At 33.4% G+C, this 128,888-nt stretch overlaps 13 protein-coding genes, 2 long non-coding RNA genes and 1 other non-coding gene across 25 annotated transcripts; 10 read left to right on the forward strand and 6 right to left on the reverse strand.

The window, feature by feature from the left end:
- Window positions 1-5,208: 5,208 nt before the first annotated feature.
- Window positions 5,209-7,049, reverse strand: LOC116014508 (cyclin-D4-1-like). The gene is made up of 6 exons (XM_031254580.1): window positions 6,705-7,049; window positions 6,491-6,583; window positions 6,265-6,363; window positions 5,964-6,168; window positions 5,749-5,876; window positions 5,209-5,573 (listed from the first exon to the last, which is right to left on the reverse strand). The coding sequence occupies exons 1-6, from the start codon at window positions 7,008-7,010 to the stop codon at window positions 5,319-5,321; spliced, it is 1,086 nt and encodes a 361-aa protein (XP_031110440.1). The 5' UTR covers window positions 7,011-7,049; the 3' UTR covers window positions 5,209-5,318.
- Window positions 7,050-16,562: 9,513 nt separating this feature from the next.
- LOC116013584 (14-3-3 protein 1) lies at window positions 16,563-19,547 on the reverse strand. The gene is made up of 4 exons (XM_031253422.1): window positions 18,976-19,547; window positions 18,211-18,333; window positions 17,401-17,517; window positions 16,563-16,825 (listed from the first exon to the last, which is right to left on the reverse strand). The coding sequence occupies exons 1-4, from the start codon at window positions 19,468-19,470 to the stop codon at window positions 16,805-16,807; spliced, it is 756 nt and encodes a 251-aa protein (XP_031109282.1). The 5' UTR covers window positions 19,471-19,547; the 3' UTR covers window positions 16,563-16,804.
- A 4,663-nt stretch (window positions 19,548-24,210) lies between these two features.
- On the forward strand, window positions 24,211-27,700 carry LOC116011879 (protein CURVATURE THYLAKOID 1C, chloroplastic-like). 2 transcript variants are annotated; one of them, XM_031251302.1, is made up of 5 exons: window positions 24,211-24,415; window positions 24,862-25,079; window positions 27,085-27,189; window positions 27,283-27,354; window positions 27,442-27,700. In XM_031251302.1, exons 1-5 carry the CDS (start codon window positions 24,277-24,279, stop codon window positions 27,499-27,501), a joined length of 594 nt encoding a protein of 197 aa, XP_031107162.1. In that variant the 5' UTR covers window positions 24,211-24,276; the 3' UTR covers window positions 27,502-27,700. The 2 variants fall into 2 exon arrangements, with proteins under 2 accessions (XP_031107162.1, XP_031107161.1); XM_031251301.1 differs by having other exon boundaries at window positions 24,216-24,415; window positions 24,856-25,079.
- A 3,881-nt stretch (window positions 27,701-31,581) lies between these two features.
- On the reverse strand, window positions 31,582-33,006 carry LOC116013686 (mitochondrial uncoupling protein 5). The gene has a single exon (XM_031253573.1). It carries the CDS (start codon window positions 32,753-32,755, stop codon window positions 31,805-31,807), a length of 951 nt encoding a protein of 316 aa, XP_031109433.1. The 5' UTR covers window positions 32,756-33,006; the 3' UTR covers window positions 31,582-31,804.
- A 4,910-nt stretch (window positions 33,007-37,916) lies between these two features.
- Window positions 37,917-37,998, reverse strand: TRNAS-GCU. Its single transcript has one exon. It is a non-coding gene; the product is annotated as a tRNA-Ser (tRNA).
- Window positions 37,999-38,316: 318 nt separating this feature from the next.
- Window positions 38,317-41,391, forward strand: LOC116012138. The gene is made up of 4 exons (XM_031251613.1): window positions 38,317-38,746; window positions 39,028-39,105; window positions 41,032-41,180; window positions 41,287-41,391. The coding sequence occupies exons 1-4, from the start codon at window positions 38,653-38,655 to the stop codon at window positions 41,389-41,391; spliced, it is 426 nt and encodes a 141-aa protein (XP_031107473.1). The 5' UTR covers window positions 38,317-38,652.
- An 817-nt stretch (window positions 41,392-42,208) lies between these two features.
- LOC116013679 lies at window positions 42,209-42,565 on the forward strand. Its single transcript, XR_004097274.1, has 2 exons — window positions 42,209-42,427; window positions 42,534-42,565. It is a non-coding gene; the product is annotated as an uncharacterized LOC116013679 (long non-coding RNA).
- An 86-nt stretch (window positions 42,566-42,651) lies between these two features.
- LOC116013678 lies at window positions 42,652-44,378 on the forward strand. Of its 5 annotated transcripts, none has more exons than XR_004097271.1 (7): window positions 42,652-42,821; window positions 42,928-43,210; window positions 43,307-43,406; window positions 43,604-43,734; window positions 43,942-44,020; window positions 44,097-44,228; window positions 44,329-44,374. XR_004097271.1 is itself a non-coding variant. In XM_031253565.1 (6 exons), the coding sequence occupies exons 1-6, from the start codon at window positions 42,675-42,677 to the stop codon at window positions 44,366-44,368; spliced, it is 780 nt and encodes a 259-aa protein (XP_031109425.1). In that variant the 5' UTR covers window positions 42,652-42,674; the 3' UTR covers window positions 44,369-44,378. The 5 variants fall into 5 exon arrangements, 2 of the variants coding, with proteins under 2 accessions (XP_031109425.1, XP_031109426.1); XR_004097272.1 differs by having other exon boundaries at window positions 44,116-44,228; XR_004097273.1 differs by having other exon boundaries at window positions 44,126-44,228.
- An 8,358-nt stretch (window positions 44,379-52,736) lies between these two features.
- Window positions 52,737-53,886, forward strand: LOC116012561. Its single transcript, XR_004097153.1, has 2 exons — window positions 52,737-52,785; window positions 53,824-53,886. It is a non-coding gene; the product is annotated as an uncharacterized LOC116012561 (long non-coding RNA).
- Window positions 53,887-54,584: 698 nt separating this feature from the next.
- On the forward strand, window positions 54,585-58,488 carry LOC116012142. Its single transcript, XM_031251620.1, has 2 exons — window positions 54,585-55,035; window positions 55,361-58,488. Exons 1-2 carry the CDS (start codon window positions 54,585-54,587, stop codon window positions 58,486-58,488), a joined length of 3,579 nt encoding a protein of 1,192 aa, XP_031107480.1.
- Window positions 58,489-70,911: 12,423 nt separating this feature from the next.
- LOC116014218 (MADS-box protein JOINTLESS-like) lies at window positions 70,912-73,015 on the forward strand. Its single transcript, XM_031254227.1, has 8 exons — window positions 70,912-71,346; window positions 71,600-71,678; window positions 71,829-71,893; window positions 71,982-72,081; window positions 72,176-72,217; window positions 72,328-72,369; window positions 72,445-72,602; window positions 72,867-73,015. Exons 1-8 carry the CDS (start codon window positions 71,165-71,167, stop codon window positions 72,883-72,885), a joined length of 687 nt encoding a protein of 228 aa, XP_031110087.1. The 5' UTR covers window positions 70,912-71,164; the 3' UTR covers window positions 72,886-73,015.
- A 1,431-nt stretch (window positions 73,016-74,446) lies between these two features.
- Window positions 74,447-76,943, reverse strand: LOC116013695 (very-long-chain (3R)-3-hydroxyacyl-CoA dehydratase PASTICCINO 2). Its single transcript, XM_031253586.1, has 9 exons — window positions 76,746-76,943; window positions 76,551-76,662; window positions 76,337-76,355; window positions 76,133-76,221; window positions 75,987-76,040; window positions 75,338-75,408; window positions 75,164-75,245; window positions 74,896-74,992; window positions 74,447-74,771 (listed from the first exon to the last, which is right to left on the reverse strand). Exons 1-9 carry the CDS (start codon window positions 76,817-76,819, stop codon window positions 74,701-74,703), a joined length of 669 nt encoding a protein of 222 aa, XP_031109446.1. The 5' UTR covers window positions 76,820-76,943; the 3' UTR covers window positions 74,447-74,700.
- A 9,131-nt stretch (window positions 76,944-86,074) lies between these two features.
- On the forward strand, window positions 86,075-90,072 carry LOC116013424 (O-fucosyltransferase 39). 2 transcript variants are annotated; one of them, XM_031253168.1, is made up of 10 exons: window positions 86,075-86,408; window positions 87,299-87,361; window positions 87,448-87,529; window positions 87,620-87,693; window positions 87,803-87,891; window positions 88,001-88,204; window positions 88,342-88,594; window positions 88,676-88,903; window positions 88,980-89,177; window positions 89,587-90,072. In XM_031253168.1, the coding sequence occupies exons 1-10, from the start codon at window positions 86,283-86,285 to the stop codon at window positions 89,794-89,796; spliced, it is 1,527 nt and encodes a 508-aa protein (XP_031109028.1). In that variant the 5' UTR covers window positions 86,075-86,282; the 3' UTR covers window positions 89,797-90,072. The 2 variants fall into 2 exon arrangements, with proteins under 2 accessions (XP_031109028.1, XP_031109029.1); XM_031253169.1 differs by having other exon boundaries at window positions 86,076-86,408; window positions 87,623-87,693.
- A 931-nt stretch (window positions 90,073-91,003) lies between these two features.
- Window positions 91,004-97,375, reverse strand: LOC116013258 (mechanosensitive ion channel protein 2, chloroplastic). 4 transcript variants are annotated; one of them, XM_031252926.1, is made up of 14 exons: window positions 97,166-97,375; window positions 96,793-97,028; window positions 96,643-96,702; window positions 95,773-95,927; window positions 95,382-95,496; window positions 95,191-95,288; window positions 94,974-95,087; window positions 94,682-94,742; window positions 93,582-93,731; window positions 93,286-93,396; window positions 92,876-93,043; window positions 92,672-92,785; window positions 92,364-92,420; window positions 91,004-92,091 (listed from the first exon to the last, which is right to left on the reverse strand). In XM_031252926.1, exons 2-14 carry the CDS (start codon window positions 96,868-96,870, stop codon window positions 91,144-91,146), a joined length of 2,229 nt encoding a protein of 742 aa, XP_031108786.1. In that variant the 5' UTR covers window positions 96,871-97,028; window positions 97,166-97,375; the 3' UTR covers window positions 91,004-91,143. The 4 variants fall into 4 exon arrangements, with proteins under 4 accessions (XP_031108786.1, XP_031108785.1, XP_031108783.1 ...); XM_031252925.1 differs by having other exon boundaries at window positions 95,773-95,930; window positions 96,793-96,926; window positions 97,166-97,374; XM_031252923.1 differs by having other exon boundaries at window positions 95,773-95,930; window positions 97,166-97,374.
- A 7,544-nt stretch (window positions 97,376-104,919) lies between these two features.
- On the forward strand, window positions 104,920-112,950 carry LOC116012152 (WAT1-related protein At1g25270-like). The gene is made up of 7 exons (XM_031251629.1): window positions 104,920-105,149; window positions 105,422-105,484; window positions 105,570-105,686; window positions 111,266-111,524; window positions 111,625-111,783; window positions 112,027-112,178; window positions 112,689-112,950. Exons 1-7 carry the CDS (start codon window positions 104,920-104,922, stop codon window positions 112,948-112,950), a joined length of 1,242 nt encoding a protein of 413 aa, XP_031107489.1.
- A 4,192-nt stretch (window positions 112,951-117,142) lies between these two features.
- On the forward strand, window positions 117,143-119,364 carry LOC116012425 (magnesium-dependent phosphatase 1-like). Its single transcript, XM_031251957.1, has 4 exons — window positions 117,143-117,313; window positions 118,253-118,424; window positions 118,775-118,891; window positions 119,000-119,364. The coding sequence occupies exons 1-4, from the start codon at window positions 117,198-117,200 to the stop codon at window positions 119,099-119,101; spliced, it is 507 nt and encodes a 168-aa protein (XP_031107817.1). The 5' UTR covers window positions 117,143-117,197; the 3' UTR covers window positions 119,102-119,364.
- The last annotated feature ends 9,524 nt before the right edge of the window (window positions 119,365-128,888 follow it).

The following is a 128,888-nucleotide window of genomic DNA, read 5'->3' on the forward strand; positions in this document are numbered from 1 at the left end:
CGCCAAATGTTTGTTCAGGTAAATTGGGTTATGTGTACATTATTTGAGATAGGGAATTGGGAATTGATGAAATGGTGGTTTTAATTTTGGGAAGATCAGATCAGAATGGGCCGGGCATTCTAGCTCACTCTTGACATGTGCTTTACTTGCAAGGTATGCCAATCATTGGATTGCCTTAAAGCACAATCATGTTTCACAAAATCTTGCATTTTTATGTGAATATATATATGTTTTCCAATAAAAATTTAATTTATATACCATTTTTGGAGATTATTCATGCTTCAATTCTTTAGTTTCTTATACCTTTTTGATCTTTCAATTTTACTCCACCATATATGGTATGTTATATGGTTGTCCAAAGCTCAATTGTAAACTTGGGACGAGCCAATCAGATTTCGATATAGCAATTTGACTTAAATTAGAGATATCTTGATCACTTGCATTTTATCTTATCATGTGTATTTTTTTTAGTTGTCATTATCCTATTACACATTTTGCCTTGTCATCATCATTAACATGCCATACAATTCAATGTCATCACTTCAACCTTGATATATCTAGCTAGCTACTACATATGCTACGAGATTATTTAGAAAATTTAGTGATTAAAAATTTTGCTTTGGGAAGATTTCTATACTAGTAAAATAATTATAGAATTTAACAAATTGATATTTTAGTATTCTGGGTAAATTTATAAATTATTGTTTATGACCAAGTTTTTATTTTTGTTAATATATAACAATTTTTAATAATAATCATTTTATAAGGAATATGACATGTCAAACATGATGGGGCATGTGTAACAGTAGTAAGAACGTCTCCATCAGTACATTTTAGGAGATTATTTCTTACTTTTGGCATAAATAATGGAAGTGAAAGGAGATTAAATATTTCTGAATTTTTTTAGACAATCATGGTTGTCTAGGGATGGCCTTGGACAGCCATGGCTGTTTAGAACGAGGGTCCAGATCTGGACTTCATGTTTGAGGTCCAGATCCGGACCTCATGTTTGACAGTCGTGGATGTCCTCGTGCGGACAGCCGGTGGCTAATACGTTTTTTTTATAAAATAATTTAATAAATAAATTCTAAAAAAATAAAATAAAAATTTAAAGTGACACATGTCAAATTTTGAAAAACTTAACCTACTATACAAGTTGATTTGGACTCAATTGCACTATTTTACAGGTTTAGGAGATTTAAATAGAGCTTTTTTTTTTCTTTTTTTTTTTTTTACTTATGGAATCTAATTGCACTATCCGAATGACTTAGGGGGTCAATTTCACACTTTTCCCAAAAAGTTTTAAACTACTCTATTTTGATAAATAAAATTTTAAATTTCCATAATTTAAATAAATAAATAAATTTAAAAAAAAAAAAAAAAAACTCTTCATTTGCAAATTGCAATTGAAGCCTACTGGTAAAAATCTGGACTTTACTAGTAAGCAAGAACATAGGGTGCCTCTTTTTGTGGCAATCTTATGTACTTTCATTAATGAAGCTATAGTCTTGTTATGGTATGCCTAGTAAATACTAATAGCTCCCAACGGATGACATAAACGGTAACTAATGTGGGTCCAAATTAGAATCAAAATCAAATATTTACTGATGGAAATGAATTTTAATAATATTAACATGTTTATTTCGCAGTAAACAAGAATTATAATTATTACAAAAAATGTTGATAATAATCGAAAGATAATTAAACAAGGTGCGAACTATTCATAGCTGAAACTCTTTAAACGAGGATTTGATTTCAATGACTTAACGAATGTTGGGGAAAAGTATGTCATCATCCATCATGGTCTACTTGGTAGGGTGGACTAAGGTATTTAAAAATAATATTATAAGTAGAGTTTTTTTTTTTAACACAATATTATAACTTATAAGTAGATAAAAAATAATATTGTAGGTACATGAAAATGACACCAACAATAGTGAATTTATGTATTTAAAGTAGTAAATTAAAGTTATTTACTTATGGTAGTGAATTTATGTATATTTAGTAGTAAATTTATGTATTTACACTAATGATTTTGATGAATCAAATTTATGTATCTAAATTAATAATTTTATATTCCTATAGATTTGTTTTAATTTTTTTTTTTTTAAATAATATAAGGGTGTGTTTGGTTCGCACATGGAAATCAGAATTGGAATTGAAATCAAATACTTAATGGGTTTCGTGAAAGTATTTTGAATGTTTGGTAGTATGGTGAAATTGGAATGATTACCAATATTAATGTTTGGTTATTTATGACCCTATAATAGGAATAATGTTTAAAATATATATATATATATAATCCTAATCATATGAGAACTACTCTCAGATGAGAACTTGTAGACAAATCAAAGCCATTGATATGCATGATCTGATGGATATATGGGATCATGGGAAATCAAGTAACAAATTAGCGGTGCCATTTTTATAAATATTATAAATTTTTAAAATGAGTGAGTTATTTTCATAAATATTACAAAATTTTATTTATTTCAACTGTTAGATCTATTAGATCAATTGTTTGAATTTGTCCATAGGTTCTCATATGATTATATACACACACATTATAATAATTTTTTTTAATTCTTCAAGTTGGCCGTGAGCCCGCATGAGGCGAGTTAAGATTAAAGAATTTTAGTTCATGGACTTCGCGGGCCAACTCGCAAAGACTTGCAAAAGTTATAACTTAGTCCATCCCTAGTTGAAATTATACATGTTCTATCAAACACTTGCATAGAAGGGGGTGAAGTTTTGCGTGGGCTGGATGTCTATGCATAGGAGGCAAATGAGCATTGTTATGTAAAAATAAAAATAAATAAATAAAAATTTTAAAAGAAAGTTAAACAAAAGTTTTAATTACTTTGGACTTAGATTTATGTATAAAAAATGCGGCACCAAATTAAATTAAACGCCCATAGAAATTATTGATTAGATTCAGTATTGAATCCATACGTAGGAAAGAACAATTTTGTAAAAGTAGGTGCGTTTTGAGAATAAGTAGAAATCGGATTTTCTGATTATGAGCAGAGGGTCTTCGTCGTCACCTATATCTTCAGTCTTCACCATAACAGTGGCACCAAATCTTTTCGATATTCGATCTTAATTGGGTATTGTGTTTGAATCAATGTCGTCGTCATGTCGATCTCCAGTACGCCGGCCGGAGTAAAAATTTGCTGCTAATTATCCACCAAACTTACCCACAAGTTGCACGCAATCGAGGCCGGGATGAATAGAGAAACAAATATAATAAATCTACGTTTTAAATTACACTCAACTCGCCCAAATCACAGCACACTAATTTAACTCGATCTGATTCAATTTATTATTAAGGTCATCGTTCACATTCAATTGTAAAATATTCTTAACAAGATGTGTTTCTTAAAAACACATGTAATATCTCATATTTTTATAGTGTGTGATATTTGAAACACGTTGTATATATTATTTATACTTCCACTAAAAATCTAAAGTAAGGATAATAAAGGTCCTCAAATATAGGGTGCAAATACCTTTAAAAGCACCTCCGGTGGATGTTTTTAATGAGTTCTTTAGTTGTTAGGGAAGAAAACAAGTCAAATGACGGGTTGGAAATAATGTCGAAACTTTACACTAAAATCTCGATTTAAACAGAAAATACAGTGAACACATGCAATATGCCTAGTAAGCATGTGAACTCCACGCTTTCACTCGACACTGCAAAATACTTAGTTAGTAAACATGTGCACTTCGCGTTTTCACGGGACGATTGAAGTGAATACCAGCTAATTAACTACAATTATTATATTACTTTTTATTTAAAAATTTTTGTTATTGTTTTATTTAGCCTAAGAATTGAAAAAGATTAAATAAATACAAAAAATCAATCCATTAACAACACCAGGTGGGTATTGCCATCTTGCTAGTACTATTGCCACTGTCCTTTCATTCCCAAGGTTTCTTATGCCAGAGTTCCCTTGTTCCAAAAAAACAAAATGTCAGGGCAATGAGTAACCCTACTCTGTTGACCAAGTTGCACACATTTTTATTATTTTTCCAAAAACTAGAGAATTTAGGGAATTTATTATGGGATTAGAGAAGTTTAAGGAATCCAACAGAGATGTGCTCTTGAGAGTGTTTTTATTCTGATATAATCATTGAGATAATTGATTATATGTTTGAAAGGAAGTGTGGCGATCGATACTGGAGATTTCTCCTGGAATAGCAAGCACACACTCTTTTGCTTGGATGAGGATATTAGATTTTGGTCATTGAAAAGTTTCAAAACTGAGATCGAAAGGCTAAATTTAATGCATTAAATCCGATAAAAGAGTGTCAACATAATAAGAAGACGGAGTGCTCAATCACTCGCCGCAAACTGACACAAAAAATAACCTTCCGAGTCACATCATAAGCAACAAGATTCGCAGATCGTTTAGTAAAACTAAAACATACACTACTCGTTGAGGATGTGTTATGTTTTTTTTACAGTTTTTTAATATGTTTTTTACCCAGCATTATTTTACTGTGTCAATCATTACCAGCATTCCCATATCATATGTGCGATGACGTAGACTAAACATAAACAAAAAGTTCCATGTAGTTCAACCGCAAGGCATCTGCTTAAGTGGTGCAAAGGTGGAAAAAAACATAGGACAAATTACAAGATAGGACATGTTTGGTTATAACCTTAAAATTGTTAAGAATATTCCTAAACCCGGGCCTCGGGTCAAACAAGAAGTTGTAATCAGCCCTTGGACCACGGCGTGGCCTATTACGGCAATTGTTACGAAAACAAAAGTGCCACGACGTCGTACTTGGTTATTTCACACAACATGTCAAATTGTCAACATTACCCCCCATCCCCCACCCCCCCCCTTTTTCGCGCCATCTTGGAATTTGGTACCACAATTGCTTACATGTGTCCGGTTTGTACGTTATTAATTTGGAGACCAAAAAAAAAAAAACAAAAACAAAATTACCCATTGGCTGAAATTTAATTTTTATTTTTTTTCCATTTTCCATTTATTTTTATAACAATAGAATATGAAACTACAATTCTTCCAGAGAGATTTTGAAAAGTAAATGAAAATAAATGACTCTTTTTTTTTTGTACCATAAGAAATGGCCCTCCCAAATCCCAATTACCAAAATCCCCTTCCAATCCCACCTTCTTACCTATTTACTATAGTTGTTGACAACTAAGGATTTATTTACTAACAGCTGGTCACAATTCTTTTCATGCTAAAAGCATCTCCCCTCCCCCCTCCATCTTTTTGTCTTAAATAGATAACTTTTTTCAAAGCTCCCAACTTTATTTTTTTGGGTTTTTAGTTGCTCTTTTAATTTTGGTTGTTGTTGTTGTTGTCTGTAGTGTCTGGTGAGTCCAATCTCCTCCTTTTAGTGTCTGGGGTGGAATTTGGGCATGACCCAACAACCCCTCTGTCATCACTTTTGTAGCTCAAGCATGCAGCTTCTAGCACCCCATTTGGACTGGGGGGCACTCTTCTTGTTCTTCCCATTATTCCCACATTTGCTGCTATCCCACTCACAATCCTCAAATCTCTAATCAGCTCAACACACTTCATCACCCTCTCCTGCACCAAATTTTCACACCAAAGTTACAATCTTTGGGACATTCTTGCCTTAATTGCTGTTATTGTTGTTGTACTGTACTCCCAAGATGTTCAAGATTTGGTCCTGCCTTGCCTTGCCTATAGTGTGTGTTTGTGGGCACCACTTGTGTTAAATAATGTGTGTGTTTTTTTTTACCTTGTGTACTTGTGCGAAATAAGGTATTGCCTTAAATATGATTTCCCCGGCGGTTTTTGTGTCTCCAGAAACAGACATTGCCACGGCCGCCGCAACCTCAGATGGCCTGAATTCCAAGAAATCAATTCCTGCATTCATTGATGATTTAGAAATTGGAAATTGGAAATTGGAACACAGTACAATTAATATACACATATATGTATATAAGAAAGCACCTTTCATGGTGCCTAAAATGATCTGAATTGATTTAGAGATGAGGTCTGGTGGGGGGAGTTGATCACCACCATTGATCTTTCTCAGAAAATGGTCTAAGAAAGTGCATGGAGTGTATGGCTGCATTTTCCACCCCAAGTTGGTCAACAACAGAAGCTCCATTCTTTGTACTGTTTTGCCATCAAACATAAACCTGTAATCCCCCACCTGAAAACACACACATTAAAACAACACAATCAATCAATCAATCATTCGATCCAACACTGACAAGATTAAGAATGGAAATTGTGTGTGTTTTTTCACCTGAATGTCCGCCGCCAATGGCACATTGATCTCCTCCATTTTGGCAGCTAACGACAAACACGCCAAAGCCAACAACTGCACAGCCCAATTCCTGCTTTTCTATGAATCCCGAGACAACCAACACAAAAGATACAGACAAGTAAGGATTCAATGTCCAAACAAAAATCCACAACAAACTCTGAAAATAAAAAAAAAAAGTGGTCAAGAATTGCTGGTGAAAACTTACTGCCTCTGCTATTTCACACATGGAGAGAAACCGATCCAGGTAACTTATTGATAGGCAGAGAGTAGTGTCTCCAAACCCACAATGGGAATGAACCTGAATGCCAAAGAATGATTAGTTTATAGTTTATACAATCTGCAAATAACACACAGTGAAAGTGAAAGTGAAATTGAAGGAAAATTAATGCTGTTAATTTAATGAACTGAACTGAGATCACCTTCCAAATCCAGTCAATGGCCTCAGTTCTCAAACTCAACTCAAATTCCCCACCTCTCAATCTCGTCAGATACCCTTCTCTGGGCAAATGGTGGCTCTCCCTTTCCACCATGAAACTAAAGCTTTCCTCACTCAGACTGGGCACCTCCATCAATGGCTCTGATCTTTCACCCCCAAAGATCAAGCCTTTATCACCATTGGAGCCCTCATCCTTTGCCGGAGAATCAGAATCATTAACCCACGGGCTATTCGTCTCTGCACACAGTAGGCTTGAAGCCACAGGGTCATCATAGCTGTTGTCAGCCATTAAAGCCCAAAACACAAAAACACAAAAAAACACAAAAACAAAAACAAGAAAAACAGCACAAGAATGAAGAATCCCTGTCTCAATGTTCTCTACTCAAAACCCATAACAAAATCCAGTTTCATCTCTGAAGATTATTAGTGTTTGGAGAGAGAGATGGAGGTGGGTGTAGCTCAGAGAGAAAAGAAGAGAGAGTTGGGTGTGGTAAAACTGTTCCAAGAAGAGGAGCTTTATGTAGGAGTGTAACACCCAAAAAGGCTTTGGTGGGTGGGTGGGGGAGATCGAATTAGAGAGAAAATTTTTCTCCTGGATTGCTCATATTATTTATTACCAAAGAGACAAATGGAAGCAAAAGAGAATTTATTTTTTTTCCTCTTACTAAACACCTACCGATTACCATAAACCAGACAGTCAATTACAGCGTAATGCCTTAAAGCACAATACGCTAAAGTTCCTTTATTTTTGTTAGAAAATAAAAACAAAATTCTAAAAATTTCTTCACATTAATTCCATCCAGATTCAACTTCATATTTATTGACAACCGTTTCATTCCATTTTTAATATATATTCAAAAATTATTAAGTAAAAGCAAGAACAATCAAAGACAAAAACATCTGACACAAACAATAAACACGTCTTTTACATGAATACTCATATTTGTGCGAATATGGTTCCAGCTATTATATTCTTTAATATCACGAAATGTGACACCAGATAATATGATCAAATGAACTGTAAAATTATTTTCAAGAATTTCTTATTCTTGAAAACAAAAAGAATAGTATACCATATCCATTTAGAGATACCTTGAGATTTATATGAATATTGAATCAAAATAAGGTAAATGGCATCCATTTTATTTTATATGTGTACTTATAAAGCAATAATTGTTAATATAATTACAAAAATATTCATAATTTGAAGTATTGGGGCATTGTAAAATAAGGAAGACATATGATCATTGATGAGGCCACTCCAGAATATCTGTGCAGAGTTTGTTGTACAAATGTCAAAAGGGTTTGTGGGGTAGTCAGCAGTGAGTCAAAGGGTCAGCAGTGATGATATATTAATGATTCTCCAGTTATACCCAGATTTCATTTCTAATAATAAAATCTACAAATACAATATGCAATTATATAACTCATCAACATTATAAATATATAAAGTAATACATTCCTCCAATTTCACCTCATAATTTTCGCATCCTTATATGTAACAATATTTGACTGGTTTTTTTAATTACAATAATAAATTAATAAATATATGCTTTTTTAAGTAATGGTAGACAATCAATTCACTATTATCATTATTGAATAAACAATTATATTATCATGTTAAAGAGAAAATAGCATTATTAAAATATTTATATATATTTGACACTTTTATCTTTAGTAATTGATAGGCAACATAGTACTAGTCAAATAGTTTGAGACTCCCGGATTTGTGGTCAATATTCAATACTTCATTTAATCCAACTGGCATTTAAATTTTTTTAATGCATTAATATAACTATAGACATCATCTTTTAGATTTGATATATTGTATAAAAAAAATTTTTGAGTACTACTGACTATGTTACAATGTAATATATGTTCATAACTACTTTCTCAACCTACTGAAACATAAAAAAAAAAAATGGGAGAGTCACTCCGTGCCACTAATAAGTGAATTTATTGGAGATGGAAATAGTAAGTTTTCTATTAATTCACTCAATGTTTCATATGAAAAACTGATATGGAAATTTCTAATATGCGAATATGAAATTGGAAAATAATTTTAAAATACAAAATTCATTTTAGGTTTTTTTTTTTTCATTTCATTTCCTACTATGTCAATATGAAATTGGAAACTACTTTTTTCTATATATATAAAATCATTTGGATTTTTTTTTTTCATTTCATTTCCTAGTTTGTCAATATGAAATTGGAAAATAACTTTTAGTACAAAATTACTTTTATTGTCATAGCAAAGAGGGAAGAAAATTCATACTGGATATCATCTGTATCTTAATTAAGTATATATAATAAATTCTCACATTGATAAAACATGATCTTCAAATAATTATAAAATCTAAAATAACTATTGTCTTTAGGTTAAAAATTAAATGATTTTAATATGGTATCATCATAAATAATTGCATATGAATATCAAGATAATAAATATCATTCATAAGTTACCTTAAGATTATATATTTTACTATATAATCGGATATTATCTATGATTAGTAAATATTAAGAGAAAATATTTAATAATATTATTAATCTTCTAGAACTATAATTGTAAGGGTAAATTATTTAAGCATTTAGGTTTTAGATATTTTGCAATGTTTATATGGTGGACAAGGGAGGTGGACCCTGGTTCAGAATACTATTAACTCTAGCACTAGAGTCAAGTATTGACTCCCCTGAGGCTCGAACCCACCACCTCCCATATAAAGGGAAGGGTTTGATGCCACTGGACTACAAGGTCCTTGGCACCAGCTCATCACTCAATAATAGACGATAGCGCGATTTTCTTTCTTTTTTTTTTTTTTCTTTGTTAAAAATATAAAAGTTATTCTTGCATATGCATCCACACTATTCTTCTTCGTTTCGTGGTTAACAATATCATCTTTTGATAATTTTCCATAATTTCTATTTGTTTTTATACTGATTCTTGATTATACCATCATCTCCAATGTAATTTTCTTTGGCTTTTTGCTTCGTAGCCTTTTCCCCTTGGTCGAGGAAATACTTCTTCATTATCATCACAACTACCTTTTAAACTGGCAATTGATGTTTGTTCAATGGATCGGATTATTTACTTAAATGAGTGTTGATGGACTACGAAAGAAGGTGCCCAACTTAGAATGCCTTTAACAAATTTTCATATGTATTTGCAATCATAGATTCATAGGTCTTGTGGTTGAGCGGCATTGCACTGTGACTTTTCACCTGAGAGGTCCTTTAGTAGGTTTATCAATTATATATATCACTGTAATCTGCTCATCAAAGCACAATGCAATGCAAATGTGAGCACATAAATTAAAACCTAGATTGAAATAAGAAATTCATTTAATCAAAGTTAACATAAATACTAAACTAATGAAAAACAAATCAAAAAATCAAATACACATTAAAATAATAGAGTTGAGTACACGACATGAGTGGTTGGGATCATCGAGGTTAGTGTATAATTCTTTTTTAGATAATAGAGTTGCGCTAAGGGTGTGATGTAGGTTGGCACAGGATACATAAAAGACGGTGGAAAATGTACTAGTTTGCATGAGAATACTTTTATTGAATCCTTGATTGTAGATAGAGGTTGGGGTGGAAATATGCTAGATCGAGCCGAGCTTTAGAAATTTAGGCATGAGCCTGCTATGGAAATTTAAAGTTTGAGTTTGGTCCTGTATATATGCTTTTTTTAGGCTCAAGCCTGAGCCTACAGTTGGCCTAGCCTGGCCTGAAGCCTTTTTAAAAGCCTATTTAACACATAGGCTTTTAAAAAGGCTTCAAAATATATCATAAATAGGCTTTGAGCCAATTTAAGGGCTCCATTTTTAAGCCTTTTAAAGTATACCTGTAAAAAATTTACAATAAATACCTAAGTGCAATTGTATTATTATTTGTTATCCTATATAATATCATAAATAATAAACAATCAACTCACATAATTAAGTTGCGATATTTCATTAAATATTATGACAGTAAGAACAATTAATAAAAAAAATTAAACAATAAGAATACATACATCAGGATTAGCAACAATATATGTTTATAGTTGAATCATAATTTAGAATGAGATTTTGGAGGTGGAGGGTTAGAGTTTGATAATTATATATACTTGTGATTGTATTGTAAATATAAAAATATATATTAGGTATAAAATAATATATATATATATATATATATATATATATATATATATATATATATATATATATATATATAGGCCTGGCCTGTAGGCCGAGCCTGGTATATATAAGTCTGGCCTATTTAGTTTAATAGGCTTTTGAAATTGGCTCAAGTCTGGCCTTTCTGCTAAATGAGCTAGGCCTAACTAGGCTTTAATTAGGCCCGGGCATAGGCCCCTACAAGGGGTCTGGCCTATTCCCACCCCTAGGTAGAGATGTCAATGCAGGAGCCTTTCTGGGACGGTACACGAAACCCGCATGCTAAGATTATGCGACATTAATCCGCCTCATGAGGGCTCGTGGGTCTCGCGGGCCTAACTTCAAAAAATTTTAAATTATTATTGTTCTATATTCAAATAAGTTAACCTAAATAATATTAAAAAATTTCGTGTTAAAAAATTTAAATCTTTTAGTATTTTATATATATTCTTTTTTTTTTTTTTTTTTATGAAAAGCATGTGGGTCAATCCGTAACCCACACAGGCTAGCTCGCATAGCTTGTGATGGCTAAAAATTTCACCGCGAGGCAATTTAGGGCTAGTCGGGAGTCTTCGACCCACCATGACACCCCTAATTGTGGCCCTATTTGGAGTAAGCATTAGAGTAGTATACGGGATTAGGGGTCTTCTTCTAAGTCGGAAAATGTAGTTATATAAAAGGTGTTATTTAGTGGTAAATTATAATTTTTTAAATATTTTTTTTTCATAAATAATATTCAGGAAGATGGGAAGAGGAAGAATGAATATAGACAAAAATAAATAAATATAACGTTTGCTGAAAATAAGATACATGTATGGCTTACACTTTTGCTTTACATTAATTAAGTATTAAGGTTAGTTATTACATAATTAAGAGGACAACTTTAAATTAAAAAAAAATTGTTATTTAAATACTCAATGAGTAAAATTAAAATCTGTATCTAAAAATAAAAACCAATAAAATAACTAATTTGTGTAGAAGTATAAATTATTAGCTCAAATGTCTACAGAAGTATATATTGAATTGCTTTCAAATTATTATTGTTTCTTCCATTTGTATCGAAAAACTAAATTATTAATTAAAATGTTTACAGCCAAATTANGGCCTGGCCTGTAGGCCGAGCCTGGTATATATAAGTCTGGCCTATTTAGTTTAATAGGCTTTTGAAATTGGCTCAAGTCTGGCCTTTCTGCTAAATGAGCTAGGCCTAACTAGGCTTTAATTAGGCCCGGGCATAGGCCCCTACAAGGGGTCTGGCCTATTCCCACCCCTAGGTAGAGATGTCAATGCAGGAGCCTTTCTGGGACGGTACACGAAACCCGCATGCTAAGATTATGCGACATTAATCCGCCTCATGAGGGCTCGTGGGTCTCGCGGGCCTAACTTCAAAAAATTTTAAATTATTATTGTTCTATATTCAAATAAGTTAACCTAAATAATATTAAAAAATTTCGTGTTAAAAAATTTAAATCTTTTAGTATTTTATATATATTCTTTTTTTTTTTTTTTTTTATGAAAAGCATGTGGGTCAATCCGTAACCCACACAGGCTAGCTCGCATAGCTTGTGATGGCTAAAAATTTCACCGCGAGGCAATTTAGGGCTAGTCGGGAGTCTTCGACCCACCATGACACCCCTAATTGTGGCCCTATTTGGAGTAAGCATTAGAGTAGTATACGGGATTAGGGGTCTTCTTCTAAGTCGGAAAATGTAGTTATATAAAAGGTGTTATTTAGTGGTAAATTATAATTTTTTAAATATTTTTTTTTCATAAATAATATTCAGGAAGATGGGAAGAGGAAGAATGAATATAGACAAAAATAAATAAATATAACGTTTGCTGAAAATAAGATACATGTATGGCTTACACTTTTGCTTTACATTAATTAAGTATTAAGGTTAGTTATTACATAATTAAGAGGACAACTTTAAATTAAAAAAAAATTGTTATTTAAATACTCAATGAGTAAAATTAAAATCTGTATCTAAAAATAAAAACCAATAAAATAACTAATTTGTGTAGAAGTATAAATTATTAGCTCAAATGTCTACAGAAGTATATATTGAATTGCTTTCAAATTATTATTGTTTCTTCCATTTGTATCGAAAAACTAAATTATTAATTAAAATGTTTACAGCCAAATTAAAAATAATAACTTTTTAAGACCAAAATAAATACTATAATAAATAAATAACCACACAATTTACGATTTAATTAATATGCTAATATAGCTCTGGTCGACTTTGGTCTAACATAGAACTTAGGATACTTTCATCGATCATCTGAATCCAACCATTTTATGATAATAAAAGGTTGCATCTTAACTTAGATCTAAAGGATCATTTCAATGCCGCATGTTTATCCTTCTTTCTTAACCTTTGACACAACTCCCATGAATATTCTCCCCACCTCTCCCCCAACAAAATTTTGGAGATTTATCTATCCAAGATACAACATAATTGGTCAATAAACTCAAAATAAGGTTAATAGTCATCTATTTTGCTATCATTTACGATGTGCTGGTTTAAATACTGTCAAAAATTATTATAGTATGGCCTGTTCCGTATTAGACACTATCAAACAAATATTTTGAGAAATTTAAGACTACTGGTATGGACATGCCTCACAATTTCTCATCATTCACACGAGTCTCTGAAGTATAAGTAAAGACCCTCTAATATACTATGCAAACATCTCCACAAAAAATATCGGAGACTAGTGAACTAATATATCTAGCTAGAGTCAAACTATATACCCTTGTGTGTAGTATGTCATGGGGAAGTCATATCATCTTAACTTCCTGCAGCATAACTTATACATATGTACGTATAGGTACATGTACACATAATGACACAAACCTAGGCGGGTATGCCCCAAAAATTCTAGTTGGACCATATATATAGAAAATGATCACTTTTAATTTAACACAAGCATGGCTCATTCACGTGGCATATATGGAGATTATATATGTATTTCTATATAAGTTGAAGCATTGAATAGCAGCCTTCCAGTTCTGTCTCAGAATTGGTATTGTAAGAGGAAAAAATGTTGATTTGGAATTAATTGTAATAATGCACACAAAAACAAACAAGTTGTTGGACTTATGCATGAATGAGTATTCAAGCAGCGCAGCACATAGTGCTTGCAGTGGTCCAAACCCACCTTCTTATACTACTTGCTTTCTTCTCATCCCTGTTGGCATATGTCGACTCAATTAAGGAGCAAAATGTTGGTCGTAATGATTTTTTAAACTCTCGAGCTCTTTTAAAGACTGAGAGTGTACGATCGCTCACGCCAATCAAGTTGATTAGTTACTTTCTTTTTTTTTATACATTGATTTTATGAGATTGGAGATTTGATATCTCCATGAATGAGTATATATTTCACTTTTTAACCTCACTCTTGCCTTAAGATACTAAGAAAATGTGTATACGTGGATATATTCAATGAGTGGAATAAGTTTAAAGTCAGTTATCTTAGATTTCATCATTTAACTTTTTATATTTTTTTTTATATTTGTCATTTAATCGCCTTTCTATATGACCCTAGACCCAAATGATTGAGTTTGCATCTTTGATGAAGAGTTCGAGTCACGTATGACATACCCAAAAAGAGAAAGAAAAAAAAAAAAAAAACTTCTAATACTTAAGTGTTATCGCGCAAATTATTCTGTGAACTAGGATTTTGAATGTTCACAATTTACCTTTTAAAAATTTACAATTTATATACTACGAACACACATTTCCTTCTACAGTTGTTATGTGTTTTGATTTAGAAACACAGTACAATTTATCTTCTAGAAGTTCACAGTTCCAATATTAAAAATACACAGTCCATTGTATAACAACTCATGTTACCGCTGCTAGTATAATTAGTAGCGAAAATATAATTTTATTTCATTATACTTATATAATAATATCCTAACAACGTAACATTTCAATAGTAAGATGTTAGCTAGAATTGGTCATTTAGATCTTCATCAAATGTTTGCATGTAATATAGATTAGTAACTGTATAAAGTGTAAAATAATGGTAGTAATTAAGTCCAATCAGTAGAAACTTGTATTTCAAGCAAACCTTGGAATCCTATGAGCCTTTCCAAGTGTTAATTTAGTCTTAGGTTTCGCCGTTGTAATTAACTCAAAAAAAAAAAAAAAAACCGACGAACCATACATTTTCAGATCAGAAAACTTAAAACCAAAAAGGAAGATTTCAGATGAGATTTCATGGTCAAATTTCTTCTTTTGCTTTTGGTAAATGCCTTGTTGCCTGAGAAATAAAATATTGGAGCTGGACCACATACAATATCAATGCGTATTCTATTTTATCATGACCGGACCAAATATATATAATAAACGTCAGTCACATAATTTATACCATAAGCTCCGCTTTAGTCTAGAAAGTTAATAAGTCTGTTATAAGTTCGACCATGATATTAGTTTAGATTATAGCCTGATATGATTAGTTAATTTTGTGATCATTGCATTGTGTTACAAAATTTTTAAAAATATATGAAAATCATATATACTAAGTGCAACATTTTATGACTATTAGAAGATGAAATAATTTTAATCTTTTTATGATAAGAAAGGTTATTATATCTCAAATATCTCATAAATTTTAAAAAACTACATTGAGTTTAGTGTGTGTGTGTGTGTATGTATTGTGCTTAATTTCAAAATGGTCATACTTTTTGCAAGTGAACATGATTTTTTTTCCTCATAATTTTTGTTTTTGTTCTAATTAGAGTTTTAACATTGATTCAATAATAAATAAAATAAGAATGTTTTGTTGACAAAAAGACAATAATGCATATATTCTACATCAAGTAATTATAATTTAATAAGAATGGAAAGGCAAACTCTTTCTAAAGTGAGTTTTTAATTTTTAAAAAAGTTACTATGTAGTGTGATAGCACCCTGTTGTTATTCTAAATGGGTGGTCCGAATTAGTAAAAATGTATAAATGTACATTACAAAAAACACTTAATCATTAAGAAAATTTTTATTCGAGTTAAGGACTAATGTTAAAGGAAATGTCAAATGGAAAAATGTGAAGGGTAAAACTGCTGAGAAAATGTAAAGGTCTAACACAAACATAGAAAACAAACAATTAATATATCTTATACTACCAACACAATTTCTATTCCAATAAAATATAAGATGTGCAAGCCTTCTTTTATTAAAGGTACATTATTTGGTATACTATCAAATAATATATTTTCAAACAATAAACATTTAGTGCGTTAAAAATGTACCTTATATTAGTAATCCACCTTACAATGCGGATCATAGTCTATTGTATATTGTATAATGACTGTTAGACTATGGCTTGGGCCGCTCCATGACTTGCATATTTAGCTATTATGCTAGGCTTATTGAGCTAGCTTGGTATTCAATATTTTATGAGCCAAATACATTATAATATGATAGCATTATTATTATCATTTCAAATATTATAATAGCATTATTATTATCATTTCAAACAGAAAGTCACAGTTCCAAGTCTTATTCAAGGGTTAACATATTATATGGAATAGTTACTATAGAGTCAAAGTGTAGTCATAAAAAATATATTTCATGGGTTTGCAAAAGATAAAACTTTTTTATTGGACTGGTTAATTGAAATAGCACCATTTTAGCAAACCAATACGAGATAACCCCATTTTTGTGGACAGTATATGATACAGAAATAGATTCAGATTCAGATTCAGATTCAGATTCACATTCATAAAGATCCTAATGGCTGACTAAAACAGAGTCCAATGCTCACACCACAAATGAACAGTCATTACAGGTTTCAAACCAATGTTTGAAATGACACAAGTGATCATAGTAAGCAACATGATATATAATACAAGAGCCATAATCATGAGTCATAATACTTGCAGATTAAAGATGGTGAGGAGAGGGGAAGTTTCAACTCAAGCTTCATCCATCTGATCCTGCATCAATCACAACACATGTACAGATTGTTAATTTCATCTAGAAAGTTCCAATCAATTATGCATATCAACAGCAAACAAACAAAATGTTGGCAACACCATGCTGCAATCCAGGCTATCATAGAGTCATGTTTTTGGCATGTTCAGCCATGTGCATCATGGTTGTATGTAACCATCACAAACTCAAATTCGGGGGACAAATATCGAGTATCTGATTTCTCTTCCATATTTTATGTCTTTGGACAGCAGGGAGGGGGTGGGGAATAACTTTTTTTTTTTTTTTTTTTGTTTTAAAAAGATGAACTAAACAAGAGTTGCATGCTATGTTTTGGTGATATACATAAAAATATTGTGATATCTGATATGATAGTATTTGATATCATAAAATAATATTATGTCATATCAGGTAATACAACGTCATAAATCGGTTGCATTTTACTCGTGTGTTCTAAGACAACTTAGAACAGGTAAACAGGGATCAAGAAAATGCATGAGGAGAAAAGTAATACAATCTCAAATATCATAGTAAAAAAACCTATTGAGAATTGCGGGCTACTAGATATTTAGTGATTTACCTGCATATCCGAAGTCCAAAGAGTGAGATTATCCCTCAACAGTTGCATGATCAGAGTGCTGTCCTTGTAGGACTCCTCGCCCAATGTGTCCAGCTCAGCAATAGCTTCCTCGAATGCCTATATAGAAGTAAGATGTATGATCTGTTAAAACATATCAAACCAAGTCCTAGCGTTTCAACATTTTCAAACAAAGGGCTATATTAAATACATAAGAGCACAAAATTGAGCGAGATAGTGATCCTACAGGAAGCAAGTTTCCAACAGTGCACATTTGGAAACTAAAAAGATTCCTAATAGTTCATGGACGAAAGCAAGGGATGAAGATGCAGATGCAGCATGTAAATTGATTACTACCTTCAGTGTTTAGTACATAGATTATTAGCTTTTCAATGAACTCATCCTTGCTGTAAATGTCCTTTAGCTTTCTTTAATGAGATTTTATTTCAAAGCATCCCTTATTTAATTATGCTGAATTTCCATAACAGATGATAAATGCTGTGAAGTTAAAGCTTAAACTCTAGGATTTTTTTTTTTTTAAAAGAGAAGGTTTTCAATGAGATGAGCATAATTCAACAAATCAACAGGGTTGATACATGTATAACCAAACTTTTGTTCTAAAGCTTCTAGCTGAAAAATTCTCTATTGACAAAGTCACAAGTTTAACCCTTTGACTCCAATACCATAACTTTTTTCTATCTCATTTTACGGGGCATTAATATTCCCTAGAGATAGATGGATCCAAGATTCAAATATCACATATTGATGTCAACTTAGCATTCAAAACTCTAAAAGCAATAGATGTGAACTAACCTGTTTAGCCATACCACATGCTTTTTCTGATGCATTCAAAATCTCATAGTAGAATACTGAGAAGTTGAGTGCCAAGCCCAATCGTATAGGATGTGTAGGGGCAAGATCTGCAGCCGCAATGTCCTGCAGAGCATCAACATGAAACCTCAATTGTCAGAAAAGATGAGGGGATGCAAAAGGATTGTGCCTAATGCAATATCAACACAACATGTTGTAAGTAGGACTGTTTGCACCAATGTATTCTAAAAAAGAAAATAAAAAAATAAAAAAATCCAAGCAAACAAAGAAGTTCTTGTGTGTTATGTGCATGTGTACATCAATGCTTGCACTCCTTGGCCCTTGCAGCCTCCACCCTTAAAGAGCACTCCTTGAATGGGTTTAGATCCTTAATTGAAAGCATGAAACATTTATGACAAGCAACTTTTTTTTTTTTTTTTGACAAGCAACTTAAATATGGAAATTGTGTTTTTGCTAGAGGGGAAAGAACTTGGTTTTCTTTGTCATGGTAAGATTTCTGTTTCCATTTCAAATAGGTTTCTTTCCTGGATTTGAAAAATGGATGAAACTTAAAGTAAACTGAGCTTTTGTTTGGTAAAATCAAAATCATACAATTGAGTTGGATCAGTCAGTCAACCAGATGCAAAACAAATTGTTGAGTACAGAATCATGCAATTGCAAGGGCAAAAAGCTTAGGAATTCATTAATAGATCTAAGACTTTGCCCAAATATGGTCATTAGAAACATAAATAGGGTTTTTATTTTTACCTGAGCAGCTTTATAGGCTAGCATAGTGTCCTCAGCAGCCTCTTTGCGCTCATTCCCAATCTTAAACTCAGCCAAATAGCGATAGTAATCGCCCTTCATCTTCAAGTAGAAGACTTTGGACTCGGAAGTTGAGGCGGAGGGAATCAAATACTGGTCGAGGAGCTTGAGAATTCCGGCGCAGACGGCGGAGAGCTCGGACTCAACCTTGGATCTGTAGTCCTTAACGAGGACGACATGGTCGTCGTTCTTGCGGCCCTCCTCTTTCTGCTCAATCGACGAAACTATCCGCCAAGCCGCGCGCAGAGAGCCGATAACGTTCTTGTAGGCAACCGAGAGAAGGTTGCGCTCCTCCACGGAGAGCTCGAAGGCGGAGGTAGCGGAGCTGATCACCAGGCTGTCCATGAACTTCACCATCTCCTCGTACCGCTCCGCTTGCTCTGCTAGCTTAGCCATGTACACGCTCTGCTCCCGGCTTAGATTTCCCGGTATCGCCATGGCCGCCGTCTCCGTCGCCGTCTTTTTACTCTTTAAAATTAAATTGGGAATTTTGAAGTTATCAAGAGGCCTTCAGAATTTCAGGCGCTAAATATATATAAACAAATGCAAGTGAGTATTATGTCACATTTTGTATGTGTTCGATTAAAATTTAACTATAATTATTTTTAATTTAATTTTTTATAATATTAAGTTCATAATTAATATACAAAATTTATATATTTAAAAATTACACTAAAAATATTATTAAATACCAAAAAAAAATTTAAAAGTAAGTAAAAAATAAACAAAGCAGAAATAATTAACTTGACCAATGAAAAGTATGTAGGACTCTTATAAAAAAGGACAAATAAAATAAGACAGAGAGAGTATTATATTTTGCTCTTAAAAGGGAGTAGGTGAAACTCAACTCTTGATTTTTACTTGCAAATTTTAAATTGTGATCAGTTAAACTGTTCATAACGATTATTATTATTATTATTATTATATTGGATTGTCGGATGGTGGATAGTGGATATGAGTGGCCATCTGTGGCGTTTAAGGAGAGAAAGCCCCACTCGCGAGAGTATGTTTAATTTTATTGTTTTTAGGAATTTTCATATTTATGAGGTTTGCATATTTTGATGGAAGGGTGAAAGCCTCATTTTTGTCCAATCATTATTATATGACCATGGTTCACGAAATTGTTTAGAACATTAATAAAAAAATATATTTTAATATATTAAAAATATGTTATCTGTGTACGTAGCATACATTATTCTAAGTATATTATTTAAGTATAGAAATTATATTATTTTATACACTATCAAATAATATACATTCAGTACACAAATAATATATATTTAGTATATTTTTATATTTATGAATACACAATTATGTGGACCATGATTCACACAATAATTTTTCATTTTTGTCCGTCACATACTTTTAGTAATTGATTTATGTAAAATAATAATAATTCATTTTTGACACTTTAACGTAAATTCACATGTTAGTAATTAAAAATTTAAAATAATAAAAAAAATTGATGCTTTAACGTAAATTAATTAAAATTTTAAAATAATAATAGTAAATTTTTGAAACTTTAACGTAAATTCACGTGTTAGTAATTAAAAAAATAAAATAAAAATAATTAAATTTTGACACTTTAACGTAAATTGGAGTGTTTTTGTGTCTGGAAAAAAAAACACGTCAATTTACGTTAAAGTGTCAATTAAAAATTTACGTAAATTTACGGTGTTAGTAATTAAAAATTTATCCAATGCACATCGTTTCAAATTTGTAATTAATTTTTAATTCCAAGTTTACTCAATTGTTTTTTCTTTTCATATTTATTAAGTATATAATTTTTTTTATTGAATTGTTTGGTAACTTAAAATAAAGCAAATTATAGCATACACTAGTATTCACCATGCATATTGTGGATCTGATCTAAATGATGTACATGTTGTTAACATATTATATTTTCAATTAACAAATTATGTACATATTCTGATCTTGTTCTGAATTCATAATGTGTGAGCGGTAGATAAATAAATTGAAAATACGTAATATGTTAATTGTATAATGCATAATATGGGTCAGGGTTCACATTGTATATGCTAGACCATGATCCATGATATAGCAATTTTGTTAGAAGAGAAGATTTAAAATGATCAATTTATGCATTTATTAGATGTGATTTGTTTGTTAGTTTAAAAAAGAAAAGAAAAAATTGTCAAATAGACTCATTAACTTTATACAAAAAGTCAATTAGTCTTATGAATTTTTAAAAATTGTAATTAAAAATATTGACATATCATTTTTACACTATTCATCTGTAATAGCCCGTTATTAGAGTTGTGCCAAGTAAAATTGACAAATAATGCATTTGCCTTCTTCAATTCTTCAAAGGAGTCAATTGGTGGTCACCTTCTTTTGAGAACAGAAAGATATATTAATTCAAATCCAAAATAAGAGCATTACAAATGGTAGAAGGAGGGGTTGAGAACCACTTCATACGATAGACATAGAAATAGACTGTTTAGCTAACAAATGATGAGCTGCTTGATTCGCAGATTGGTGGTTACCTTCTTAGTGTAAGAAGCGTGTTTACTGTTTAGAGATTCAAAAATAGTTTAAAATTTAATTTAGGGTAAAAAAATCACAAAACCTAAAAACAATTAAAAGAGATTTCCTTTATTTTCTTTTTTTATTTCATCCCTTATTTAACAAGGAAATTATATTTTTCATTCACCGGTTATAGTAAAATAGTAGATGCTGTCCTAGCTTGCTAAATGCTAATGATTGGGAATTTCGTCCCTCTAGTCCTCTACTAATAATAAACATTAATGACATTAAAAAAATATATTTTTAGAAAACAATGCACTATTATTGAAGTATTAAAAATATAATAATAATCATAATAAAAAGTTAAAAACTCAATAACGTAACATAAATTTTTTTAAAAACCTTTTTAATTTTTTACATTTGATAAAATCATTTAATTTTGGTAATATATTTGATGGATTTAATTAATTCGGGTGGTCCAAATTAACAAACCCCGATAATAGTATGAATAAATAAATGGATAAGTGACTAGAACAAGGAAGGTAATGACAAAATTAGTAATGGTGAGTCACAGAGATAAATTGTTTTGATATGTTGCGTAAATGCTATTACAATAATAACTTGTATTTTGATAGAGTTTAAGATGTCCTAACAAGACAATGAGATTGTCTTTTATACTTAAAAGGCCCTAACCGCTCACCTAAAAATAAGGGATTGGTTATAACTACTTTGACTGCGTCCGGTGTCCCAATCGGGCCTACGAGTAAGTCGGTTGAGGCCCCTAGGAGGCCCCTAGCCGAGGCTGCCCCCGAGTCGGGTTTGGTCGCAACTGTTTAGACCGCGCCCGATCTCGTGGCCGGCCCTCGACTGGGGCCTAGGCCGAAGAGGGGCTCAATCGAGGCACATGCCAAGGAGGAGCTTGATTGAGGCCAAGGCTAGAGCCTAGGTCGAGGATGAGCTTGGCTTAGGCGGCCTGGGGTTCAGCATGGGGCTCTACCCTGAGGGCCGGGGTCCATCTTGCTCCACTTTATCGGGTTGGTTTGTTCCGGGTCCATTTTCAATATTTATATCAATATTATTAACCAATAATGTAATATTATAAACTTTCCTAAATATTCAAACTAATAATTCCTTGAATCAACTTGGTTAGCGTGAATGGTTGTGCACTTTCGTCCCTTAAGATAGGTTGAAAGTTCGAACCTCCTCTCGTATGGAAAAACCAATCTGACCAACACTCTGTTTCTTTGGGTTGGCCCGGTGCGAACAAGAATTAGTCTAAGCCCTCTTATAATTAGGGTCTATTCAGGACATCCCGTGGTCCTCCTATAATTAGGGTCTATTCAGGACATCCCATGGTCTTGACAAAAAAAAATTCTTTGTAGGCAAAAATTTGTGTGAGACCGTCTCACGGATCGAATATTTGATTAACCGTGAGACGGTCACACACAAGTGTTACCCATCCTTGTAAGTTGTCCAAGACGGATACCATTTTTCATTCAAAAATACTTCATGTACTCCCAAAATTACTCCCAATTTTTACTCTCACTTATGTTCAAATTTGATTAGAGGAAGAAAAAAAGGAAGAGATAAACATCATGACTCCCTACTAAATTAAGCAATCAAGACATGTCATGTCATATCATAGAAAATAAAAAATGGGAGTAGAATTTGAGAGTTCACGTAGAATTACTCTTTTTCATTATCTAGAAAACATATACACTTGGTGGACGGACAGACCAGAGTGTGTAAATGTCACACACTCACACATGTAAGAGATAAAAATTTGTAGACTAACAAATTTTATTTGTTTTTTTTTTAAATAATACTCCGTAATTCAATTTGTAAACGTTATTCCAATCGTTATACCCTGCACCACGTACGTAAAACGACGTCGTTTCGATGTTAGTGGACGCAACGCGAATGACTCTAGGGAATTCATTATCTATAATACACATAATCATTATCTAGAATACACAGACCGTTTGCCTAGGATACACAGAATGTTTGCCCAGAATACACAGAATATTGACACAAAATACACAGATGTTAGTGGACGCGAAAGACTTCAGGGAATTCATCTATAATACACATAATCATTATATAGAATACACAGAACGTTTGCCTAGAATACAAAGAGTACACAGAATATTGACACAAAATACATAGAACTCATCCTCCTAACATTCGAATGCACAAACACATCACAACATGTGTTAATAACATGAATACACAGAATATTGACACAACATACATATAACTCATCCTCCTAAACATTCGAATGCACAAACACATCACAACATGTGTTACTAACATGAATACACATAACGGTTGCCTAGAATACACAGAACGGTTGCCTAGAATACACAGAATGATTGCCTGAAATACACAGAATATTTACATAAATACAGAGACAAGTCGAAACGGGAAACGTGATTTCCAAAAAAAACGGACGATTAGTTTATAATACTCAAAACGACGTCGTTTAGGTACGTAGTGCACATTGCTATGTGCACCATGGTGCACAGTATAATTTGCCAAGTTATTCTGTCCTGTGTGTCCAAGTATCTGGGGCAGCCCAACAAGGGCAGTCCGAAACCTCTTCGTTTTCTAGTCCATTCATTTTGATTTTTTATAAAGAGGGGAATAAAATTTAAATATAAAAACAAAAAACACAAAAAGTAGGAAAAGTTAAATGCAACAGATAACACAGTCGCACTGAATTCTGGAATTTGAGGACTGTATTGTAAGGTGGAGAAAATGGCATTGTGCAGAGGTATAGCCATGTCCAATCTTCCAAATCCGACGCCCTTCACCGCCGCTCCCAACCCCCACACTCGCCTTCCATGGAAGACTTCTCTTCCGCTCAAGAAGCCTTCAATTTCCGGCTTCATTCCGGGTATTCTTTCCGCCTGTTAACAAAATTCGGGTGGGGTATATTTGCTGATAGGTTTGCTGGAAATCTGTTCCTTTTCCTTTCCAAAAGAAATGACATATTGGAGTTGCATGACATGTTTGTCTTTTGTGCTTTTTATTATTCATTTTGGTCGGTTTTTCTTGTAATATGATGTTAATTAACGTCCAAACTTGTTCTCAATATGGCACTGTAACCATTATTGTAGTTTCTGCTACTTTACTAAAAACAAGTATAGTGAATATTGGTCTCTGACTCTCTGTTCAGCAATTGGCATTCATGGATTTTATAACCTGAGGCTGAAAATGAATGTGATTACATGAACATGAAAAAGTGAACTTTCTTGTGGAAATTGGATTAAGATAATGTCTTTTACACTCAAATGTAGCTATAGAGTTTTTTGACTGGGTTCCATTCTGTTTTAGTTACAGGAGTGCCATACTACTCCAATTTAACTATAAGATTTGCTAGCTCTGGGGAAACATCTAGTTTTACACAGAATAATCTGTATGAACCTGTGCAAACTGAGACACCTAAGCAAGAAGAAAAAAGTTATGATATAGCTTCATATAATGAGGCATCCAGTGATGACTCTTCTCTGGACATCCAAGCACAATTGTCAAAGATTTTTGCTCAAGTCGGTATAGAGGTTTGCTTCTTATCCTTTTTGCTTTCTCATTGCCCTACGAATTTTCTATAACATGTCTTTTACTTGTCAAAAAGCGTTTTTCCATCCGTTTACAGAATGGATTTTCTGTTATTCTTATATTCATGTTACGATTGTTGGGGCACCCGCATCCTTTTCTTGAATGAACCCGAATTATTCTCATGTACAGCTTCACTATTTGTTAATGTTTTGCATTCATTTGCAGTTAAGTTCTTGCTAGTTAGATGTTTTGCAGAATGTTTATGATTTCATTTTTTTCCTTTTTTGGTATCTTGGTGATACTTTTTGCACTAAATTTTGCTCACTAATTTCCTCACATTGATATGAAATTTCGAATGTAGTTCACCAGACATTTTGTAAAGTTTTGTTTTCATATGTTTTTCATCATCTTCTAATAGTACTACATTGTATTCTGTAAATAATGGTTTCAATTTCAAAGATAAAGAGGCTTTCCCATTGCATCATCAGGAATTCTCTTGATCTATTCATGTTTCTTGCTTAAGATGAAGGGAGACTGGAACAGAGGGAGCGGGTACTTTAATTTTCACATTCATGTTGTTGATATCATAAGGCCACTCATATAGAGTTATAGGTCCTTCATATACTTGTTTAAATATTTATATTTGTTCTTGATAAGACTCATTTACAGCGGGACTTTGAGGATGGATTTGATAATTAGAGCGTGGTGTTAAACCTTAGTGGTTAACTGTGTAGCCTCACATTGTCAATATTCCTGGTATTCTTCAAGTCTTGTGTTTCAAGTGCTCAGATGATACTTCACAGATCTCATACTAAAATTAAATCAATTCCACATATCCTCAAGAAACAAAAGTTTACATAGGTTTATTTATTTTCATAAATTCCACCATACCATTCATTTTTGTTAGCTTCAAAATGCTTATCCTTTTTTGTTTTGAGTGTTCATTTTCCACTTTGGATTTTGTACAAGGTTTTCAATGTGCTAGCGTGTCATGCACCAACTTTTCCTCCTTTATGCTTTTATTGTCTTGCTTATTTATTTTAACACTCCAAGGTTTCTTAGTACATTGGATACTCATGAGAGAAGGGAGATTGGTGATATAATTCAAGATAGGTTGCTATGATGAATTTCTTACTAAAGTTTATGAAGATTTGGTAATACATCAGGCAGTCTTTATTATGCCTGTAGTTTACCTGAGTGACCCTGACCCACTAGATGTTATTTCGGAGTGACGAGGGAAACCTGCAGCCACTACCCGAGGATGTGCACTGGGTAAACCCCGTCATCTGACCCTAGCCAGCAAAGGACCACAAGGAGGTAAACCAACCTAGATTGCCCATAGCTAACCGGTGCAAACCAATAAGGCTTGGATTCGAACTCATGACTTTGTGGTTACAAGTTTGTATCCTTAGCCAGCTTGGTTGGGGTTACAAGTGTGCACTGGGTAAACCCCGCCTTGTGACCCTAGCTAGCAAAGGACCACAAGAAGGTAAACCAACCTAGGTTGCTCATAGCTAACCGGTTCAAACCAAGAAGGCTGAGATTTGGACTCGTGACCTTGTGGTTACAAGTTCGTATCCTTAGCCAGCTTGGCTAGGGTTACCCCCTAGATGTCATTTCCCTTTCAAAAAAGAATGTGCTCTATTGTCCAACAAATTCGATCTAGCTTTTCCAATCTGCTGTTGACTCATCATCCATGTCAGTCTACCTTTTGTTGTTAATTTTGATTCTAGAAGTGGAGAGAAAATTGTGTTTGCGGCAGTAGTAGTTAATGTTGTTTGTTATCAATCTTCAGTAGAAGAAAAGTGGATTTATCCAATGCATAACTACATAACTATATGTATTTTGATTAACATAACCTTTACTTCTGAGAACAGTTGATTACCAAGGCAGGTTGATAGAATAAAAATTTCTACTTTTCTATATTTTCCTTGTCTACCACCCTGACAACCACTAAGTCATGGGAAATTTCATGGTGGTTAACAAATATCTGATTATGCATTGCAGATTGATCCTGAAAACTCATCCTCAATTTACCTTTATGGTGGTGGTGCTATTTTAGCTGTTTGGTTAACTTCGGCTCTTATTGGTGCTATTGATTCTATACCCCTGGTATGTAGATATGCGCCTGTTTTGTGCATCGATAATGACTTTGACCTATCACTGACAATAACATAACGTACTCTCCAATGTTACCGTTTTCAGTTACCCAAATTGATGGAACTCGTGGGTCTAGGTTATACCGTGTGGTTCACCATCCGGTATCTGCTATTCAAGGTAAAGTTCCAAAGAGCTAATCGATGTCCAATAGTTCCGGTTTGCCAATTGCCTAGTACTGATTTTATGTGGTGCTCAAATTTGCAGAAAACTAGAGAGGAGATAGCAGCAAAAATCAAAGATATTAAGCAGGATGTGCTGGGTTGAGAAGATGCTCAAAGAAGTTCTACTACAAGTATAGTAACTTTGAATGTATATTACTTCTCTACAAGCCCTTGATCTGATCCAATGCCTTTTTGGTCAAAACAAAATTTGAAAGAGAGCATCTTTGTGCATTACTCTTCCAAATGTTTGGTATATATGCTGTTATAAATACAGTCAATTTGAAGTTCCTTAATTTGCTTAATCTTGATTGCTTTTCTAATTCACCTTATATATTAGTGGTGAGGCCATCCCTTACCAAAGGTCAAAACTTTAAACTCCAGTCCAGCCAAGTTGATCAGATAGTTAGTTTGGTAGCCACAAGGTTTCAAATTTAACTCCCTATTAGAGCTTTTCATTGACATTTTTTGTTTAAGTCGATCAGTTATATGCAACCTAAGTTTATTTACCTTCTTGTTGGGTAATTTGCTGGGTAGGACCACAATGCGTGATTCATCTAAAACATACACGTTTATTAACCATTTTAAAATAAGGTCTAGTAATTTATGTTGGGAGTGGTGGATTAATTAACTTCAACACTTATTATTGAGGGGAGAATAAGAATAAAGTCCTTTTCCAACTCAAACCAGCATAGTTGCCCTATTCCTCAGCAAAAAAATTGGTACTAACGAAGAATCTGGTTTTAATAATGTTTCTAGTTGCTTAAATGCTCCGGGGCATTAATTCATATGCGGACCAAAATGGCGGGCAAGCTCATCTACCCATATTAAATGGAGTTTTCAGATGCTTTTAGAATCACAGAATATATATATATATATATATATATATATATATATATATATATATATATATACCTTCCCGTGCAAATTTGCAGTCATGCATCATCAGATATGTAAGAATGTACCACCATATGTTCAGATGTACTGGGATGTGGTGCATTTATGCATTTCACTTTGGTGTATTTATGCATACTTAATGGTGTCTGATTGTACGTACGCACGGGAAGACCTATCCTAATTTGATCTAGTATATATATATATATATATATATATATATATATATATATATATATATATATTGGTCCCTTTAATGTGATAGGTTTTAATCGTTTGACATTTGAAAAAAAAACATATTAAAACTTGACACATTTGACATTTTAAGAAATTTGTGAGAAGAAGTAAATTGCGAGATGTGTCTTAGTGATTTGCAGGGTTTGAATCCGAAAATTTGATCAAAATTATTAATGTGGTGTCCAAAGAAGATGACTAAGGTTGATGTGATTTTTTTGTCTAAAATATATTTGTATAAAAAATCAAAAAGTCTATTGAAGACGTGTCCAAATAAAAACACTTTCACTGCGTCTCCATATTGACGGAGATGCCTGGCCATTATATTGCATCTTTATCCTGACAAAGACGCCATGGCTTGGTGTCTTCGTCCTCACATATATGGCTACGGAGTCTTTGTTACAATGAATACACCTATGTTCAATGAAATATAATAAAATAAATTAAACTTTATTTTGAGTGGTCATCTTTGTCTAATGCTCGAAGGAGGAAGAAGGTGACAATCATGTTATCAAACTTGCAGCCTGCTTTTTTTTTTTCTTTCTTGTTTTTGTTTTTTTCAATGGACATGAAAAAAAATTGAAAAAGATTATTATTTAAAAAATAACAATATTAATAATTATAATGCTAAATACTTAAATATTAATATGAGGTGGCGGAATTGATTTTTTTTACTAGTTAAAAAGGTAAAAAGGAATTTTAGACAGTTTTAATGAGTTGGAATTTAAAAAGAAAAAATAAAAATTGGGTTACCAGGAAAACTCACGGGTGCCCACATTGCACATTTGTGACAAGCTTGACCAATAGTGTGTTGGTAAGAGTCTTGTAATCTTCTGATATAAGAATTGTGCTCTATTAACTCGATCATCTCTTTTTTAAGTTAAAATTATCTTAAAATAAAATTATAAATCCAATAGATCGATGTAGAGTTCTACTAATTTTAGAGCCTACAAAAATGATAATAGAGTAATCTACATAATAATATATAACAGTAGCGGTAAAAAGTAAGTTTCATTTGACCACATAAATTGATCCTCTTTTTTTTTTTTAGTAATACTGACTCTATTACAATGCAATTATGTAATGTTATGGTGATTTACAATTCTTATAGAGACATGATGTAGGGACCCTCAGAGTAGGGGTGGGCAAAACGGTTCGGGTTACCCGAACCGAACCGAACCGAACCGAAAAAACCGAAATATTTTATAATTAAATATAAATATATATTATATATAATTATAAATATATATATATATATATATATATATTAATTAATAAATATATTTATATATTATTTATAAATACGTAATATATATATTTCAAAACTAAGAATGAATTTGGAAATTCATTCCAGTTACTGGAATGACTGGAATGAATTTCCAAATTCATTTCAGTTTTGGAATTTAATTTCTAGTTTTATTTTTTTATTTTAATTTGTTTGAATTGTTAATTTGTTATGGTGGTATTTATTATTTAAATATTAAACTTTGGATTTGGGTTATGTGATGTTTCATGTATAGTAAATACGGTGCCCCGCTAACTCGCGGCACCTCCGATCGCCTTGTCTCCTAGGAAATGTTAAAATTCGGGAGCCGTAAACCGAACCGAACACCGAACCGAAGTAAATCCGAACCGAAACCGAACCATTTCAAACCGAACCGAAACCGAACCGAACTCTAATGTTAAACCGAATGGTTCAATTTTTTTTTAAAACCGAAAAACCGAAACCGAAACCGAAACCGAAAAAACCGAACCAAAGATCGAAATGCCCACCCCTACCTCAGAGAATATATATATATATAAATCCTTTCATCCCCAAGTGATGAAATGCAAGAACCAACTGAAGTTAAAAACCATGAATAAATGAATAATGCACCTTCCGGGATATGCCATCACACGTAGATCTCCAATATCACAACAATTAAACATATCCTAATTCTTGGAATTTTCCTCCACGTTTTGGGTCCCGCCTCGCCAAATTAATTAGGATCACTAATTTTTTTTAGATTAATTAATAGTGAGTGTTATTTTATTTGTTTGGTAATGCCTTTTTTGTGCATTGAGTTAGATGGTTGGCTCAATTCATATTCACTTCCGCTTTTATTAACATTCAGTGAACATAAGCAATTTAAATCATATAAAAATATCTTATCATTTGAATTTTCATTTCCAATTTAAAATAAGACAATAGTTTATAAGACCTAAACCCTCTCATTAAACGTTTATTTGAATACTTGATTAATAATAGACCTCCATTATTTAATATTATAGTGTCCCTTTGAACTAAAAAACCAGAAATAAATTGACTTTTTATCGTGTGAAATTTATCCACTTTTAGATAATGGGATTTACCTGTGGAGTCTAAGAGAGTTTATAACTTGGTAAGGAGAAGGGGCTTCGGAGGTTGGTTGTGGAGCTGAACTCGGAAGTGCTAAGGGAAGTTAGTGATTGCAAATATTTAGTCTCGGTGTTTTAAGAGGTGACATTCACTCATGTGTTTAGAGAAGGCAACAAAAATTTTGTTAACCTTAAAAATTGGGGTATCACGGTCTTAGAGGATCCACTAGAAATCATGTTGGGGCTCCTTTTTACAGATATCGTAGGGGATAGATTTAGAAGAATCACTTAATTGCCCACCTTAAGGGGGGCGATCTCACCCAAAAAAAAAAAAAAAAAAAAAAATCTTGAGGAAGGGCAGGGGAGAGGGGTAGGAGATGTTTTTTGGAGATTTCAGATTTTTACTTGTACGATTTCAAACAGGTCACATTTTAAACAAGATGCAAAAATTATTAAAGAAACTTGAAATTTTTAAAGTAATAACTCTTGGGACACGCAATATACGTACCAAACCCAACTGAAATTACGACAATGTCCATGTGACGACCACGCACCCTGTGACCTACCTTATTGGCGGCTTACCAAACAGCCCCCTATTTTTTTGCTACAACAGCTGTGCCCTGCTTCCTTCCGACACCAACTCTCAATTTCCAATTAATTAACATACAAAAAAAAAGAGTAAAAAATAAAAATAAATAAATCGTAAATGTAACAGCTGCTATGGTTTTGAGCATTATAATTTGATTAATATGTTTTCAAAAAAAAAAATTGATTAATATATAAAAATACTAACATTATAATAGGAATATATAATCCTGGATAAATCCACACGCCTTAAGAATAGAGAATACTAAAACCATAATTAATTCCAAAAAAAAAAAAAAAGTAACTTTATTCTTTGCTTTTTCTTCTCCAATTCTTCTTCGTCATCATCATCACTGGAATCAAAAGTCCTTGAGAAGTTTACGGACTTGTTCCAATGTCACAAACAGCACCACAGTGAAGGGTCCCTGCCGTGAAATGGTGGGGATGAACCCCTTGTAAAGGGCCATGGGGCCCTCTGCTTTGATCGTCTTCATGGCACAATCAAGCGCGCCGGCGTACGGCGGCGCCATTCCCGGCTCCACCTTCATATTCATCATCCTCGTCTTCAACACGTCCACCGGATTCGTTACCACCGCCGCCACGAACCCGGCGGCGAAACTCGCCGTCACGTGGGTCCCCAGCCCGTCCTTCATGATTCCCTTTTCGAGAATCGTTTCCTTAAACTGGTCGTAGGATGCCAGCTGGCTAGCCGTGACGAGCATGGCGCGGTTGACGGTTAGAGAGGAGCCGCGCCACAAGCTGGTGACGCCCTCGTTTTTGGTCATTTGGGTAATGGCGTCGACCACGCTTTTGTAGTTGCGCCGATGGGCGGCTGGGAGCCGCCCATCGGCTTGCATCCGTACCATCGCCACGTCAGCGGGGTTCCCCACGGCGGCTCCGATCCCGCCGGCTATGAGCCCGGCGCCGATCTTCGTAGCCAGCGGCATGTTATTCGTTTTCGGGTCGCTCCACTTCTGCTTCATCATGTCGTACAGCCCCATCCGGGTCGTCGAATACAGCGTCTGCCGGAGCACCGTCGCCGACACGCCGGAAAACAGGGCGGCCATCCCTTCCTGTTGCACGATCCTCACCCCCACCGCAATGGGCCCCACGCGCGGCGGCGGAGGAATATGAATATGACCCGGATGAGCAGCGGTGGTGTGAAAAGCAAGCGCCGGCCGGAGATTCTGAACCGCCGGCGCCGATTCTCCCTGAAGCTGCATTCTCACCTTGATAAGATCCAACGGGTGGGTAGAACACCCGGCAACAATGGAAGCAATCCCTCCCTCAACAAATCCCTTCAAACCCATATCGAAAAACCACAACAAGATTCAAGATCTGACCGAAAAATCAAATTTTTCGAAGAAATTCTCAAACCCCAGAAAATCAAGAAAACAAAAAAATCAAAACTTTGTTTCAAGAAGACCAATTGGAAGTAGAGTTCATCTCACTGGAAACCAGGAGATGAGAATGGAGGCCAAAGGCTATGGAAGAAAAGTGAGGAACGTTTGGTCTCTGAGACATATGCTGGGGAGACGAATTAGAGTTGAATGATGGGTTTGAGAAGAAATAGAAGAAAGGTATATATAGAGGGGGCGTGGAAAGTCAGAGTTGTTTATTTCTAGGGTTAATCACGCGGAGGAGACGAAAGAGAATAGGAAAATGGGGTTATAGGGAGGGAATGCGTTAAAACTTTGTTATGCTTTCCTATTCTCTCCAATTTTCACGCGGATGTAGGCCCTACCTTACAACTCACTGGTTATTGGTTAACTCGTCAATTATTAAAGGAACCGCTAATTAATGCTAAATTATTTGAATGGAAATTACATCAAGTGGCACTATGTATGCATGTATTTACTTTATTTAGGTTAATAGTGTTCTATGTTCGGTCCATCAAATTTTTATGTTCAAAGTGCATATGTTAGGAATTTTTTAAAAGAGATTGAGTATAGACTTATTCGATTTAAAAAAAATTATTACAAGTAATTTTGTGCATAAAATTCATATAAAAAATTATTAAATTTATAATTTTTTTAGCCAATAACCTTGTAGTCTAATGGCACCATACAACATTAAAGATATATGTTATTAATTTTGAAATGGGTAACTATGGCGGGTAGTAGATGTTTAAAATTCCCCCTTGGATTTATGTATCTCAATTTGAATTCATCAATTGCTACCGTCAAATTAACACAATAGTTAATTTCATAGATAATTCACTATTAATATTTACCAATTTTTATCATTGATTTTTAATTTGACCATAATTGGTCCATTTACTATTGATTTTGTTTCAATTTTAGTCTTTCAGTTAAATATCTAATTAGTCAACATTAAATTTAAGAATAATAATGTAAAAATTGATTTGTTGTTGAAATACAAAAATTGGGTTCATAAACATGATACATTAAGCTCATTATTAGTGAAAATACGAAGAATAATATTTTTACATTATTATTTTTAAATTTAATGTTTACTAAATGGATTAACTAGATGGCCAAATTTGGAACAAAATCAATAGTCAATAAACTATTTACAATCAAAATAAAAATCGATGATAAAAATTAATAAATATCAATATTTCATGAATTATTTATGGTCCAATTGAAGGTCGCGAATAAAAATAGTTGATACCATTTCTAGAATTGACTTTTAACATATTTCAAAATTGCTTAATGACATTTATAGTTAATTTAAGAATTATTTCCGCTTTAGTCATATGACTATTTGGATACTTCCTTATTTGATTATCATGTATTATTTTTTTACAAATTGGTGCATAACTTTTATATATATATATATATATTAAATGAAGGTACCTTCTTTAGTAATAATAGCGAGACAACTCCCCATGTTGTTAATTATTTTGAAGAATTTATTCTACGTCAAGAAAGAGAAACAAGCAAAGATAGAGTCAGCCATGGTGTCCCTTTACAAGATATCTTGTGGTGACATAATCATACAAATGAGAGGGTAACCTTTTAAAATTTTTTAAATCAAGGATAAGCATTGTATTATTCATTGTAATGACATATTGGTTTAAAAATAAAAATAAATAAATATAAAATATTAAGATCCGTATGAGTTTAGATATTTCTGAAGCATAGTCTCAAATTAATTAAAAGGTAAAAATATAGTTGTTGTATTTTGTTTTTCAAATTTGATGTACCAAAAGTTATTCAAATATTAGATATTATAATATATAACACGTTACAATATCCCAAACTTTCTAATCACATGTAAAGATTATAGGGTTGCCCATTAGTCCAAATTTGTTACATAATCTCTTATGGAAACAAAACATAGAAATTGGGAACAGCCACAAATGGCAGAAAATCTCCAAACACGACATACGAGATATCATGCGAAATTGCGAATATTAAAAATAGGATGTTCATTTGTTTGGACCCGGAACCTTGATCAATTGTCCATTCTAAATCTACTTTCAGTATGTTTTCACACCCTTGGCATATCCATATATGCATGTATCATTTATTATGTATATTCATGGATCGGAGTAAAACTTTTTATTTTATTTTATTTTATTCGAGTAATTAAAATTAACAAAGATTGATGTAATATAATATGATATACAAAATTTTGAACTTCCATTTTAGTAAAATTGAACAGAAATGGAATAATGTGCATTTCAGTTTGAAATAATAATATTTAAGGAAGTAATTGAAAACCACACATTTCTCATTGATGTATTGGATGCCATACTCTTCAATTCATCTACAACTATCCAAACCAGGGGCTGCCATTTTTGAGACTTTAGAATATTAGAATAGGTATATATTCTAGAACCCCATCAATTTTAAGTGTCGTCTTAGCTTCTTATCGTTCTCTCTAAATGATTTTATTCTAACAATATATAATAACAGAATATATACCTTATTATATGAGCAATTATTGTTGGGAAAAGTTTTACATTTAACAAATGAAATATGATAGAAATTTGATTTTAAATTTGGAGATGTGTTGGGTGCTGTACTTAGGGTTATCGCAATAACTAAAGATAAATATATTGTATTATAATAAATAGTAGACCTAAAAATTATATTGAATATTACAAATTAAAGACAGATTTCTAACTGTACTGCCATGAGAATAGTAAAATGGAGCCTATTTATATGGGTTGGCTTGTCTCAGGCTCAATGCACCTTCTGAATTTATGCCTCCTACTCTACCTGCACAAAACCATCCTTCAATTTATTATTATTATTATTATTATTATTATTATTATTATTATTATATTATTATTATTATTATAATTATTATTATTATATTATTATTATTATTATTATTATTATTATTATTATTATTATTTGTTGTTTCGGAAGGCTACGTTGTTGTGTTAGGCTCCATTCAAAAGAGTGGTGAGATTTGAGGGATTGAATCACTCTAATCATAGTACTCACATCAAGTCTTTATCATTCCAGTAGAATGTTTGTGATTAAAGTGGTAGGTAGCATGTTTGGTTCACACAATAAATTTTGGGGGATGAATAATAATGCTATTTCATAGGGAATAAAATATGTAATGAATATTATCAAAAAAAAAATATGTAATGATGAATAGAAAATGAATTGTACGTATTTTTTTTTGTTCGCTGAATGAATAGATTTTAGGAATTGTGTTCCATTGTTTAGTTGGTTAAAGGAATATAAATGCAATATGTTTTTAAAGACATAAATATCAATAATAATAATGATGATGATGATGATTATATTTATGATAATATAAAAGCATGTATGTAAATGGTATTTTTGGTATTGTAATACAAAAACTCATGTGAATAACAAGGTTCCCTAGAAATAGTTATTTCCCTACAAAGAGAACAGTTCATTTCCAAGAATGTTATTCTAAAAAAAATGGTTAAAACAAACAATGGAATAGATCTATTTCTAATAATGTTATTATATTTTTAACTTAATTATTCTATAAACCAAACATATTGTAAGTGTAATTCATCTAAAGAGATATTCAATTATCCATACAGTAATTGAAGTAATGAATCAGCTCAACCACTCATTCAAACACAACATTATTGGTTATCACCCTCAAGTTGTTTACAACTTGTTGTCATATTGACGATTAACCATCCAGATAGGTGGAGCAATTGGTGCAACTTGATTCAAGTTGAGTAATTACACGTACATGTAGCCAGTAAATTAAATGTCATGTTGACTAAAATGGGTTTACTTAGAAAGTTCCAATTGTCTTGTAAACCATTTTTTTTTTCAAAAAAACCCCTAAAATAAAAAATGTTGTGACTTTAAAATAAAAAAATCGTCAACATCGAATTGAATTATGAACAGACTTTTGTGGTTTAGCGGTCAAAAGTGTCCCTTGAAAATGGAATGTGGGCATTGGGCTAGTTCAAAGACCAACAAAGTGGGTGCAAATTATGTTATTATAATGTTCCTATTAAACAATAAATTTCAAATACAAAATTATCATTCGTAAAAAATATATATTACTTTTCTTACACATGTTATGTGATTTAAATATTTATCAGCACAAATGCACAATATAATATTAAATAAAATACTTATTATATTACTCCGTAAAACATAATATTTATAAATTGGATCAAGTTAAATGATCAAAAAATTTCACAAAAGCTCTTTGATATATGGAAAAATCTGCATCCGTTTTATGAATATATACTTTGGGTAAAGCATGCTTTGTGACTGTAACTAGCAAAGTATCACAAAGAAATAAGCTAATCTAGGTGGCATATAGATAATTTACTCAAGTCAATAAAATCAATTAATATCTCTCACGAAGAGTTACACTTAGAATATTGTGATTATCAAGCTAACTATTTGACCAATTTCATTAGGTCATGTTTGGCAACATAGTTAGCTTATTAGTCAAATTTAATTTGTTTGACTTAGTTAAACAGTCAATAGTATTTGGTTAACCAGCTTTTTGTAACAGCTTATTACTCAAAAGCGTTAAAATTCAAAAAAAATTGCTCAAGGTAGTTTTTCCAATCAACTTTTTGAGAAAATAAATGATACCCTTAAATGTAATTTTTTATGTAATCATCTATCAATTAGCAATTAATTTATCAAATATCTTTCTACCACTAGAACCCATTAACCCAATCCGCTAAATCTCGTAAATAATAAAGAATGTGTTTGTAAGACCGATCTTTGGTAGATGCTAAACGCCGTCCGTGTTGATATAAGTAGAATTGGAAGCCAGATTTAATTGCAAGAATTGACTTTTTTGATTATGTGACCGGAAATGGTATAAAATGAAGAGAGAAATGGCTGGAGAACACGTGTCGGAAGGCGTAGAAGCTGGAGAACAGGACCGAGTCACCGCGTGAAATCAAAGCCGGGGGAGGTGTATTAGAGGAGGGCGTTTACTTGATATTTTCAAGTTGGTCCAGAAGGGTGGGGCCCGCTACCCCCACTTCAAATGTGGCTGCCTAAAACAAATAAATAAAAATTCAAACGTCGCCTGAGAGATTCGAACTCTCGCGGGGAAACCCCATGTACTTAGCAGGCACACGCCTTAACCACTCGGCCAAAGCGACAGTTGACGCTAAACATTTTCGCTGAAAATATATACGTTTAAAACTTCACATCATTCTTTTGGCAACATCTAAAAACTTAATAAGTGTTAATGATGGTTATATCCCTGGTTTTTGTCCCTTTTTTAATTGCTTACCTTTTTGTACATTATATTCTTAATGTTGTACACTGCATTTTTATGGACTAAAATGCCCAGCATCCCAGCATATTCCGTTACCGTTAAAGTTGACTAAAGAACTGTTAAAGTATAAATTTATTTTCATCCACTCATTTTCCTCCATATTTCCCCTATTTCTTCGGCTTTTCCTTTCCTTAATTTTCCTTAATCTTCTGTTTTTTTTATTTACAAGAGAGAAGAGGTCAGATCCTTCTTCCCTATTTCCCCGACCTAATTCTTCGCTTTTCCTTCCCCACGATGTTATGAATCTTCCACCTATCTTCCTCCCCAGATTCTTCCCATCATTCATCCCCTAATCTTCCGTTTTTTTTTTTTATTTACACCAATACAAGAGAGAAGAAGTAAGATCCTTCACTTAAGGATCTGCAATTTCCCTATTTCCCCGACCTAATTCTTCGCTTTTCCTTCCCCACGATGTTACGAATCTTCCACCTATCTTCCTCCCCAGATTCCTCCCATCATTCATTTGCTCCTTCATATGAGGATTTACATGCTCAACAGCTGGAAGAAGAGTTGCAATCAACAGCATTCAATGAATATGAATATGACTTGCGCTCAATATTTAAGCCAAGGTAAATTCCTTAATATTTTTGTTAATTTTATATATTGAATCTCTTTAATTTTCCAATCGTTGTTACGGGAAGGAGGGTTTAACGCTAAAGCATTCGTTATTTCAGAGTTTACAGCCAGAAATTGGATTAATTTAGGATAAAACATATATGGATTAATTTAGGATTTTATTCAGTAGTGTATATACCAAATCCTATTAGTGGCCGGGAAATTATTCTGTGATCAGATTTTATTCAGTAGTGTTTAAGAGATATATCAATTATATTCTCTAAAAAAAAAANAGGGGTATTTTGCTATTTAAGCACTACCGTAGAGGCAGACACTCACCACAGAATAACTGTCTCTTCAAGTCCACCTACAGGTTCTTACTTCTTCTCTTTATTTCCGTTGTCAAAGAATAATTGCTTCATGTTCTGCTATTTGAGAATGTTTTTCTTTTAGTTTCCTCTCTAGCATACATATGAATCAACACATTGCTATACACCATTGATAGAAACAAACTATTCTCCATTTATATTTGTGTATATTTGTTTGGGATATATATGCTTTCTGTTATTGATTTTTGGTGAGTTGAGGTGATATCCACCTTCTGCAATGAACACACCTGCCCCCTCCAAAAAACCATGCAAAATGGGAATACTGATTGTTCTTATTTTCATGCCCGGCCTTTTTTTATCCACCAAAATTCTCAAGTAAATCTCCACTTCAATTCATAAATTTATTCTTATTTTCACATCTATAATTTATAGAATCCTGTACATAAGTATATTGTTTCAGTTTGGGTGGTTGGTGGTATTTGCTGTGAATTTGTGAAGGAAGAAGTGAGGGGCGCATTTTTTAGACTTGAAACTCAAAAGCAGTCAGTAGAGCGGTTTTGAGACGAACCAAATTCACTTCTTCCAGTAGTGCCAAGCTGTTATTAATAACCTCTAACCCATTTCTGCTTTGATTCATATGTGTATATGTTTACATTCAGAATATGATCTTCTAACCCATCTCACATTGGTGTATCTGGCTTTCATGATAATTTGGTTTGCAATTTTGAGTTTAATTTGCTTTTCTTTTAAATAAATAATAATCAGGAGAAGTGGAAAAGATCATTATTTTTGACACAACCTAACAAAGCTTTTGTTCTGCTTGAATGATATTGACTTCATTGTTGTATGATTTACCTACGTTATGCATTTATTTCTGTTTTCTATACCTTGCTTTTAAATGATCTTCATTGTCTTTGAACTTTTATCACAAAGCCGCAACCTGTGCAGAACACTGCCATAGTGATGATCTTTTGATATTCTTTTACTTTTGTTTTTTAAATGATCTTATTTTTTCCAGTAGTGTTAAGCTTCTTCCAGTTTAATAAAGTATTTGTTTGGGGTATATATGCTTTCTGTTATTGATTTTCGTTGAATTGAGGTGATATCCACCTTGTGCAATCAACACAGCTGCCTCCTCCAAACAACCATGCAAAATGGGAATACCGATTGTTCTTATTTTCATGGCCTGCCTTCTTTTATCCACAATAATTCTCAAGTTTTAAATCTCCACCTCAATTCATAAATTTATTCTTATTTTCACATCTATAATTTATAGAATCCTGTAAAGTATATTGTTTGAGTTTAGGTGGTTGTGTATGGCAAAATGGGAGAGTGGTTACAAATGGTCACCTTATCCACTTTCCATTCCCCCCCTAACTTTAAAAATTACTAAAAATAATAAAAACAAATAAAATGCTAAGCTTTCTACAGACCAGCCCTTTCCCATCACGGAAAATGGCTGAAGCTGTGATGAGCTTCACGATTATTTTCGACAAAAAAAAAAAAAGAAAAAAAAAAAGAAAAGCTTCACGATTATCAAACTAAGGATTCATAGCCCCTCTCTTCATTGTCCATCAAAACTTCCTAAACCAGTAAGTTTTCTGGTGATTTTCTATTATCCCTATTATTAGTTTTCCTTTATGATATTCCAGCTCGGGCAATGCTTAAATTCTGCTTTTAACCCTTGCAGTAGTTACCAATTCCATGGATCCAAGTTGCACCCATCTCAATTATTAGCCTATATTATTTGTACCAATTACTTGTAGCTTATAATAATAATAATAATAATAATAATAGTAATAATAATTATTATTATTAGTATAGTAATAGTGATGAAATATAATTTGGATAATATTTCTATTGCTATTGCTTCTTCTTTTTTTAACATTTTGAGATGGAAGCTCACTTTGCATATATATATATACTACATTGTCATAACATATATTTTTTTTTATTTAATATTTTTTCAGCAATGGAATCTCGCCTTTTAATCCCCCAAATCACAACTGAGAAAAAACAATGGAGTTGTAAAGTTTGTGTTATTGAAAAGTTGAATACAAGAAAGTCAAAGAGCAAACCTGGAACCTTGTACAAGCCTATAACATTACAAGATGAAGCGGTTACTCATTTTTATTATTTCTGAACTTCAAAATTAATTCTATGTTGTTAAAATGATTGATTATATTTTCAAATAGTTTTTGACATTTTCTTTAAAATAATTATAGGGCAACAAAGTTCAAGGAATGACTTATCAAAATGATATTGAACTACTTGATGAAAGGCTCNGATTGTTCTTATTTTCATGGCCTGCCTTCTTTTATCCACAATAATTCTCAAGTTTTAAATCTCCACCTCAATTCATAAATTTATTCTTATTTTCACATCTATAATTTATAGAATCCTGTAAAGTATATTGTTTGAGTTTAGGTGGTTGTGTATGGCAAAATGGGAGAGTGGTTACAAATGGTCACCTTATCCACTTTCCATTCCCCCCCTAACTTTAAAAATTACTAAAAATAATAAAAACAAATAAAATGCTAAGCTTTCTACAGACCAGCCCTTTCCCATCACGGAAAATGGCTGAAGCTGTGATGAGCTTCACGATTATTTTCGACAAAAAAAAAAAAAGAAAAAAAAAAAGAAAAGCTTCACGATTATCAAACTAAGGATTCATAGCCCCTCTCTTCATTGTCCATCAAAACTTCCTAAACCAGTAAGTTTTCTGGTGATTTTCTATTATCCCTATTATTAGTTTTCCTTTATGATATTCCAGCTCGGGCAATGCTTAAATTCTGCTTTTAACCCTTGCAGTAGTTACCAATTCCATGGATCCAAGTTGCACCCATCTCAATTATTAGCCTATATTATTTGTACCAATTACTTGTAGCTTATAATAATAATAATAATAATAATAATAGTAATAATAATTATTATTATTAGTATAGTAATAGTGATGAAATATAATTTGGATAATATTTCTATTGCTATTGCTTCTTCTTTTTTTAACATTTTGAGATGGAAGCTTGCTATTGCTTCTTCTTTTTTTAACATTTTGAGATGGAAGCTCACTTTGCATATATATATTTTTAACATTTTGAGATGGAAGCTCACTTTGCATATATATATATATAACATTTTGAGATGGAAGCTCACTTTGCATATATATATATACTACATTGTCATAACATATATTTTTTTTTATTTAATATTTTTTCAGCAATGGAATCTCGCCTTTTAATCCCCCAAATCACAACTGAGAAAAAACAATGGAGTTGTAAAGTTTGTGTTATTGAAAAGTTGAATACAAGAAAGTCAAAGAGCAAACCTGGAACCTTGTACAAGCCTATAACATTACAAGATGAAGCGGTTACTCATTTTTATTATTTCTGAACTTCAAAATTAATTCTATGTTGTTAAAATGATTGATTATATTTTCAAATAGTTTTTGACATTTTCTTTAAAATAATTATAGGGCAACAAAGTTCAAGGAATGACTTATCAAAATGATATTGAACTACTTGATGAAAGGCTCAAGTTATACTCCACATATATTGTCTCTAATGCATTAGTCTCTCNTAACATATATTTTTTTTTATTTAATATTTTTTCAGCAATGGAATCTCGCCTTTTAATCCCCCAAATCACAACTGAGAAAAAACAATGGAGTTGTAAAGTTTGTGTTATTGAAAAGTTGAATACAAGAAAGTCAAAGAGCAAACCTGGAACCTTGTACAAGCCTATAACATTACAAGATGAAGCGGTTACTCATTTTTATTATTTCTGAACTTCAAAATTAATTCTATGTTGTTAAAATGATTGATTATATTTTCAAATAGTTTTTGACATTTTCTTTAAAATAATTATAGGGCAACAAAGTTCAAGGAATGACTTATCAAAATGATATTGAACTACTTGATGAAAGGCTCAAGTTATACTCCACATATATTGTCTCTAATGCATTAGTCTCTCATGCTAATCAATTTTTCAATGTCCCAGATGAGAGGTATAGATTTGTTTGGTCAATTAATAGGAAAACTCTAATACAAGCAGTCGACAATGACGACCAATTGGATTTACAACCTTCTTCTGACATGGATACAAAACCCTTTGGACAATTATATGATTACAAATCTAAAAGACAAGCAATAAGTGAGTTTATATTCTTTTCATACATTTTTTAATTTCTTTATACATTTATTCAAATTTAGAAAATATTGTGACAAACTAATTGAACTATATTTATAGATATCATTGGAGTCATGATTTCTAAACTACCAAGAGAATTTATTGTGACCAACAGGACAGGACAACAAAAAGCCAACGACTTTGTGATCGTTGATGAAGAGTATGTTTTTCAATTTATTTAACTCCAAAGTTTTTAAATTGTCCATTAGAATTTCAAAGGAAACATGATTAATTTTAAAGTTTATTTTATTTATTATTTTTAAATTATTTTCTTGCATTGTGTATCAACTAATAATAAAATATTATTGTCAACTAATCTTGCCATGATCTATTTATAAATTTTTATTGATGTCCTAGGCTTAAACCTATCATTTTCACAATGTGGGGCAATTTTACGGTTTGCCAAGGAGTTGAAATTGACAAAGAGCTCCAATCAGGAGATTATCCCGTTGTTCTTGGAAGAAGGATTACTGTCACCCCATATCAAGGTATGTATGCAAATTTAATTAATATTCATTTCGATAAGTTAATTATAAAAGAATGAGTATCAATAACATGATCAAGTATTAAATGTACTTGTTAGAAAGCCTAATTTTATACACCATAAACATTTTCATTATCAATTAATTGTAATTGATATATTTTTGTACCATTAACATTTTCCTTATCAAGTATATGTTTAACATGTTAAATAGGAATTTCCTTATCTACAAGAACGGACTCTGGTGTAGAAGTGAATCCGTTTGGTAAACGTGCTGATGCTCTTAAAGAATGGTAATCTAAATTCATTCTTTATCATTTAAATGTTCTATTTGTTACACTTGATAAATGATTATATGTTGTTGACAAGGCGAAGACTAATTCTTTAGTTATTGAAAGATTGATTGTTGAAAAAGCACATAACAATGCTGTAAGTGAAATGGCAAGCCCTCTTGATCAACAAATATCACCAATTTCAGATTTAAAGAAGTCATTTGATAAGGTTTCACACTAATGTCACATCCTTTAATTGTTCATTTTCTTTATAACTTGTTTTACTCACTTTTATTTTGCTATTTTTCTGCATGTATTAAAAAATCAAGTCAAAAGGAGTCTGGGTTAAATCAAAGATCACACTCATAGATAACGNAAAAAAAAAAAAAAAAAAAGGCAGTGAAATGAGTATACCAATCAACACATTCTTAATGTAATTTTCTTAATATTTTCATATTATACACATCTACTTTATTCCTCACTTCATGGGTTTGGTTGCATTAATGTAAACCATCATCAACCACGTCTTGTTACTCTCAAGTACATAATCCAGTTTCTTGTACCCATGTATTTAGAATATTGTATAATTTACAATTATTTAGAATATATAAGTTTTATAATATATATATATATATACACAATATATTATATAGATCAATAATTAATGTTGAATCCCTGATATTTCAAATTTGAAATCCGTAGCTAATTACCCGTCACTAATTACCCAGCACTGCAATTACCTTCTATGATAATTTTAATATATTTGACAAGACCATAACCTTCGACGTCAACCTATAGATGCATAAAGAGATAGAAATCAAAACCAATAATAGAACACTGAATTTTGCAGATATTTATCCAAAATGCAGCACAATGATAGATAATATAAAGCCCCAATCCACGGATTTAGCAATACTAAGCCTATTTGTGATACGAGTATTCCATGATTTGAGGAAAAGAAAAAAGATTGGTGCTGCACAAGATAGGGGGAATCAAGGTACCTCTAAGAGCGAGATTGAAGATGAGAACAGAGCGCCAAACGAACTTAGAACGACGCATCTCGGTGTAAAAAGGAGGAGCCTCCATCTTCTGCGATTCTCCTGCCATGTTGGACTGAAACACAATCACAGCGAACTCTTTGCTTGGACAAACTTGCTAATTGTCAGGTAACAGCAATCGATGACCTTTCAGCCGGCACCATTGGTGTGTTTGGTTCAAAAATTAGAATAAGGTCATCTAAAATGACTCTTTCTTTTTATTTTTAAATCGCCGATCTAACTTTTTCACGCCACTTTATAATCTTTTCTCTTAGGGTGTGTTTGGATAGCAGGAAAATAACTTCTGGAAAATATTTTCTGAAAAATAAGTTATCTTTTAGAAAATGAGATCATTTTCGGTATTTGGATGTACTACGAAAAACTGTCTTTCAGTGTTTAATTCATTTTCCGGAAAATGAATGGAAAATAAGTAGAAATGTATAATTATATATTTTTATTATTTTATTTAAAATATAAAAATATATAAACTAATAATATTTATTATAAATAAATTAAAAACTAAAAAAAAAAAAGAGGAGCAAAACCGAATTGCAAATGAACCCACTCCAGTGACGGACTGACGGTTGCCGGTTGCTGCTCCTCGACCCTTGCCTCTAGCCACTACTGAGTACTGAACATTTAATTTTTTATTTTTTAGTAATTTATATTTTCGCGAAACTTTTATGTATTTACTTGTTTTAACCAGGTTGTTTTCATTGCCCTGTGACCCTAACCGGCAAAGGACCACAAGGAGGTAAACCAGCTTAGACCCTAGCTGACCGGCTTAAACCTAGGAGTTTGAGGTTCAAACCTATGACCTCTCGCCGGTAGGTGGATCACTCTTACCACCTTGGCTGGTTAATCATGAATCTTAAATAATTTATGTAAGAGAGAGTGAGGTCTTCAAACTGACAAAATGATCTTATACATTTGATTACTTACAGCACTGGAGAAGTCTTATATACAGACCAAAAAGGAAGCAGAGGAGGAGGGAAAGTAACAACATATCAGAAACTAACAGNAAAAAAAAAAAAAAAAAAAGGCAGTGAAATGAGTATACCAATCAACACATTCTTAATGTAATTTTCTTAATATTTTCATATTATACACATCTACTTTATTCCTCACTTCATGGGTTTGGTTGCATTAATGTAAACCATCATCAACCACGTCTTGTTACTCTCAAGTACATAATCCAGTTTCTTGTACCCATGTATTTAGAATATTGTATAATTTACAATTATTTAGAATATATAAGTTTTATAATATATATATATATATACACAATATATTATATAGATCAATAATTAATGTTGAATCCCTGATATTTCAAATTTGAAATCCGTAGCTAATTACCCGTCACTAATTACCCAGCACTGCAATTACCTTCTATGATAATTTTAATATATTTGACAAGACCATAACCTTCGACGTCAACCTATAGATGCATAAAGAGATAGAAATCAAAACCAATAATAGAACACTGAATTTTGCAGATATTTATCCAAAATGCAGCACAATGATAGATAATATAAAGCCCCAATCCACGGATTTAGCAATACTAAGCCTATTTGTGATACGAGTATTCCATGATTTGAGGAAAAGAAAAAAGATTGGTGCTGCACAAGATAGGGGGAATCAAGGTACCTCTAAGAGCGAGATTGAAGATGAGAACAGAGCGCCAAACGAACTTAGAACGACGCATCTCGGTGTAAAAAGGAGGAGCCTCCATCTTCTGCGATTCTCCTGCCATGTTGGACTGAAACACAATCACAGCGAACTCTTTGCTTGGACAAACTTGCTAATTGTCAGGTAACAGCAATCGATGACCTTTCAGCCGGCACCATTGGTGTGTTTGGTTCAAAAATTAGAATAAGGTCATCTAAAATGACTCTTTCTTTTTATTTTTAAATCGCCGATCTAACTTTTTCACGCCACTTTATAATCTTTTCTCTTAGGGTGTGTTTGGATAGCAGGAAAATAACTTCTGGAAAATATTTTCTGAAAAATAAGTTATCTTTTAGAAAATGAGATCATTTTCGGTATTTGGATGTACTACGAAAAACTGTCTTTCAGTGTTTAATTCATTTTCCGGAAAATGAATGGAAAATAAGTAGAAATGTATAATTATATATTTTTATTATTTTATTTAAAATATAAAAATATATAAACTAATAATATTTATTATAAATAAATTAAAAACTAAAAAAAAAAAAGAGGAGCAAAACCGAATTGCAAATGAACCCACTCCAGTGACGGACTGACGGTTGCCGGTTGCTGCTCCTCGACCCTTGCCTCTAGCCACTACTGAGTACTGAACATTTAATTTTTTATTTTTTAGTAATTTATATTTTCGCGAAACTTTTATGTATTTACTTGTTTTAACCAGGTTGTTTTCATTGCCCTGTGACCCTAACCGGCAAAGGACCACAAGGAGGTAAACCAGCTTAGACCCTAGCTGACCGGCTTAAACCTAGGAGTTTGAGGTTCAAACCTATGACCTCTCGCCGGTAGGTGGATCACTCTTACCACCTTGGCTGGTTAATCATGAATCTTAAATAATTTATGTAAGAGAGAGTGAGGTCTTCAAACTGACAAAATGATCTTATACATTTGATTACTTACAGCACTGGAGAAGTCTTATATACAGACCAAAAAGGAAGCAGAGGAGGAGGGAAAGTAACAACATATCAGAAACTAACAGAAGTGAATTGGGATGATGCTAGCTGTTATTGATCGGTATCTCCTGAAAAATCTTGTTAATTATTGTTATGAATATGATTTCATTGATTTGGCTGAAAGTTGTTATTCTTAAATCTTGCTGAAACTTGTAAATTCTTATTGGATGTTATTGTGTTAGACTGTGAGGCGGGTGTTTGTGTTAATACTGTGAAGTTATTGAATCTTGAAAATATTATTAATTATAAAAATTAAATACATCTTTTTAATTGTAAAAAAAATACATCTTTTTAAAAAATATTTAAAATATATATTTTTTTAAATTTAATACGGGTTGACGGTTTTGCCCGTTTAGCCTGTTAGCTCGTAAACCACGGGTTGGATTGAGATTTTCCCAACCCGTATGAAAAACGTATTGCCCTGTCCTAACACAATTTTTGCCAACCCGTGATGGAAAAACCCATATGGGTCGGCCTGGATCGTATTGATAATTCCATTATGATCAATTGATAATACACAAGGTGACCATTTAGAATCTTTAACATTGGTAAAAGAACATTTTACCGGAAAATATGCAATACTATCTATTGAATTTGCAATGGAATTGATAAGGCTTTCTTGCTTGATTTTATATTTTTTAAAATGAACTTCTTTACAAAACATTTTGCGAATTAATGTAATCAATTTTACTTATACAAAGTACATTTTGATTGATCAAAAATATAAAAAATAACGCACTTCAATATGCTTTGGTTGGAGCTAAATTACGCAATATAGCAAGTATGAAGGGCAATGTACACCATTTCCATCCACAATTGATTATTAAACTAAAATTTTATCAAGAATGTGCAAGTAATTAATTAGTTTATCTGAAATCAATTTACTAAATGAATTGCAAAATGAAAGATACACAGTTTCAAAATGATTTTTTTATTGGATTGAAATGAACTAAGCCATAAGTAATATTAAGGCTCANTATTTTTAAATCGCCGATCTAACTTTTTCACGCCACTTTATAATCTTTTCTCTTAGGGTGTGTTTGGATAGCAGGAAAATAACTTCTGGAAAATATTTTCTGAAAAATAAGTTATCTTTTAGAAAATGAGATCATTTTCGGTATTTGGATGTACTACGAAAAACTGTCTTTCAGTGTTTAATTCATTTTCCGGAAAATGAATGGAAAATAAGTAGAAATGTATAATTATATATTTTTATTATTTTATTTAAAATATAAAAATATATAAACTAATAATATTTATTATAAATAAATTAAAAACTAAAAAAAAAAAAGAGGAGCAAAACCGAATTGCAAATGAACCCACTCCAGTGACGGACTGACGGTTGCCGGTTGCTGCTCCTCGACCCTTGCCTCTAGCCACTACTGAGTACTGAACATTTAATTTTTTATTTTTTAGTAATTTATATTTTCGCGAAACTTTTATGTATTTACTTGTTTTAACCAGGTTGTTTTCATTGCCCTGTGACCCTAACCGGCAAAGGACCACAAGGAGGTAAACCAGCTTAGACCCTAGCTGACCGGCTTAAACCTAGGAGTTTGAGGTTCAAACCTATGACCTCTCGCCGGTAGGTGGATCACTCTTACCACCTTGGCTGGTTAATCATGAATCTTAAATAATTTATGTAAGAGAGAGTGAGGTCTTCAAACTGACAAAATGATCTTATACATTTGATTACTTACAGCACTGGAGAAGTCTTATATACAGACCAAAAAGGAAGCAGAGGAGGAGGGAAAGTAACAACATATCAGAAACTAACAGAAGTGAATTGGGATGATGCTAGCTGTTATTGATCGGTATCTCCTGAAAAATCTTGTTAATTATTGTTATGAATATGATTTCATTGATTTGGCTGAAAGTTGTTATTCTTAAATCTTGCTGAAACTTGTAAATTCTTATTGGATGTTATTGTGTTAGACTGTGAGGCGGGTGTTTGTGTTAATACTGTGAAGTTATTGAATCTTGAAAATATTATTAATTATAAAAATTAAATACATCTTTTTAATTGTAAAAAAAATACATCTTTTTAAAAAATATTTAAAATATATATTTTTTTAAATTTAATACGGGTTGACGGTTTTGCCCGTTTAGCCTGTTAGCTCGTAAACCACGGGTTGGATTGAGATTTTCCCAACCCGTATGAAAAACGTATTGCCCTGTCCTAACACAATTTTTGCCAACCCGTGATGGAAAAACCCATATGGGTCGGCCTGGATCGTATTGATAATTCCATTATGATCAATTGATAATACACAAGGTGACCATTTAGAATCTTTAACATTGGTAAAAGAACATTTTACCGGAAAATATGCAATACTATCTATTGAATTTGCAATGGAATTGATAAGGCTTTCTTGCTTGATTTTATATTTTTTAAAATGAACTTCTTTACAAAACATTTTGCGAATTAATGTAATCAATTTTACTTATACAAAGTACATTTTGATTGATCAAAAATATAAAAAATAACGCACTTCAATATGCTTTGGTTGGAGCTAAATTACGCAATATAGCAAGTATGAAGGGCAATGTACACCATTTCCATCCACAATTGATTATTAAACTAAAATTTTATCAAGAATGTGCAAGTAATTAATTAGTTTATCTGAAATCAATTTACTAAATGAATTGCAAAATGAAAGATACACAGTTTCAAAATGATTTTTTTATTGGATTGAAATGAACTAAGCCATAAGTAATATTAATTTTTATTGGATTGAAATGAACTAAGCCATAAGTAATATTAAGGCTCATTGACATTAGAAATATTGTAAATTACTATCACCTAAGGCTCATTGACATTAGAAATATTGTAAATTACTATCACCTATTGTCACTTAGCTTAAAATATTGTTGTTGTTGTTGTTGTTGTTTGTCACTTAGCTTAAAATATTGTTGTTGTTGTTGTTGTTGTTGTTGTTATTATTATAGACAACATTTATTTATAAAAATCTAGAGAAACGATTCTACTAGCTAATTTTTATATTTTTACACTTAAATTTAATTCATATTACATAAAAATTTAATTTGATGAACAAAACTAAAATAAAATCAATAATCAAACAACCAACTATGGTAAAATTGAAAGTTGAAGATAAAATTTAGTAAATGTTAATATTGAAGAGATCATTCTATATTAAATTTTTAGTGACAATTTATAATTATGAATTTTGATCTCATTCTACAAAATTTTAAAATGAATTAATTAAAGAGTTAATTTCATTATGTAAATTGATAAAAAAAAAATTATACCACATTTGTATGTTACTTTGTTTATAAATGTTACTTTAAGGATTTTTAAATTGCAGGGGCGAATTTTAAGGGCTATACATTGTTGATTGAAATCACATTCGTATAGATATGTACATGAGCGAATTGAAGACAAAGGATGATAACTCCACCGACTAGGACTCGAGTGGACTAAGATTATTTTATAAAGATGCTCATCATTGGCGACATCTGTTAGTTTCCTTCTTCCAATAAAGTTTTCACACATTTGTACTTTCATTATCCCTTTAGTTATTCAGAGAATGACTTGTTAATGTATGGCATATGTTTTGCCCACAATGGTTAATTCATCGGTTGGGATATAATGTCAATTCTCATGGGCAGGTTTGCTTTGCAACATGCTTTTATCCTAATAATATTCTTACTGAACTCCAAGCAAAAGAAGGATTTTGAGTCTAAAATCTACATCTGTTGATATATTTTATAGGTAAACTTACCTTTAAACTAAAATCGTTTTTGAAATGTTGTTTTAACATGCAAAATTGATTTTTTTTTGACTACTATTGAACATGCAAAATTGATTAATAACTTCTTTTGCTTTTCCTTATATTTAGTGAGGTGAAAGACGATAATCTCCCGAGATCAGTGACCATACATAATCTTTGACATTGGTGAAAAGTCAGACAAAATAAATCAGGTTCTATTTTATTTCAAAGTTGATTTAATTGATATTTTCTTGTAGCTACAGTTTCTATCCATTATTGTTTATTAAACTNCACTTAGCTTAAAATATTGTTGTTGTTGTTGTTGTTGTTGTTGTTATTATTATAGACAACATTTATTTATAAAAATCTAGAGAAACGATTCTACTAGCTAATTTTTATATTTTTACACTTAAATTTAATTCATATTACATAAAAATTTAATTTGATGAACAAAACTAAAATAAAATCAATAATCAAACAACCAACTATGGTAAAATTGAAAGTTGAAGATAAAATTTAGTAAATGTTAATATTGAAGAGATCATTCTATATTAAATTTTTAGTGACAATTTATAATTATGAATTTTGATCTCATTCTACAAAATTTTAAAATGAATTAATTAAAGAGTTAATTTCATTATGTAAATTGATAAAAAAAAAATTATACCACATTTGTATGTTACTTTGTTTATAAATGTTACTTTAAGGATTTTTAAATTGCAGGGGCGAATTTTAAGGGCTATACATTGTTGATTGAAATCACATTCGTATAGATATGTACATGAGCGAATTGAAGACAAAGGATGATAACTCCACCGACTAGGACTCGAGTGGACTAAGATTATTTTATAAAGATGCTCATCATTGGCGACATCTGTTAGTTTCCTTCTTCCAATAAAGTTTTCACACATTTGTACTTTCATTATCCCTTTAGTTATTCAGAGAATGACTTGTTAATGTATGGCATATGTTTTGCCCACAATGGTTAATTCATCGGTTGGGATATAATGTCAATTCTCATGGGCAGGTTTGCTTTGCAACATGCTTTTATCCTAATAATATTCTTACTGAACTCCAAGCAAAAGAAGGATTTTGAGTCTAAAATCTACATCTGTTGATATATTTTATAGGTAAACTTACCTTTAAACTAAAATCGTTTTTGAAATGTTGTTTTAACATGCAAAATTGATTTTTTTTTGACTACTATTGAACATGCAAAATTGATTAATAACTTCTTTTGCTTTTCCTTATATTTAGTGAGGTGAAAGACGATAATCTCCCGAGATCAGTGACCATACATAATCTTTGACATTGGTGAAAAGTCAGACAAAATAAATCAGGTTCTATTTTATTTCAAAGTTGATTTAATTGATATTTTCTTGTAGCTATTTTATTTCAAAGTTGATTTAATTGATATTTTCTTGTAGCTACATTATTTCAAAGTTGATTTAATTGATATTTTCTTGTAGCTACAGTTTCTATCCATTATTGTTTATTATATTTTCTTGTAGCTACAGTTTCTATCCATTATTGTTTATTAAACTAGAGTATAGCTACAGTTTCTATCCATTATTGTTTATTAAACTAGAGTAGACTAGAATCTACTCATGAGTGTACAAGTAATTGGTTAGTTTATCTTAAATCAATTTTTAATTGTAAAATGAAATAGACGCACAGTTTTAAATCAATTTTTAATTGTAAAATGAAATAGACGCACAGTTTCAAAATGAATTTTTCTTGGAATGAAACGAACTAAGCAATGAGTAATATTTATGCTCATCGACTTTACAAATATTGTAGAATTAGTATGAACTCTTGTACGTTAGTTTACAAATATTGTAGAATTAGTATGAACTCTTGTACGTTAGTTCTTCTATAACCAACATATATATGATAGTATGAACATCAGTTGCTGAACTGACGTATACATGATAGTATAGACATCAATTGCATATAAATTAGATTCTTACGAAAAAACTCGACATCATTTATTTATTTATTAGTTATTTTTAAATACAATATAGGTTGATTCTAAGGTAGAACTAACACCAATTTGTATTATTATTTTTTATTAGAGTAATCTTAATTATCATTTGTTTTATTTGTCATTAATTTGGAATGCTCTTATATGATTTTTTTTAATACAAAATACACTAATATAGCAATACTCGTAAACAATTAAATACTTTCAAAAATCAGACAGATGTAAGCATATATTATACCACATAATAGATTACATTAACTTACAAGTGTATCTTACAAAACATTTGCCTTCTTTGTTTATGGTAGTCTTAATGTAAATACCAATATTAACTGTCATACATAGATTAAAAATTATCGATAATTTCTAATTATGTAATTTATTTCATCTCCTTTAGTAATGAATAATTGTGGCCCTTCTCAACCTACTATTGATCGAGCTGAGCGAAATAGAAAAGACAGAGAAAAGTATGCTCGAAATGTTGCTCAACGTGAGAGTAGAAATCTCAGGCGTAGACTTGCACTTGATGCCTCTGCTAAAGAAAAAGAAAAAAGGTTGTCAGATGCTCGTGGAGCGAATCATAGCAATGCAATTCCAGATACTTACAATATACTAAACTTTCACACTTACATTACCCATATTTCTTTTATATATTTTATAATTTTCATCTTATAGTAAACTAATTACTTTACACTTACTTTGCCAAATTAATTCACATATTTTTACCAAAATATATTAAAACTAAATTTATGCTACTCTGTATACAAATACGTACATATGCCTCCATGTTAAAAATCAAAATAAAATAAAAAATTATTCCAATTTTTTACACACTTAGTGAGAAATTCAAATGCCTCCCAACATAATCCATTTACATTGACTCCAATGAATGATTGTACTTATTGTGGGGCAAAACGCTTTCAATACGAACCACCGGGCTTCTGTTGTTCGCGTGGCCAAATTACGCTCATCTCAAATGAAATGCCTACAATTTTAAGGAATTTATTTGTTGGTCAACATTCTGTTGCAAAGCATTTTCAAGCATATGTTAGAACCTATAACAATACATTTGCATTTACTTCTTTGTAAATACAAAACTATGATAAAGACCTATGCAGAAGAAATAAAGGAATCTACACATTTAAAGTTCAAGGTCAGATGTATCACTTTGTGAATGATTTGTTACCAAATGGTTGTCCTCCTCGCAATTTGCAACTCTATTTCTTTGACACTGAACATGAACTTGAGAACAGACTTCAAGGTGCTGATAGGATGGACAGAGATATTGTTAGTGCACTTATTCAACTTATGTCAGTAAATCCATACGGTCAATTTTTCAGAAGTCTTAAAGATATTGCTCAGACTGACGAGTTCAGCATAATATTGCGTTCAGATATTTCAATGGATCAAAGAACTTACAACATGCCATCTGCTTCTCAAGTAGCTGCAATATGGATTGAAGATAATGGAGATGGACTTGATGGAAATAAAAACATTAGGGTACATGCACATAGTGGTAGGTCACAATATATTCAATACTACTATGGTTGTTATAACCCATTGCAATATCCACTTCTATTTCCGCATGGTGATATTGGTTGGCATGAAGGTATTCAGAGGGTTTCGTCTCGGGAACATGTTGGTACTACAGGATCAAGACAATCAGCCAACATTAATCCAAATAATATTAATTCAATTGACGGGTTGATTCAAGCTGAAGAATGTGTGTTTACTGAAGGAAGAAAAAGGGCATCTGTATCATGTAGAGAATATTATGCATATAAATTTCAAGTTCGGTTGGGGGACAAATCAATGTTGTTACACACCGGGAGACTATTGCAACAATTTATTGTTGATACATATATCAAGATTGAAACTCAAAGACTTGATTACTTTAGAAAAAAAAGCAACAAAGCCGTTCTGAAACTTATCAGGACTTGTGGATAGCGTAGAAACAGGCGCCACTGTGGGTGCTGATGTCGGTCGCAGGGTAATTTTGCCTGATTCTTTTATAGGAGGATCACGTGATATGCGAAGAAGGTACATGGATGCCATGTCACTTGTGCAACGATTTGGCAAGCCTGATCTGTTTATAACAGTCACATGTAATCCTAATTGGCTTGAGATTAAAGAACTTCTCAAATATGTTGATGAACCACAAAATAGGCCAGACCTTCTAGCTCGTGTTTTCCATGCTAGACTTGAAGAGCTAAAAAATGACATATTTAAGAGACACATTTTTGGAGAAGTCGCAGCATATGCATATGTGATTGAGTTTCAAAAAAGGGGACTTCCACATGCTCACTTTCTAATCATTTTGAAGAGCAAATTCAAAATTACAACTCCTGCTCATTGTGACAGATTCATATCTGCTGAGATTCCTAATAAAGAAACTGAACCCCACTTATACAATCTGGTCAAAAAGCATATGATTCATGGTCCGTGTGGTTCTCTAAATAATAATTGTCCTTGTATGCTTCACCACCAACAACAAGTTGCTCCATCTTGCAAAAATAAGTATCCTCGATCCTTTAACGATGAGACTACATTTGACGAAAACTCCTACCCTATATATCGTAGGATGGACACTTCAGCATATGTTGTGGTCAGAGGTCATCAGCTTGATAATAGGTGGGTTGTCCCTTATAATCCATATTTGTTGGCGAAATTTGATTGTCATATAAATGTTGAAGTATGTGCTGGGATCAGATGTGTGAAGTATATATATAAATATATATACAAGGGACACGACAGAATCAGCCTAAGTTTATATGCTGGTGCTGATGTTCATGAGTTTGATGGGATTAAAGAATACCAAAGTGCAAGATGGGTTTCACCACCTGAAGCGGCTTGGAGAATATATGCCTTCCCAATTTCCGAAATAAAGCCTGCAGTTGTGCACTTACAAGTTCATCTACAAAACTATCAGTACATTAATTTTCACGGCAATGACAGGTTGGTTAATATAGTTGAAGATGACTTCGCTTCTTGCACAATGTTAACACAATTTTTCTACATGAATCGTGTAGATGAAGTTGCAAAAAAATTAAACTTGCTTTATATTCAATTTCCGGAATATTTTGTGTGGAACAATCAAAAAAAATTGTGGACACAGAGAAAGAAGAAAGAAGTCATAGGTAGACTTGTGACAGTCAATCCAACTGAAGGAGAGCGTTACTATTTACGCTTATTACTGATGAATGTTAGGACACCCAAATCGTTTGACAACATAAAAACTGTCAATGGCAATCAAGCAGTAACTTTTCGTGAGGCAGCTGAAAATTTGGGTCTCTTATCTGGCGATCATATTGTCGAGAAGTGTCTAGATGAAGCAGTATTATACCAGATGCCATCAAGTTTTAGGAGATTATTTGCAACTCTTCTAATTTTTTGTGATATCTCAAACCCTCGCAACTTGTGGAATAAATTTAAGTCATACATGTGTGAAGATCTACTCAGGACAAGACTACACACTGATGATGAAGTCCAACTAATGGTGCTTCAATTAATTGCAAATGCAGTGGAAAAAATGGGGAAGAAAATTGATGACTTTAACTTGGTTGATAACAGGTTATCTATGTCAACCCAAGAAAAGGAGGATAGAGAAATTGCAGCTGAGTATAACATACAAGTAAGTGAATATGACTTGCTTTGTGTGGAAAAATTAAATGTTGAGCAACGCAACGCATTTGATACAATTATGGCAAGTATCATTTCAAACTCGGGTGGAGTTTATTTCATAGATGGTCCAGGTGGTACTGGTAAGACATTCCTATATAAATGCTTATTAGCTACTGTCAGGTCTAGAAAATGGATAGCACTTGCAACTACAAGTTCAGGAATTGCAGCATCAATTCTACCCGGTGGTCGTACAGCTCATTCTACGTTCAAAATACCAATTGATGGAGATGATAAGTATGTATGCAATATTGGAAAACGAACCGCAGAAGCTACCTTATTAAAAAAATGTAGACTGATTCTTTGGGATGAAGCTTCTATGGCTAACCGTCGGGCTATTGAAAGCGTTGATACAACGCTTAGAGATATTATGGACACCAATCAAATTTTTGGAGGAAAAGTAGTTGTTTTTGGAGGTGATTTTCGACAAACATTGCCGGTAATTAGATATGGAAAGAAAGAAGATTTCATTGAAGCGAGTTTGGTTAAATCACCCTTAATTTGGCCAACTATCCGACGATTAAAATTGGTCCAAAATATTCGTGCAAACGAGGATCCGGCTTTTTGTGAGTACTTGATGAATATTGGCAATGGAACTGAACAATTAGTTGGTCGAGACAAGATTAAGATTCCATCTTCATTCATTATTCCATGTACGAATGAGGATACCTCTCTTGATGCTTTATTCCAATCCGTATATCCTGACTTAACGTGTTTCGAGACTGATCCTTATTCATTAATGAGCAAAGCCATCTTAACACCTAAAAATGAGATTGCGGATGAAATTAATTCTATCTTAATAGATAGATTCCCGGGAGAAAGTAAGTGCTATGTTAGTTTTGATGATCCACTTGATTCGAAGCAAATGCATTGTAAAGATTATTTACACACTTTATCCCCAGCTGGCCTGCCTCCTCACAAGTTAATTCTGAAGAAAAATTGCCCTATAATTTTATTGAGAAATCTGAACCCATCTGAAGGATTGTGTAACGGGACAAGATTGGTTTGTGATTCGTTTGAAGATCATCTCATAAGTTGTTTGATTGTAGTTGGTGAATACAAAGGAAAGCATGTGTTCATTCCAAGAATTCCTCTAGAGCCATCAAAGGATGAAAATTGTCCAATACCATTTAAGAGGACACAATTTCCTATTAAAATCTGTTATGCCATGACCATTAACAAAGCTCAAGGGCAAACACTAGATTTCGTTGGAATTTACTTGAAAAAGCCGGTTTTTAGTCATGGACAATTATACGTTGCTATGTCTCGAGCAAAAAAGGCTGAATCTGTCAAGATGATTATATTCAGCGATGACGGTCAAAACAAACTCACCAATATCACAGACAATATTGTTTATCAAGAAATCCTCGAGTACATTTCTTAGAGCACAGTTACACGAAACAAAAATTAGCACCATGTCTCACGTTTATTGATGTAAGTTTTGTTTACTCTCTTATTTCAAATTTAAATAAACATACTTCTTAAATACAAATTATTTTCAATTGACAACTATTTATCTCACATGTGACACAGGTTTCCTGTATAACAATCTGTGCAAGATGTTGAATTGAGACAGTTGAATTCAAGTGTTATGTATATCTATACATGACAAATCCTCTATGGTTCAATACATTACTGTGATATATCATTCAAAACGAGAGCATGTAATTTCTAAATTCAATTTACTCTTTTTTATTGTTCTTAAACTTGAATTTGTTACAGTGGAATAAATACATCACAATTAAATTGAATTTGTTGTGTTAATTTAAAATACATACACAACAAGTATTTGGCACGAATTGTAACCCCTCAGTTATTCCGGCCAAGTTAGGGTTCGAAAATTTTTTTTTAGGCTATGACATTTATGAGAAGATCTCTTGGTACTTCAAAAGAATTTTTTTTTTTAGAATAAGTTATTAATGAGCTGCGATTTACGTACCGGTCACGAACCGAAAATTTTTAAGGATTTATATACAGTTCGAATTTTCCTAGAAAATGGATTATTAAGTATGATACGCTTAAGCCTGAACTTTCTATGTAGTTCAAGAGAAATTTAAACGGACTGTAAGAGTGAAATTGTTACGGACCTTCGTACCTATATTTCGCGAGATACCGAAAAATTTCCGATTTTAGTGGTTAGTGACGAGATTATTTTTAGAATAATTTTGGTGTTAGAATTTTCCCGAATTAAGTTATAATCCTCCGCACCTTTATCTGATTTAATCCCAAACTGGCAAAATAAATTCTACTCTTCAAGATCTACCATGGGGAGTTGACAAGTGGCACCCTTATTACCACATGGTAATTAATTAATGGATTGTCATAAGAAGTATGGGATGATCATACTTGTTACCTTAAGCTTCAAGCTAACTTCCCATCACTCTCTCTCTCATCTCCCATTTTCGAAAATTAGAAGGGAAAAGAAGAGGAAGAAAATCTCATTCTTCTTCATTGTGATCCAAGAACTCCATAGCTTTTCTTCAACACAAGTGCTCCATAATAGGTGAGAACTTTGGTTTTGTTCGGTTAATATGACTAGAATCCTTTCTAGAACTTAAGTTTAAACTAAGGATTCATGAAAATGTTGTTATCATGGTGATTTTGTTTAGGATCTTTGGTGAAAAGTTTGGAGGAGAAGATCACCAACTTTCTACGGTTTTAAAATCTACTTGGGAGGTAAGGAATCCCTTAAGTTGGTTCAATCACTTGAAGGTGAACAAATGCTAGTAAATTATGTGACTAGGAATTTTTATGTGAAAAATGTGTGTTAAGTTATGGATCTACAAGTTGGCTCAAGAGGCTACCCTTTAAATTTTTGGTAATTTTTGTATGTATGTTCATGGCTAATTTATGCATGTATATGTTGTGTTTACGTTCATATAGGCTTATACTTGTGAAAATAGTGGAAAAACGGGGCGTTACAACCCAGTTTTTGCTGCCCGAAGTTGGCAGAATCGGATGGACGCAGCCTTGGACGCGCGTCCGCCGCGCATCCATCGGCGCCCAGAATTTCGGCGTCGCGGCCGAAAGGCCGGACGCAACCACGAACGCGCGTCCGCTGTGCGTCCGTGGGTGTCTGAAGCTACGGCGTCACGGCCGAAAGGCCAGACGCAACCACGGACGCGCGTCCGTGGCGCCCAGAATTTCGGCGCTAATGCCGAACGAGCGGACACGGCCACGACGTACGCGTCCGCCGTGCATTCGTCGCTGCGGGCAACCGCGAGCCCGCGCGACGCGGATCCGTTTTCGACCGAACTTTCCCCCGATGTTCTTGCTCCCGAATGTTATGATGTTTGGAAGGCCTACGGGCAACCGAGTCAATTTTTGAAAGCTCAAATATTATTTTGTAATTTATGTTCACTAATTCGGGGAAAATTTGTGTTTTAAGAAACAAGTGTGACCCTTGTCACTTGGAATTTCATGGTGAAAAGTCTTTGACAATATGTGTATTTTGGAAACATATTTGGATGGGAATAATTGTTTTGAGTCATCATGTGAAAAATACTAATTAAACTCAAGGAAAGAATGAATGTTTTGAAAACCTTAGTTTCTGGATAATGTTGTTGAGATGTTTAACTTTACGGGAGGCCTGGGGAGCCGTGGCCCGGAAGTTATTGAGATGTTTAACTTTGCGGGAGGCTTGTGAGCCGTGGCCCCAAAGTTATTGAGATGTTTGACTTTATGGGAGGCCTGCGAGAGCCGTGGCCCGGAAGTTATTGAGATGTTTGACTTTGCGGGAGGCTTGTGAGCCGTGGCCCCAAAGTTATTGAGATGTTTGACTTTACGGGAGGCCTGCGGGAGCCGTTTATTGAGATGTTTGACTTTACGGGAGGCCTGCGGGAGCCGTGGCCTGAGATGTTTGACTTTACGGGAGGCCTGCGGGAGCCGTGGCCGGGAAGTTATTGAGATGTTTGACTTTGCGGGAGGCTTGTGAGCCGTGGCCCCAAAGTTATTGAGATGTTTGACTTTACGGGAGGCCTGCGGGAGCCGTGGCCCGGAAGTTATTGAGATGTTTGACTTTGCGGGAGGCTTGTGAGCCGTGGCCCCAAAGTTATTGAGATGTTTGACTTTGCGGGAGGCTTGTGAGCCGGGGCCCCAAAGTTATTGAGATGTTTGACTTCGCGGGAGGCTTGTGAGCCGTAGCCCCGAAGTTATTGAGATGTTTAACCTGCGGGAGGCATGAGTGCCGCGGCCCGAGGTTCTTGAAAATATTCCAAGATTACCATACACTTATCCAGGGGGAAACTAAGTGAATTTTACTAACTATGAAAACATAGTTACTCCGTAACTATGTCGAAGAATAAAATGCTACGAGTCTTGGACAATAAAGTGTGTGTGTTGTGAACTCTCTATTTTCGGAACTAAATGATGGAATTCTTGGAAATGAAAGTATTATATGATGATGTCACTCATATACTATTCTATACTTTCTTTTGTTGATAACCTGTTTGCAGGTAGATTGCAACTTATGGGTAAAGCTTACAGTTTTTCTAAGTATTATGTTTCTTTTGAAACCTTTGTTTACTTTTGAGTGACAATGGATTTCCTTACTTAGCCGTCGTGCTAACTACACTTCATTGTGTCCTTTGTCAGATGGAATCTAGTGTGCGCTCATGCAGCCCCGCGGACTCCGATCCGTCGGAGTTTGAGTTCCCCGTCCTAGATTACGATGTTTACATGCAGTTTTTGTCTGATGATGACCCGTACGCCCCTGGCTACGCTCCAGATCCTCCAGTGCTGACTTGTACTCCCGACCCTGTGCCCACTTCTGTCTCACCAGCGGTACCGGTTTGGTCACCTGTCCCTGTTGAACCGTTGTGCCCTTTAGACGTCATCCAGGCTAGCTATGGGTTCTACCCCATAGAGGTTTTACCCGATAGTGATCCCCTCGAGTTTGTTGTTCGCTATCCTTACCCGTGGGACCCGAGTCCCCCGGAGTATCATGACGAGTGGATGATGTATATCAATACTTGCAACTTTCTGGACCACATCACCTGGTTCGAGGGTGAGTGGCACCTCGTTTGGGGCACCTACACTGGCCCGGTGTACCACTCGTTAGACTAGGTAGTGTCTAGGGTGGGAAGTCAAGTCTGACCTTTTGTGTACATATCTTTTGTAGCCATGCTTGTGCTAAGATGGCTAGTGGGGTCGGGTCTATCTCAAACTCCCTCGGTGGACTGTAACTAAACTTTGGTACTTGTTAGTAGCTAGCTTAGCTACTCTTTTGTTGATATTATGAAGCTATATATCAAGTTATGATGATCATGATGATATAATACAGTTCCTTATCTTTAGCCTGTGCATCTAGAATGAATCCTATCTGTATGTATGTGATTGGGTTTAGTCTAGGTGTGGCGGTAACTACTCCGGCTGTTCGGTACAGCCAAGTACGGGGTGTTACACGAATATCTATGAAACATTGACAACTAAAAATAAAATAAAAAGAAAACGCATTATATCTATTTCAAAATAATTTACTAAATAAGTTGAAAGATTGGGCACAAGTCTTTGCGCAAACTAGTATCACTGATATAGTGAAATGATATATCAAATTCCAGATATGGCAATCACGAAAAATTGAATATAAATATTGGTGGCAAAAAATTTCGACTAATAAAAAATCATAGACCAATAAGTGATGCATATGTTTCATAGATTTTTGTTACGGAATTGAAAGATGATAAATAAAATATTATTTTTGATAATTTATTACGCTTTTGAGTTTATCAAAAAGTTGATTTTTTTTTTATTTTAAAAGTAGGTTGTAATTATAGGTAGAAGTGTAGATAGGTAGACTTAGTTAACACAAAATTCACTTGCTTGGTTACATTTAATTCCATACATGTCTTCCTCTTACTAGCTAATTCACAATATGCAACTATGCAAGTTGATAATGTGTTAGGTTTATTGAATTGGGTATTATTTCTTTTAATTAACTGAAAAAAAATTAACATGAAAAATTAACATAAAAAGATTAACTGAAAAGTTAGAAAATTAAATGTGAAATTATGATTCGGGTTTTTTTTTTTAATAAATTTATTTTTTATTTACTTTAAAAAAAATAAGTGAGACATTTTTTTTTTTAAAATACAATCTTTTGTTTATGTCAGTGCCAACTAAGATTAGAACTCATATATTTAACTAGTATAACCAGTAGGTCGGGTTACTAGCTAATGGATCCAAATGCATCAAAATGACTAGTTAAGATGTTTTTTTTTTTTTTTTTTTTTTTAAATAGGGGTCTAATTGTTATGTTAATTAAAAGAAATAATAGCCAATCCAATAGACCTAACACATTATCAACTTGCATTGTTGCATTGTCAATTTGTGAATTGTGAGTTAGCTAGTAAGAGAAGGAAAATACCACTTCTACTTCCAAATTATACTTCTAACTTTTACTTCCTCTCACAAAATGTTACGTTGACATTTTCCTTGGACCCACATAATGAAAATAACTAATAATTCATTGTCACGTCAATGAATAAAAGTAAGGAGTAGAAATAGAGAGTACATGCAGTATAACTCTAAAAGACATGTATAGAATCAAATTTAACCAACACAAGTGAATTTTGTGTTAGCTATGTCTATTTATACTTCTACGTATAATTACAAACTAGTTGTTTTGAAAAATCAACTTTTTTAATAAACTCAAATGCGAAATAAATTATCAAAAATATTTTCTTTTATCATTATTTTTCTACTCCATAGCAAAAATTTATGAAACATGTGCATCACATAAATAAAATAAAAGTTAACAATAACTTTAAAACTTTTAACTGGTGCGATTATCATTTCTATATATAAAAATAAAAATTATTTTAGTCATTCATTTATATTTAGAGTTAAGCGGCATTTAATTTTGACCAATTTTCAATTAATGAAAGCAAATTTTCAAAACTTAAAATTGATTAATCGATAAGTCATAATCAACGCAGCAACCTCAACAGAGTGTTAAGGTAGAATACTATTTTTGAGTGATTAATGAACTATTTCAGTGCTATGCTGCTAAAAGAATGATGTGAAGTTTTAATAGATTATATATTTTCAACGAAATCATTTTGCATCAACTGTCGCTTTGGCCGAGTGGCTAAGTACATGGGGTTTCCCCGCGAGAGTTCGAATCTCTCAGGCGACGTTGAGTTCATTAAATGCGGTTTAATCAGTTTTGCATCTGGGTTTTTCTTACTTATTCTATCAAAATTAATTCTTCATTGAAAAAGAAAAATCCTCATTATATATATGAACAAAAAATCACAATAAGAGATGATCACTTCTTCATTGCATACATACAAATTAAAGGAAGAAAATTTTATTTTGATGAGTAATCACAACACACAATATATATATTGACAACAAATTAAATTGTGTAATATGAAGTGCCAAAACAAAGTACACTCATGAACATATACTACATTAACATATACTACATTGTAACAGGTTCACTCAAATACAGAAATATAACAATAATGCAGGGTACAAGTGAAAATCGATCAGCTCAACAAGATATATAAGGGGAGCATACAAGTAGATGGACTAGTTAGATGGGGGTGGTGAGAGGGTAGGAATGGTGGGAATTGAAGGGATTGTAGTCGGAATATTAGCGGCCGCCGGCAAAGGAGGCAGACTCAGCTTGGGAGCTGAAGGCAATGTGGGGAGAGGCAAAGATGGCAAAGGTGGCAATGTAGTGCTCACCTTTGGCTTTGGAGCTGAAGGCAAAGTGGGAAGGGGTGTGTTTGGCAAAGATGGCAGTCCTGTGGCTGTTGGCAATTGCGGCAGAGATAATGGGATTGGCGGCGCCGGAATCTGCAACAGGCGGCGAGCCCCGACGACGGTGGTGCCGATGCTAGAAAGGGACAATAATGTTATGATCGATGAAAGGGCAACAACATTGCTCGGAGCTGCATCCATGATTGTTGTTTTCTTAGTTGGTTTAGGCTTCAGAGAGAGAATGAATATATGTTGTATAGTGTGAATTGGAAGGAAGGAAGGGAGAATGATATGAAATGATAATGTTGATTTGTGAGTGGTATATATAGTGGATATTTTGATTATAAAAAGATGAAGATCAGAGTTGGGTGGGATCATAAGATATTGCGAAAAGCGTGGAGGATTAAAGTTGTGTTGTCAGTTCACCGGCCTTAAAATGGACTGGACTTTCACTCTTAAGATCCAAAACATGTACACCATGACTGTTAATGTTAGTTCAACAGAATTGCCACGTTTTACCTAATTGAATTATTACTATATGCTTGTTTTGTGATTTTTGTGCAGTCCACGGCTTGTCAACGCTACTATTAAAATTACAAGTATAAAATATAGAGAAAATATGAAGAACTAAATATGTTTATTAATACATTTTGCTTGTTCTTTTTTAATATATTCATTTATAGAATGTACCACGCCGAGAGTATAAAAAAAATGACCTAATAATTATAATTTATTAATGAAAATTAATATAATAGTTACTATAAATAAAAATTAGACAATCATATTAATAATTAATTATTGAGGTAAATATAATTTATTTTGTATCAATATTATTAGAGCATCCACACCAATGTGTTTTTTGATGATTTTTGGAATAGTAAATGGTGATGTGAAAGAAAGAGAATAAGGAGAGAGAATGAATTTTGATTTCTTGCAAAAATGGTTTTTGAAACAATGCAATGCATCATAGAAACATCATTTGTTGTGTGCGTTTCGTGCACAACAAGCGCTCATGCTCCCCGTAGCGCTTTAATAGTCCTAGATTTTTTTTTTCCTTCTTCTTTCCCTGTTTTTGTCAGATCTAATTTTTTTTCTTATTATTTTTCTTCCTCCATAATCTCTCTCCTATGTGTATGTTAAAAATCGTGTAATCAACCTAATTGATATTGATGCTCTTATACCTAAATTATAAAAATACGTATATAGATAACCATAAAATTACTATAACAACTACATGAAAGAAGGGGGTGAGAATTACCATAAATAATTATTAGACAATTATATTAACATTTACTCTGTAATTTTAAGAATAAGGATCAAATAAGCCATAAAATTGCATACGATAATGCAATTAGGCCACTAAACTTTAAAAACTACAATTTTTTTTGATAATAATAATAAACCTTCGTTAAATATTAGAAACAAGTACAACAAGGTTCAATGGAATGTAAAGTCATCCCATACAATCTGACATAGAACTAAATTTTCTAGCTAAGCTAATAAAATGTTTTGGATTCGCAAACTGTGTTACAAGAGAGTTTTGATCCTTATAGGACCTTAAAACTTTTGTCAACTGATTGATGGCCTTGCAGAATGTGTACAAGTTGACCTCTGGATGGAACAACTTGCAAACCCCTGAGTCTTTTTCTTCTTATTGAAGCCCATTGACATTTTTCCCAACTGAAGGTACGTATCCAGCCTTGTGTTTTTGACTGGATCATCAGTGGGTATCCTCCCAATTGAACTGATGTTCATGAGAGACATTCCATTGTCATCTACTTTGATCAGGATGAGTATCACACTAGCCATGACCATATGTATCTTTGAAGCACTCCAAAAAACGAACCTCGTAAAATAACGAGAAGGAAATTATAAACTGCAATAAATGCAGAGGGAGACAAAACAACAACGATTATTAGAAGACAATAAAAGGGTAAAAGACAAAGAAGTTAAGAGCTCGAGACGCACGGGTCTCAAGGCTATCAACCTATTACCTTACCCCCTATTTTACTATATATATATATATATATATATATATATATATATATATATATAATTATTTTAAAGATGGAAGATGGTTAGGGAGGAGACGGCAGTGGTGGTGGTGAGGTACAGCGGTGGCGGCGGTGGGATGGCGGTGTGGTGGCCGTTGGTGGAAGAGGCGCCGTGGTGGTGGGAAGAGAGGTGTGGCGGTGGTGGAAGTGGACGGCTAGCCGGAGGAGAGAAAAAAAGAAAACGTCGGAGGGAAGGAAGGGAGAAGAAGGTGGTGGCAGTGGTGGGTGAAGAAGGAGAAGAAGAAGAAAAAAAAAGGGAGGAGAAGAAGAAAGGAAAGGAAGATGGTGGGAAGAGAGCAAGATGCCGCCTCCGCTATCCTGCAAAGGAGGCGGCTACCGCCGGAAGGGAAGAAGAAGACCGGAAAAGTTAGAGAGAAGGAGGAGAAAAATTAACATACGGGTACAGTTGAATCTCTAAACTAACCCATTTAATGCAATTCTTCCAACTTGTAAGTTTTTCTAATTTCTAAAATGTCACCTCAAATTTAAATATTTTTTAAAAAACTTTGTAGTTGTTTTATTATTGATATTGTAGTATTATGTAGTTGAATGTTAACTCTCTTTTGTCCAACCGTGACGGTAACAACCATTTGTTTCAAATTTTATTTTGCTTCCGCATCTGGACTCTATTTTTAAATAAATAAATGTTTTTTTTTATTAAATATTCCGATTTCCTAAAAATGGAGGTGATATAGGATAGCCCCTCATTGGGAGCATTGACAGCCCACATTCATCTAATGATGCACTAAAACCTTAATTTTAAAATAACATATATGAAATTTTAATATCTGATATCCGAGCCAAAATTATATCACGATATAAGATAATTAAAAATATCTGAACCAATAATCTATTGAGTTCATTCAAAATCGAAAACTTTGTGTAGAGTTCAAGTTTTAATTTTGATAATGTAAATAATGTCTAACTTTAAGTATAAGTAAATAAGTAAATACGAGTAGACAAGATATGTGATAAGTAAAAGAAAATGATAATTAATGTAATCATAATAATAATAATAATAAATAAGGATGAAATTAAGTAGATGATGATGAAAATGTAGTTATAGTGATATATAGCCAAATAGATAATATATAATTCTACTTTTCATTTAGAAAATAACTTTTAAAAGTAGATTTATTTTTCAAAATAAAAAACTGTGTTAAAACATATTTTCTGTTTTTTATTCTCTAATTTCTAATTTTCTGAAAAATAGAAATCTAAAATATTGAAGAAAATTTTCAATTTTTCAAAAAACTAAGAAAAATTCTCTAGTTATTACACGGTCCCAATCGTCCTGATACGGTCGATGATACGTAAAAAGTGAGATGGACTTGAAGTCCATGATTGTCTGTATACAACTGGACACAAGTACAAAACCAGATCTTGAAGTGGGATTTAGTGTGATAGACTGATAGTATATGAAGGAAATAAGGAAAATCATATATGTACTAAGAGAAAGTGAAACTCTCACATATATCTTGATTTTATTGGAAGAAGATGAAAAGAAAGTAATAAAAACTATAATCCACATGTTTTTAAATGAATCAAAGATTGACATATAAGCAAAGAATATAAAATAGAGTAGAATATGAGAGTACATATAATATTATTCAAGAAATAATAAAAGAAAAATCTTACTTGTATTCAGTAAATTTTACTCTCAATTTTTTAACTTGAAAATATCATATTCATATTTATCATATTAAAAAATAGAATTAATGGAGTCATAATGAAAATGGTGAAAGAAAGAGGTGAGGCCTGAGAGACAACATTAGATAAAAGGACAAATGGCAGACACAAGTCTATTCATTACACACGCAGCTAAACTATGTCTATGTTTCAGAAGCTATCAAACCTCTGCCACTTCAAACCTACCCCAAATACGAAGTATATATTTAATATTTTAGTCCGAAAGATAATTACTCATATCATTTTACTACCTTGCTTCTTTTTTTTTTTTGAAAAATTTTACTACCTTGCTAAATATTGCATTCAACTATATCTAGTAGATGGGTTATAGTTTGTACTCAAAAAAAAAAAAAAAAAAAGTTATAGTTTCAACTTTCAAGCTTTGGAGGCAACTCCCACCTAGAAACTAATTATAAGTATCGCTTCTTATCAAGTACGTACTAGCGACTAGATTGCTATTTTGGAGGCACTTCCTTAATTTTCTTAAAGCTAGAAAAAAAAATAGTTATTTGCTGTTGTACTTGATTGCATACTACAATGGTTGAATCTCAACCATGAGGGCCTATGTTTTATTCTTTCCAGGGCTGATTATAGGAGTAAATCATAAGATATATATATATATATATATATATATATATATATATATATATATGCACCTACAAAAGAATCTATAGTACTCATGTTGGGACTTGGGATTAAACTTCTCATCCTAAAAGCTGGGAATCCTGATAGAAATTACCCCATTCATTCAACCTCTGGCCAATATTTCGAGAGTTACTTGATTGCATAGTAGAGTTACTCCATAGTTGTGTTTGATATGAATTGTGAAAATAATTTATTTTAACATTATTCAAAGGGAAATATAAATTACTGAGAGCAAAATGGCACTCGTTAATAAAAACAACCCAAACCTATGGCTTCCCTGCTTCACCAGGAAAGGGCAAAAGGCTTTCTTCTCCTATCTTGTACTTTTTTACCTTAATTCATTCCTTTTTACCCACCACAGAAAAATATTCCAACCCTTTTAGTTGTACAGAAATCAAAGCTCACAGTGTCCCAAACCAACCAAAACCCTTGGTACAGAAATCAAAGCTCACAATCTCCTAAACCAAGTAACCAACCAATCAAACCCATACTCCCTACCCACTCACCCTGTCAGTTGTCCCCAACCTCCCCATTTAAAAGTTAGTAAATGAATATAATTAGGGTGTGTTTGGAAGGTGAGTTTAGGTATAAGGAATAGGTATGAAAGTGATTGCTTGTGTTTGGTTGATAGGTTTTGTGAATGTTATTATGGGTTTGAAATATCGCATTTATGAAAAAACTCATACCCTTATTAAATAAGGGTTTCATCCCTCTTTCTCCTTTCTTCCCCAACTATTAATAACCATTCCCATTCCACCAACTACCAAACATGCTAAATACTTTCACCAAAACTCATTACCATTACCAAGTTTTTGATATCATTCCGATTCCGATTCCATGTGCGAACCAAACGCACCCTAAATGTGGTCTTGAATATATAAATATATATAGGTATTTGATAATTTGATAATGTGAGAACAAGTTCTTAGGAAAAAATTTAGAATTAATCACAAGTTTATATTTGAAAAAATTAAATGCACTAGATCAAATTTAAAGAAAAAAAAAGTGGAAACAATTTCGTAATCATCACCTTTGTGTTCTTTAGTATTAATGTTTTGCACATTTAGTTTTAACATTTTGAATATTTAGTATTAAAAGTTTATATTTGCAAAAATGCAAGAGTATATTGCAATTAGGGTTTCAATTTTAGAATTTTATGACTAGTTTTTTATTTTATTTGGTCCAGTGATTCACTTTTTACTGTTTAAGGTCTAACCTTTACTGTTTAGATTTAAAATTTAACTTTTTTCGTTGATTTTATAGAATTTACCAGATTTGCGTATTTAGTTGTTAAAAATTTACATATTAAGTGTTCAAGTTTGCACGGTGGAATTGTTGATAATTATGAAACTACCACCATTGTCTTTTTTTTTTTTTTTAATCTTATCAATCCGCCAAATGTTTACAAATGTAAAACTTGAGATTAATTTTTATTTCTCTCATATGGAAGTGTTCTCACTCTATCTATCTATATATATATATACTCCGTATATTTTTTTTTTTGAGCAACTTAACAAACGGATACTGCATTGTGATAGGGTAAGTACTGAAAAAAAAAATAAATTTATCTCAATGTCGAAGGCTTGTCTGCATTCTTCCGGTTACAACTGAAGTGCATATATATATTTAAATTAAAGGTTGATGGAGGCAAGGAAGTAGTGGCAATACCCAGGCCAGTCTGGTAAGAAGGGTTGACGTCTTTGGTTTCTCTAAACTTGTTCCAGTCTGAGAGCAAGGCTGGATCTGTGAACACTGAACACAAATCAATGGCGTCGATCTAGGGTTTATTGCCCTAATTATGGCAAAAATATATATAATGGCGGGCGCCACCTTTCTCCAAAATCACTCACTCCCATAATCTCTCTATTTTTGGAAACACAGCCTTCTCATCCTTTCTACATATAGTAGTTAGTAGGTTTTGTATCCCGGTTAATTCTGTGTTCCCTCTATCGTTCTGTCGGGAAAATGGCAAGAGACAAGATTCAGATGAGGAAAATCGACAATGTGACGGCGAGACAGGTCACTTTCTCCAAGAGAAGAAGAGGCCTCTTCAAGAAAGCCGAGGAGCTCTCTGTTCTTTGCGATGCTGACGTCGCTCTCATCGTCTTCTCTTCTTCTGGCAAGCTCTTTCACTATTCTAACTCCAGGTCCTCTCTCTCTCTCTCTCTCTCTCTCTCTTCACTCCCTTTGATATATAGATACATAAATGTATAGTAGAATAGTTGTAAGAAGTGAAAATAGAATCTGGGTTGTTTAATTTTGGACCATTACAACAATTATGCTCACTGTTTGGTGCTGTGTTTGGTATTGACCTAACTTTTTAGTGTAAAATGGGTTAAACTGATATATATGTGTTTGTTTCTTTAATAACGTAACATTTTTAAAATCCATTTTATGAAGCATGAGGGAAATACTTGAAAAACGTAATCTCCACTCCAAGAACCTTGAGAAAATGGGGCTGCCATCTCTTGAATTGCAGGTACTACATATATACTTTCTCCTTGTCTCTTTATGGATTTAAAGATTTATCATTTTCTTTGGTTTTTAATTTTCAACATCAAAATGTTTTGATTTATTAGTGCTTTTGCTGCTACTTTTTGTTTCTGAAGATCAAACTTAATTTGTGCAGCTGGTAGATAATAGTAACCATTCCAGATTGAGCAAGGAAATTGCTGACAAAACCCAGCGGCTGAGGTGTGTTGTTTTGTGTACTCTGATCTTGGCTAAATTATATTTCCCAATGCATACTAATTAAGATGTAGTCTTGGCTGGCTATGAACAGGCAAATGAGGGGAGAGGAGCTTCAAGATCTGAGTATTGAAGAGTTGCAGCAGTTGGAGAGGTCACTTCAAATAGGTTTGGGCCATGTTATCAAGAAAAAGGTTTAATTTGTGCTACCCATCCCATTGATATGGTTAATTAATTGTTATATATGATCTATTTATATATGGTCTATTTTTCACAAACATTTGTCAGGCTGAAAAGATTATGAAGGAAATAAACCAGCTTCAAGAAAAGGTCTGGCCGGAATCTCTCAATTTGTATTCAGAAACAAATTAAACACTGTCAATGGTCATAGTGCTTTAATTTAAGGTTTACTCACAGTGGTGAAGTTTCAAAAATTGCAGGGAGTTCATTTAATGGAAGAAAATGAACGATTAAGACAGCAGGTATGGGCTATATATATAATAGAATGAATGTACAATTAATATAGTGAAAATAAGTTGTTGTGTGATAATGTGAAGGTGGTAGACACATCAAAAGGTCAGAGATCGATGGCAGTAGCTGGGGATTCAGAGAACCTTTTAAACGAAGAAGGCGGTCACTCCTCTGAGTCTGTCACTAATGCCTGCTGCAAGTATCCTGATTATGATGATTGCTCTGATACTTCTCTTAAGTTGGGGTAAAGCTTAAGTCCTTTGTTACCACACATTTAATACAAACATAAATTAAACCTTTTCTTTTTCTTGCATACTGCATTGGTATCTGCATCTCGTCGTTGGATGAAATTAAGTTCAAACTCTCAACCTTATATGCTTAAATTACTCAAACTACTATGTCGTCTCTTTGAATTTGAGTCAATACAAATAGTCGTTAGAGCTCGATACTTAACCATCGAGCAGGCTATATTCTTTTCTTCTTTCTTAAAGTCCATTCATTATTGCAGGTTGCCCTTCACAGGCTGAATGGAGAATCCTAACTACTGGCTTAAGAGTCTTCTAACTTTTTTTTTTTGGGTACTCTGAGAACAAGGGATTGTTAACTATTTATAATTGCAGTTTATGTATTAAGTACTTATATATTTTCATGGACTATAGTCTATATAATAATTTGCCGATGGGAATAATTTTGACCTACTTGGCTTTAGTTTATTTAGTAAAAAGACCAAATTTAGGCTAACCTTATTCCTGTAACTTTCTCTTACTTTCAAAAATGGGTCCCACCTCCCCATTATCCAATTTGCAAATCATTTATTATTCATACTACATCCATGCAAATCCATTCAACTTTTAAAAGTTGGATCCAATTTCACATCAATATAAAAAATTAATATATTTTTCTTAATAAATATTATTTTCTCTTCAACATTATTAATTTATATCAATATATAAAAATAACAAAAATGAAAACCCGAAATTTTGTATATAAAGTACTTTTAAATATTAAAAATAACAATACTAAAAATCTAAAACTGTAATTTTTAAAAACCAATTTATAAAATTATTTGTACTATGTATATAACCGAATGCAAATTATACTACACATTTTTTTTTATCTAAAATATTAACAAAACAAAACAAAAAGAAAAAAGAAACAAAAAGAAAAAAAAACAAAAATTACGTCACACACAAACATTAAATATATACGTATACACACACAAAATATTATGGATTAACAAAACAAAACAAAAAGAAAAAAATAAAAAAAAAATATGTAAGCTTTACAAAAAAAAAGTCACGTCAGGGCAACTTCCCAGTCAAATAGCAGAAAAGTTGTCATTAGCAAGCTTGCAAATTTAGGTGGCAAATTTCATAATGAATAAATATATATATTTTTTGCCACCTCACCTAACAAGTGGTTCAATTACTAGGTTGAGGCCAGCCTTAAATTTATTTTGAAGTCTATTTAACTAAATAGGCTTAGACATATCTGTTTAATTAAAGCCTAGTCTATAGACTTGAGGTTTACAAGCTAACATATGTGTTTAATTAAAGCCTAGTCTATAGACTATAGGTTTACAAGCTAGCATTATGTTTAAAGTCTAGTCTATAAACTTTTTTTTTTTTGACAAAAAAAGGATATAATCATAGTCTATAAACTTTAGGTTTACAGGCTAGCATTAATTTACCTTTATATTGAAAATTTATTTTTAATACATTAAATTTTATTTTTTGAATATTCATATTTGATAAACTTACATAAAAAGAACCTTCAATATAAAAAATAAAAAATAAAAAAATGAACGTTTATTTACGGTCTACAAATCTACAATATAATTTGCCTACACCATGGACCATTCACCTTGCGTCCTTGCCTACACCATGGACCATTCACCTTACAAAGTAAACAAGGTGGACTGACTCAAGGTTATATTAAAAGTTTATTTTTAGTACACTAAATATTCATTTTTAATGTATTGAATATTAATTTTTAGATATCTATACTATCTAAAAATGAATATCAGTACATTAAAAGTAAACTTTCAATATACTAAAAGTAAACATTTATCAGCGGTTTACAATATAATTTGCCCAATGGATTTACCCAGAGTTTGGGGTTGAGATTTTGAGAAAACCTACCATTGTTTTCATCAGCATATAGTTCAAGCAAAGATGAAAATGAAATGTCCGCATGAGCAGCTCAACTGGTTACACGAGTGAAGTTTGGAAGCAAAGATGAAAATGAAATGATTGAAAAAAAAAAAAAAAAAAATTCATCTGTCACCATCCAAATACAAACACATCTTGACAGACATAAGTTATAAACTAAACCCGGTTGGTCTATGCCTGCTTAGCCTTGCGGAGAGCTTTCTTCCTTTGTCCAACCATGTAGCCATACATGTGAGGGCTGCCTGCAATGGACAACACAAAATCACTCACTTAAACATCACTGCAGTAAATGAATCCAGATAATAAGATTGCAATTGCTTAGATGATAGGATGCAGGTAATATGAATGAATGAATAAAGCTCATGCCTGGAACATAGATGGCCAAGACAACAAATGCCATGTAGTAGTAGTCGAAAGAAAAGTTCCATTTGTTGGGCATCCAAAACGAATACTTCCCGGATTCCTGGAAATAAAATGCCATTGTAAGAATCCATAAAAATATCGATCACCAAAAAACTATGAAGGGAGCGAGGTTGGTTTTGCTTGCAATAGAACGTTTAACATACATGTTCCACTCTCACGGTAAACTGAAGCTAATTTGACCTAATACAAGAGAAAGTAATTTCAATTTTACCTTGAGGTAAGGAAGAGCCTTGTATATTAAACCAACTTCACTTGTAATGCCAGTAGGATATAGCAAGATGAAGGAGCTATACCTGAATTTATTAAATGATAATGATTATTAAAAAAATCCAAACAGAAAATGCCTTGACTGCTACTGTATAACAAATGTCATAGACTTTGTTACCTAAGCCACAAGAGCCCTGAAGGTCCACGGCCAAATGCCTCCTTTGTGCCAAAGAATGAATACCGGATAATCTAAAGTTTAAGCACAAACAAGATGGTCTTTAAAATGAGAAATCAGCAAACTAGCCATGGTAACTTGGTAAAGAAGGGCAGGAGGGAAGGAAAGAATTATTTCCATAATCACTGTAACATAATTATCAACAATAATTTCATGCTTCAAAATTAATTCAGAGCAAATGAACCTTGGAGCTTTAAACCAATTTATCTTGCTGGTTGCATACATTCAAGTTAGGGAAGACTCAACCAAAAAATACTGCCCTCCCCAAATCATTATGGGAAGACTATCCTCACAGTTTAAGAGAATTCTCCATTTTATCATTTTAATGTAAATTGGGAAACTGTTCATATTTTCTGCTTTTATTTGTTTCCCTAAAAGGAGATAAGGAAAAATCATGTTTATAGTGATTTACTTCTCTCTATACTCCAATCATAACAAATATAATGTGCATGTACACTCTATCCTTGAACATCAAAGTCGATGTTTTCAGCAAGAATATCATTGCATAACTCGAAAAATCCAAAGCAAAGGAGACTGATGTTTAAGAATAAATTAACCTAGGCAGCTTATAATAAAAATCGGCAAGTCTTACCTCTGTGATAGACCAACTAATGACTAGAGAACTAACAAATACATGGGTCCGAATCTGTGACCAGCAAAGCATTCTATTAGTACCAACTTCATGGATAACAGGATGATGCACAAATTAAACAAAAAAACATCAAATATCAACCTCACCTCAGGAAAGCTATACAAAATCCCCCAAGTAACATATAATCTCGAACCTATCTGTGGCAGTGTTGCTGATATAGGAGATCTCACAAGCCCTATACAAGAAAGACATAGGAGATAGAGAAAGGAGAGAAGTTAATTGTATTTAAGTAGTTTGACTTTGAAGTTCTCTTTCAATAAAAAGATTATAGCTCTGACTTGTGAACTCACCTACTAGACCATGAAGTATCTGTTCCATGATTTTTATTTTTTTTTTGTCAAAAATAGGACCACAATGTCAGTTTTCCATGATAAAATTGTGTAGCAACAGAATTTCAAAATAATAAATGAAAACACAATGACTGATAAAGTATGCATCTTTACCTAAAGAATTCTACGAAAATTAAAATTCAATTGCCTAGATTTCACAAAGTGGTGGAATTACCTCCAATACGGCGGCGGATTGAGCTAAAAGCAGAGGATTTTCGACGGCTTGGTAGACATTTTCGTGCCCAGACTCCATTAGAGTCTTCACAGCAAGATAAAACACCTGAACCCTGAGATCCCAATCACCAAAATCAAAAATTTTGTACAGAAAAATGAGAGAAAATGCAGATCTGAGAATGGGTATTGAACTTGCCATCCTACGAACACAACCCAATTGTAAAGGGCGAGGTAGAAGCGCCTCAAGCCTGAAAAAACCCCACCCGCCATCTGCTTGAAATTGAAACCACAGCTCAGTTGAGATGAGCGGAAGAAACGAAGAAATATGAATTGGGTGATTGCAATTTGTAATTAAATAATATGGGAGTATTTAATTTGTAGGTGAGCGGATCACCCACTCGCCATCTGTCAGTCTACTCATCCATCTTTCCAACAGTCAACTGCACGGAAGACGAACAATAACTGCTCTCGTTACCTCGTATATGTGAACTATTCCCAATTACTCCGTGGTAATTCAAGCTTTGAGGGGTATAAAAGTTTGGAAAAGGGGTCAAATTGACCCTTAAATCATTCGCATAGTGTAATTAGGTTTCCGAAGTAAAAAGTAAATAAATAAAATTATTCACATCTTTTAAATCTGTAAAATGGGGTAATAGAGTCCAGATCAACTTGTGTTGCAGGTTAAGTCTTTCAAAACTTGACACGTGTCACTTTTAAAATATTTTTTATTTTTATTCTTTAAAAAACTTTTTATTTATTTATTAAAAAAACGTATCAGCCACCGACTGGCCAACGAGGACAACCACGACTGTCAAACATGAGGTCCTATTTGGACCTCAAACATGAAATCCAAATTTGGACCTCAAAAGGCCTGGAACGAGGGCAGTGGTCATGGTCGCCACCCTCGTTCTAAACGGTCATAGCTATCCGGACCGTTTAAAAAAAATTTGAAATGTAATAAACTAAAATATATGAAAGTCAAAATAAAAATTAGTAAATATCAATACTCACATTCATAGAATTAACTCTACCATAAGAAATGTAATAAACTAAACTATATGAAAAGATTTTCATTAGCTAGTGGAGAAGTTCAAATAGGAAAATACTATCTTATTATGTATTTTTACTTTTAATGATTTTGTCAAAAATAAAAATTTTAATGATGAGAATTGATAAACAATGATAAAAATATTTTTAACGAAGTTTCACTTTACAATTATCTATTTGTAGACAAACAAGGAATTAAATGCGTGAGCAATGCTATGCTTACTTAGGGTGTGTTTGGTTGGGGGGTTTTGGTATAGGGAATGGGTATGAAAGTGATTGCTAGTGTTTGGTTGATAGGTTTTGAGAATGCTACTATGGGTATGGAATACTCCATTAATAGGAAAATCCATACCCTTATTAAATAAGGGTTTTATTTCACTTATTCATTTATTCCCCAACTATTAATATTCATTCCCATTCCACCCAACTACCAAACATGCTAAATACTTTCACCAAAACCCATTACCCTTACCAAGTATTTGATACCCATTCCGATTCCGATTCTCATGTGCGAACCAAACACACCCTTAGTATATATTTGAAGTAATTAATAAATTGCCTGATTTCCACAGGTTAGTGGGGACATTTTTGCTGGCCAACCTTAAATCATATTCAAAACTTCACCTAATTCACATCAAACATACAACACTTTTGTATCGCTTGATAAGTCTAATTTTGGCATGAAATTCACATACATGTCAATTTACCAATTAACTTGTTTTACAATCTTATAAAATTTCTCTTACATTCAACATTTTAAAAATATATAATCATATTATGTACAATGAATTATTGATTATTTAAGTTTTTTTTAAGGCACATGTGACAATGTGAATATTGGTAAATATTGATAAAGGAAGTATAGGTGGGAGACGGAGAGGCTAAGTTTATCCTTATCTCTAAAATTTACTCCCTTTCAAAGTGACATGACATAAGCCATGTCAGTATTTATAAATAAAAAGTTTTTTTTTAAAATCTGATTTGGCTTTCAATCCTTGCAAGATTAGGTTATCCGCACCGCACTCATTTAATCTTCTCTCACTTTCAAAATGTTCATAACAAAATTTGCAATTATTCACTATTCGCTCTTCGGCTATGTTTGGTAAATATAGCTGAAAGCTGAAAGTAGCTGAAAACTGAAAAACTATAAGTTCGAAACTGAAATCTGAAGAGCTGTTAATCTAGCTATTATGCTTAAAATTGTTTGGTAAAATTAGCTGTTTGATAATCTGATAAATGTAAAAAGACTAAAAAGGACATCTTCATAAAATTTAAATAATTTTAAATTTAAATAGGTTTGTTTATATATTAAAATATAAAATAATGAAATCAATATATTTTAATTAAATATAAAGTAAGAACATATATTTAAAAATATATAAAGTAAAAAAATGTTTATAATTCATAAGATTAGTTCATACAAAAATTAATGTTCAAACACAATTGTCAAACTGAAATTACAACCAAACATAATGAAAAAAAAATGTCAAAATGGTTTTAGTTGAGAGGGGTAAAGGATATCATTTATTTAAAATAATAAGGATAAAGATGGAAAAAAGTTAAAAAGCTACTAGTTTATTGTTAAAAAGCTATATCAATTAGCGTTTCAAAATAAGCTTTTATTTTAAGCTACTAACTTATTTTGAGAACATTAACAAACAGAACTTATAGCTTATTAGTAGCTTAAAATAAGCTATAAGCTCCTAAATAAGCTCTGCCAAACAGAGCCTTCATTTATGTAATTCTATCTCTTCTTTAAAAAATAATCCGCTATCACATCAAATTGTAAAAAAAATATTTTTTATCAATAAATTATTAATAATAATTAAAATAATAATAAAACTAATAATAAAAAATATAAAAGTCATAATTGTTGTTGCAATTCTGATAGGAAAATTGCAACAAATGCAATTCTGCCCATCAGAATTGCTACACGTAACCACTAAAAAAAGGAGAGAAATTCTACATCAGCTTTGCAATTGGGAAGAAATCACTGTTGCGGATGGTCTTAGGAAGGATTGCAATTCTTGAAAAATGAAAAAATAATTACAATGTCACGAGTGAAGAGAAATCTTTGTTACTTTAAAAAAAAAACATTTTTAATCATTTAAATAATAATTACATTGATGAAAAATAATAATTATTAATGTGATGTGATATTTGAATCCATTTTTAAAAGCAATTTGAAATTATGGGATGTAGAGAAAATATTAAACAAATTATAAATTTGATCATTTGAAAGTATGATCAATTTTAAAAGTGAGAGAGTATTTCAGTGACAAGGCAGTCGTGATAAGGATAACCTAATACCATATCATATCTAAGTAATGCCCCAACAATGGACCTGACAAATTGTCCAGGTTGATAAGATGGCAATCATTATTGTATGGACCATGGTCCACACAGCTGTGTGGACCATAAATAAACAGTACATTTTTAATATACTAAAGGTACATTGTTTTTGTACATAAAGTACATCATTTTAGGGTACATTATTTTTATACTGAAAGTACATTATTTTATAGTACTATAAAATAATATAAAATAATATACTTTCAGTACAAAAATAATGTATCTTCTGTACAAAAATAATGTACCTTATGTTCATGGTCAACACAGATATGTGAACCATGGTCCACACAATAATTTGCCATAAGCTGAAATTGACAACTATTGGGCTTTGGATTAGTCCAACAACCAAACCCATATCCATTTTCTCATTCAAGTTTTCAATACAGATCTAGTTCTTCATTTCATCATTTTTAGGCGTAAAGTATTTACCTAACTCTTTTAAACCTAATTTACGTCTAACTAGAAAAAAAAAAAAAGTAAAATATAATCACATATTCAGGTGGGAGTTATGTTCTTTGACTTGTTTCCGTGGGTCAATTGGCACTATATTCAAATTTTGTTATTTATTATCTATATTATATTAATAATCAATGTTAAAATTTTAGTTATATTGAAATTTTTATAAAAAATACAGTAGTATATAATTTTTTTTTAAAAAAAACGCATAGTTATATAATTTATATTATATTAAAAGTATAGTAGATAATTTGAGTAATAATTATGATATGATTAGTAATTGTTAAAGTAACAATTTTAGATATGGTAAATGATTAAATATAATTATTGTAACATTTAATATATACTAACGTAAGTTTAATGGTGTAAGATAATTTTGTCTAATAAAAATAATAGTACAATATTTGTAACTTAGTGTACAACTCACTAAGCATAGAAATAAATACAAAAATCAATTAAGTCCTTAAACTTTCAAAAGTTACAATTAAACTCATAAATATGTTATTTTGGATCATTGAAGCCCAAAAACCGGTTGATGACCTGTGATTGCAAGCCACTAGGATTTTGGCGAGCCTTTGACAAATTTTCGGCCAGAAGCAACCAATGGTCGCATGCAGGTGGCGGTTGGAGAAGGAGACCAAACGGTCGCCGATAGCTAGAGAAGGCGACCAACTTGGTCTCCTTCTCCAAATGCAGCCGGCGACCATTCGTTCATTAGTTGCCCGTGTTTGTTGCAGGAGTTGGTCGGAGGATCGCCGGAACCTTAATGACCTGCAATAGCATGTCACTAATATAATCAATTTTTGGACCATGGTCTACAATGCAAGTTAGACCTTAGTCCATGATATAATTTAATTTGACGAGACTATTGAGTAGCTAGATTGAGTTTGATGAGTTGTAATATAGTAGATTGAGTAAGAAAAGAGTTCAAAACACAAAGGTCCTGTTTGGTAAATAATCAGTTTATTAGCCAATTTTGGCTTATTTGGCCACTATTAGTTGTTTTGTTAATAAGCTTTTTGTAACTCCAAAATGCTAAAATTCAAAAGGCTACTCAAAGCAGCCTTTTCAATTAGCTTTTGAGAAAAGAAATTATACCAAACAGCTATCAGCTAACAGCTAATTTATCAAACAACTTTCTACAACCAGTCAATGTTATCAACAAATCATACCTTCTAACCCAAACAGCTAACCCAATCAGCTAACAGCCATTTACCAAACAGGGCCAAAGTTGAATTTGTCTATATTAATGTTTATATGATAAAGTCCTCCAAAAAAATTGTTTATATGAAAAAGAATTTTTATAAAGGGCACCATGCAAGAGAATATAGATGGATTCAAGAGTACTCTACTCAAGTCAAAACTTGGTTAGTTAAATATAGGTGGGAATGTGGGATCTCGTGGAAAGAGAATCTGAACATATTGTAAGGGCATATGAGATTATACTTATAATAATAAAAGTATATAATATTATATTATTTGGTTCAAATTATGAAAGTTTACCTTGGCTAAGGTATTTCAAGCTAGGTAGTATATTCTAAATTAAATCATAACACATCTTAATCTAATCATAATACTATGATAAATTAAACTTTTAAAAAAGAAATAAATGCAGTAAATTGATATTAAAAAAAAAAGACTACTCCAAACAATTATTTATTTTTTATTGATATCAATAAACCAAACAGAAAGTTATTTACCAAATACTTATTTTAGTTGTTTGATAAATTAAAATTAAATAACTAAAGTTGGTCAAATATGTTAAACTTTAACTAATAAGTCATTATCTAAACACCTTAAAATCAAATTAGTGACACGATTGTTAAAGATAAAAGTTAATGTTAATTATCAATTTTAAATCTAAGTTTACAAGTTACAACATAGTAGCATTGAGAATGTATACCAAGTATATCATACGGATTGGATTGTAGAAGACAAAGACATGACGAGATATATATGCTCGTGATTCTTTGCATTATGTATGGTTTAAAAAAAGAAGAAGAATACTATTTCATATTTATAAACAGCTTAAGCATAAAAAGTTGTCCAAAATTATTCTCCAATAATCAACATGGGACAAATGGGATGTGACACACCTCATCTTTTGACTGCAAGGTCTTTCATGAGGTGACCACCTGATTACGATTTTCCAAATATTTATGTTCCTTATTTATTCCTCTAAGCAATAATTGAGCATATAATAAAACATTTCACCTAATTCTAATTCTATTGATTTAATGCTACCAGTACAACTGGTTCTATATTAAAATAAAAATTTATAATTATTTTAACTGATCAAATTATCAAATATACCAACAATAATATTTAAAAAAAAAAAAAACATACGTAAATTCGAATCCATATGTATATAGTACTGTGCTTAGAGGATGTTCAAGATGTTCCGCTCCTCTAAATGTTCATTTGTGGGTTCAGAATGATGGTCCAGTCAAAATAAAGTTGGAGTTGCCCTTACTAGGATGAGGGTATTTTTTTTTTTTTTTTTTTGAGTTCGACTGACTCGAACAATGTAATATAGTCAACAAATGCCTCCACTGAGGCTCGAACCCACTCCCTTCCACATGGGAGTGTACACCGGATGCCGCTTGACCACAAGGTCTTTGGCAGAATGAGGGTATTTAATCATATGACTTTTGTAGACTTTTAAAACGATAAATTTTAATAAATTTTTATTGACTTTTATAGAGTCGATTTAAACTTTTGTAAACTTTGTAAGAGTATATAAAAGTCTTTATAAAAACACAATTCATAAACTTTTATTAATTTTTATAAATATTTTATTTAAAAAATTCACAAAAATCATTAAAATTCTAAATTGAATACATTATTTCAAATTTTCAATGATTTCGATTATTATTATTTATAATTTTTTTACACAAAACAAGGAAAAAATCCATTACAAATATAAACATTAAAAGAATAAAAATAAAAATATACAAGCATTTATATGAATATTATGAAACATCTAGTAAAATTTGATGGTGCGTGGTAGATAAACCGTTTATTTAGAAGTTAGGCATAAAAAAGTTCATAAAGGTTAAATTATAAATTAAAAGTAATTACATTTACCGTATTATTGTTGGTTTCACGGCTACGTGGTAAGCGGTTGGTGGGCCAACACAATCATAAAACAATAAGGGAATATGTTAGACCGGGGGAAAAAGTGCAAGAACGAACAAGAAGCAATATTAATGCTATAAGAGTTGAGAGTTGGGGATCTTTTACACTATGACCTCATGCGGTACTTATACATGCTCAAGTTGTAAAGAATAGGAAAGGAAAAACTTAACAAATTTGAGTATGAGAAACCATTCTAAACTATGTTGGGCCTTGTTTCTTATAATGAGATCCCTTTCCTAATGTAAAAAATGAAAGTTTCGTCCTAAATTTCAAGGAAGATCTAGAAATATTCGCCCCTCTCTCGCTTGTGCCCCACAGCTTTTTCGCCTTTTCGGTTGCAAACCACCCGCCGTTCCAGCTGCCTGGCTAGTAGTCCTAGCCGGGCAACCTACTCAACCTATCCGACTGGATACCTACTCAAAATATCAAACAATTATAGTAAAATATAATAAATTATAAGTTCTGAAAAATTTCAATTTCTTTCAACTAAATCATAAAATTTACGTGAAATTAAAAAAAAAAAGAAAAAAGAAATTACAATTCAGGCGGTGTTAGTTGTAACTTGTAAGAAGGTAGCTGGCCTATTAGCTTTTTTCCACTACAAATATGAAATATTAGATGTAAGACATGTAGTAGGAGGACAAATACCCGAACCTCCTAATTCCAATTCGCTTTCCACTGGCTTAATTGGAAGTTTGGAACTTGTCGGTCGGTCAAATATTTGTATTTATACTTAGTGCCAAGTACATACATTTGTACTAAATTACTAACAATATCTATTACATTATACTTCTTCTCATATCTACTTCATGCTCATTGGTCCCAGTGTCCCACATCCCCCTCCCACGGGTTAAGGACTTAAAAGGTAATTTAGTCATTTACACCATCAATTCCTATTAATTGTGTTAGCCCCTTAATAGGATTGGTTAATAATATTGTGACTTGTGAGAACCTCCTTGAAACAAAAATCCCCAAACGTAATTTTCAGGTTAACATATTTATGTATTGATAATTACGTCTCTCATTACACCTTAATGTAGTTATATTGGTTATACATCTAGCATGTGTATCGTCAAATTAACTTAATTTTAAATAATTTAGCCACCTCATTAGCTTCTTTGGCTTTGTCTCGGGGTATTTACTTGAATGAAATTTTTATTTTTCATGGAACTTGAAAACAAAAAATAATACTTCTATAAAAAAATTATTGAGACCATCATATAAATCTTTGTCCATAAGACAAATCAGATCAAGATGAAATATAATACTTATATTAATTCTTATTCTTATTTTCATGTGTGAAGGAATGGAATAATTGAGATACAAATTATAATGGAAGCCATTAAAGAGCATCTAATCTAATCTAATATTAAATATTTATTATGCGGTGGAGACGGAGAATAGTGTCGGTGGCCAAAAACGAGCCTGTAAAGCGCACCATCTAATTATGTCTCTCCCGCCAGCGCCACCAACCTAAATAACAACTGGCGCATTTAATAGACGCCCAACTAACGATCCAAACCCCTTTTTTGCTTTCTCTTTCCCATTCACCATTACTGTACTGTTTATTATCTCACCGCCACCGCAAATGCATGCCTAAGCCATAAAGCTATCACTTTTAGCCTTAAAATTCACGAGATAATCCTCCTATTAAAAAAAGCTATTCCCCTTGGCGTTACCTCACCTCTTGCCACGTACATAAAGCCGACGAAATCGCTCCCTGTCATGCACTTGTTTTTATCAATCTAGCCGTTGTTTCTCTTTGACTCTATGACTCATCTCCCTACCTACAGACTATTCTACACTTTTTAGACTAACTTTTTTGCACTCAAAAATTATAAATATAGGAAATTTCTTTCTATATAGTTGGTTAAGGTCATAATGTAAGTTTGTTTAAACAGATCTCAAATACTGATTATAGACTTTCTCATAAATTAAAATTGGAGTAAAAGATAAATTATCTTGATTTACCTCTTTATGAGTTTGGAAAATCAGTTTATGGGGTTCAACGAACTCTTTGCGTGCAGAAATACACATTTTAATGTTGAATTTTGAAACTAAATCGACTAATTTATCTCTTAGCTTCATGATTGATTAGACTGATTGAGTTCAAAATCAAATTGACTAATTTACCTTTTAATGAAGAATTAGATTGACTTATAATGGGAATATTTTACATTATTACTTTACAATGTCTAACAATGTTGAGGGGAGAGATATTAGTATTGATTGATTATTTGATGTGAGGTGTATTAATATTGATTCATTATTGGAAAGGATATAAAGTATTGTTTAAAGATGGGGATGTGGGATAATTACAAGGATTCAATATTCTTGAATACAAGGCTACAACAAGAATGAGGGGAAATGAAATGAATGTAAATTAATCATCGGTGCAGATGTAAGCTAATTTGTGTGCATTGGTTGTTCCTAGGTGGTAGGTGGTATATGTATATAGTAAAATTGTATGTATGTATAGAGGGAGGGAGGGGATGTACGGAGATAAGTGCCCCATGTGAGCTGCTTTTACTGAGGTTGATAATCATAATAATGATTTATGAAACTATTTGCCTCTCTCTCTCTCTCTCCTCCTCCATGAAATGTGCTGCTTCTTTCCCTTTAAGACTCCTTAGACTACTCTCTCAATAATTCTTTTAAGTCCCTTTGAGATCTCAGGGATTCATTCACCTCACCTCAACACCACCGGCTTTTCAGGGGTTCATTCATCAACACCACCGCCATGTGGATTTATCAAGGCTTCACCTCTAGAGGGGGAGCCATGGCTGCTCTTTTGCTGCTGCTTCTACCAGTGTTCTTTCCCACCCTTTTCACTACTTTCATCTCTGCTTCACCTTCCATTCTCTCGGTAAGTTTTCTGGAGTTTTTTTTTTTTTTTGGGTAGTACTATTTCCAGCTTTATATTGGCCCTTCTCTTCTGTTTTGCCTTTCTGATAAAGTGGGTACTGTTGAGATGAAGGAGAAATGGTTGCAGGGAGAGAAAAAAGTATGATTAAAGGGTGGCATCTGGGCATACTATTAAGAGAAAAATGTTATCTTGTGAACTTTAGATGGACAAGATTATTCATTTGTTCTATTTTGGTGAAAAAGATTTGGTTTTTATGATTTTTTGAGCATATTTCTCTATTTGTACTGGTAATTAAATCCCTTTTGAAAGTTCTCCTTTGGCCATTTCTGTTTCTTGTAAAATCTAGCTATAGTTATTACTGATATTAGTAGTAAGGAACTGGAGGATTTAATTTGGGTGTCATTCTAATTAGGCAGTTAGGGGAAAGGATTTATTCAATGCTTGGTAGTTTTGATGTCTGATATTCTTGGGTGGCAATTGCTGAGAGACTTGAGGAGATATACTAGGATTAAAAAAATAATGTTTTCTTATGATTTGGCATAGTTGACTACTTGACTGGTTAAGTGTTTTGTGTTGGCAAGTATTTGCCATTAGAAGTATGGGATTTGGTTAGTTGGATCTGTTGACTTGGGTCCAGTATTGTGTTATTTGTTTGTGGAGGCTTAGGATTCCATGTTACCTGGGCATGGACAGTATCAATCAATTGTTAATGTGACTGGAATAGATTTGGTCCCGAAGGATCGAATTAATTGAGGAGAATGCTTTTGTTGCTGTTTCGATGCTTCTATTCTATGAGACAGTAAAAGTTTAGATTGTTTTTCCCATTGGGGGTTGGATTTGGATACTTTCCTCGGTTCGTTCATAATTTGAGTCGCGTTTGTTGTTTGCAGGAATCGATTATAGCAAAACCTAGGCACTCGAGCCTTTTCAAAAGTGCTCTGCAACGTGAAACTGTGAGGAACTTCTTCTCTAGTTAAATTTCTTATTGCAAAGAAAGCTCAGTTTGTGAAATTATTTTTATTGATTTTGGTACTGTTAGACCCCTGAAGAAAAAGCTGAAATATGGACGCCCTTGGCCAACCAAGGATGGAAACCCGTTACTGATTCGGGCCTTTTCTCCAGTGAGTCGTGCAAATCTGTTGCGTTTTATTTTCAGTTTAATTTAAACTATTTGCATCAAACACCGAGCTAATTAACTGTTCGTTCTCAAGCAGAGTTATCTGGTAAATCAGAGGGATACCTTCAGGTGTTCCTTGATGGAGGATTGAATCAACAGAGAATGGGGGTATGTTTATTACGTCTTTTCTAAGAAGCTGAAAAGAATACTCGAGTTGGATGACAATAACTGCTACTCTGCTCTATTAATTATATGTGTACACGCTTCAATTTTACAGATATGCGATGCAGTTGCTGTTGCGAAAATTCTGAACGCTACGCTTGTGATCCCTTATTTGGAAGTAAATCCAGTTTGGCAAGATTCAAGGTACCGGTCCTGAAGTTGTGTGTTCATAATATGTTGAAAGTACGAGTTATTGATGAATTATAAATTTGCCACAATTTCAAGCAATTGAACTTTTTCTGTGGCCCTGCAGCTCCTTCATGGATATCTTTGATGTGGATCATTTCATCGATGTTTTGAAAGATGATATCTCTATAGTAAAGGAGTTGCCTGATGAGTTTTCGTGGAGCACAAGGGAGTATTATTCCACCGCTATTCGACCGACTAGAATCAAGACAGCACCGGTTCATGCTTCTGCAAACTGGTACTCGGAGAACGTGTCACCTGTCCTTCGCAGGTCAGTTAAGATAATACATTTATTTATTGCCCTAAGCCACTGGCTTGTATTTGATAAACGAGAAGTCTGTGTTTCTTGTACATGCTAACTTCTATTCAGTTCTATACATTGATTTGTAAAATTTGTAAATGCATCAGTTATGGAATCGCAGCCATTGCACCGTTTTCTCACCGCTTGGCATTTGACAACATGCCCAAGGATATCCAGCATCTACGCTGCAAAGTCAACTTTCGGGCATTAGTTTTTGTCCCGCATATCCGAGCCCTTGGAGATGCTCTTATTCATCGCCTCAGATATCCTGCTAGCAAAGACGAAGGGGATGGTGAAAACTACCCGGAAGAGACTAATGGGCCTCAGAAGTTTGTGGCTGTTCACCTCCGCTTTGATAAGGTAGTAATATGTTATTGTTGCCCCGTTTTGCCACGGTAACCTAATTTCTTTGAGATTCTTAAAGCCGGCATTGCTTTTCAGGATATGGCTGCCCATTCGGCTTGTGATTTCGGTGGGGGTAAGGCTGAGAAACTCTCGCTAGCAAAGTACAGACAGATATATTGGCAGGGAAGAGTCCTGAACTCTCAATTCACCGACGAGGAGTTGAGGAGTCAGGGGCGGTGCCCACTGACCCCCGAAGAAGTTGGATTGTTGCTGGCAGCTTTAGGGTTTGGCAACAACACCCGCTTATATCTTGCTTCCCACAAGGTCTTCCACAACAACACCCGATATGACTCCGCTATAAATTTTATTTAGCCCTTGCTGATACCGTCTTGATTTTCAGGTTTACGGTGGCGCAGCCCGGATCGCAGCCTTGAGACGATTGTTTCCACTGATGGAGAACAAGAAGAGCCTCGCCTCTTCAGAGGAAAGAGGTGAAATTAAAGGAAAGGCTTCCTTACTAGCTGCAGTTGATTACTATGTCGGCATGCACAGCGATATTTTCATCTCTGCATCACCCGGAAATATGCACAACGCAATGGTAAGCACTTACTATATTTCTAACGACCATGCGTACAATGTCATACTTATACTAGAAAACATGCTCGATAAACATTAAACCAGACTAAAATCACTGTTTTTTTTGTTGGTTCATTGAATTCATATACCCTGCCTGCATTGAATTGAATCTCAATAGATATTTCAGCCCTGCCGACCCCTTCTAGGCTTAATCGAATTATCTCTTCACCGACTTATCTGCACACGAAATACAAATAAAACAACATAGTGTCATTTCGTTTTCTTGTGAAACTTGTGAATTATTGATGTTTCAGTTCATTGGTTCCCCTGTGGACCCAACTTGTCAATTGTATGACAAAGAAAACATGTTTTAATTTCAATGGGGGATTTTGGGGACCCCTGAGAATCTCTCATCACTCTGTTATTTCCAGGTGGGGCATCGAACATACCATAACCTGAAGACCATAAGGCCCAACATGCAACTCCTAGGCCAACTCTTCCTCAACAAAAATCTAACCTGGCCAGAGTTCCAAGACGCCGTGATCGAAGGGCACGCGAACCGACAAGGCGAGATCCGGCTCCGCAAACCCGCTAAATCTCTGTACACATATCCTGCCCCTGATTGCATGTGCAATGCTTGAATTTGGTGATTTGTGGGGTTATGGCCTTGCTGCACCAGATAGTTTATATATGTGAGATTGGAAACAATTGTTTGTGCATTGTATTAGTTGGAAATAAAAAGCCACCCCCACCCCCCCATCTTTGTTCATCTATATAGGAATATATATATCACTTGATAATTTAAGTTTTGGGGGTGGAAGATGTGTACCATGCTTAGGTTTATAAGTTTATTGCTGTCATGACATATATACACAACTATTTCATGAATACAGAGCTTTGTAGATTTAAATATTTAATATAATTTCATTACTATTATTATTACTATTAATATACCCTTTTGCAGAATTGTTGAGTTTTAATTGGAGTTCGGTTTGGTGCTTTAATTTCAGGAGATTTTGCATAAAACAATTTTACTGAGAAAATTAGTGAATGTTAGCTTCGGTAGGGTTTCCTAATGCTTTTGTTGGTGTAAACTACACATCTCTGTTCGCTCCGGGAGGCACGGGAGTTGGTCCAAGAGGAATTATCACTTGAAAGAATTAAATTCGGGAAGTACGGAAGCTGGTCTAAGAGGAATTGTCACTTGTAAGAATCGACCGGAACTCGTCTAAGAGGAATTGTCATTTGTAGGAATTAAATTCAGGAGGCACAAAAATTGGTTCAAGTTGAATTGTCACTTGTAGGAATCAAATTCGGATTATTCCAGAGATCATTTCCACGATTTTGAGTTAGACTTTCATAATGCTAAAAATAAAACATAAATACTTCAGTAAATTTTTATATCTTTGGCTACCAAACAATCTCTTAGGGTCTTTCACTTATTTATGCAAATCAAGAGTGTAAAGTCGTATATGAAGATCGATTACTACTATAGTTGTTATATATAGTATGCTATAATAGTATAGTCTATTGTGTGTATATATCTTACCCATGATTAATATATATATAGAATCTAAATACTATTACAATTTATCTAGTATAAAAATTAATTCATTTTAGACCTAAAGAAAGTAGTTACTATATTTGTTTATAGCTAAATATAGTTGGAGCTTTAGGGTTTGAATATAAACCTTAGGGGAGGTTTACCAAAAACATCATGTGGAATATAAAATTAACAACCCGACAAAACACTAATTGAATAGTCAAATGATTTAGTTTTATTATAAGATGATTTTCACTTTTTCAGTTAGCCTGAGCCTCAAGGGAGGTTTACCAAACACATCATCATGTGCAATATAAAATTAACTAATTACAAAATATTAGAAATACCAATAAATTCTGTATGTATAACCGTAGGAATGATGTTTAAAATAGTTGCCAAAATGATTATAAATCTATTGAAAGGGATCAATAGGACACAACATTAATCATTCCTGCTGACCCAACTGATCACCAGAACCTGGATGATTACTTGGACGCTGACTCTGTTGCTTTTTTTCCTTTTCTACCGAACCATTACTACTACTATGAGACATGGCCAATTCTTTTGCTTCTGCTGAATTTGGTGGTGGCTCCATCCCGTCTTCGATAGGAAGGGTTCTCTTTGAACCCTCCAAGGCAACACCGAGGACTATATTCTCTTCAAGGGCGGGTTTTGATGAGGATGACTGCGAGGCTAATGGTCTTTCATCCCCTCTTTTTGATTGAGAAGTAGATGACACACTGTCTGTTTTCTCGTCCCCTCTTTTTGATTGAGAAGTTGATGGCACACTGTCTGTTTTGTCTCTCGAGTCTTCTGGCAACAATGAGGAATTGTCAGTATTGGGCAAGGAAACGTTTTCGAGGTTTCCTTTCTTAGGTTGTGGGTCACTGGAATCAGAACTTGACACCTCAGCTGACTTCTGGTCAGGTTTGGAGGGCAACTTTGAGGTTGTTTTCACAGTCGCCTTACTCCCCGGCTTGGGATCAGATGAAGTCTTGGCTATAACTTTATGGTCCTCTTTGATGTCAACATTCGAAACTTGACCAAGCTTTGAGTCAGATGTTGATATGTCATTTGCGTTAGAGCTGGATGCTGGTGTTTCTCGGGATTTAGAATCAGCCTTGTTGTCAGGTGCTGAGCGCTCTATACCCTTGACGTCTTCCTCGCGCAATGGTCTGGCCTTTGTCCTATCCTCGCCATTGACCTTATAAGGAGGCTCAATAAGCAGCAGTGGGCGGCTCGATGCTGCTCCTTGATTAAATACTGAATCTGATGCAAACGGTATGTTATCCAAATCCGCATCACTGTATACTTTCTGAACTGTACGGATTGGAGTGGCTAATCGTGCTCGGTGGTGTCGTATGACTCTGAGAAGATCCAACAGGATAGCTTCCTGATTTTGTCAAATTAAAGATAAATATATTACTCATATAATTTGCAATAAAACCATATAACATATACAAGCAATTGAAGCAAACACTTGTCTGGTTGACTTTTTACGCAAACCAGTAAACACCTTTAAATTTTGGATCTAAATTTCTTGGCATAAACTCATTTAATTGGTGAATTAAAATTTGGAATAAACTATGGAAAATGTTGCCATCACTCTCAGTTCTCAAGTGCTTCATTAAAACTTTGAACAGGCAATGGAATGGATTTGCTCACCTTGACACAGAGGTACTCTTCAAAGTGTGAGGTCTTCACAAAGCAAGATATCAGGATCTGCAAATTCCAGATAACACGAGACTAAAGTGCCAAATCTTGGAAGAAACAAATATTAAAAATTATGAGTTAGAATCATGTTGTGTGTGTGTTCAAGAGAATGCCAGTGAATCATGTTGAGAATGCACCTTAACAGCACCAAACTTTTGGAAGAGAAAACGATTAGTAAATCATTTTTGGTGGTCAAGAGAATAAGAATGCAACAATGAGAAAATGTTACAGGATATAGATGCTGAAATGCTTAAACTAACCAAGAGGGCCTGGTTTTCAGGATTAATATTCTCTAGAAATACTCTTTTATGCAACTTCTTCTGTTCTACTTGAGGATTCTTTGCCAAAACTTTCCGCATATCAGCTACAATATTCTGCAAAGGAAGAAATATCGCCTTAGTTTGATTAACTTATTTTCGCCATGCTTAGCAGCCACAACTCGGATTAAACATACTTGTACTTACATTAATCTTACTGACATCCAAATGACTGATTGCTAGGTGAGTTTTTATACGCCAATGAGTTTTCTGGGTGAGATTTCTCACAACATTAACAGTGAACTTGTGGTTTGGTATATGAACAGCTTCACGATCTTCACCTCTTATAATTGTTGGTGACCACCAACCCACATGCTGCCAAGAATAGGAAATGGAAATATACAAAGCTAAGAAAAAATTTTATTTAACAATACAAAAAAGACACAAGAATTTCAAAAGTTAACAACAAATGAAACTGCTTGTATGTTACGTATTAGAGAATGACATAAGAATTTCCCAAAAATGGACACAGCGCGTTACAAAATTATAAAAGCTCTCTTATTTTTTTCTTAGTCCATCAAATAGTATGGTTGTAGTAAAAGACAAACAATGCAAACCTCAACAGTTCCAGAAACTTCATAACCTTCAATCCTTGTTTGAATCCATTCATTCAGGACAAATGGTCGAGTTGCATGGATCATTATACTTGAAAGGAAATTAGTGAAGATCTGAATATCACAAGAGTTGAGTTAACATCTTTATCAGAAAACAAAAACAAACAAACAAATAAATAAATAAATAAAAAGCAAAAAGGAAGAAATTCGAGCCAAATGTCCGTATATACCTATTCTAAGGTGAACTTGATGAAGGAAATTTGCAAACAAAGTGAAAGAACTAAAGAATTGAAACACACCTCACGACCAGCAAGAGTGATCAAGACCGTCCCAAGCCCTCCAGCAGTGAGCCACTTTTGAGTAGAGAAACCTAGCAACTCCATGAACAATGACACTGCAGCAACCCACACTGCAGTATATATAGCTCTTCCAGCAAACTGGAAGCCCATCTGCAAAGCCAGGAAAAAAGACCCATAAATGCATAGCATAGAACTTCAGTGTCTGTGTATAATATAATATATTCATGATCAATAAAGATCATTAAGGGAGTGTTTGGTAAATGTTGAATTCACCAATTTTTAGCGGATTTGACCAACTTTAGCATGGTCAAACCACTAAAGTGAACATTTGATAAAGGGCAAATTACAGTAGCAGATTGACTCCAATCCGCTAAAATAAAACGTTGAAATTAGTAAGCATTGCAAGTTAGCAGATCGCATTTATTTATTGCAACAAATGACTATTTTTCCCACTAATGATAAAATTACATCTATTGTCATTAACTTATCTTTATATAATAATTAAAAAATATATATGTAAAACATAAAACCTATTAATTTCATAATTATAATATAACATCATTATCAATAATAAAAATAAAAAGCAACTGTTAAAAGTTAAAACAACAACAATAATACTTTTAAAATTTAAATTATTATGAAATTTATATCAAAAATAAAAAATTGAAAAATAGTTAAATAAATAAAGCAATATACTCATATCTTTATAAGTCATTTTATATGTTATTAGCTAATAGCCTAATAGTAAACAACTAACTTACCAAACACATTTTCTACAAATAGAAAATACTATCCATTGGCCATGTTTTCAGTTATCATCTAACACAATCTGCTATGGACTGATTGTCCCCCTAAATCTTTGCCCTTTGGAGCAGAGAAATCACAAACAATTGATAATTTCCAGGGTTAATTAAGTCTATAGGCACTAAGATTCATGACCTCCACTTGCATAGTTGCATGCAAATGGGAAAATTTCCCATGGTCAATTATTTCTGAGTAAGGATTAAGAGTTCAAATTCCCACTATGATTGATTAAAGTTCTATGAGGATACAATACATGTAAGTTCACACTATAAATTGTGGCAGAGCTTTATAATTACATTTCTTGCATCAGAGGACTCATTCGTCTCCATGAAAAACTTCTGCGTATGTTGTATCACACTGCATCAAATATTGATAAAGAACTAAGAAATTAGCAATTTAACCACAACTTCAGTTATTTAAGTTCTTACAAACCTTCTACACACACTGCATTAACGCTTGATAGAGAAATAGAGAACTAAGACATTAGCAATTTAGCAGCAACTTAAGTTATTTAAATCATTACAAACCTTCTACACCAGAATAGAAGTATGAGAATTGAAATGTTTTACCAGCAACTTCAGCACTCACCTTGACAAACAATAAGCAAAAGCTAACACTGTTGACAGTGATCTCACAAAATTTAGAAGTCGTTGTTTAACAATTTGACTAGCTTCTGTTGGAAGAACCATAGGATCCACTGCTCTGTATGAAAAATTAAAAGTGCATAACTGTTCTTTAGTCACCAAAACATTGGATGCTTTGGCATGAGAACTATATTTTCAATTGTATTAGCTAAGTAGCTAACCTGCAGACAAGCATTGCTCCAGTCCACAGCACCAAAGGTTGAAGATAAGAGGTCATAACATGATATGTCTTACTCTTGCCCCAACTACTATCACTTTTCTGTAGATATTATTGCACACTGTCACAAACTATAGAAAACTAAACCACGCTGTTCAAAAAGCAAAAGAAACAAAACTAAAACACATGACCTACATGGGGAAATAGGTTTCTACTTTGGCGCAAGAGCGGTCCCAAACCCCATATCCCAAAAGCAATAATTCCAACAGCTGGAATCAACTTCAGGACAAGAGGTCTGTTTTGTAAACAACTGTGTGAAGCAAGACATTAACAAATTCAATTCAGGAACAAGCCAAGATGCACTTAAGTTGAAGACTAAATGAACAAATCCTACTAGGGCGAATTAGACTCAGAAACATGAAGGCACTATACATGAACAATGAACAGACTTACATAAAAGCTAGTAGACTCTGAATGAAAATAAAGTCACAAAAACAAAAAGATAACCTTGATAAGCCAGAACATAATCCCTGCCAATTCATCAATATGTCATAGCGCATCTAAATCAAAGTAAGAGAATAATTACCTTGTTACGCTTATAACGCCATTCTTTATACATGTTATGTCAACAGGCTGGCCTGGTTTTAAGAAAGCATTACACCTAAACCTATTGTTTCTATACCAAAGAGCATGTCTGTCCACTTGTAATCTCTTTGAAAGGTGAAGACTCCAATAGTCCCGCTGCTGAAAATGTAAAATAGGGTATAAATATATATAAGACCTTAGAACATTTTATTTTTGGCAAAGAAGAACATATAGATAAAGCGATAACATTTCCTTTTTGCAAGCAAGTCAAAAACCAGATGGCCACAGTATTAATCTATTCTACAAAAACACACATTTCTACTGATATATCCTTGGTTCTTTGGGACAATATGCAATCATTATTTTTTACCTGGAAATGAGAGGAATGGTTAGAAGAAATTTTGTCATCTATCCTTTCCTATAGGCGTGAATGTGTACAAGCCCCCTTGTTGCATTATAATTGTTAATTTCTATCCTTGTTTCATTACAATTATTAATTTCTCTCCCCTTGTTCATCACAATCTTTAATTTCAGAGAGAATTGGGGTATGTAGTATGATACGAACTAGCTATCAAGCTACTGGAGTGCAATGCTGGACTTAGACACAAGCAAATCTATAACACAAATGCACTATCATATATATATCTTCAGGCTGCTCAGTAACAGAATGGAATCACTGGCAAAACTTAAATTTTCAGCAGGGGTCCAAATTAGAAATGAGGGCAACCTAGTAGTAAAGCTTTGCAACACCATCCATGTTGTATAAGGAATGAAATGCTGTCATCATACCATGATTGAAAATAATCATCAAAGAAAGACTCCAAGCAGGCTTAGCATTCCATTGAATTTAAAAAAGCAAAATAAACCATACCACAAGAAATGAGGACAGCCTAGTGTTAAAGCTTTGCAGCTTGTTCCCTCCAATTTCATTCTGTAACAACAAACATGGTAATTGGAACAAATCCCAGACGCTAGCATGGAAAGATATAACATAAAGGATATAAAATAACAATAAGAATACCCGAAACCGGCGATGATGCGCATGGTTCTTGCAAATTCCCAGATGATGGGGAAGTTGCAAAGAGCCAACGGCTGCCATTATCGGAAGAAACTAATTATGCACCAGAACTTGAGAAGCAGCATAAGATGATAATCCTGTTACTCAGTATTCAATTCCAAATATCTCTTATGAGCTGAAAAACTAGGCTTGCCCCCAGTGACCAGATAAATTAACAAAACCTCGAAATCTGCTAACCCCTGCTATGGGGGGGGGGAAAGGGGATATATATATTATAGAATCAGAATTATGAAAAACTGAACCTAAAATCCAAACTCTTAACAGCAAAATAATAACAACAATTCAACTTATACGCAATGGAATTGAAAGTTCAAACCTAAAATTCGAGCCTAAAAAGGTATTGATGATTCCTGAAAACGAAAAATAAAGAGAGAATTTTTTGGGGAAGAGGAGAAAGGAAATAGAAAGATTGGCAAAAAATTTAGAAAGCTCAAAGCTTGGTGGAGGAAAGACAAGAAAGAAGAGGAGGTTTGACGTGCAGAGAGATTGTTGGTGAAAGGGGAAGGGGAAAGACGACGCCGTATGGAATAGAAACCCCAAAATGAGGTAACTATTGTCGTTTGATTCTGTGAAATTGTAACCATAGGATACGAGGGCGGAGAGCTACAGCTACAGCCTACAGTATGTATGTCCCGCTAACGTCTAAACTAATTGCGACGCGTGGCATCTCTTTACAGCACTTCAATAGCTCGATTTTTGCACAAGTTTTAAGATGCTAAATATGAGAGAAGGAGTGCGCGGGTTCGACTGGACACTTCACGCGCACCAGAGGAACCAATTGTTTTTTAAGTTGGGTCAACTTTTCTTTCAAAAATCAAGTTCACCCGCAAGTACTCATTTCTCTCTTATCCACATAAGCATTACAATCTCAAAAACCTTCCAAAATCATTATTGTGAGAGGATTTGTTTGGAAATTGAAAGGACGGGGGGAGTGCAATGTGATCCGCTTTTGATTTCTAAATCTTACCATCAAAATTTTAATGAAAAAATCTCATAATTACTATATGTGCTAAATAAAATGTGTTATTTTATGTGTAAAAATTATATTCATCTAATCATTTGATTTGGATCAATCAGAATTTTATTTTAAAAATTATGATCTTTTAATCTAGCAATAAGGATACCAAACATCACGTAATAATTACTCTCCATATATTCCAATATTCCATGGCTTATACCAATATACCATTTTGTTTCTTGTGGTTTGGATTCAACCAATACCATGACCATTTTAAATGAAAAAGACATGGAGGAAGACAAAGTATATAAATTTAGGTCTAGGGATACCAATAACATCAACACAGGATGACAAAAATACGAGTAAAATTTTAAAAAGATAGAGATCAAACTGCATTTGATTATTATGCGTGCATCTAATATTTACATGAATTAGTTTCCTTATGTATATGCTTAACATAATAACTTGAGTTTGTCAGATACGTACGTTGTGATTTGATAACATTATTATTGCTTTTCATAAAGGAAGTATCAAGTTTGAGTGTCCAATAAAACACTGTAGAGACTATCTTATAAAATATCAAATTTGCCTGCATCATGGATAATGTTTATTGATTAACCGTTCAACCATCCAAAATCAAACATTTGATTTCAAATTTCTGTCCGGGAGGACATCTTTCAATTAAAGCACACTGTGTCTAAGATGGACATGTAATATTACACGTATAGTTTATCCAAATTTGGACATTAAATGAATGCCTAAAGTTTAAGAAAATTTTCAGGCTTTCAGCATAAATTTGAGTCTATAAGTATGTCTTTAAACATTTATATAACATCGTTTTATAAATCTTTTATATGTAAAACGGATTAAAAAAATGTAATACTAATTTGCTACTTTCAAGCCATTAAAAAAAATTATATAGTCTATACTTAGGGTGCGTTTGGTTCGCACATGAGAATCGGAATCGGAATGGGTATCAAATACTTGGTAAGGGTAATTGGTTTTGGTGAAAGTATTTAGCATGTTTGGTAATTGTGTGGAATGAGAATGATTATTAATAGTTGTAGAAGAAATGAGGAAGGGAAATGAAACCCTTATTTAATAAGGGTATGAGTTTTCTCATGAATGGGGTATTCCAAACTCATAGTAGCATTCTCAAAATCTATCAACCAAACACTAGCAATCACTTTTATACCCATTCCTTATGGCTAAACCCACCAATCAAACGCACCTTGTATAACTGAAAACTTTATTTGACAAATTATTGCATGGACCCTGGTCCACACAGCTGTGTGGACCACAAAATAAAAAGTACATTATTTTTGTACTATATGTACAATATTTGATAGTATATATCAAATAATATACCTTCAGTACAAAAATAATTTACCCTAAAATAATGTATCTACAGTACAAAAATAATATACCTTTAGTACAAAAATAATGTACTTTTTATTTTTGGTCCACACAGCTGTGTGGACCATGGTCCATACAATAATGATTGACTTTATTTCACACGTATCACTCCGTATATGATTTCCTCATGTGATCACATTTAGCCTTATCACCTCATTTTCTAAACAACGAAGTGAAATAGTGAATTTGGGATTTAGTCTTGATGGATTTAATTAATCCGGGTAGCCCGAATCAATAAACCCGATAAGATTATAGGGGGTATGACAAGTAACGGATCAAGGTGTACCTCGGAGGTATTTTGTATATTGAATAATGGATAAAGTTATTACAAGATTGGTAATAACAAGACAAGAATGTCGTTAGGACAAAGTATGAAGAAGATGTCTCAATAAGACAATGTTGCATGTTTTTATACTAATTCCTAGGCCCAACCGCTCGGAGAGAAACCACTCTAACGGCCTAGGACCGAGTCTTGCGCCGAGAAGACCGCGTCAAGTCGGGACCCCCAGGCCGTGGCCGAGTCCGGGGCTCGGCCAAGACGACCCCGGGGTCGACTCATGGGCCGGGGTTGCCCTTGAGTCGACCCCGAGGGGTCAAGCCATGGGCTGGGGTCGGCCAAGTCGACCCCGAGGGGTCAACTTGGGCCTAATACGGCCCAATCGTGTGGGCCCGGGTTGGCCCCCTATTTCCGCTTCGGGGTTGACCCGTGGCAGACCCAGGTAGTGTTTATCCATCAAGTCTAATGGGGTACGCACATCATTAAACCCAGATCGACCTAATCTTATGTATTTAACTACTGAAAAGGACATGATCCAGAAACACTCCAAAGAATCTCCTATCACTTCCTCGATTAGCACATGGTTTTCTGCACTAACTGAGCATACTTTTCACTAACCCAAAGTAACGATTTAATGGACATAGACAATGTTTCTTGTATCAGTAATTGAAAGTAGTGTTACAAATGAAAAATAAAAAATAAAGACTCGCTATTATAATTAATTAGTTTAAGAATTACTCGACAATTTTTTATGAAATTGTATTAAGTTAAAAATCAAGCATAGACAAATAATTTATATGGATGGGCATATGAATTACCGTGGTTAATATTAGAGGACGGAAAGATTAGTTTAATGGAGGTTGTGGGTGGGAATGAAAGGGATAGTGTTGAATGGGCAGGTTGGGAAGAGGAATGGTTAATTAATAATTCAGACATATTACCATAAAGTTAGAATAACATTTTGAATTTTGGTTTATAAATATTATTTTAAACTTGCTAACAATATATATTTATTTATTTGTGATTGCGAATTGTCTTCTTGTTTGATTTATCAAAAAGAAAAGATGTTATCTTTAAAGAAGATTATTAGATTGGTTGGGTTTATTATTAATAATCTTAGATATGTTATTGTTGAGAGGTCTTGTAAAGAGAAAATTTAGCAAAACTAATAACTGTGAGGTCAGCATAAGTGTGGGACCAGCAGAGATTTGAATACGCGATCTTCACGGATTGACCTGCAAATAATGAAACAATGACTTTCGTTTCAGGGACAGTGAAAGATTGTGAATTTTGAATGCAGGTGATATCCTACTTGGTTCTTACTTTATTTTTAAAATAGTTTAATTAATTGTATTTATTACTATATTAGAAACATAATAAATAACAAAAACAGTGCAGGAAATATAAATGAAATCAGGATATGTTCACGCAGTTCGGAGCACTTCTCCTACGTCTGCGGGGCCACACAAAGGTGAAACCCAACTCCACTAAATGATCAAAGATGTTACAAGGTTCATCAGATATTCATCCACAATGATGGCCAAATCTTTTACACCTACAAACATAACCATCTCATGAGTTGGTAGTGTGTCAACTTCTTCAGCTTTCCTGGGCCAATCAACAAGTCTTCCACTTGATGTAGTAAACATGACAACAACACAAAACTAGTCTAAGAAGCCATATTACAATGATCTTGAGTCTGTATTAGTGTAACAGACTATACATAGTAAAACATGAGAGCTTAATGTTAAAACAATAGGGAACTTGGCGATCTTTTGTACGAAGTCAGCTCATCAAAACTCTGAAGCCTCAGCTCTATTTATACTTGAACTCCTGAGCTCCATCCCTGTATTTGATCTCCTCAAATCAAGATAACTCACTCAATTACATTTTGCCTTGATTTTCTCATCTATGACATATTTTGTTTGAATAAATATAAACCACTCATCCCATGCAAATCAACAGCTCTAAAAACTATACATTAGGCATATTAATTAGACCACTTAATTAACAAATAATTGCCAATTAAAAAACCATACATTAATTTCTCTAACAGATAGCCATGCTTCGACATGACCTTCAATTCTTGGTTGGCAAAACTATTTTGCTATTCATTTCGTTCTATATATACGTGAAATAATTTAAAATTTGATTTTAAATTAGGGTTATTATCCCGTGAAGATTGGAAATTATAGCCTTTATAAAATTTTCATGTAATTTCAACTAAACCGACCATTCTGTTTTTCAAGTAATTTCAACTAAATCGACCATTCTGTTAATTGTATAGTATAAATTAATTTTAAAAAATACATTAGCATTTTTAATTCTAAGTTATCGATTTAGAGATAACAACGTATTGAGTACTCATCTATTTAACACTATCCCAACCTGAACCCGAATACTAATATCAGTATGCATACTCGTTTAAACTTTACCCAACTCATCCCTAATTCATTTAGCCCTACTCGTCGGATACCTAAACCCATCCCAAAATAAATTTAAAATATTTTAACAAAAATAAATAAATAAACAAAAACAAATTCGAATTTACAGTAATTATTTTATATTTATAACTTTTACATTGATAATTCATTATTACGCACATTTAAATATTATTAAGCCAATTTCTTATGTTAACTTATCACAATAATTGTACACTATAATAATAATAAGGGAAAAGGGTCAGATACACCCTCGAACATTATATAAGAAGTCCCCAAACTTTTGAAAGTTGCAATTAGACACATCAACATGTTACTTTAATGCATCAAGCTCCAAAATCCTAATAATGACGTACAATAGCAGGTCAATAATGAGCCTGTAGACCTCCGACAACCTCTGGGGAAAATCCGGCGACGGCGCCACCAACAAGTCGCTGGAAAAGGTGACTGAAGAATTTCTAAGGCTACATTAGGGGAGTTGTTGGCGGCAATTTCTGTTCTGCGTGTGGCAGTGATTCCTCCAGTATAACAGCGACTCTGTTATTGGTTGTGCAATTTTTCGGTTCGGCGCAGCAGATTCTGAGACGTAGCTCTGATCGGCAATCATTAATTTGGCATCGGTAATCCACTTTGGCGAGCGGTAGCGAATTGAATTCTTCACATTGGAAGCAATTTTGGGCATAAGCTAATCTTTTTAATATGCATTGCACTTTGTTAATTGTTAGTACTGATATGAACCAACTAACAAAATTCTTTGAAGAAAAATCTAGGCAAGCAATCCAAATTCAACATAATAGTGCTGACAAAACAATGAAGGAAAAGGCAAAACAATGGAAGAAAAAACCAAGACTTCTTGCCCAGATTTGTTTGCTGTGCCAATAAATAATTCGCTGCTACTAAAATTAAACAAGAATCCAGAACACTCTGCTACCCAGATTTGTTAGCCGCCGACTGGAATTAGCTGCTGCTAGACCAAAATTCGCCAGAAGAAAACTGCTGATTTCTAGAAAATTGTTGTACGCAGAACAACGCCGCCGGATGGAACTACCACGAAATAGATGCCGGAGGACTTTCGCACCGTCGATCAGAATTTTTCCATCATCTCGAACTGGTCATCTTTTCCGGTGGCTTGCTAGTCGCGCCAACAAGCGCATTATTGACCTGCTATAGCAGGTCATTATTAGGTTTTGGGTCTTGATGCATTAAATTAATATGTTGATGCGCTTAATTGCAATTTTCAAAAGTTCAGGAGCCTAATTGACTTCTCATAAAAAGTTTGAGGGTGTATTTGACCATTTTCCCTAATAATAATAATAATAATAATAATAATAATAATAATAATAATAATAATAATAATAATAAAAATAATAATAATAATGCCAAGCACATTGTGCTCAATTGGCATGTAGTGACCTCTCCCATATTATATTCAAAAAAAAAACTACAATTAGACCATCCAAACATTCAAAAGTTTTACAATAGTATTACTAATATTTAGTCCGTGCATCGTCCCAGTCAATTACTAGTATTAATAAAAATAATATACAATTTATTTCAACAATTATTTCATATTTTATCATAAATATTTTTATATTTTGTCTCTACTAAATTAAAATTCTAACTCAACCCTTGATTAGAGGGTTAAAATATAGACAAATAACGAAGTTGTCAGCTATTATTATTATTATTAATATTTTGTTTGGGTGAATGTAAATGAATAAATGATATATATGCCTAAAAATCAACAAATATTAGGGGCGCAGTCGGTCAAAATTGGAAAATCCATAAGAGAAATACATCAAAAGTCAAAACCAGAAAACCATGGGTCCAACCGTCCAACAAAGATATCCAAAATACACAAATCCTTTCCACTACTGTTTATGTTGCTAAATACGGGAGAGGAGAGAGGAAAAAGTGAGAAAAAAAGAAAAGAAAAAAGAAAAAGTCTGAATAAATAAATAAATAAATATATTTGTATTTACGCTGCCAGTTGGGAGAGTGACATGCACGCGCGGCTTTACCATTCTTCCATGTGGGACCCACTGCGCACCCTTTCTCTAACCTCTCCCTCTCTCATCCTTGTGGCATAAAAAACTGGAAAATCCAAGTTAAAACCATCTATTGGGTCTGGCAGTCTAAACACTCAAAAAGGAATCTGGTATTCTGGTAGAGGGTTTATTTTTTGTTTTTTGAGTACATCCCTCTCTTACTTTATGATATCTGGTTGAGAAATAGATCAGAGCCAAATTTTCTCTCTGCAATATATTAAAAGTTCTCTCTACCTGCAGTATATTAAAAGTAGGCTCAGTTGGCTTTCCTTATGTTATTATGCCATCCCCAATAGAAACTTGTGCATTGGGGATGGCCTAGATACACCACTTCTTCATTCCTCTCCCATCAGTAAGTGTAATAGTAGTAATTCTTGACTCTCTCTCTCTCTCCCAGATACCATAAAGAGTCTAAACTCTCATCTCCCTTCCTCACCCTCCAGCTCCCCTACCAGATTCCTTTGAGTGTTTATTTATATATACATCACTTCTTCCTGTCCAGCGCAGCCTTTAATTTCCCATTGGTAAGTGTAATAGTAGTACTTCTTGATCTTCATTTTTTGTTTAGTGTTCTTCATTATCATCTACTAGTAGTAGTTTTTTAACTTCATTTTTTGCAGTGCATGGTAGTTCTTGATCATCTAGTAGCAGCAGTAGCAGTTCTTGATCTGCATTTTTTGTGGTAGTAGTAGTTCTTGATCTTCATTTTTTTGCAGTCGTAGTTCTTGATCTTCAGTTTTTGTGGTAGTAGTAGTTCATCTTGATCTTCATTTTTTTGCAGTAGTAGTTCTTGATCTTCATTTTGTTGTAGTACTAATTCTTGATCTTCATTTTTTGTAGTACTAATTCTTGATCATTTTTTATTAATATGTATTTTTGAACAAGCAGTTTATGTAGGGAGTACCTTAAAAAAAAAAAGATTTTGCAGAGATGGATCGAGTAGAGAAGATGGAGAGGAGTGGAGACAAGAAAAAATTCTGGGATTTTGTTCATGGGTTGAAACCAGTTATGATGATGATAATAGCTAATGGATTCTTCAGTGGAATGAGTATTCTATATAAAATTGCTTCGACGAAAGGCATGAGCTTGAGGGTTCTTATTGCTTATCGCTTCATCATTGCTGCTGTTCTTAGTTTTCTTATCGCTTTCTACACTGAAAGGTATATATATACATACATATATGCTAACCCCTTTCTTCACTGCTGCAAGACTCATCTTTTTTAATATAGAGTAAAAGGAGTAGTGTTCTCCTTCCCAAGCTTTAATTTCAGTCAAATTTAATTGGAAGACCTCTCCAAACACTTTGCAGTCCACGACATCATAATACTTTATACAAGAGATTTAAATATCAACCCTCCTTTTATTATTTGTTTTTAAAAAGTCAAAAAAAACTAATTAATATATTGATGTATCGCACCATTAATTCTAACAGAAAGACCAGGCCTAAGCTAACGAGGATGATTCTCTTTCAGGCCTTTTCTTGTGCATTATTTGGGTAAGAACCCCTTTTCCATGTTTTAATGTCAATAATAATATTAATGCCTAAATTTTATTTGAATTTATAAAATAATTGCGTGCAGGAGTTCAATGGCTCAAAATTTATTTGCAAAGAGCTTAGTCTTAACCTCAGCTACGTTAGCCACTGCCATCATTAACCTCATTCCTGCTGCTACCTTCATCTTAGCAATTCCTTTCGGGTACATATATACTTACTTTACCCTCATATTTTATTTTTTTTTGAAAACCAAAATCAAGAGGCATATTAAAACAAATGAGCAATAGAGTTTGGAGGGACAGTGTCCCAGTACATCGGATCTTCCTGAGAGGAAGCAGCTAAAATGTGTGCTCTATTATTACTAGCTCTAGGAATAAAATGAATTGAACAAGCATGAAAGGTGGCCATGATGGCCTTAGTAGCCTCAACCGAATAGCCAACATATGAACATATGTTTGTGTTGTTCGAAATCAATAGAGACCGCAACGTGGAACAATCAGTGAACATGTGAACCGCATCCAGCCCTCGCCCCTTGAGCCAAGATAGAACCTCCTTGCACGTGACTGACTCCGCCATCAGAGGAGAAAAACATGCAGGGAGCCGCGAGGAGAATGCCGCAAGGAAAATACCGTCATGCGCCAAGAGTACCGCTCCCACCGCGGCGGTCTTGGAACGGTGATCGTAGCTAGCGTCGAACTGGCAGTGCACCGTAGCGCCGATGATTGGCGGCAGCAGCTGACCTTGGGCGTGGATAGGTGGCGGTGGGTGCAGCTGAGCGTGCTGATGATCCGCCACCGGGGCGTGAACCTGGCGCCAAGCGTTTGCAGCCGACTTGGCTAGCCTCCATACCACGGCCGGTCGTGGCAGTTTGCACTCCCAAACAGCCAAGTTTCAAGCCTTCCACAGGTAGTATAGTACTGCTATCACATAAAATAAATTGTCTTGAGTTAGCATGGAGATTGCATCCTTGAACCATACAACAAAGTCATCACCAACTATAGATGGCAAAGGCAATGAGGTCTCATGCCAAGCAAGCTTTGTATAATCACACATAAGCAATGCATGCATGGTAGTCTCATGTAATAGCCCACACATTGGGCATGTTGGGTTCACCTCTACCCTCTTTATAATCAAATTGGTAGTAGTGGGCAAGACATTAGTTAGTGTTTTCCACAAAAACATCTTCCATTTTGCCGGAAATTTAATCTTCCAAAGATGTAACCATTTATCGTAACTCCCAGGTTGGCCTTCCACCTCTCCCATAATGCACCTATAACCTTCTTTGAGTGTATAACATCCACGGGGCTCACCTGGCCAGAACCAGGAATCCTCATAAAATGGGTTAATAGGCACTTTCAAAATTCTGTCAATGTCAGAAGCAGTGAACAAATCCTGCAAGATTGAGACATCCCACGTTCCTGTGTTGGGGTCAATAAGGCCAGACACTAACGAACCATTTAAACCAACAGGCATTGGTGCCTGAACCATAGGACTTGTGTCATCTGGCAACCATGGGTGTCCCCATATCAAGGTGGTATTCCCATCTCCAATCCTTCTTCTCACACCATTGTAAACTAGCCCATGGGCAGCCATGATACTCCTCCAACAGAAGCTTGGATTGCCTCCCAATGTAGCATCAACAAAAGAGGTTTTGGGAAAATACCTGGCTTTATAAACTCGTGCCACTAGGGACTGAGGTCTCGATAAAAATCTCCATGCCTGCTTCCCCAGCATTGCAATGTTGAAAGCTCTCAAATCCTTGAAGCCTAAGCCACCAAATTTTTTAGGAACACACAATCTGTCTCAGGCCTTCCAATGTATGCCTCTCTCATTCCCAGTGCCCCACCAATACCTATTCATAATCCTTTCAATAGACAGGCACACTGAAACAGGAAGGAGGAACACACTCATAGAAAAAGTAGGCATTGACTGGGCCACACTTTTAAGAAGGATTTTCCTTTCCTGCCTGCGAAATCAACCTTTTGTTCCATGAGCTTAGTCTCTGTTTAATCTTGTCCTCAACGTAGGAAAAAACTGCCCTTTTCTCCCTACCAACAAACGATGGAAGCCCCAAATACTTTTCGAAATTAGGAGCCTGTAAAACACCCAGAACCGAAGCAACTTCATCTCTCACGACTTCTGTGGTATTTCTACTAAAGCATACACTGGACTTGTGAAAATTGACAACCTGGCCTGACATACTTTCATATTTAATGAGGCATTCCTTAATTACTTCCGCCTCCTGAATAGATGCTTTGAAAAATAAAAGGCTATCATCTGCGAAAAACAGATGTGAAATAGGCGGAGCACCCCTGGCCACTCTGCACCCATGAATAGATCCACTAGCTTCTGCCTGCTGTAATAACAAAGAAAGACCTCAGCACAAATTATGAATAAATAGGGAGATAAAGGATCCCCTTGTCTTAGGCCCCTTGTAGGAGTGACCTGACCAGCACTCCCTCCATTCACAAGGAAGTTGTAGGAGACTGTTGTCACACACAGCATTATCAAATCAACCCACTGGGTAGCAAAGCCTAAAGCCAACAGCATACGACGCAGAAACATCCATTCCATACGGTCGTATGCCTTAGCCATATCCAGCTTCAGAGCACCCCAACCACCGACCCCACACTGCTTTCTGTTTAAGTAGTGTCCCACTTCTGCTGCAATCAGAATATTGTCAGTAATGAGTCTATTCGGTATAAACGCACTCTGGGAGTCAGAAATAACATCTCCAAGCAGGGGTTTCATTCTGTTTGCCACCATCTTTGCCATGATTTTGTAGACCACATTGCACAAGGCAATGGGTCGCAAATCAGAAACCAACTCCGAGCATCTCTTCTTTGGAATGAGGACTACATTTGTGTTGTTGAGTCCATCCGGAAACGAACGAGAGTTAAGACAGTTCAACACAAACGTAGAGACATCCCCGCCCACCACATCCCAATAATGCTGATAAAACCCCGGGTTCATACCGTTAGGGCCTGGAGCCTTATCAGGAAACATGGAAAACAGGGCAGCCTTCACCTCCTCCAACTGAAACGGTTTTAGCAGGGCTTCATTGTGGTCATGAGTAACTCGTGGCATAACAGATGCAGCAAAGGAATCCATAGAAGATGAGGCAGACACATTTGATTCAAATATATCATTAAAATAGTTAATCACAACAGTATTCAAATCATCATTCTCAACCCACATGCTAGACTCATTTTTTAAACGTGTTAAAGCATTCTTCTTTTTACGAGCGGAGGCATACCTGTGAAAGAACTTAGTATTTGCATCCGCATTCTACAACCAATGCTGCTTCGCTCTCTGCCGCCAAAAGGCATCCTCCTGCTTCTCTAACTGGCACAACTCGGCCTCCAGCTGCTGATACTTGGTCAAGGAGTCAGTATCAAGACAGCCATAAAGCTGAGTCTGCTCTTTTCTCAATCTCCTGATTTTCTCCCCAAACTTATGGAAGTGCTCCCCACCCCAGGCCTGAAGCTTATAACCACAATGTTCGAGGCAGCTGAGCAAACCACTATCTCTCCCCTCATGCTACGCATCCTCTATCAGTTTCTTGCAACCTTCGTCATGAGTCCAGGCCATCTCGAACCTGAACTGCCGCTGAATGCCACTAACACAATTCCCGCCCTCCTTCACACTCAAAAAGAGAGCAGAGTGATCGGAGTTATGAGTTAAAATATTAGTAACATTAGCCGCTGGAAGGGAATCGCACCAATCTGCACGAGCTAGGACTTTATCAAGACGCTCCTCCATCCACTCCGGAGTGCCCTTCCCCCTTCCCCACGTAAACTGGTGGCCACGCATGGGAAGCTGGTTCAGTCTACAGTCATCCAGGGTCTCCCCAAAACCGCGTAGAAGACTATCCGGATGTGGGTGGCCCCCCCGCTTCTCATGCTGAAACAGGAGATCGTTAAAATCTCCCAGAACAACCCAAGGCAAGGGTGATCTCCTTGCTAATGCTCTCAAAAGGTCCCAAGAAGCAGACTTACGGCCCCGCTCCGGAAAGCCATAGAAACCGGTCATTCTCCAAGAACCTAGCTCTGTTACACACACCTCCACATCAACATGGTTGTTTGAGAAGCTCAACAACCTAGCAGTATTATTCCTCCTCCAAAACAATGCTAAACCACCACTGCGTCTAATACTATCAACATAAAATAAGCCTTCGAAACCAAGTTTTACCCGGAGACGCTCTGCATGCACCCGACCAACTTTAGTTTCCATGAGGAAGACAAACTCAGGCTTCTTACAGGACACCAGGTCCACCACTTCTCGAACTGTGCGTGGATTGCCCAAGCCACGATAGTTCCAACACAACGTACTCATGATGAAGGGCGGGTCTGGGGACCAGAACCCGCCACATGCAAGTTTTTTGAAACCTCTGTCATGACAACATCCGCACCACCAGCCCCATGGCGCCTAGCACCAGTGCCCGAGCCTTCACGACGCCACTTAGACACGGCCACCACTGCCGCCTCCGTGTCACGCCTCACCGACTCACCCAACCCCGCCACCGCTGTGTCACGGCCGACCGAAGCAGAGCCAAGCCCGTCCTCCGACCGCGGCTGCCCCCCTACCGGCACAAGCCAACTATCCCCAACTCCCCGAGGATCCCGCCGAGATCCTGCACGGAGTTCTGGACCGAAAGGGAATTGATCAAGCGGAACCGCAGCCTCCCGAGCCTTCAGACAAAACTTATGCACGTGACCCATCATTCCGCAGAAAAAACAAAAGCTGTGAAGGCGTTTGTACTTGAACGCCACCCAACTCCAAGATTTGTCACGCTTCAATAATTTCATGCGCCTCTTGATCGGTTTATCAACCGACAATGCGACCCTTATACGATAAAAGTCCAACCACGGTGCTCCCGCAAAACGCTCATCATGTTTAACAAAAACACCAAGGTAATTACCAACCTGTTCGAGCATCATACTGGACGTATAGCCAAATGGGAGATCATGTATTTGGATCCACATGTCAACCGTATCAAGAGGGACGGACCCCGGTAACACGCCATCCGGCACCGCTCTGCAAACCAGGGTTGCGTTCTCATACGACCAGGGGCCTTCGTCCAAAACATAGCGTAAATCTGACTCATGGAAAAACACGAACATGAACAGATTAGGTTGCAGCTCCGTTACTTGAGCACCCTTGACCGGTTGCCACACGGAAGCAAGGACTTGACGCATATACTCAAGCTTCACCAATTTATTAGTCAAGAATCGGCCAACCATCGGCCATGTCACTAGCCCCGCACCGTCCACTCCATCACCACCAGCAACCACCGGCTCGAACGCCTCATCCTCCTCCTCCAACGCCATATCCGCCCACCTGGCAGTGAGCCATCCTACCCCTTCTGCCGACGCTGAACTCGCCATGTTACCGCCTGCGAAACACCAGGGAGAAAGCACCGGCAAACGACCGGAAAGAAACCAAGCAAGACGATCGGAAACCTAGAAAAGACTAGGAAGGAACCGAAACCCTAGCACTTTACCCTCATATTAATCACTGCAAAATATATATATATTTCTTTAATAATTGTCTATTCATGTAGTATTTACCGTGCATTTCTTCAGTTCATGGGGAGTCTGATTCGCATTTGTACGGGACCATATATATATGTGTGTGTTATCAATAAAAACGTATACATACACTATAATTAGATAGGATTTTGAAAATTCATCAGATGATAATATATTATATGTAAAATTATGCATGCACACGTGTTCACATATTTATATAGCTATGACTTACATTAACATTTTATATTAGATTGGAGACTTTAAGCTTGAAAACAAAAGCGGGCCAAGCAAAGGTGATTGGACTGTTGATAGGTATAGGTGGAGCAATGTTTTTAACATTCTACAAAGGAAGGGAATTTAATATATGGTCAGCTCAATCTAACTTGTTAGACCATAGTAGTGGACATATAGCAGGTACACCTACTTCAAAAAACCCACACTCTCATATTTTGGGTGTGTTATTGGCTCTGGCTTGCGTTCTCTCTAATGCCATTAACTTGACTATTCAGGTATATCTTAACTAATAATTTTTATTTGTTTATGGATTAAGATATATAGTCAACTTAATTTATCTAACTTTGGTTTAATCTCGATGTCGATGACGTTTAGGCTAAGATGAGCAAGTCGTACCCTTGCCACTTTTCTAGCTCTGCTTTGATCAACGTCATGGCCTCACTCCAATCTACCGGGTTTGCACTGTGTACAGAAAGGGATTGGAGCCAATGGAAACTAGGGTGGAACCTCAAACTCCTCATAGTTGTTTATGCGGTAAGTGTTGAAAAAAAAATTGTTAAAATAGTTATTTTGTAGTATAATTATCATTTGGGTCGAGCAAACATGGACCGAGTAATTAAAATTCTACTTTTGAAAATTTTGAATTATATAGCATAAAGACTATCTCATCTAAGGTGCTCAAACCAAAAAACCAAATAAATCTCCCTAGCTAGGGTTGTTGTCTTTTAGTTTTACCTTGCATGCATGCATGCTATTGAATTGTACTTGTGTTTGTAGGGAGTGGTGGCCTCTACATTTGCAACGTGTTTAATGATGTGCAGCATAAGCATGAAAGGCCCAGTATTTGTGTCTGCTTTCAACCCCTTCATGCTCATATGTGTCGCCATTGCCAGCATAATATTCCTCAAGGAGAACCCATACTTGGGCAGGTATTACACTTACCTTAAATCCAACCATATATATATATATATATATATATATATATATATAGGTCAGGTTCCTGCGAACAGGGCTCCCGTGCAGTCGGTGTGGTCTTTCATCATTAGATACGCATAAATGCACTACAAAATGTTCAGAAATGTTTTGTGTATGGTGCATTTTTTGGTGTATTTCTGCATTTCATTATGTTGCATTTTTTGAACACTTTGTGGTGCATTTATACATGTTAGGACTCTAAGTCTTCGTTTCGTTGTAATTCGGGTCTCTGTAGTGCTTGTCAATTGGGCAAGTCTGTGCATTTTCCTTTATCTCGTATTAATTCTTCTAGTTCGGATGTTTTGGATTTGATATATACTGATATATGGCCTTGAGTCATATTGTGAATTGTGATTCACTATCCATACATACCTAAGTGCACCGACTGCACGGGAGCAGAAAATGGGGAGTTCATTTCATCGATCACATTGTGAATGATGCGCATACATTATTTATTTCAACAGCGTGATAGGAGCGGTGGTCATAATCGTGGGGTTATACATGGTGATATGGGGGAAGCATAAGGAAATGAAGGAAGCATTATCCAAGTTGGCACCGGCAGAAAGTGACGACGAAGAAGTTCCATACCCCGACAAGAAAGACGTTAAAGTTGGCAACAACGTTGTTGCTGTTGCTCCCAATTTTATATCGGAGCCGGCAAGAGTAGTCGTCGGAGAAAAAGAGGTGGAATTGCAGGGAGTGGCTAAAGGAGATTTGAATGTTTAAACTGCTTTTTGGGTATTAAGTCAGTAATATATAATATAATGCTTTTAATAATAATTATATTAAGACTATAAATTTTGTGCTATTAAAACCAATACACATAAATAATATTAAGGTTTTAATTATGATGATTAAATAGTTTTATTTACGTGAATTTTCATGTAATATATATAAAATACTGTGTACAATTGTATAATAAGCTAAGATTTGATTATCAAATCAAAATGTTATTGTGTCTACAATTTTTAAGGACCCTATAAGATTGCAGGTATAATATTTTCATTCATATAATTTTTTTATTTTTTTTTTTGTGTTTTTTGCGAAGAGGAAAAGCCGCATGCATGCAACCAAAGAGGTGATGACCAATAAGCATGCAACCAAAGTCAGCGCATGCGGATCCAGTCAAAGTGTCAAGTATCAATAATTCAAATATTCAATGTACTGTGTTTTTTAAAATATAATTTTGAAATAAAAGTTTTTCCTAAACAGTAAACGCAACCAGTGTCCAGTATAGACTAGGGCTGTTAACGAACCGAACATAAACGAACGGATGTTGTTCGTGTTCGTTTGTTAAGGATTTTGGAGTGTTCGTGTTCGTGTTCGTTTGTTAAGATTTTTAAAAATTCTATCCGAGTTTGTTTGTTAAGGGTTCGTTAGTGTTCACGAACGGGTTCGTTAACGTTAACGAACACGTTCACGAACATGTTCACAAACGTTAACAAACACGTTTACAAACATGCTCATTTACGTTCATGAGCACGTTCATGAACACTTAATAACCAACTACCTGCACATGTTCATGAACACAATTTGCTCATGAACAATAAATAATATATGTTCACGAACAATTTATATATATATATATATATATATATATATATATATATATATATATATATATATATATATATATATATTTGTAAACATGTTCGCGAATATTATTAAACAAACACTAAACGAGCTTGTTCACGAACACTTAGCAAACGAGCTTATCACTGTTCAGACTTTGTTCGTTTATTAACCGAGCTATAAATTTTGCTTGCTAATGTTTGTTTACCTTAACAAACAAACATAAACGAACGCTTACCGAGCTCGAACACGAGTAGTTTGTCGAAAGCTCTGTTTGCTAACAGCTCTAAGTGTAGATTAAATAGCTAACCCATTACATACTCACAAAGAATGTTAGTGATACCAATTATATGCAACTTTAGTTGTGGTTAATGTAATTGCGTTGAAAGCTAATATATAAAATAATTAATCATATGACTCAACCCATTTGTAGACGAAGACAAAGTATACTATTATCATTTGCTCTACGATAGTGTCCACACAAGGCAGCGCAGTTTGCAAGGTCCATTGTCCACATTTGCAAACTCATTTACTTACGCAACAATATTAGGAAATGTAATTGACTTTTTTTCCTTTCTTTTTCTTTTTAGAAAAAATGCATTTTTAACCTCTCAATTATTCATTACTAGTCGTTTTAATCATTTACTTTTTTACTATAACAATATATCCTAACTCTTTTTTAAAAAAATATTATAGTTTTAACCTCTAGATAAAAAATATAAAAAAAATACTAAACTCTATTAAAATATTACTTAGTACATGAGTATTTTAGTTTTTTTTTTTAAATATTTTTTCTTTAATTATAATCTACTTCAGTATCGATTTTTCATATGTAAAATAAAAAAATTGATTTTAATAGGTTCGTGTAAAGAAAAAATAGGAATGATATACCAAACTTGAAGATGAAAAATATTAGGGAAGAAAGTTATCAATTCTTTATTTTTTCGATGAAATATCAAAACTGGAAAAGTTATAAAGAATATAATAAAGATAATAAAATTAAAATAAACATTTATTAAATAATATTTTAATAGAATTTAATAGTTTTGTTGATTCAATAGTTAAAATTGCATATTTTTTGAAAACTTTGGAGTTAAAATAAGGTTTAATCTGACACATTAACTCCCAAAATTGATTTCATTTAACATTTTCTCCAAATTTCTCTCCGGTTTTGATGATTTGGCTTCATGTTACGATGATGCGGCAAGTTATATTTATTTATTTTAAATTCAAAATACTTAACAAACAATCTTCTCTCTTCAAACTCAATATTCATCTTCAATTTCCACACAACACTCGTTCTTTCTTGTCGGCGCTTGCAATTGTAATGTTTCAACTAAAATGAGAAGAGTGAGCATTGCACCACTCTATNATATATATATATTTGTAAACATGTTCGCGAATATTATTAAACAAACACTAAACGAGCTTGTTCACGAACACTTAGCAAACGAGCTTATCACTGTTCAGACTTTGTTCGTTTATTAACCGAGCTATAAATTTTGCTTGCTAATGTTTGTTTACCTTAACAAACAAACATAAACGAACGCTTACCGAGCTCGAACACGAGTAGTTTGTCGAAAGCTCTGTTTGCTAACAGCTCTAAGTGTAGATTAAATAGCTAACCCATTACATACTCACAAAGAATGTTAGTGATACCAATTATATGCAACTTTAGTTGTGGTTAATGTAATTGCGTTGAAAGCTAATATATAAAATAATTAATCATATGACTCAACCCATTTGTAGACGAAGACAAAGTATACTATTATCATTTGCTCTACGATAGTGTCCACACAAGGCAGCGCAGTTTGCAAGGTCCATTGTCCACATTTGCAAACTCATTTACTTACGCAACAATATTAGGAAATGTAATTGACTTTTTTTCCTTTCTTTTTCTTTTTAGAAAAAATGCATTTTTAACCTCTCAATTATTCATTACTAGTCGTTTTAATCATTTACTTTTTTACTATAACAATATATCCTAACTCTTTTTTAAAAAAATATTATAGTTTTAACCTCTAGATAAAAAATATAAAAAAAATACTAAACTCTATTAAAATATTACTTAGTACATGAGTATTTTAGTTTTTTTTTTTAAATATTTTTTCTTTAATTATAATCTACTTCAGTATCGATTTTTCATATGTAAAATAAAAAAATTGATTTTAATAGGTTCGTGTAAAGAAAAAATAGGAATGATATACCAAACTTGAAGATGAAAAATATTAGGGAAGAAAGTTATCAATTCTTTATTTTTTCGATGAAATATCAAAACTGGAAAAGTTATAAAGAATATAATAAAGATAATAAAATTAAAATAAACATTTATTAAATAATATTTTAATAGAATTTAATAGTTTTGTTGATTCAATAGTTAAAATTGCATATTTTTTGAAAACTTTGGAGTTAAAATAAGGTTTAATCTGACACATTAACTCCCAAAATTGATTTCATTTAACATTTTCTCCAAATTTCTCTCCGGTTTTGATGATTTGGCTTCATGTTACGATGATGCGGCAAGTTATATTTATTTATTTTAAATTCAAAATACTTAACAAACAATCTTCTCTCTTCAAACTCAATATTCATCTTCAATTTCCACACAACACTCGTTCTTTCTTGTCGGCGCTTGCAATTGTAATGTTTCAACTAAAATGAGAAGAGTGAGCATTGCACCACTCTATCATCGCCGAGTATGAATCTCACTATGGTAAACCCAATCCAACCGCCGCCATATCCATTATGGTAGCTTTCCCCCTCGCTCAAATTTTTTTTTTTTTTAATATATTTGATCTGAACAAAACTCAAACTTGAGATTCGAGGACTGCACCACTTATATAGGAAATCACCAACGCCATCACTTTTGAAGTTTGAAATTGGATAGTTAAAGTTTAGATGAATATATTAATTATGTGCATCAGTGGATTCTATGAGCAGCTAAAATGAGTGTTTAGCAATTTAGCTTAGCTTACTAACGTAAATAAACTAAAAATGAAAAAGTTTTTTAGTATCAATTTATTACATTAAAAAATAATTTATCTTTAATAGTTGTCATATGTATTATGATTTTTATATTTATTTAATATTTATTCAAATTTATATTTTAATATTAAATTTTTATTCAAATTTAATAAAAACAAAAAAACAGTTAAAATACTAAATAACAATAACTATTTATAAATTTTATTATTTTTAAAAATAATTATGTTAAAAATTTATACTTTAAATTAAAAATAATTTTAAAATAATATATTTATAATTTTTAAAATCATTTTACAAGTTAGTCAAACAATTAAAAAAAAAAAGTATCAAATGCTATCAAACATGTCTAAAAATCTGAAATTAGTGAAAAGTATATCGCGGCTTTGATAATTGGATTGGACCATCAAAGGGGAGCTATGGCGGACGAGAAGAAGGTGAAGGAGGAAGCCGATCGTATCATCGAACAGTACAAGCACTGCCTTCCTCGTCTCGTTGTCTTCGATCTCGATTACACACTCTGGCCCTTTTACTGGTTCGAATTAACCCCCCACCCACACAGAGCCCTTTGTCATATAATTCCTTGCTCTTTCTAACACATTTGAATGGCCTAACAGTGTGTTATGCTTAACTTTTCTTACTTGCTAGTGTCTGATTATGCTTTCAGCGGTATCCGTAATATACTTGAATGCTTAAAGAAATTTTGTTTTAGGATTAGTTATTTGGTTCTGCATTCCGATTTCTTAATTCTTAGATGAATTTTAAACCTTGAAACTTGATTGATGCTGAACTTATTGTGAATACGTAGTATGATTAAGGGGTTCCTAACTAATGACTTGCAAGATCTTGTGCAAAGTGTTTCAATGTGTTGGGGTTACTTATCTGTTGCATTGTTAGGAAATTCTTTGAATGTCTCTGGTAGCTAATTACTTGCTTTAATCTCCCAGTTCATCTTGGTTGTTCTAATGGATGGATCTAATAGAAGCGCATAGTGATACTTTTAGCTATGTTGGGGATTTGGTTAAATGGTGATTATACATACATATGATTATTTGAGCAAATGCCATGGATTTAGCACGGCTTTTGAATATTAAAGAAATTTGTATTGGCAACATTTGTGAGCAAGGAATCCTGGTTGTTCAGTCCTGATTTGACTTGAGCAAGCAGTGAGTGATCAAACATGGATTAGGATGTTTACTTTGTTTAAACTTCCAATCAATCAAGAAAACTACTTACGTAGCTAACCATTAGATGCTGCATTGCTTGATTGGGCATTTTTTCTTCCATTGTTTTTAATCTTTTGAAAAAAATGCTTAGGGTACCAATATATGGAGTACTTTCTTTTTGAAATTCACTGCAGATATTTCACCATCCATGTAGTGCATAAATAGAATGTGTTTTAGAAGAAGTTATATGTATATGACTCTGTAAGAGCTTAGTCCTTTTACTAATTATGTGCCAACTAAATTGTCAGTGAGTTCTACGAAGAGGATGATGAGCCACATTTATACCCACATTCTAAAGGAATACTGTATGCTCTCAAGGACCGGGGAATTGATATAGCCATTGCTTCTAGATCCCCAACTGCTAATGTAGCTAAAGCATTTCTTGATAAACTGAAAATAAGATCAATGTTTGTGGCTGAGGTGAGCAATTTTTCAGAAGGTTTTCTTTTTTCATTATCTTTTTTGTTTGCAGCTTTTTAATTTATTTCATATCCTTTTATATTTCAGGAACACAGGCTTATATATTTTTGCCACTTTCATAGAATCTAACCTTCTTTACAGAAGAACTTATTGTATGCATTGTAGTCTGTAGAAAAGATAGAATATGAGTGGAATTCTTTCCTATCTGTCCGTTACATAGCATAAAAATGAGGCATAAGAAACCAAAATAAAGCAGCCCAAGAAAATTTGTTGAAATTTGTAATGTAGAACAACATGTCTGTTTGCAATTGCAAGAATGAAAACTAATGCTTCCAATTGTTGTTTCGTAGGAAATTTATTCTAGCTGGTCTCACAAAACAGAGCACTTTCAGAAAATTCACAGGAAAACCGGGATACCATTTGACTCAATGCTCTTCTTCGATGATGAAGACAGGAACATTCAAGCGGTACAGCTACTGCACCCTATGCCTTTAGCTTTGCTCTTTCCCCCATTAATGGAATACATTTATAAGTATTGCCTTCAATCCTGAACCCTGCAAATGGTAAATTTACAGGTCTCAAAAATGGGTGCAACAAGCATCTTAGTACATAATGGTGTTACCCTCGAAGCTTTGAGGCGTGGGCTTTCTGACTTCTCGCAAAAGTCTAGTTCATAAGCAAGGATCTACAGCAAGTAGAACTGAGAATTGGAAGCCGATACATAATCATTGTATCATTATTATTGGATTAATGATAGTTTAGTGATGAATAAAAACACAAAATGCAGTCTGTAATATGAAAATTGAAAGCTGTGGTTTCAACTTTCAAAACCACTTTGCTATGTTTGTTATTTTCAAGCCCAATAGACCTTATGGGTTTTGATAGAATGATGGACCATCTTATTAATTAGACCTTTATGCAGACATGCAGTATGGAGTTATATCTTGGCCGGAAAGATAAATATGACTTTACCAAGGAATTTGATTCCTTCCTTTTGATTTTTTGAAGAAGAGGAGAAATGTTAAAGATAACAAAAAAGTTGTAACATTATCTCTTCGAATCTAAAGCCAAATTTTCAATCATAAAACTGCCATCATCTATTTACCTACTACTCACTTTTTTCTCCCCCTGATTAGCACCCATGCCTTCAATTTATATTTTACATCTTTCTTCATTATTGTCATTTGAGAACAACATACATATAAAATTAAAATGTGTATAAGGAGGCTAACTTTATTGCAAATTGGATGACAACACGTAAATTGAGTAACCCGAGTTGAGCGTTGTGTGGTATTATAAAAATGAATAAACGGTATTTAACTTAAATTTTATTCATGATATTTTAATACATAGTGAAAATTTATAAAAATGTCAAAATTATGAATGTAAAAATATCAAATAGTTATTCACATAGTGGGGATAGAGTAGCCAAGATGGGATTGCTCCAAAGTGGAGGAATAACAGGGTAAAGCAAAGCCAGAAAAGTGCAAGTGCTCTTGTGAAAGCAACTATTGTCTATTATCTATTGGCCTTTCTTACTTTGGAATTCATTGCCTATATGCTATATAGGTCAGTTGACTTTTTTTTTTGGGTTACTTTAGAAGCAAAATTGATGGAGTATTTCACTATTATTTCTTTTTAATCAATTTGATTAAACCAATAAAATAATTATAATAAAAGCTAAATGACCCAACCAACATATGAGTACAATCTTACAACAGACAATATATCTGAGGTGGACTCAAATTGCTAGTTGGCATGCATGCTTATAATTTACAATGGTTAATTATTGGAAAGGTTTAATCATTGTTTGCAATTAGGATCAATATGGCAGAAGGCGTAGGCACTAGTCGGGCGTCTAAGGGGTGCCTAGCGCTTAAAGCGCCTAGGCGGTTGAGTAATCGGAGTATATCGTCTCCACTTTTCCTATTTAGGGCTTATGAGTTATTAAACTTTTAGAATCCCTTAAACTAGTCAACTACATATGTTAGATGTTTAGTTGAGTGCATGGCTGGCGAATATAGAAGATGAGCAACCGAACACACAAAAAAGCCACTCGACCGAGGTGGACGCCGACTCGGCCGAATTGGACACAGACTTGACCGAGTTAGGCGTCCAACTCGGCTACCAGGGTGCCTAGTCGGCCAACTGACTAAAAGCCGCCTATGGCTGAAATCGCCTCGGTCTAGCTGCCTAGAGGCGCCTAGCGTCCAGGCGGCGGCCACCTTTTTAGAACATTGACTAGGATTAAAAAGTTAATTATAAGATGATGGACTGTGTAGACGCACAATGCAACTATCTTCCTATTCATATCAATGCAATCAATTTGAATTTAATTATTTAAATTTGCAAGAATAGTGCTTACCTTTCAATTTTCATTTTGGATCTAGTCCGTCATCTAATGACTTTTGTTAGATTCAAATTTCATTATTGACATTAATTTACATTTTTTAACCTTACAAGTTACTTGTAAAAAAAAAAATAATAATAAAACCTTACATGTTACAAAATGAAATCTAAAAATTTAATAATAGTTACGCAATTAAAACTACTCAAATGTACGAAATCTAAAAATTTAATACTTACGCAATTAAAACTACTCAAATGTACATTATATAGGTGAAACTCGTCTTTTGCCTCTAATAAGTGGCAAAGGACAACCACAATGAGATAAACTAGCCTATGTTATTTTTTTTAGTACTATTGACCCTGTTAGATGTAGTATCTATCCATATATACTTTCTAAACCTATTGAAGCCCAACGAGTCAATATCACCCGCACCGAGGCAACTCATGACCTCCCATTTGAGAATTGAGAGAATCACTTCATGTCGCTTGACCACAAGGTCTTTAGCTCTAGCCTATGTTAATTATAGCTAACGAGCTCAAATCAAGAAGGTTAATAAGCACCTCACAAAGGGAGTTGAACTTAGAGTCTTATGGTTATTAAGTCGATTACTCAATCAATTTGGTTGTAATTGCCCCAAACTAACTATTTAGCATTATTATGACTAGCCGACATGGGCAACTCAACCGGTTGCAGAGGTGAAATGTGTCACAAAAGATCAAGGATCGACTCTCACCAGCGGTAGTGTGAAAGTAATCTCTCAAAATGAGAGGAGAGGAGGGCTCCTTGTACGCATTGAGCAATCAGTTGAGTCACAATAATTTACCCCTCACAAATTGAACTATCAGACCGGAGCGTGGGGCACCTGAGATTAGCAATCCCACCTTTGATCTGTCTTAACAATTAACATTCCTATTATAATAGACAATATTTATATTCAATTAAATTAAAGTACAAAATTGTAAATTTCCATTTAAACAATACATACCATTATTCCATTAATGAATGCTTTCTTGTGTCTGCAAAAAGATACTTTCGGAACATGAATGCACATTAAATTAATATTTAATATTGATGATGTATATTCCTATTTCCTATACACAATTTTAAAAAAATTTAAAAAATTGTGTCATCCACCAAGTAAAGGATATTTCTGACAAATTACAGGGCAGCAATTTAGGTGATGGGACTATGGGAGGTGAATGATAAACGATTGAGCATATATTATTATGTCTATGAAATGGACCGTATTGGTAGGAATAGGTAAGCAGGGAAAAATTGGAGATAATATAAAGTTGGACTTATAAAATTAATAAAAGCAATTCAGAGGAAAATGCGGCTGAGGTCCACTGCAAGACAAATGCCATATTATCAACAGATCTGTGTTCGATTTTCTCGTGCCCAATTTCCAGGAAGTATCATTTCATTTCCTTTGTTTTTTACTCATCTTTTCTTCATGCCTTGTCCTTGTCCTTTTCACCATTATTATCAAATTAAAATGAGAAAAATAAAATCAAATACCTCCCGAAACTTTATATAAAAAATTATTTAGATTTTTTAATTTTTAAAAGTTACAATTAAGCAAAACAACATGTTAATTTCGTACATCGAAATCTAAAAATCAGTTAGTGACCAGGTTACTAGGGTTCTAGTAATGTTTCGACAATATTCTGACAATTTCTGGGAGGAAACCGATGACATGCAGGTCATGGGAGAAGGCAACTTAACCAACTGGTCAACTTCTCTAGTCAACTTCTCTGGCGACCTGTTGGTCACAATGAAGGCAACCGGTCGTCAATTTCCTCCCGAGAGAAGTTGAAATATCATTGGATCATTGTCGGTACCTTAGTGACATGCTATCAAAGATCACTAATTGATTTTTGGACTTTGATGTATTAAATTGACATGTTGATATTCTTAATTGTAAATTTTAAAAATTTAGGGCCCTAATTGACTTCTCGTATAAAGTTTGGGAGTGTACTTGACTATTTTTTCAATTAAAAATAAAAAATATTAATTATAGTTAATTAAGTAAAAGTAAAATAAATATATATTATATAATATAATATAATAATAAATGTAACGTGAAAATTGGTTGAAGTAACATACAAATTGGCCAAGTGCCTTCTTGTCGGGAAAAAAAAATCTTCTTTGCCAGTTCATATTTGATTTATTGGATGGAAAAAATGGAATGACGTAATTAGCCTTAATTTTATGCCGACCTCTGTAATTAACTTTATTTATTATACTGCTCACTAATTTCGCTGTTGACATCATTAAATAATACAGAAGTGGTAATCAAGCCTAATAAATTATAATGTGTTTCCTGTATCTGTTTGGGTGTCCCCCTTCCAAATGATATAAAAAATTATAATGTGTTTGGTAATATATTCTCCTCTTGTGACAAAAAGTAGAATTATTCATTCCAGGCGCCCCACACCTTGACCCGACAATTTGTGGATAAGTTAATCATGACGACTTAACTGACCAACATAGGTTAGACATGTGTTGTACAAGGATCCCCTTCATTTTGATAAGTTATTCCCACACTGCAATTTCGTAAAAATAGACAGTAAATTTCTATCTAGTAGTGTTATACCTCATAGGATCCCCTCCATTTTGAGAGGTTATTCCCACACTGTAATTTCGTAGAAATAGATCTCTTATTATTATTATTATTATTATTTTAAAATTACAATAAAATAAATGCTCCTTCAAGTTCATCAAATGCCAATGACATTTCTTCTTTCATACTTTACTGCTATCCACCTCCTACATGAGACATTATTTTAGTCAAGCCTTAATTAGTTATCATTTGAGACAATTCTTCTAAGGATATTATTACATACATATTGATTTAAACTTTCGATATATTTGTTTTCAAAAAAAAAAAAAAACTTTCGATATATTTATTAATCAAATTAGCCTTTTTTAAAAATTTATTTTCTTTTAATATTTTTTCTATAAGTTTTAAATTAAAATTTATATATTTTAATAGCAGTTTTGATATTGTTTATAAATATATAAATTTTATACATTACCATTAAACTAAATACTACGGAGTATACAAAAATTAAATTGTAAATTATTATGAGTTCAACCTCATTTTTTTTGAGTGCATGAGTTTAACCTCATTAATTGAACTAGATATATAAAATAGAAGGAAGGGAGTAATTGATTTTTAATGAATATTTGATCTTATAATTTAAAAGCTCTAAGCTTTTCATTATTTTTTTTCTTTTTAATTAATAATTGAGTCAACTCGCTAAAAATTGTTGCATGTAAAAAATATTTACTTTCAAGAATTTTGCACAAAATTCTAAAAAAAATTATTTATTATAAAATTGTAGGTATTATAGTATAATTATTTCAAGTCTAGTTATTATAACCCTCATTCAAAATCGCAAACTCATGGGAAATGTAATCCAAACACAATTTTTTTCATAGGCAAAAACTTGTGTGAGACCGCCTCACCATGAGACGAATCGGGTCAAAATGTAAATGTAACACTTATATGCTAAAATGTAATACTAATCAGAAATAAAATTTTTGTTACTTATTAGGGTAAATGTAATACTTTTATGGGAAATACAATACTTTTACATTTTAATTTAAAAGTATTATATTTTTTCCTCAAAAGTATTATATTTGCCCTTATAAGTAAGAGGTACTTGTCAACATTACTTATTATGAAAAATGTATTACTTTTTCTCTTATAAGTAACAAAAATTGTATTTTTGATTAGTGTTATATTTGAGCATATAAGTATGACATGTGCACATATAACTATATAAGTATGACATTTGCATGGTGCTTTGACCCGACCCGACCCGTCTCACGAATAAGGATCCGTGAGACGGTCTCACACAAGTGTGATCCTTTTTCATATAGGTGACGGGAAAAGGGTAGGGTATGTAATTTTTGTTATAGTAGTTCATTTTCCATAACTTTACATGCACTGCGTGAAATGTTATCATTATAATCCATCGAATATTTTTTTAGACGACGAGAGAAATTCATAGTTACTATTTAATCATTATATAAGGAATATAGAGCTCTTTCTTTTAAAATTTTTTGTTTTAGTGACTCAATGATACATTCAGATATATGCACACTTATATTACAATATCACTTTGATACAATTTCATATCAAATTCATTTAAAAATGAATTCCTTCACTTGAGAGATTTTTAGTATCAGACCAAGAATTGTCGACTTGTTTAATTATGTTATTATTGGGGTCAATCCTTGTTTAATAAACATTAAAATTTAATATTTCATTGTCTCAATTCAAAAGACACGTGGAGTTTATTGACATTGGTAGGTAGATGAACAAGCTAAGTAATTATAGGCATGAGAGTGTGGAACGTTGATGTTGATATATGGATTGTAGAATATGTGTGGTTGTTATGCCCTGATTGGGAATTTGCTTTAATTTTTGTCCAACATATACATCAAACATTATTGTTACTATCTAGAAACTATGCGTTCATTATAACAATATTTTTTAATGTCTTATTCCGTAAATTTCAATGTATAAAATTTATAATTTATACTAGATTTGTTATAATATATTAAGAATATTTGGATCGATATATAATTATATAAATTATAACATCAAATATTATATAGTGCAATTGAAGATACATGTTTTGGATCGATTATGTTTTCTAATGCTATCCTTGTTTGAATTCCAGCAAATAATTGCTTAATTAATAGCTAATGTGTAAATGTACGCATGCGGTGCTGGAACTTTAGAGATTTTATATATCATTGTTTATGATTTTTATAAATTAGGCAAATATGCTCGTTCTCTAGTAACTCAGTTATAGTATTCAATTGCTATTCTAATTCATGTGTATGTAAGATATATTTTTGTGTAGATATATTGCAATTTTGCCATCTTGAAAAAAACATAATATCACCGGTTGTATTTACACATGATTGAAAACCTCTTTGTAAACAACATTGGTAATAGCAACACAATCTTGTCCATATTGCAATACATATAAAGCAAGTCTCTGATTATTGTGTATGACTTTTTGGAATGATGCCCATCCAAACTGTTGAAATGCGATGTCCATAACCGTTGATTGACAGGCTACTCATACTTTATATTTCATCAAAGTATCTGTTTCTTATGATACTAGTATTTTCACTCGTGCGTTGCACGGAATGAATTTGTTATAATATTTTAAGAAATATTTGAATCGATATACAATTATATAAAATTATAAATTATAACATCGAATATGAGTATGAATAAGTGTATAAATGCAATTATAGTATGAGTCTTCCTTGCATGCAACAAATATCACAAAAATTCAGTGTTCTAAAATAAGTGTATAAATGCAATAGGTAGATAATTTACATTATTGCATCATATTCATTAATTTAATTACTTGTTGGTTAGTTATTGTAAGATCTTGAGGTACACTTATATTTTGATATTCAGTAAGTATAACTATATTAGAGAAAAATTTACATGGGAGTAATGGGATAATCAGTTGAGTAATTGTTGGTTGACCGTAGAGCGTTGTGTTGGAGGAGGAAGATGATATATAGTGAAGATGATATTGCCCTTCACTATATATCATCTTCTTCCTTCAACACGTTGATATTCTCTGGACAAATAACTGTTGGAAAAAAATTAGCATAAAATGACATTTTACTGGCAATATTGTGGTACAAATATATGTGGGGTCCACTTTCTTCGTAGTTAGACGGAAAGATTGATATATTGTACGCTCAAAACTGATAATGGGTGAATGAGAAATTGGTTCTCAAAGTTGACCCATTTGAGTTAGAAAAATATAGAGAAAAACCTTTCAAGTAACTTTTGTCCTAAATTGGCTTGAGAAGTGGTTTGCACCACAACTTATACAAGAGTTTTTCTAAGGCTTATTGAGCGCAAGGGGTGCAAATGAAATCCCAAAATGAACTTAAAAAGACTTGACTCGTGCGCCGATACCTGCATGCACGAATGTCGTTCAGAAAATTGGTTGGCCTTGCGGGTTGAATTATGCCAAATTTTCATATTTTTTACAACATTACGCAAACCATACCATAATACTATCGGTCTGTTTTGGGCGGGAAGTTAAAACTGAGGATATTGTTTTTATTAATAGTATAAATTGCATTGCAGAGAAATATATATACTGAATTATTACCATTAGTAATTATAGTCTAGAATTGTATTACGAATAGGAACGTAGGAAAGAATATATTTTATTAGGAATTCTATTTTAATTTACAATTGTATTAGGGATAGGAATTGTATTACCATATTTTACAATATTACGCACACCAAAATATTATAGGTCTGTTTTGGGCGAGAAGTAATATTATAGGTCTGTTTTGGGCGGGAAGTTAAAACTGAGGATATTATTTTTATTAATAGTATAGATTGCATTGCAGATAAATATATATACTGAATTATTACCATTAGTAATTCTAGTCTAGAATTGTATTACGAATAGGAACGTAGGAAAGAATATATTTTATTAGGAATTCTATTTTAATTTACAATTGTATTAGGGATAGGAATTGTATTACCATATTTTACAATATTACGCACACCAAAATATTATAGGTCTGTTTTGAGCGAGAAGTTAAAACTGAGGATATTGTTTTTATTAATAGTATAGATGTCATGACACATCATTATATTATAATTTTAAATTTATTATTTTAACATGATTTAATTGCAAACCATTGACGGAGTCAACTAACATTTGTAACCAAAGTCCAAAAATGCAGTAATAGTAGTGTGTACATTTTGTATCCAAAGTACGTGATCAATTGAATGTAGACTTAGACAAATTGTTAAAATTGACTAAAAACTCGCGGAACAACCCAAATAACCCAACCCACTCCACCTTAAGTTTATTCAAATATATTTTGTAGTTTAATTGATTTATATTGGTATTTATAAAAATATTGTTTATGAAAGAATTGAACTCTTAACATTTCAATTAATCTAATCTTAATCAGACCGATTATAAAGTCAATTGATGGTCCGTCTGAAAAATCAAAATGATTTTTAGAAATCATTTTATAGAATTTTTCGTGTTTAGGTATTCAAGACAAATAAAGTCAAATGAAAATATCCATTATAGTCAACAGAAAAAATACCCAGTTTGGAGGAAGATGTCTTCCTAGATTTTTTGTTGGGAAACATATTTCAGATTCTTCATTTTTTTTCATATTTATTTTGTCTCTCATCTTTTTTTTTTTTTCAAGCTAGTTTTCGAATTATTATTACTACCACCACCACCACGGCACCACCAACACACTACTAGCACCACCACCACTTTATTATTATTATTATTACTATTATTATTATTATTATTAGTATTATTATTATATCGCAAATAATATGTTCATTTTCAGGAAAATGATTTAACAGAAAAAAATACAGTTTCTTATCTTTGAGTCAAACAAAAAATATAATTTTCTAACATCAACCAAACATTAAAAATGAAATTATTTTCTTGAAAAGTAGTCATTTTTTAGAAATTATTTTTTCAAAAAATATGTTTACAGGTTTTCAAACGGACCCTTAATAAAACTGAAATTAAACATCCCTATAGGGTTCTAATAATTTCACAAAGGATTTATTTAGAAACTCGAAAAATAACATCCTAAAGTTATTTTATGATTTTGTTCGCGTTGGGCTATTAAAAAAATGAAGTAAAAAATTTATTTTTTTACATCAACTTACATTTGAGAGTACGTAGTGTCACTTTTTGTTTAATTATATGAGTTTAGATATTCAAAGACGCAATTCTGTTTTTTTTTTTTTTTAATTATATGATACAATTATAATTTTACATGCAATTTGATGAATTATTTAACTTTTATTCCTATTAAAAATAAGGATAGCATGATATTATCCTCGAAATCTAAACCGTTGGATTTTACCTTTCCAAATTGATATAAATAAATATACGCACTAAAGTCAAGCATCAGATATGTCATGTCCATTTTATTATCACGTTAGAAATATGATAGCTTTATCAATCACTTGTAATTGATTTTGATTCTGATTTTTTATAAAAGAAAGTTACGTTTTTCAGATTTTGTAAACATAGAGCAATATAAATTAATTTTTAAAT

Source organism: Ipomoea triloba, chromosome 3 (assembly GCF_003576645.1).
Source record: "Ipomoea triloba cultivar NCNSP0323 chromosome 3, ASM357664v1".
Lineage (NCBI taxonomy): Eukaryota > Viridiplantae > Streptophyta > Magnoliopsida > Solanales > Convolvulaceae > Ipomoea > Ipomoea triloba.

Coding starts and splice junctions, on each gene's coding strand:
- LOC116014508 (XM_031254580.1), bottom strand. CDS start 7,010: ATGGCTGACAACAGCTATGATGACCCTGTGGCTTCAAGCCTACTGTGT. Junction 5,877..5,963: donor CATTTTAGGCACCATGAAAG/GTGCTTTCTTAT, acceptor CAATGAATGCAG/GAATTGATTTCTTGGAATTC. Junction 5,574..5,748: donor ATTTCGCACAAGTACACAAG/GTAAAAAAAAAC, acceptor AATTTGGTGCAG/GAGAGGGTGATGAAGTGTGT.
- LOC116013584 (XM_031253422.1), bottom strand. CDS start 19,470: ATGGCGATACCGGGAAATCTAAGCCGGGAGCAGAGCGTGTACATGGCT. Junction 17,518..18,210: donor CATGTGGTATGGCTAAACAG/GTTAGTTCACAT, acceptor ACTTCTATATAG/GCATTCGAGGAAGCTATTGC. Junction 16,826..17,400: donor TTTGGACTTCGGATATGCAG/GTAAATCACTAA, acceptor TGATTGATGCAG/GATCAGATGGATGAAGCTTG.
- LOC116011879 (XM_031251301.1), top strand. CDS start 24,277: ATGGCATTGTGCAGAGGTATAGCCATGTCCAATCTTCCAAATCCGACG. Junction 24,416..24,855: donor AATTTCCGGCTTCATTCCGG/GTATTCTTTCCG, acceptor ATTCTGTTTTAG/TTACAGGAGTGCCATACTAC. Junction 27,190..27,282: donor CTATTGATTCTATACCCCTG/GTATGTAGATAT, acceptor TACCGTTTTCAG/TTACCCAAATTGATGGAACT.
- LOC116013686 (XM_031253573.1), bottom strand. CDS start 32,755: ATGGGTTTGAAGGGATTTGTTGAGGGAGGGATTGCTTCCATTGTTGCC.
- LOC116013678 (XM_031253565.1), top strand. CDS start 42,675: ATGGAATCTCGCCTTTTAATCCCCCAAATCACAACTGAGAAAAAACAA. Junction 43,407..43,603: donor TTTGTGATCGTTGATGAAGA/GTATGTTTTTCA, acceptor TTGATGTCCTAG/GCTTAAACCTATCATTTTCA. Junction 44,021..44,328: donor GCTGATGCTCTTAAAGAATG/GTAATCTAAATT, acceptor TAAAAAATCAAG/TCAAAAGGAGTCTGGGTTAA.
- LOC116012142 (XM_031251620.1), top strand. CDS start 54,585: ATGTATCACTTTGTGAATGATTTGTTACCAAATGGTTGTCCTCCTCGC. Junction 55,036..55,360: donor TGATATTGGTTGGCATGAAG/GTATTCAGAGGG, acceptor GAAACTTATCAG/GACTTGTGGATAGCGTAGAA.
- LOC116014218 (XM_031254227.1), top strand. CDS start 71,165: ATGGCAAGAGACAAGATTCAGATGAGGAAAATCGACAATGTGACGGCG. Junction 72,082..72,175: donor GCCATGTTATCAAGAAAAAG/GTTTAATTTGTG, acceptor AACATTTGTCAG/GCTGAAAAGATTATGAAGGA. Junction 72,218..72,327: donor TAAACCAGCTTCAAGAAAAG/GTCTGGCCGGAA, acceptor CAAAAATTGCAG/GGAGTTCATTTAATGGAAGA.
- LOC116013695 (XM_031253586.1), bottom strand. CDS start 76,819: ATGGCGGGTGGGGTTTTTTCAGGCTTGAGGCGCTTCTACCTCGCCCTT. Junction 76,663..76,745: donor TGGGTTGTGTTCGTAGGATG/GCAAGTTCAATA, acceptor TTGGGATCTCAG/GGTTCAGGTGTTTTATCTTG. Junction 74,772..74,895: donor CTTGGCCATCTATGTTCCAG/GCATGAGCTTTA, acceptor TGTCCATTGCAG/GCAGCCCTCACATGTATGGC.
- LOC116013424 (XM_031253168.1), top strand. CDS start 86,283: ATGTGGATTTATCAAGGCTTCACCTCTAGAGGGGGAGCCATGGCTGCT. Junction 87,362..87,447: donor GTGCTCTGCAACGTGAAACT/GTGAGGAACTTC, acceptor TGGTACTGTTAG/ACCCCTGAAGAAAAAGCTGA. Junction 88,595..88,675: donor TTCACCTCCGCTTTGATAAG/GTAGTAATATGT, acceptor ATTGCTTTTCAG/GATATGGCTGCCCATTCGGC.
- LOC116013258 (XM_031252925.1), bottom strand. CDS start 96,870: ATGGCAGCCGTTGGCTCTTTGCAACTTCCCCATCATCTGGGAATTTGC. Junction 95,289..95,381: donor GTAGAAACCTATTTCCCCAT/GTAGGTCATGTG, acceptor TAATATCTACAG/AAAAGTGATAGTAGTTGGGG. Junction 93,044..93,285: donor AAGTTTCTGGAACTGTTGAG/GTTTGCATTGTT, acceptor TATTCTTGGCAG/CATGTGGGTTGGTGGTCACC.
- LOC116012152 (XM_031251629.1), top strand. CDS start 104,920: ATGGATCGAGTAGAGAAGATGGAGAGGAGTGGAGACAAGAAAAAATTC. Junction 105,485..105,569: donor TTTTCTTGTGCATTATTTGG/GTAAGAACCCCT, acceptor AATTGCGTGCAG/GAGTTCAATGGCTCAAAATT. Junction 111,525..111,624: donor CCATTAACTTGACTATTCAG/GTATATCTTAAC, acceptor GATGACGTTTAG/GCTAAGATGAGCAAGTCGTA.
- LOC116012425 (XM_031251957.1), top strand. CDS start 117,198: ATGGCGGACGAGAAGAAGGTGAAGGAGGAAGCCGATCGTATCATCGAA. Junction 117,314..118,252: donor ACACTCTGGCCCTTTTACTG/GTTCGAATTAAC, acceptor CTAAATTGTCAG/TGAGTTCTACGAAGAGGATG. Junction 118,892..118,999: donor AAGACAGGAACATTCAAGCG/GTACAGCTACTG, acceptor GTAAATTTACAG/GTCTCAAAAATGGGTGCAAC.